At 38.1% G+C, this 135982-nt stretch overlaps 4 protein-coding genes across 4 annotated transcripts; 1 reads left to right on the forward strand and 3 right to left on the reverse strand.

Moving 5' to 3' along the window:
- Nucleotides 1-3417: 3417 nt before the first annotated feature.
- LOC124163815 (lipase member H-like) lies at nt 3418-15940 on the forward strand. The gene is made up of 6 exons (XM_046540909.1): nt 3418-3560; nt 5481-5738; nt 11131-11315; nt 13913-13926; nt 14474-14614; nt 15880-15940. The coding sequence occupies exons 1-6, from the start codon at nt 3458-3460 to the stop codon at nt 15938-15940; spliced, it is 762 nt and encodes a 253-aa protein (XP_046396865.1). The 5' UTR covers nt 3418-3457.
- A 15400-nt stretch (nt 15941-31340) lies between these two features.
- LOC124163636 (lipase member H-like) lies at nt 31341-60428 on the reverse strand. The gene is made up of 7 exons (XM_046540680.1): nt 60199-60428; nt 50836-51025; nt 50383-50531; nt 48059-48316; nt 42273-42458; nt 38553-38721; nt 31341-31573 (listed from the first exon to the last, which is right to left on the reverse strand). The coding sequence occupies exons 1-7, from the start codon at nt 60290-60292 to the stop codon at nt 31513-31515; spliced, it is 1107 nt and encodes a 368-aa protein (XP_046396636.1). The 5' UTR covers nt 60293-60428; the 3' UTR covers nt 31341-31512.
- A 31902-nt stretch (nt 60429-92330) lies between these two features.
- LOC124163800 (putative adhesion G protein-coupled receptor E4P) lies at nt 92331-98495 on the reverse strand. Its single transcript, XM_046540893.1, has 3 exons — nt 98365-98495; nt 94861-95387; nt 92331-93063 (listed from the first exon to the last, which is right to left on the reverse strand). Exons 1-3 carry the CDS (start codon nt 98417-98419, stop codon nt 92419-92421), a joined length of 1227 nt encoding a protein of 408 aa, XP_046396849.1. The 5' UTR covers nt 98420-98495; the 3' UTR covers nt 92331-92418.
- On the reverse strand, nt 98421-118424 carry LOC124163816. Its single transcript, XM_046540911.1, has 7 exons — nt 118285-118424; nt 106131-106516; nt 103908-104318; nt 100673-100843; nt 100028-100316; nt 98514-98658; nt 98421-98439 (listed from the first exon to the last, which is right to left on the reverse strand). The coding sequence occupies exons 1-7, from the start codon at nt 118421-118423 to the stop codon at nt 98421-98423; spliced, it is 1560 nt and encodes a 519-aa protein (XP_046396867.1). The 5' UTR covers nt 118424.
- Between the last annotated feature and the right edge of the window lie 17558 nt (nt 118425-135982).

The following is a 135982-nucleotide window of genomic DNA, read 5'->3' on the forward strand; positions in this document are numbered from 1 at the left end:
TTAGTTTTTTTTTAACCATATCTCCAGTTTTTATTTTTGTAAAATCGTTTTCTTGATTTTTTATGTACATACAATTACGTTCTACCATTTTGATTTTTTTCAAACATTTATGGCCGAAAACTAAACGTTTATATAAGTTTGAAATTTTCAAAATTAAATTAAAAATTTCAGGAAACAACAGACAAGCCGAAAAAAAGATATGTTGTTACTCCTACATTAAAGTTTAATGCTATTTTTTTTCAGATTTTTAAAATTGGTGTAACACGGTAAAAAAAAGAATAACCGCTTATGGTCATTTGCATCTATTTATTCACGGAGGAAGTTTGATTTGAATGTTGAGAGCAACGATTGTTGATCAGATTGTAATACTATTGATTTAGAATAAAAATTAACATAAACAATGTCTGTCACACCAATATAAATCGTGATTAATGTTTACAACCATGCTATTAAGCTTTAAGTTTGTCTTCAATGTTCGATAAATACAACGCCTACCGAAAATGATTTTTTTCATATCTCCTGACTAATTAATCATGAATATATCACCAGCATATGAGCCAATTTCCCAAATACTGCGCGAATATGACAGAAGTGGTGACGATTGGTAAATCGTTTCTTCGAATATGCATAAAGGCCGTTTTACACGGGACAAATCATTGCGCAGGTTTACATTGAGAACATTGGATGAAATTGAGTATAACGGCCTTGATTCACACTAGGACAGCATTTACTGCACAAAATATCATTAACCAAGACCACGCCATTAATTTCCTAAGAAATTCCTTCATAAAGTAAGCCGTGTCAGGCAAAGTTTTGTGCCCGGTTATTTCCTTGCAGTGAATTCCACGCCTTACACATTTTTATCCATGTTCTGTCTCCTTGTAGACATGATTGATGCTTAAAACAGATATACAGGGTGTCCCATTCTAAGTTCCCACCCCGAATATCTCGAAATCTAAGCAAAATGAGAAAAAATGTTTCAGACAAAAGTAATAGGGTTTAGAGGGGGACATACGATGGTGACTTTGAAAATGACCTTGAAGTCGATTTTCAAGGTCAAAGAGGGGGTAACTTCCATTTCTTAAATATAAACCCATATTTTTTATTGCAGGATCGTATTTTACGGAAAAAAATAGAAACTTCTTGTTGGAAACTTTTTATTGAAAAATGTATTTTTCCAGAGTTTTCTCACAAATTTCGCTCATCTTCGCGCAAATCTGGCCCCCACCGAACTGGTCCATTGGGTTCAATTTCATGAGCAGGGGGCTACGGGAGGGACCCTCGCGGATCGCGCCGCTCCCGGAACAGAGAAAAACACGGTAGTTTCACAGCAACCTAGTATCGGGTATTAGTTTTTGTGGTAAAATAATAGTCTAGATGTTCTCGTGGTCGCAATTTTCTTTGGTGAAATATTTGTTCAGGTGTTACCTTCGTCGTTTCGAACTACTATCGTCACAAAAAAGGTAGAAGCTGAACTTTAAGCATGAGTATAAAATCGTATCGAAGCTCGATAGGGTCTCGTCATATTTCTGTTTACTAATTGTATATTCAACTACAACAATGAATCATGGAACATTGTTTAAAAGTAAACATTTAGCTTCTACGGTCGAAAGAGTGAATAGGAACACGCGAAAAACAATGAAAACAGCGAAACGGTCGTTTCCTTCATCTCGCCACGGGCAAAATATTTGATTGGTGATTTTTGTTGTAATTTTTATAGGCAGAGCAACATCTTCGCATTACGAACAGCTTTTTAAAATTAAATGTTAACCATTCCTTTATTTGAAAAATGGCCGAAAGGTAGATTTCAATTTCCGAGGTTCAGTTAAAGCCTTTCTATAGGCTTTAACGTAATACTCTACCGATGAAGTTAAAAACGGTCCGTATTTGAAAACCAAGAAATAAAATGGGGATGCAATATAAAAATGAATCCATATGTTACAGTAGCTAAGCTTGATCGCAAAATCATTTTTTTGTATTGCATTCTAAATATAATTTTGAACAATATCTCCATTTTATAATCCCATTCGTAGAAAAGAGCAATTATTTAATCGAAAAAAAAAACTCGGTCGATGTATTGCTACGATGAAAGCTTCATTATACTATCGCTAACATCACAATCTCTAACGCAGTCCGTTATTTATTATAGGATATCATATGTCTTCGCATTCCTCGGAAATGGAATCCTTTGTAATTCAACTTCATGAGGCACAGGGCAGCTGCATGGTTCCCTTGGAGCACAATAATTGCGCATTTCTGAAGGTCAAATGCCGCTAATGCTCCTTCCGAATGTGGCGTCTCTGGTACCTTTTCCATCTCAGCGAATGCCTGGTGTCAACGGACGAGATTCCACTGCCAATGAGTTGGAATAATCCTTACAATGTACAGTGTACACGCTTGTAGACTTTTATATGCAGAGGAAAATTCATGAAAATTATAAAATTCATTGAAACTAGCCTCTCATTAAGCAATTTATCCGAATGATTTTCTCTCCCGGTGCTGCACGTGACTCGTCTGTATTGTTTAAAATTCGCCGATTGAGAAATTAAGCATCAGAGAAAGCCTATTGCTTACACCAACAATGATGAAGTGTCATCGCTTCGTCGAAAACTGGTCCCGGAATATTAAGACATTTTCTCGCACTATTAGGAAATTGGCTAAAAATCTGGTGATATATTCATGGTTAATTAGAGTCAGGAGATAGGAAAAAAATCATTTTCGGCAGACGTTGTATTTATCGAACCTTGATGACTAAAGCTAGGGCCAACTAAAAGCTTAAGTTAGCTAAACTAACTGAAAGCTTAACAGCATGGTCATAAACATTAATTACGATTAATCTTGGAGTGATAGGCATTGTTTATGTTAATGTTTATTCTTAATCAATAATATTAAAAACTGATCAGCAATCGTTGGTCTCAACAATCAAATTAAATACTCTCAACAACAACTTTTATAACAATGAAAAATACGAAAAAGCCATTTCATTAACATAAATTAATGTTTGCAACTTATTGTGGAGGATAAATGTTGTACTAGTAGTAGTAGTTTGAGTTACAAAGTTCATGAAGTTGACAAAATGGCTAATTTTACGGTGCACGGAGTCATTTATTGCACTCGTGTGTCTACATTTTTGAATTTTTCACTAACCAACAAATAAGTCAGATTTAAGAATAACATTTCCTATAAAATGACGTATTATTCATTTTTATGGCATGTACTGAAGCCCAGATGTAAATTACCAAGTACAGTGGCAAATCATTTTTGACGCCGACAGTAAGTTGATAACAGCTGTATTGGGGACTTTAAAAGCTTAAAAAAAACATCTTTTATTTGCTACATGAGGTGCTTATTGCGGAATCTGTCTTTAACAATGGGTTTTTCTATACCATTATGTTTCTTCACTCGGAACAGGCGAGGACCAGCAACCGGTGAGAGACTGAAGTTGGGCGACGCAGATATGCTGAGGAGATCATCGTTCGACCGCCAGAAGCCAACCGTTTTCGTGACCCATGGCTTTCGATCGTCGGACCAGACCCCTTGCGTAAATGACATCAAGAACAGTGAGTTATCACTCTCCTATCTGAAGCCATGTATTATTTTCACACCGAATTTCGACGAGAAAAATTCAAACAAGTCGCATAATCTTACTCTCTTAAGGTAGTTAGAGCAGCATCGGAATGGTGATTTCTTTCGAATTTTTGAGGGGACGCAGCCCATCTTTCTCAAGCGGAAGAAAGGAAAATCTTGTTGAAACGGCTGTGGTTTTGTTGTTGCTTGTGATAGGGTACAGATCTTTTAATATTTTTTAAACAATTTTTGGGTGCCCGGGAATAATGTGGGGGTGAGTTTGCCAGTTTTTTTTCTTTTTTGGTCCGTGGGGTGTTCTGTTCGGAGGGGGAGAGTACTTTCTTTTTAAGCAGGGGCTCTGGATACTCACGTTTGAGAAGAGCATGGTGAAAGTTCTGTGTGGCTCGGTACAGGGATGGTGAATTATTGGAGATGCGATGGGCACGGGCTGATGCCTCGTTCACATTACGATTGCCCGAGCGATCGTCCTGACGATAGTTGGCCGAACTAGCCGTGTGAATGCATGTCCTGACAATAGTTCACGTAGTTCCGAACGTTGCCACGTTCCGATGGTTAGGCGCTGGGAGACCGGAAGCGGAAGCGACAAGAGAAAGACGAAAAGCTCGTGAAGCTCTATTTTTTTCATGGATTTGTCCTAGGAAGAAAGAATATGGGTAATATCTTGTCCCTGCATACCTCAACAGCTTTGCTAACCGTCAATTTCCCGTTCACTTTAGATGTCAGCACTAGAGGGCAGCACAGTTTTTTACCATCGTCGCGAGAATGCACGATAGTTCCGACAATCGCTGGAACAATCGTAATGTGAATGAGGCATGAGAGGGAGTAGAGAATAGCATTTTTGGATTGAGGTCATTGACAACTGTGGTGTAGGTATTGTTCATGGTTGGTGGGCTTTTTGTGGATGGAGATGGTGAAGGTATTGTTCTCAAGGCTGATATTTATTTCGAGGAAGGTGAGGGAGGAAGCAGAAATTGATGAAGTGAAAGAAACGGATGAGGTGGAGTTGAGGGATGTAATGAAGGTGTCTTGGGAATAACCACCGTGGTCCCATAGTAAAAAATGTCATAAAAAAAGCGGAACCGCAGGAGAGGTTTAAGAACTTAAAAAATATACAAAGCTAATTTAATTTGAATTGAATTTAAAAATTATTAAAAAAGTTTTAAATATAAAAGGAGATGTGTTTGTCTGTACGTTAACCTTAGTTCTCTCAATGTTGTGTATTTTCATTTGGAAGCACGGATTACGACCAAAATTGTACTACATAGGTGCATCTCATGTTCCCAAACCACGTGGTGCTACTTTCGGTTGCGTACGAAGCGTCCTTTGCGTTTTTTCACGTTAACGTTTGTTACGTCACGTCATACGACATCCGTGATTAAACATTCCGACAGGTATGCACATCTCTTGACACGCTTAAAGAGAAAGCATAAATATCCTAAATGATCATGAAATCCATGGTCCAAGTTTCCCCTTTCTCTTGGTCATATCCTACCCAAGCCACGCCGGGAGTCCTGCAACTGTATAATAAATAGATAGACGATGTTGATGTCAGGGGCGCTGCTAGGAATTAAGGTTGGGGGGGGGGGGGGTTTAGGTGCAACTAATACCGGGGTATGTGAGGGTATGGAATACCTACCAAGATAAGCGGTAGGTGCGATATTAATAAATTGCGGAATTTAAAGATAAATTGCTCAAAATGGTGTTTTTTTACGGCTTTATGGGGGATATTTTATTAATACTTACGCTATTCTATTAGTAACATCAATCGAATTAAGTAAAATCGATTAAACTTAAAAAATTTCTCTGAGCTCTGGGGGGTTTTAACCCCCTAACTGGTTGATGTAATGTGTCGCTGCAACGACCCCATATTTTTCTGCTCTTTTTCTATGCAGTGTACATGGGTTTCCATAGAGTCAACTTGATCACAGTGGATTGGTCGCGGATCGCCTCAAGCATTAACTACTTCGTCGTGAAACGACAGACGATCCCCGTTGGTGGGGTCGTGGCCGAATTCGTGCATTTCCTGAAAGTGTGGGGCGGAGTTGATCTCCGAAACGTCCACCTGGTTGGCCACAGCCTGGGCGCGCACGTGATGGGCATCGCGGGGAAAGCTTTCAGGAATCAGCCCAGGAAAGTTGGCCGCATCACCGGTGAGTGTGAAAACCACGACCACGCATTAATTGATGAGCCGCAGGCGCGTTTCAGCTGTACCGGTGAAATAATTCTCCCCAACCAGCCAGTTGACAGTGTATAATATTGTGCAAAGGTGTTTATGTTGTGGGGGTAGTGTTGTGTTTGTGTGAGCAGAAACTTTAAATTAACATTTTCAATTGACACAGACACTAAGGCATACTTGTTTTTTTTCCTTCGTTATTATTCTTTTTTTAATAGTTGTTTTTATTTATTTATATATATTTAAAAAAATACACTTATTTATTATTTTTGTATCTTTTTTATGGGTTTCTTTTGTATTTTATATTAATTTTCTCTCTTTTTTATATCTTTTTTATTTTTTATTTTTTCTTTTGTATTTTACTTTGCAATTACATAAAATAATGAACATATGGCATTTACACTGATTGACACTGTAATTAGAAAATGGAGCAATATTCTTATATTAGAGCAGTGACGCACAGTGGTCCTAAATCGAAAAAAGGTGGTCGAAATCGTTACAGCATTTATTCTTAATCACTGTTGTATTATTAAGATGCGTTTTATAAGATTTTTGTCCGCTAAATCCGAATTTGAAGGTATTTTTTTGTATCTTTGATATAATTGTTTTTATATAGCTAATTATTGAAACAATTAAATGTTAAAAATAGACATTGTATTCATTTCTCATTCAAGGCAAATAAATCGAGGTATTTTTTCATATCTGTGAGTGTTATTTGTTAAATTGTAAAATTTGTTAAATTAATAAATTACGTAAAAATTTAAAGTTGACCGTTTTTAAAGCAACGGTAATTTGTGTTCGTATAAAATTTTTATCTGTTGAGCCTGTAGATAAATTTTTGTTGCATAATCTATGATGCTTTCATTTTTTAAATTAATTTGCTTAACAATTCAAAATTATAATACAATAATGTCAATGCCCTCAAGCGTTGATTCGCATCAGTAACCTTCAAGTTGTTTGGTGAGGAAACTACAAGGATGGCAAGCAATCATTTAGGCATTCTAACTTTTTCTGATAATATTTTTGTTCAGCTTCATTAACTTACTGAGTATTGTTGATTGAGACTTTGGGATATCAAATAAATAAGGATATTTATGGTTGTTTCATCTATTATTAAATAAATAGTTACAGGCTCTCTGAAAATCATCGTCTGAGACTTCATCAGTATCTGTATCATTCGGTAAATCATCCACACTGAGGATACTTCGTACCTCTGCTGACAAGGGCGTCATTTGTTTTCTAATGCCTAAAATATTTGAAAGAAAGGGATCGGACGTTAGCAGTAGCCTTCTGAAAAGGCCCTCATTAGTTGCCTTTCTCGACGATTTTCTTGTGTGCTGCTCCCGAAAACGTCGAATACCTTTGTACCTGGCTTCCATCGACTCTCCCGACAGGATACCAATAGAAAGGATGGCTTCCTTGGCAATGGTTGCTTTGTGAATCACTAGTTTGTGAACCACGGGTGGCATGTAATACCATGCGTAAAGTTTCACGTACAAACTGAATAAGCAGTATTCTAAGCAGTGAATAGAGCCTCATTGATTTGGAAACCACTGGCAAATTCCTTCAAAAACACAGAAAACCGATGAATAAGATTCTGATGGATTCCTTAATAGAAATATATAATATCAGTTAGGTTCCATCCTATCCTTAATATATCATAAAATATATTCCTACATATCAGAGTTTTTAGCGTTACTCATGAAACTTCACCCCTCAATGAAAGTGTTAGGCAAAAGAAAAGAAACTTCGGAATTGTCATAATAAAATACCTACCAGAGATTAATTTTTCAAATTAATATTAAAAATAAATTTTTAGTGTAGAGTAAGGTTCGTCCCTTTTATCCCTTCCATCGATCACGTAGTTCGACTAATTTTCGACTGAACTCAATATCACTCAAAGTGAAAAATCCATGAAGGATATCTGAAAATAACTCGCACACATGCAAACGATGTCCACACTCTTGAATCTGTGACCATAGCAAATGCGATTGTTAACCTCGAGCGTGGCTTTGTCTACGTCTGAGTCCTCTGAATGCCATCCCTGAAGCGTGCGCGTGCGATACATATCTGCCTGCTTTCTTTCTCTGCCTCTTAATTGCCTTCGTTTGTGTGCTCGTATTTTTCGAATATTTTTCCAGCTGATGCCAAGATGCTTCCTCTAAGAGCTGCTTCGTCTCGCGGGTTCTCATGAAAGATATTCTTCAACTCACGCTCCGATTTATGTACTTTCTTAGCGATTGTGTGTTCTGTGTGGGGGACGCTGAATGGTTTCCTCTGTGTATCATTATCACTGCTTTTCTGCCTCATCGTTTCCTTTCTCATCGTGGCAATGGTAGTGAAGGCATGGACCGTCCAGGCATTGTCACTCATTGGTTCTCGGAATCTCGAAGACCTGCAAGGGTCCGGCATCTTATTTACGACGTTTGACTCTTGCGGTTGGGATTTTTTTCACGCCCACGTTATTTTGGTGTTTTTATTTTTTTCGGCCTTAGGTCCCTTCCGTATCTGAATCCCTCCTTAGTTGACCATGCCATATTGATGCGGCAAATATTGAGGGTAGTCGGAGAGCAGTTCATTTCTAGCACACAATAAACTTAAAGAACAAAAATGAGATCGGGTAAACCTCGTTGAAGAGCAATAAAACTGCGGCCGGGCGCTAACTTTTTTGGCAGCAATAATCATTTTCGACCGTGCGGCGGCTTCGAGTGAATTAGCGTGCAATGAAATACATTTGAAGAGTCCGAATCAAGAAATTCTTGAAACATATGTTGCACAGGCCATAAGTTCGATTATATTCGCCACTGTTGCTGTTCTAAAGATTTTTTCTGATGAATATCGAGCCTCACCGAATATCATACGCTGGGGCTACTGGAAAGCCCTAACTGTACTAAATGAAAGAAAAAATCTATTATAAATAGATCCCGTATTGAAAAACAAGTAGCACTATAACATCAAAGAAATCTGGCATTGTAACCTTTCCTCGAAATACACCTCTCGCTCGCTAACCGCCGCCCGCCAGGTCGGCCTGGCGGCGGTCGCGGCAGCGCATAGCATCGTTCAACATAAAACCATCTTGAGGCCAAATTCGCGAATAATCGCAAGATTTGTCTTTTGCTTTTGGCTCTAAAGACTATATGCTTTCAATTCGCGAAAATTTCCGAGGGGCTCGGATGTGCCCCTCCGATATTGCTATTTATATTTAAAAATTCAAGTATAAATAGCATAAAGTTTAAAGATATTTATTTCCAACTATAAATCTATGGAATTAAAAATAATCACCAGTATTTTTACGCAAAGGTACCAATTTATGCTTTTTTTTAAGTTAATAAATTATCTGAAACCCATTTCTTTATGAAGGTGAACATCTCTAAAAATGAGTTATTTTACGCGTCGGGCGTTTTTATCCCGGAGGACTCACGTTTGCCCAGTTCTACAAACTACAATGAGCCACGAAATAGTCGTAGTACTAGCCTATATCATAGATCGTGTAGTGCAGAATACGAGTAGTACTTTCAAAAATTACTCCGAAAAAGTTGAAAAAATTAGTTTCGACCAGTTTTTCCGATTTTGAACCACTGTGATGCCGTAACTTGGAGTATACATTCGGGGAGGGTGGGGTGGCGTGGGGGTGGGGAGGCGACTTCCCCCAGTTCGGGAAAATTAAAAAGTTAACATGCCAGAAATACCCTTAAAATACTATTTACCATTTAGGCTCTTAAATTTAACTTTGATCCGCAGTTGTTATACATAAAATATAGACAATGGGTTTGAATATTTATTTATACTTCTCTAAGGCTTTGGTGGGATGTATCCTCTCATTCCCCCCTTCTCGCATAGTTACGCTTCTGCATTAAAGGGTTCTTAAGTCCGCCGCTAGAATTGTTGTCGCTCCATGCGCATTAATGTGACTTCTAAATTGCCACTCGCGGCGCTACCAGTCATGTATATCCTTTTTTCCAGGAAATACGTGGCAGTAATGGGTTACTTAGCCAATAAATCTTTTAAACCACAAATATAACGCTTGCGAGACGATTGCTAATTAAAAAAGGCTACTTTAACTACGGTTAATGGCTTAATGACGAAAGCCACACCGAAGTAGATACAGCTGCTTAGTGGCGTCGCCTAATAAAATGCGCGCGAAACAGCAACAGATATAACGCTTAACTGTATTCTTGGGCCTCTTTTAATAGAGTCGCCATGGTGAAAACCTTCGGTTTCCAAACTATAGCGGTTCGTATGCCAAAATATGGCGACACCAGGATACCAGCCGGATACCATAGAGATCGCCATCTTAAAAAAAAAAGATTTATAGCATTGTCTGCCATAAGGATATTCAAACAATGTATTTCTGATTTCTACGTTAGGTACCTTCAAGCCATCTCATTAATGCTGAAAGTTTCCTCCAAAAAAATAGGAAAAATATTCCAGTTGTCATGGGGAGAGCGGACTTACTTCTACATAATGAGCAGCTGATCGCCTATCGCATAGTGCATCACATCTGATACACCATGCGTAATAGAGGAAGAATTGTGCCATTCAGAAATTACCGGCACTGAGTGTAGTGTATCATATGTGATACAAAATGCAGTGAAGGGTTAACTTTTCTGTTAAGTTGGTGAAGTAAAAACTTTCATGAGGTAGTCATCTCAAGGGGTTTCCCTTTCCCTACCCTTTATCCTCCAATCAAAACGTCCCTAACATAAGGGCATTGATTTTGCAACATATTTCATTTATTACAACTTAAGTAAAATTAAAAGCATAATTGGAAAATTTTCCCTGGAAGTAGAGAAACTTTACCAACGGAGTTATAAATCAATGGAAACCTTGAAACAGTGGTAAAAAATAATTTTATAAGTTCAACAGATTCAGGCTTCAATTGGTGGAACTTAGACATATTTAAATAAATAAAAGATTATCTGAGTCTTGTATTAGATGATGGCTCAGTGAGCCGAAACGCGTTGTACGTAGTAAAATATTTTGTGGAAAATTGCTACGATATTTTATTCATTTAAAAACAATTTTATACTTTAAAAACTCTCTACGCATAACAGCAAATTATATTTCAACATGCATGCAAAGCCAAAACTTGACAAATACTAATGAAGGTATCCTATGTAAGAAGCCAGAAGATGCAAAACATGATGTTGGAAATCCGAGGATAATTTAGAAACGTGTATAAAGTTAATACTCGAAATGAGTTCGTTACGTAATCAGCTTTTCCGCGAAAGGGTTATGGCCGACCACCGCAAATAGTTCGATAAGTAGGCGACGGATCGCGAAAGGGATAAATAGCGGTCTCTTAACATTTCAATCTATTTCACAAGATAATATTTATGTTAATAGTCCATTACTGTCTCCTCTCACAGGTCTGGACCCAGCTGGTCCCCTCTTCAAGTTGAACGACCCTTCCACCAGGATAGACCGCAGAGACGGCGATTTCGTTGACATCATCCATACTTGCGCAGGGTGGCTGGGGTTCGCGGAGCCCATTGGCAGGGTGGATTTCTTCCCCAACGAGGCTCGAGACAGCCAGGCTGTTCCTGGGACAGAGGTGAGTCAAGCAACCAAGGAGTGTGCATAAAGGATAACATAGTCACGACCACCGAGAGTAGAAAAGGAGAAGGGGTTGTGTTGATCTAGATATGCGTTTGTATTTACGAGCAGGGGCGCAGCTAGGAATTAAGGCTAGGGGGGGTTTTAGGCGCATCAAATACTGTGGGGTGCCCGGGGTTGTGGTATACCCACCAGGGTAAGCGGTAGGTGTGGGGGACCTCCGCCAAATTAAGAGAAATGGTTCAAAGTGTTGAGTTTTACGTCCTTCTGAGGGATATTTTGTTAATCCTCACACTATTCTACAAGCAATATTAATCGAATTGAGTAAAGTCGTTAAAAATTTCTCTGAGCTCTTGGGAGGGGTTTATCCCCTCGCTGCGCCACTGCTTACGAAAGCCAGTCGATCGTCTCCAAGTTTCCATGATTTGAGCAATTATTCAAGACCTTAACTGGAAGCTCTTCTTTACCGAATCAGGTGAAATTTGCGTGCCAGAACGATTTTTTCATTTTCGCATAACTTCTCGCTTTTCCTTCCTTGCGCATGAAATGTTTCGGCGGCATGGATGACGAAGCGTGAAGGCAGAAGAGAAAAGAGTCGCGGCTCTAAATATTCAGGGTCAAGGTCAGCGAGCGTCCCCTGGTGATGAGGCCGATGCAATTGAGGCAGCCTCCTCCGTTCTCTTTATAGTAAATTAAATAATTAAGGTGTAATATGTAGACCATGCCTCATGTTGTCATAGTTTGCATTGAATTCCCGCCTATTGCTCCATTAACTACAATATTCAAGCATTTTTAATATTAAAACGTTAGACTGACTGCTCCATGATCGAAGTCAGGGCTGGGAAGCATTTCAAATAGAACTATATTAAAATTAGCATTTGAAATACATTTATAATTTGTATTCGGTGTTTCAAAAACACCATCTGAATGCATCTTATACTTCTGTGGCGGATATAAACCACATTTTCAACACATTTCAGTTTAATACAAAATAATAATAATAATATACAGAATATACTGTATATGTATAAATGTTACGTTTAGTAACAAATTGTACTTCAGCATGAATGCAAAGTCAAAACTTGACAAATACTTATGAAGTTAATCTGTCTAAGAAGCTAGAAGTTGCAACACATGACGATGGAAATACGAGGATAATTTATAAACGTGTATTAAGGGAATACTCGAAATGAGTTCGCTACGTCATCAGCTTTTCCGCTAAAGGGTTATGGCCGACCACCGCAAATATTTCGATAAGTAGGCAACGGATCTGAGCGGATATAAACCATATTTTCAACATGATTGAGTTTAATACAAAAAATAATAATATACAGAAATTAATGTGGCGTCGAAGGAATAGCGACGATCAGGTAGGTGATGGGGCAGTAGCTGTTGCCTATCTTGTCGCCGCGAGGAGAAGCGTTGACGTCACTCGTCCGAATTGATCGGTAGGAGAAAGAGGTGCTCGGTTATACCTCGTTCAGATTACGATTGTTCCAGCAATCGTCGGAACAATCGTGCATTCACACGGCGATGGTTAAAACCTGTGCTGCCATCTAGTGCAGACGTCTAAAATGAACGAGAAATTACCGGTTAGCATAGCTGTTGATGTATGCAAGGTCAAGATATTACTGGGTTCAACGTGTATTTACCGAATAGTAATATTTCTTCCGCCCATATCCTTCCTTTTTTGGACAAATCCATGAAAAAAATAACGAGGCATTGCGGCGAAAGAGAGATGCCTCGTTCACATTACGATTGTCCAAGCGATCGTCCTAACGATAGTTGGCCGAACTGGACGTGTGAATGCATGTCCTGACAATAGTTCACGTAGTTCCGAACGTTACCACTTTACGATGGTTAGGCGCTGGGAGACCGGAACGGAAGCGACAAGAGAAAGACGAAAAGCTGGTGAAGCTCTATTTTTTTCATGGATTTGTCCCAGGAAGTAAGAATATGGGTGGAAGAAAAATTATTCGGTAATTACACATTGAACACAGTAATATTTTGTCCTTGCATACCTCAACAGCTTTGCTAGCCGTCAATTTCTCGTTCACTTTAGACGTCAGCACCAGGGGGAAGCACAGGTTTTAACAATCGTCGTGTGAATGCACGATAGTTCTGACAATCGCTGGAACAATCGTAATGTGGATGAGGCAAGAGAGAGGTGCTCAGCTGACGACGAACAGGGGAATAGGGTGCTTAGCTGACGACCGAGAGGGAAGAAAGAGAGCGTTGGCTAAACTGGTCGCTGCTTCGCGTCGCTTCGTGGCGATAGTGGCTCCACTCATCGCTCATTCCCACAAGCTAGACAAAAACAAGCCCGTCTTGCGTAGCAACCAAGGGCGTACCCAGGATCAAAACTAGAGGGGGGCAAGCCGCGGACGTTAAAGTTGTCGCACAGATAAGGTTAAGGTAACCAAAATATCAAGAAAATTGCAACAGCACATTATTAGTTTTTAAAATTATTGTTCGAAAAAAAATTTCATTTTAATTAAATGCTTTACACTAATATCACTTTCCTTGAATTCAAAGAAAATTTGCTCAAAACTTTCATTTTGAATCTAATTTACTTGTGCTTCTATTGGGAGGCAGATGCCCCCCGCTGGGTACGCCCATGATAGTATTGAACAATTTCAAATACGTATTTTTGGTATATTCCTATCGGAAAATGAAAAATACATCTGTAAAATGCATCATGTTGTAGTAGCTCTGACAACACTTCTGTAACATTATGCTTAAGACAATACTTCGTCTTCTTTAGAATCGTTTTATTCATGTTTGCAACTATCCATAACTTATCCTTAACTATCCATATGTTTATTTAAGATCTGTTAGTTTCCATGCATATGTATTTTGTATTTTAAAAGGTATTTAAAATAACAATATGTCCTAACACCCCCAGCCAAACGCCTTATTAGGCGGTTTGTGGGGTAGTATGTCGATGCAGATGAACTTTTATTTTTAATCGGATTCAAAGTCGTCATAAAACCTTTTGGTTCCCTGTTTCATTGCTAGTATTCTAAATTATCTCAAATATGAGCGCCATGGGATGAAAAGAAAAAAGAAAGAAATGTGTGAAAGGTGACTAATGGCCGTTTCCCATTCTATCCACCAATTTACAACCACAGTGAAGATCGGAATTTGTTCGCACAGCCGCGCCTGGCAGTTCTACGCCGAGTCCATAAACTCGGCCGATTTCACGGCACTGCCTTGCAGAAGTTTCGGCGATTACAAGAAGCACCGAAACTGCAACATTCCGCTGAAGGCTCCCATGGGAATGCCGGCTCCAGCAAGGTGAGAACAGATGAAACACGCGGAGCGAACTCGATTGGTTTCTCAAATGAAATGCTCCAAATAAGTGAAATATACGTAAAATAATTTCTGGCCATGGCTTGTATTATCATTTCTTAGTAATGAAATACTAAGATTCTTGAACTTCATCCCTTAATTTCACTCTTTTTAAAGCTAGTTGCTTTAGTTCCCTTACGTAGTACTTTGTATTATGCTAATGATTTACTTTATAAATCAATACTTATTGGAACGATATTTATTTTATTTGATTGTAGCTAGCATGCAATTAAAAATCAATCACGATAGGTCAGTGAAAAAAGAGCAGCAACTACAAATGTCCCAACAGTGTGTTTTTATCCACAAATGTTACTTGCCATAACGTAAAAAAAATAATTTCATATAATTATTGATGGTGTCAAACGACTATCGATTCATCATCATCATCACTGGTCAACAATCCTAGGATTGGTTTGACGCAGCTCTCCAGTCTATTCTCCTATCAGCTCATCTTTTCACACCTACGTATTTCTTCTCTTTCAAACCCTTCTTTACCCGTTCTACATATTTCATTCGAGACATTCCTTTTCCGTTCTTGCCATCCACTTTTCCCCCAACGATTGTCTTCATCAGGCCATCATGTCTCAAGATGTGACCAATAAGGTTGTTCCGTCTTCTTATTAAGGTTTTCATGAGGCTTCTCTTCTCTCCTACTCTTCTTAGGACTTCCTCGTTACTAACTCGGTCGATCCATTTGATCTTCATCATTCTTCTATAGCACCACATTTCTAAGGCCTCTATCCTTGCTTTCTCCGCTGCGGTCATTGTCCAACGTCCATGCCTCACTTCCGTATAGGAGCATACTCCAAATGTAGGTTCTTATAAATTGTTTCTTAACTTCCGTATTTAAGTTTCCCGCTGTAAGCAGGTCTTTCTTTTGGTGCAATGCTCTCTTCGCCTGACGTATTCTGCTGATAATTTCTTTCTTGCTTCACAGTCACTTGTTATCTTGCTTCCCAAATAACCGAATTCATCCACCTCTATCAGTTTTTGTTTCCCTAATTTAATATTAGTCTTGACTTCTTCTCTTTTGCTGCACACTAATATCATGGTTTTCTTCGTGCTTATTTTCAGTTGATATTTACCTATTACCTAACCCATATTAACCATAATATTTTTCAAATCCTTCTCTGTTTCTGCTGTAACGGCTATGTCATCGGCAAATCTTGTTACCTCTAAATGGCTTAAACGTCACACGGTGTTCTTTGCAGGATCGTTGGGGACTACTTCTTGCTCACTGCCAGCGCACCACCTTTCGCCCTTGGTGGCTAGCTCTCCGCTGAAGGAAAGCGAATGGTGTTCGGCTGACAACAGGTGATAGAAGATGTACCTGCTGCTGTATTCGCCATGTTGGAATGTGCAATACTTCGATCCACGCTTTTATATTACTATGAACTCTTATGGGACGCTCCATTCGTAAACATAGAGTGTGTCGAGCACGGCGTAAACAAATATACCACATGATGAAATAAAAAGAAGAGCGCGTACTCGTTTTTACGCGGAATAAGTAATAATTTAAGGTTTACGTTAGTAACGTTCAAAAGAGTAGCGCATGAAACAAATGAATACGACAAAGTGCGCTCCACATTAATAGCAATCATTTAATATTCATCAATCCCTACGCTGATTCCATCGTTAATTTTACTCGATCCCGTGCTAATTTTTCTTTTAAATTAACGTCGCAATCAAAGGTATAAAGATACTTAGATTTCATGGTAAATGCTCCAAAAAGTTAAGTATTTTTTTATGCAAAAAGCTTTCATTGCACTAACTCAATTAATATAATTCTGACAACTGGTTGCGTTGGTTCCACGAGGGCATTCACTGAAACCATTGCAGTATATGTACAACCATTTTAGTTATGATAAAATCATTCTATTACTCACGTATTTACTTGTACACTGTAAATAATCAATCAGGTACTCCATCAACAATAAGTGATAAGTTCCAGCACCCTTTTAGCACTAAGGAGGTGATATTTATGGATTACTACTCTTCAATCGATCAGGAGTATCGGAAGTACTAAAATCAGCTTCTGACGAAATTCATCTATCTTGTGTGACTATGAATCGACCATGTGCAGTGGAAACCAAACTGAAAATTTGTGATGGAAACCAATAATTATGCTGATGAGAATTCAGCCTTTGTATTGACCATGAGTATTTCTTAATAAAACATTTAACCCGCATAAGTTTTCTTATTGTTAAAATTTTCATAATAAGGTAGTCCCAATAAGGGATGCAGCTAGGAATTAAGGTTGGGGTGGTTAAGGTCCAACTAATGCCGCGGTGTTTGGGGGTGTGGAATACCCACCAGGATAAGCGGTAGGTGTGAGATTAGTAAATTGTGGAATTTTAAGATTAATGGTTCAAGATGGTGAGTTTTACGGCTTACTGAGGGATATTTTATTAATCCATACACTATTTTATTAGTAATACCAATCCAATTAAGTAAAATGGATTAAAATTAACAATTTCTCTGAGCTTGGGGGGGAGGGGGGTTATTCCCCAAAACCCCCCCTCGCTGCGCCACTGGTCTCAATGCTTCTAACTAAAGCTCGAGTTCGACATAACATTCACAGAAGCACTATAAAAAAAACTCACGCTATCAAAGTGAAATTTCTGAGCATGTCAAGATTTGTCTTTTCCTCGGGTGTCATTCAGGGCCTCCACCCTGGGATATCTCTGGGAATCGAGCGTCAAATATATAGACAAAATAATTCAGTTGTCAAAAATGTGTCTGAATGAATCTAATGGTAAAGTAAAAATAGGAAAGGAATATACAGATACATTCAATGTAAACACTGGAGTGAGACAAGACGATGGTCTATCGCCACTACTATTCAATATAGCACTAGAAGAAGCACTTAAGAAAACAAGAAATAGTCAAGGAGGGGCAAGCATTCCTGATAAAATAAACCCTCTAACGTTTGCAGATGACGTAGCCGTTGTAGCTGAAAACAAAAATAATCTTCAAGCTCTGACAGAAATACTAATAAGGGAAGCAAGAAAAGTAGGCTTACAAATAAATGAAAGTAAAACCAACTACATGAAAATTAGTCGACAAGACGAAGAAGACTACTTAGAAGTCTTAAACTACAGGTTCCAGAGAACTAATACCTTTAAATATCTTGGAGTAACAATAGCAAACAATAATAGAGAAGACATTGAAATTCGTAACAGGCTCGCAGCTGCTGAAAGATCATACTGGAGCCTAATCAAATTATTTAAAAGCAAAATTCTATCAAAAACCACTAAAATAAGAATGTTTAAAACCATAGTACACCCTGTAGTTATATATGGATCAGAAACGTGGGCATTCACCAAAAAATCTCAGAAGAGCCTCAGTACTTTCAAAAATAAGATATTGAGAAGGATTTTTGGACCGATAAAAGAAGGAGATACATGGAGGATAAGGAAGAATAGAGAATTGAAAGAATTGTATAGGGAGCCAGATATTATGGGCGTAGTAAAAAGTAGGAGGTTGAGGTGGCTGGGCCACATTCAACGCAGAAATGAGAGAGAAATGATAAGACAAGTGTTAAGAGGCAAGCCAGAGGGTAGGAGACCGCTAGGAAGACCAAGGATGCTTAGGAATTGACGAGGTGACGAAGGACTTGAGAAGAATGGGAGCAGACATAGAGCTGGCAGAAGACAGAAGTGCATGGAGGCGCATGGTTGGTGAGGCCAAAGACCACTTAGGTTTACAATGGCCACAGGAGTAAGAGAGTAAGTAAGCAAGTCATTCAGGGCCGGTTTACGCGATAAGCAAAGTATGCGCCGCGTGGGACGCCATACAAAAAGGTGCGCCTAAGCGCTTAGTCCGATGTTCAGGTCTATTCTAGCAAGTAGTAAAGGTTGAGGGTTGATTTACCCCACAAAATTATTTTAGAAGTAAGGATAAATCGTAAAAAGGATGATACACATACCCCCACTACTACACATACTACTCGGGTTACGTGATTTACTTGTATTATTTACTCTGTCGGTGGCGGCGGGGTAACGTCCTCGCCTGCCAAACAAGAGGTCTCCGGCTCGCATCCTTCCTAGGTAGATTTCCCGTTCAGAGCATAGTCGTTCGTGTATGTTTAGTCGTTAAATTGGTTGAATACCCCAATGTAAAATGGCCAATATGAGCTGTATTCGGTGGTTTGAGAATTTAAAAAAATTATATATAATTGATTTTAAAGCTCTAAAAATATATAACAGCAAATTTACGCTGATATTTAAGCCTCGAAGCTTATTTATTGGGTGTTTTTATTTATTTTAAAATATCTCTAAAGAGAATCCTTAATACCTCTTAGATTATTTTTGACGATAAACACATGTGCACAAAACGCTCATTACATTAATTCAATTAAATCTTTGCCAAAATAGTAACAAATAGAATACTGCATTTACGCAACATGTCCAACTGTCCACTAATACTGTTCTCTCCTCCCTCTTCATCCCTAATCTCACAACCCATAAGCTCACAGCTGATTTAAAACTTATTTATAAGATTCTAAATTCCACCATGGACTGCCCTGCGTTGCTCTCTTTTATCAACTTTAAAGTTCCACCCCGCCCTACCCGTTCTCATCCCCTAATCCATACGCCCATTCCTAGACTTTCACTCACTAAACGCTCGTTTTTCTACCGCATTACTTCTGTGTTGAACTCACTCCCTCCACACTTGACCCCTTTGCACTTCCATTGAAATCCTTCCTAAGCCTTTCCCTATCCTATCTGTCACCGAAGTAGTCTGAACCTGCAGATTCACGTTGCCCTTTTGTTTTTGTAAATGTAATTATTGTTTTCTACTTTTTATATTGCGTCTTCGTCCTCTAATTTATGTATTGTTACCTGGCCACTATAAAATGGCAACTATATGCTGTATGTGGTTCTCTTTCTTTAAAATAAAATAAAAAAAATAACACAATTTACTTAAATGTCGTTCGCTTACACTAGGAAACCGGTCCTGGTATCACACAAGTAAGTAATAAGGAAATGATAAGAGGAGTAGAAGAGAGAAATCTTCTGAAAACCCTAGGACGACTGGGCAAATTATTTGGCTACCTCATGAGACACGATGAAAGCAATCGTCCATGAGCAGGTGGACAAGAAGAAGGACAAAAGACTTTCCCGAATAAATTACACAGGGCAGGCTATTGAGGATGGAAAATACAAGAAAGACGTCACTATGAACGACGTCACTGTCGTTTTTCGCTGAAGCGTAACGAGGAAAAAAATCCTGTAATTATACAACCCGCAATAACATCACCAGTGGCGGCTTGCCCATAAGGACTCTCGGACGCCGCTCCTCCCATAGATTTGAAAAAGGAAAAAAATAAATATCCAATAATTTATATTTATACATCTTAATTATCGAAGTGTTTTTTCAATCGAATACATCGAAAATGTTGGAAAAACACTCGAAAATAGCGCGAGAAGTTCGCATTTGTAGCCGTGGGGCGCTGGCCAGAACGTCCCAATCCATCACCATGCAGTTACATGAAGAGTGGTAGTGGTGGGGGCTGCTGGTGCTATGACGCGTCTAAGCTTGTGCCTTATGGAAGTCTTGGGATTCCGCCCGAGCATGCGCAGAACGACGTATCTAGTGAACAGACATCGCCGCGCCGCCCGGCGGCCGTATAATCTTGATGTTGCAGTGTTGCAGAATACCTTGTTTTGGTGACCAGTTGACTCATTACGAGTAAATTGTTTTAGTGTAAATAGGCCTAGTTGTTGTTGAATTAATCGAGTTAGTGATTGTTAGTGTTTTAGTGTTAGTGATTGTTTTGTGTATTGGTGAGTATTATGGCCTCTAGATTGCCTCAAAAACTCACTAAAATACACAAAATATCCAAAAATGTTGTCCACCCGGTGGAGTGTGCCCCTCCCGGCATTTGACTCACGAGCCGCCACCGAACATCACCCCAATCAAATGGCAAAATATCCACTTCAACGTTTGTCTTCGAGCCAAGAAAAGGAGTCTCCGTTAATGCGAATGGGGATGTAATGCCCTTTTTTATTGCAGCATTGTTGTATCAGCGGATAGCTGATACCTTTTGGAGTGAGAATTAGCAGGGGTACCGGGAAGGTATTGCAGGCGGAAGAAAATGGTGAACACAATACGGAGAGGGTGGGCGGACGGAAAAACCCTGAGGAGGTTGTGGTCGGTAAAGGAGGGAAGAAAGAATTTGACCATTTGTTTTCCGGAAGGGCATCTTAGGGAGAGGAGAGAGGGTGACAAACACTTGCTCATTCATAAGCATATTTATATCTTTTTGTACCATTTCAAATTGTTCTAAAACATCAAACATAGTACCGTTACTCTCGAAGTGGAGAAATTCTGGTTGAAAATGACAAGAATGAAAAGTCTGTGGCAAGTTTTTGGCGAGAAGTGACGTTTCATCCCTATATTTCCAGCACCTTTTAAGTTCTTCCATTCTTGTAATGAAACTTCTGCCTGTTTGACCGATGTAGCACATGCCATATGATTCACAATTAACTTTGTAAATGCCGTATTGATGGATGGGTCCTATTTTGCCTTTGTTACGAGACATAGCTTTACCGAGAGTGCAAGAGTTGTAGAAAGAAACATTGAATTTATTTTTGGGGAATTTGCGAGTAAGCTTCTTGTAAAGATCGTGAGCCATTTCACAGCTTTGCTTCCTTTCCCCCATCATAGAGAATTCTAAAAAGAGGGTGCTGGTTATAGTTTGTGGGAGGCCTTTCCAACAAAAATAACTTAAATGTTTGCGTAGCAAGGTTTTCGGGTTGACCTCCGCGTCGTTTCATCTTCATGACGACGAAACGGGCATAACTTTGAAGGCGACAACATTTATGCAGGCGAATCGGTAAATATTATTCTAAAAAACTAAAATATTCGTTATTCTCTAATAACGTCGTCATAAAGCGCTCATTTCTGCGCTACCCTTCTTGCCCTGCCTTACCCGCAGCAGTTTTTGATGAACCGCGCAGCCTTCCTTCGTATTTTATTCAGTTCGCGGATTAAGTCTTTCTACACCGGATCCCATACGCTCTCTGCATACTTAAGGTGCGGACGGACGAGTGCGAAATAGGATTTCGGAGAGGACTTTACCCCGCCGGCAACGGCGGCCAAACCAAAGGTCGCGGGTTCGAGTCCTGCCTGGGTAAGTTATCCTTATTCAGGATATGGATGTTTGTGAAGGGTTGAGAATTAAACGTTATCAACCCTTCACGAACAGATCGAAAGGGCAATGTTCAATTAAAATTGATTCACCAACTTAATGGTGAAAGAAAACTCACCGCTAAGTAATGGCTGCAGGCTGGTCGCAGTCCGAAGCGCTCTGTAGCAACTCCACCGTTCGCCGGCGAGGTCGGAAATCCTTTTGTCCGCACGGCTGCTGGAGGGTTGGGGACTCTCCGAATTCAGGACGTGATAATAGGCTGCGTGCAGCAGCGCTGCCAAGCGGCATTTTGGGGAATAGCTCTCTGGAAATTAATATTTTATTTGGATTATTATAATAACTTGTGCATATAAGCTTCTATTGTTTTAAAGACATGATAAAACAAAGTCACCGTTTGGCCATAAAAATCACTATTTCTAATGATAATGACACTGCATTCCTTTCGTATGTGTCCTCTGCCGTCTAAAATATTTCGTCGCTAATTATTTCAACGAAATATGAATTGTGTATCGCCAAATACGTAATATTATGAAGAATCTGAGTTTTTCCCGGTGAAGAACTTGATTGAATTCTTTTCGGGTTCCCAATCGGGTCAGAGTCTGCGTGTTGTAGGTCGAAGTTTCGTTGGAACATCAATATCTTCAGGGATGATGACATCATAGAGACCCATTTTGAAACCCGAAAAGATTTCATTCAACGTAATATTATGTTTGTTTTTTTCCCTTTTGCATGTGTCCCTTGCCTTCTTAAACGTTTACTCGCAATGTACTTCAAAGGAATATCAATTTTGTATCGCCAAATACGTAATATTACTTTATTTCTCGCATTGTCAATGTGCTTCAGTAACATTTACAGTCTCGTTATTCATTGCTTGTTCCATTACATGGCGCTTGGTAGCTATGGAGCGTGTGGATTCATGATATTACCACTTCCTCCAATCTCTAAAACCCTGTGGGTATAGAGCGTTCCACATTCAGTTGAAAGTAAGGGCCTTATGGAGAATAGTGTTGCCAATTTTCCGCTCCGCCGGCAGGCATCCTTCCAGCGTATGCAACCGTACATAACAGAGCGCCAAAATGGTGTAGTTCAAAAAGGAATTTGGGATCGCACGAAAGACGACGTAAATGAAGAAATTTTTTTGCGTAAACTGAAATACCTTAGCTGCAATATGAAAGGTAAACCCTTTTGTTATTTTAAATGTGTATTCAATATGCGCAGGCTGAATAATGAAAAATCTGTCATGTAAAAAATAGCAATCAGTTGAAAGATAATAAAATTTTTCGCCACTTCTGAGTGTGAAAAAATTACTATTCCTTCCATATTATACTATGCTTTTTGCACTGGCTAGTATTCCATGAAAGGGGATGTTGTATAAGAGAACGAAGGTTATATTAGACCGTTAATCGGCTTTTCAATGTTATCATGAAAATTAACTCTAAGCGTAATGCCTATATGTCCACTTCCTTAACACGCTGATTAATACTAGAACCCCTTCGCTAATTATTCCCCTGCCCTATACAATCTACACCAAAGGTTTAAATTTATTTTTCGCTCCAAGTTAAGTTCGCAGTTCATATGAGGTTAAAATTCAAATGCAAATTCAAATGTCCTAGTTTAGTGTTTTAATATAACATAGATTTATTCATATGAAAATTCAAATTTGTTTGTTCAACACGTGGATTTCTCATGTAACTGCCAACATTGATAAATATATTCCAGTCGTTCCAATCAAAACTTTCTGTATGGTCAACATTTGATGTCCAATGTTTTTTTCCCATATCCCGACTTCAATAAATAAATTTTTCACTAAAAATAACTATGTAGTTTTCTTTTCTCCTTCTCTTCGTATCGGACATAATGATAGGGTAGTTACAGCAGAAATTGGTTTAAAAACACTCTACAGGCCTCAAACTTATAGCATAGCACACAACACTCGTTCACTCCAAAAAATGCAACGACAGAGTGAACCACTTCGCTAATAGGGTGGTTTCCTTTCATTTTTTTATTGCCTAAATCGAAAGATTATTACTCCTGGAGTACGCATTTTACACTTTCAGATTTTTAAAGGATGTTATCTATTTTTCGCGATTAAATGAAAAGTGAAAAATTTCAAGCGCGCGAAAACGCGACGGCTAAATATGAATGCCGGGAAAAGCCCGTGTGACGTCATTCTGGTTCCCGCTGCCGCAAAGTGATGTGACCTTGGGGCGAGAAAATGTGCGCCGCAAGGCGCAGGCTGCTAGCACGTAGCAGAGTACCCAGCTAGTAGGTAGCGCTTGGCTTAAATAAGGATTATTAATACCTTATCAAGCGAAGGAAACTTTCCGACCATAGGCAATTTTAATAGGTGATTATTAAGAGATATTGCCCTGAGATATGTGCCTCATGCATGCATTGGTAATCTCAGACGATGTAAAACTCCTATCTACCCGTATAGAAACTAGGTCTCTGTGACGTCTCGTGGTCTCGTGGTGAGGTTAAAATTGACCATTGCCATTCGTCTAAACTGGGAATTCTAAAACCAAATAATTTGTGTATTATGAATATACTAATGGTGGGCAACGAATCGAAATCAATGCCTTTCGTTTTCTTTGATGGAGGAAACTACCCTATTCTTCCTCTGCACTCTTGCAGATGTTTTGTAGTACCCTATGAATGGAACTTGAGGAAAAACCCAGAGCGTTCTTTTGTAAAAGGCATGCTATGGAAGGGGTAGTCTCTCGCACAGATTATGAGATATTTCCTGTCTTGGTATCCGTGGATAGACCGAAAGATCCAAGGGGAGACCATAGGCGTCTTATTTCCAATAAGTCAAATTTTGCTTGCTTTCATGTACCCATGTATTGAAATAAAAACATTGCTGTTACAATGCATGAGTATTATCTGATCACGATATAGGATCAAGGAGTATATATTTCCTGGTATTAATTGGACAAAAATCTTCTTCGCCCGAGATTTTTCCCTCCGCGCGAAAGGAGTCGGCAAGGCTCGGCTCAGAGGCGCCATAACGTTTTTTCTTAAGATAAAAACCTAGTAACTCCCTTCAAAATTAAGATAGGTAAATGATTTTTTCACTATAAGTAACTATGAAGTTTTATTTAAATTTGATACGCAGCATATTACCTACCTACATACCTACGACGACGTAAGAAACATAAGTTAATAGGCGACAACATTTTACATTTAAAAAAATCCAAATTTTCTTGTCCTAAATGGTGTTGTATTGGTGTAACTACATTTTTTCTCAATTATTGTTAATGGGTGAAAACCTTCAAAGAGAAAATAATATAAAGAATTTTGTATAGAGGATTCAATGCAATGTAATTAATGGTCAGACGACAATTACTAGAAGAAGATAAAGTAAAAAAATACACGCTTGTAACGTAAATTTAGGAAATGTTTTTGGTAACATTTGATATATTTTTAATGTAAAAACCATTGACGCCAATGAATGTAGCGTCTCTTTCTACATTAGAACACATGTAGTGCAGAGCGTAATATTTATTTTTATGCTACTATTGACAACACCGCGCTGCCGGCTTAATGGAGATTAACATGGGAAAAGAATCTCCATAAGAATCCATATGTCAACTTCTTGAGGAACGTTTTATAGAACTGTTCCCTTTAAGAGTGAACCGTTCATTTTGAAAAAAATCAACATAAATACCGAGTGAATTGGATTACGTTATTCATTATGAATCCAATAGTTCATAGTGTTCATACAGATTTCTCAGTTCATTTTGATCGTAGATTTCATGGGGTATCGACGTATACAGGGAAAAGAAATCTAATAAGTACTTATAATAAGTGAATTTTTAGAAAATTTGAGTTGAATTGAAGAAAATTTACACAATAAAAATACACCTGAAAATCTCCTTGGAATACGATTGCTTGGTGGAGTAACTCGGTGGAGTTTGCTTTTGCAATTAGAAAACTATAAAAAATAATAATAAATTCCAAATAGCTTCAACAGGCACAATAAATTCAACAGAAAATAAATAGTACCTTATATAATTCAGCTATTCAACTATAAAATCTGCGTAATTATAGTGATTCATCAGCAAAATAACCTGCAGCAATAGAAAGAGAGGTCTTCGCTTAATTTTTTGCTCGTCAAATTGATTTAGAGTGCTGCTATCGTTTGGTCGGCAGTGTTCACGTCGAATTAATTGAGCTCGTTCCTGGTGATGTGTTCACTTTGATCGCATATGTTTATTTGATTTATTTTGAACTATTTTGAAAGAACGATTAATCTGCACGAACCAAATCGCACGACTCGAAAATAATCACGGCCCTGGAGATAGGAGTGAGTAGACAGCGCCAGTGGCGCAGCGGGGGGGTGGGAGGGGGGTTTTGGGGGTGAAACCCCTCCCCTCCAGAGCTCAGAGAAATTTTTAAGTTTAATCCATTTTACTTGATTGGATTGATATAACTGATATAATAATGTAAATATTAATAAAATGTCCCTCAGAAAGCCGTAAAACTCACCATTTTGAACCAATTATCTTAAAATTCCGCAATTTTGTTAATCTCGCACCCACCGCTTATCCCGGTGGGTGTTCCATACCCCAACACACCCCGATATTAGTTGCACCTAAATCCCCCCCCCAGCCTTTATTTCTAGCTGCGCCCTTGGGCAGCGCTGCAGACATTGCCTCTTTATGGTACCACTTAATGCGTCACATAATCTCTCCTTCCATTCAGAATGACTCCTCGAATCACCGAAATGAATAGCGGAGCCCACTGCGGGAAGACATAAAATACGTGAAGTGGTCCCGCTGGAGCGCCCGCCCTGGCGAGGTCTGCGGGAGATAATGCGAGGCAGGTTGCAATGGTAAGCATGTAGATAATGGACAGCGGCGATATCACGCCCTGCTGCGTCTTCCATCTCAAGGGCGGAGATTAAGATTGAGCAGTCAACATCACGATCCCACAATGCCCTACGCAGCAAAACGGGGAATCGTCGCGAAGGGAGGGATACATACCACCGAAAGCTACTGACGTCAATGCGCTTAGTGTCAAAACAAAGACCACAACAATGAATATGAGCAATGAACTAGCAGGCCACCCGACCTGTTGTTCGAAAAGGATAGTGCCCGTAGAAGTGGCAAACTTGGAACTTGGAATTAAAAGTCACATGGCAGGATTTTTAGGTATGCCCAATCGGAGAAGTTGTACGACGTGACGCAACAAATGGTAATGAGAAAACGACGCAAAGGACGCGTCTAACGCAATTTTGAGTAGCAACACGGGGTTCGGGAGTATAATCTGCACCTATGTACATACTAACTTTGGCCGCAATCCGGTATGATGATGGTTTACATATGTAACTTCAAACACTGGAAAAAAATTCTGTATACCGGCTTTTACCACACTGAAAATAAGTTTAGTTAGAACTATCGAATTCTGATGAAATTTATCAAACTTTTCCGTTCATATGGAACATTGAGAAATTTGGCAACTGACCACAGCAAGTCGATAAAAACTACCAAAACCAAAAGGGTAATAAAACCGACGTAGAGCGCAAATGTGAAAGATTTTCCACCCAGCAAAACATTGTTCTGATTGAAAATCATTAAATTAGGAGTTTAACGTAAGTTTCCGCAAAAGAAATATAAAAAACGGGGAAAAACACGCCTGCAGGAAGCATTGAACGTTGGCCCCCCGCGTGGTAGCAACGGACTCTAATAACTAGTTTAAATGGGTTACCATAGTAGTACGTAAAACAAACGCCGTATTATATTATTATTGACGCAGACATTATTAAACAAGACGCAGTTGAGAGGGATGCACTTATGTACCAACTTTGGTATGCTATCCGTGCAGCCGTATGGAAACGCATAGCGGGCATACAAAGAGGCATCCTCTTTTACATGTATAGATATTTATATTGAAGGATGGCAGACTCCGCACTTCATCGTGATATCTTTGCTGAAGCCGGCCGCGGCGCGGCGCCACCAGCCCATGTGAGGCTACTAACGAATTGCATGTAAACTTACGAGGTTCCTTCATATTTAACATCCACCGGAAGATAAATACGGCCAGCGAAAACGTAACTTATGGCTGTGTCAGATGGACAATAAAAACGAGAGTTAAATGCGTTTTACTTACATTTACTCGTTAAAATTTATGACTCTCACATCATATGGATAATTACACCAAAATTATGCCTCTATAAATGGCATTTGAGCAGTGAACTCGCTTTTGCTCGACCAAGATTATTAATTGAGTAAACAAATAACTAGAAGAGTACTCAAATGAATAAATGATGGCATTGCATTTTAATAAAAATACAAACCAGGCAAAAAACATAGCACCCAAAAATTTGCGGTTATGATATACCTACGAGGCTTATTCAAAAAGTAATGGCTTTTTGGTCACAGGAAAAAATATACTCATATGAAACACATTTTATAGGCACTTTTAGTCAGCTATGAAGCTAATTCACTTCTCCACATACATAATCGCCGATCACTGCTAAGCATTTTTAGTACTTCCGCACCAGTTTCTTCAACCCTTCTGCAGAGAAGCTCGCCGCCTCAGAGTTAGACCAATTGGACTTAGCCACAGGCTCGCACTGCTGTCAAAACCAATAAGAAAATTCAATGACTATTGAAAATGAAAAATTTCTGTATGTTCATTGTATTTATTATTGTACTACGTGTTTCAGCGAATCACCTTCGCCATCATCAGGTAAAAATGCATTTGCCAAATACACCACCCACCGTGCAGGCCTTACCTTGCACCTAATCGACTACATCCACTTCTTACACTTGAAACAGTGGCTCGATGGACAACATTTCGAAATCGAAGGGGAAATCAATGGCGTAGTCAATGGGTTCAATTCTCAGGCTCCGAGCTTCTATTCAGAGGGATACGAAAAATGCTTAGAAAAGAACGGCGATTATGTTTAGAAGTGAAGTAGGTTTATAGCTAACTTAAAGTGCCAATAAAATGTGTTTCATATGAGTATATTTTTTCCTGTGACCAAACAGTCCCTACTTTTTGAATACGTCTCGTATATCATCGAGAGAGTAATGCCGAAAAATTTCATGTGTGATACCGTCACACTGTTAGGATCTATCCCCAAACCGCCCGACACATCGTACTAAAATTGAGTCGAGTCGCTCCTACGCTGCTTCAGTGCTTTTTTTGTAGCGTATTAAAACATTTCATATTTACGTCAATCATATACTTTATCCTGAAATTTTATCCTCCATAATTCACGGTTTCACAATGTACCTTCATACCAACATGATTTCATAATCCTTCCACCAAATCCTCATAACATCCTCCATAAATAACGATTTTAAGTTAATAAGATGTGGAAATAGGGCTGCAATCGACGCATAGGGCTCAATGAGGTATGAACTGAAAGAAATTGGCGTATACTGCATAAATATTCAATGTACCGAGGAATAAATATAGTTTGACAAACAATCCCCACGGGAACTGAGGTGGTAATACCATACTCCATTCGTCTTAAATTGGAACTAAAGTTCACGTTAACGCCGTAAATAATCAACTACGGCCACAAGTTAGATTATGAAAATGTACTTTGATGTATTTCTTTAATGAGAAATTATGATGCTGTGGAGGTGCATTTATTACATCCTTTACAGCATGATAAATCTACAACGAAAAGACTTACATTTTCATATTCATTAAAAAAAATTCAAGGTCAATACGCAAGCTACTTTCTCTTTTTTTATTTTGATTGGTTTCCGCAACATAAGCTTCAGTTTACTTTCCGTTACGATTCATGGATTTACAGTCACGTTGGGTGGGTGCATTCCATTCGAAGTTGCTGATTTTGGAGCAGGAAAGATCGTTCCGATTCGATGAAGAGAAGTGACAAACCCACATAACCTTCTTACAGGGAAGTCCTTCAATTGCCGTCACATGATATCGCTCTAATTTTTCTAGATGATAGGAAATGTACACCCATGAGGTGTAGTTTTTGTTTCAGGTGCCAACGCACACTACTTCTCGAAATATTTGCGACGGATAGTAACAACTTAACTCCTCAATTTATGCAAAACTCATCGCAGCAACAGACACTATATGTAGTCCGTTGCTAGAATGAATGGCACTGAATTTTATTGCTGTGCTGTGGTTTGCGATTTAGGTGTTTTCCTGGTGCTTTCCACGTCTAATATCTCGGTAAGCATTGAGCGTTGGCGGCTGAAAAAAACTGCACCTCGTGGATATCCATTTCCTATCACCTAGAAAAATTAGAAAGAGATCTGGTTGTGACACTTGAGGGACTTGCCTTGTGAGTGACAAGGGTGGGCCAGAAGTGAACGATTGCTGTAAATCAAGTCACTGAATTATTACGTGAGTGATCTAATAAATAATTTAGCACTCAAAGTATTGCGTCTTCACTAAAATGGTTTCCATGAATATCAAAATAGCAGCTATTTTAACCCAAAACCCATAGTAAAATGATGATTGGAATGCGCTAACGTAGTATGTTGGCGTTCGTAAGATATGGCTAACTTTGTCGGAAAATAAACTGCTCTTGAATTTAGGTTATAGGTTTAGTTCAGTTTTCAGTCTACGGTCTGACAGAGATTCGCATCCAAGTCGATGGAAGAGGTCAGTAACACAAACGAGACTATCGTAACGACTTTTCATGTACCTAGCAGCTCTTCTCTGTACGCGTTCACACAGGGCCGGCCTTAGGGCGACCGCCCCGGGCCCCGCGCTTTGGGGGGCCCCGCGTTGGTGAAAAAAAATTAAAATATACGATAGTTTTGAATCAAGGTATCATATCGGCGTAATTATGAAGTCTGAATTTGGGAGGGGAACACATACTTAGTCAGAGAGTGGTAGGGATTCAAAATGCTCGAGTATGTAAATGGGGTATAGAGTTTAATATTTTAAGTGAAGGGCCCCGCACTGAAGGTTCGCCCCTAACCCCGCACCTGCTAGGGCCGGCCCTGCGTTCACAGGCTGTTTTTTTTGGCGTATTGTACGAGAATCCCAAAAATTGGCTGAGTATTTTAAATCGGGTCTAACGAGGAAGAATTAGCTAATTTCTCTCACTTTGTCGTCGCACTTTCCTAATATTCTTTTAACAAAACCCAATTTACGATTAGCTTGACCTGTTATCTTCCGAACATGTTTATTCCACGATAGATCATTATTAAGTCCTAGATATATTACGGATTCTGAAGTCTTTAATTAGGTACCCTAATATTTTCACGTACCGAGCAGCTCTTATCTGTACGCGTTCTACCTATTTCATGAGGATCCCAAGCATTGGCAGCTTATTCCAAATCGGGTCTAATGAGGGAGAAGTAGCTAATTTCACTCATTTTTCCGTCACACTTTCATTGTACTCTTTGAAAAAAAAAAAACAATTTACGATTAGCTTGATTGTGATTGTAATTTATGATTAGATTACGACTGACCTGTTATTTTCCGAATATGTTTATTCGACGGTAGATAACACCCAAACTTCGTGAAGACCGCTTTAGCTGCATCTTCTTTTATTTAAATAAAATGCAATTGCACTTTTCGACAATTATTTTATTGCGTAAAACGCGTTTCGACTCACAGCGCCATCATCCGGTACAAGACGTCACAAAACAAGAGAACATCACATTTATGCAAATGAGGAGGAGTTGGGGAAGATTTTTATGTATTTTCAGCAATTCAAGATCCGCTTCCATCCAGCGAAGACCTAGCCGCCAAGTGCAAAAGGGGGGGATGGGGCCGTGTTCAGAAAGTAGTTCCCAGTGATCCTGTGAAAGAATACAAAATCAGATGGAGCGATTGGAAGCATTGAGCATCCGAAGCAGCCGCGATGAGCACGCACCAAGCCAGCATTATCCCATGCAAACCGAGACCCAGGGGCAGTCTGCGGTGACTGGAGCCCCTCCTAACCTCGGGGGTCCTCTCCCGGAAATTTTTAGGAAATTTCATGCCCGGAAATGGATTTTGACGCTCTACTGGCTGTTAAAAACTAGATAAAAGTTAAAAAATACAATTTCGTAAGAAAAAAATATTATAGAAAGTGGTTATATCATTAACCTTTATTTATTTCATTTTCTATTGAATCTTCATCTCCCCCGAAAAAAGCTCAATTAAGGCTTTCTTCAACGGAGGAAATAACATCTAACGATTATCACGCACAAACAGGAATGGCAAGTAAAACGAAACGAAAGTGTTTCGTTTTGACCGGGAGCGAAACGAAAATACGACGCCTGGGTTTAGTTTCGTTCTCGCACGAAATCAAAATCACCAAGGAGTTTAGTTTGGATCCGGGACGAAACTTTACTCCCGGAACGAATCTATATTAATCGAAACTCCGTTGGTTTAGTTTCTAGCACCATTAAGTTTCGATCCCAGAAGTTCACTGGAGGGGCAAAAGAGAGATTAGTTTCGACCCATTACGACTTTACTCCCGGAACGAAACTATATTAATGGAAACTCCGCTGGTTTAGTTTCTAGCACCATTAAGTTTCGATCCCAGAAGTTCACTGGAGGGGCAAAAGAGAGATTAGTTTCGGCCCATTACGTTTGACATGCGTGTAGAGAGGTTAAAACATCGAGCTTAAAAATCGAATGGCCAGTTTGCGTTCACCGTTCTCCTGTTAGAGGTAAAAACATAAGTGCCCCATGCATCTAATGGCGGTAGGCCGAACCTCTACTTCATTCAAACATACTTCGCACTCGGTGTGTGGGTCGAAACTAAAGTGTTTTAAGGTGAAGCACGTGGTCCCTGCGGTGCGAAACATTATCTGTGTTTCGTTTCGTCCTACATTTTTAGTTTAGTTTGAACCCGAAGTAGTTTTTACTCCAATTTCGTTTCGACCAGGAGTTTAGCACTCCGGATTTAAATCCATTTTGTTTCTTATTTAAATAAATAAAAGATCGTAGCACTTTTCCACAATTTTTTTTACTGCGTATAACGCGTTTCGGCTCACTGAGCCATCATCTGGTACAAGACCAATATGGTTCTTGTACAAGACACTGCAAAACATTTGCAAATCACCTTTACACCCAAGGAGACTCCAACACTATTGTCATATGACCAACTTATCCGTCTTTCAGCATAATGCCATTAACTCCATTAAAAATAAATCACAGTTAGACACCATTTTCCTGGATTTTTCTAAAGCTTTTGACTCTATCAATCATAGCCTCCTCCTCCACAAATTAGGTGAACGATTTAATATTTCTGGTAATTTCAAAAGTCTCCTAACTAGCTTCCTCAACAATCGAACTCAAAGGGTTATTCTTTCTGGCTCATCTTCTCCTTGGTCTCCTCTGACATCTGGGGTTCCTCAGGGGAGTGTCCTTGGTCCTTATCTGTTTAACTTGTATATTGATGATCTTGCCTCTTTGCTACCTTCTTCCCAAGCTCAAACTCTCCTTTATGCTGACGATTGTAAATTGTTCAAGGAAATTCAAAAACCATCTGATTGCCAAGACCTACAAGATGCCTTACGTCAGACATCGAATTGGTGTAATGTCTGGAATCTTGCATTAAACCCAGATAAATGTAGTGTGATGTCCATTTCCCTAAAGAAGATAACTCATCAATTTGACTACAGTATTTTTAATCACTCGCTGAAACGTGTATCAACATCTAAGGACCTAGGCATTATCACTGATGATAAATTAAATTTTTCTCCACACATACAATCCATCAAGTCTAAAGCAATGTCCCTCTTAGGACTCCTGTTCCGTTTCACTGAAATTAAAGACCCCCAGGCACTTCGAACTTTTTTTTTCATCTATCATTCTTCCAATTCTTACCTATTCTTGTCCCATTTGGTCTATCTCTTCACAAACCAACCTCTCATCCCTGGACTGTGTCAGCAATTTCTTTGCCAATATAGTAAAAAATAGAATACCGCATTTACGCAACATGTCCACTAATGCTATTCTCTCCTCCCTCTTCATCCCTAATCTCACTACCCATAGGCTCACAGCTGATTTAAAACTTATTTATAAGATTCTCAATTCCACCATCGACTGCCCAGCATTGCTCTCTTTTATCAATTTTAAAGTTCCACCCCGCCCTACCCGTTCTCAGCCCCTAATCCACATGCCCATTCCTAGACTTTCACTCACTAAACGTTCGTTTTTCTACCGCATTACTTCTGTGTTGAACTCACTCCCTCCACACATCGACCCCTTTGCACTTCCATTGAAATCCTTCATAAGCCTTTCCCTATCCTATCTGTCACCGAAGTAGTCTGTCACTGCAGTTTCTTGTTGTCCTTTTGTTTTTGTAAATGTAATTATTGTTTTCTACATGTTATATTGCGTCTTCGTCCTCTAATTTATGTATTGTTACCTGGGCACTATAAAATGGCTTATGCTGTATGTGGTTATATTTCTTTAAAATAAAAATAAAATAAAATAAAATATTCGTGTTTACACCATTGAGAAAGGAGGTTGGGGAGGATTTGACATCTTTGACGAAGGGGGTGGGAACAGGCGTACAGTGTGGAGACAGTGGGAAAAGAAACAACTACGGGATGTGGGGAACCCACGTTGTTGGATCTAGTCATAACTGTAAAATAACGACACGTGAGAAGAACCACAGAAAACGGAGGGAATTGAGAAGAGAAAAAAGGGGTCAAAAGAGAGGCCGCGTGTCGTTAGAAATGGAGAGACAGGAGAAAGTAGCGAGGCAGAAAAAAGAGGTGGGGGTATGGAGTCCCTTTAGGCTAGCTGAGAAAGGGTTAAAAATTAGCAGGAGTGCCAGGAGGGGATTGCCAATAAAAGAAAATGGTCAACACAATACGGAGAGAGGGTGGGCGGATGGGAAAAAACCCTGCGGATTTTGGGGCCGGTTCTTGACCCAATGCGCGCCGGGTACGAACCTTCGAAAGTGGCGACCTGAAAGAATCACCGAAAGCGAACGTAATGCCTCGCTGACGCGCCGGTCTTTAACATAGAAATTCTGTTAATGAATTACTACAATAGATATCGGGTCTAAACTTAAAGTGATTCCACTATTCATCGTTGGGGGTTGAGAAGATTATTCTCATCGGCACGTCTCCATGACTACGCAAAAAAATGAAACAGAACATAAAACTCTTCACCACCAATTTAAAAAATCGATTGTAATTGGATAAGGGGTCTTTGCGGTTATATATGAGAACTTTATCATTTCCAAACCCAATGAATATCCAAAACGGATGTAGATATTCATAATACCAAATTGAACTTATTCCATTGAATTCCAAAATGCACGGAATATTTTCATTTCTTTACATTTTCCTCTCATTATTCGTTTTTACCTGAAGTCCATTGATTATAAAATTTCAACATTGATTCGAACCCCTGCATTCCACCCCTTGATGGTCTGATGTTTGGGTTATTATTGCAAAGTTCGCGGCACTGTGTAAATATATCATATAAAAACGAATAAAATAAAGGTGTTAGAAAATAAAAGAGAACTTGATACTTTTTTGGAAAGGGTTATTCGAAAATGTTATTTTAGAAGTTCGCTAAATACATAATAGAACCGTAAAACATCATTGCATTTTATAAGCCCCGGTGGTGACTAACCGCCTGCCAAGCAGAAGGTTGCAGATTGGGGACCGCCTGGGGAGGTGTCCATTACCCAAGGCATGGTTTTGTGCGGGGATAGCAAGTGAAACGAATCCAAAGTCAATGCCAGTAAAATTTCAATAGTTTCGTTCCCGGGAGCGAATTGTAGAACGAAACGAAATTAAATTGCTTGGGTAGGACGAACCACGCCCACTTTCACCAAAACATTGACAATCCCATAAGGATCAGTGCTTACTATTTGATGAAATTTGTGGTCATAACTCGTTAAAACATTTCAATAAACTATGGAACGCTCAATGTAAATCTTTTTTTCTTATACCTTGTATGATGTCAGGCACGATATGGTGGAAGTTCTTAATATTAGTAAGACTGTTAGTTAGACTGTTAGTAGACTAGTTAAGACTGCAATATTTGCGGTGATCTTTATTATGACACTACGCGTTTCCTCATTGCAAACGAACTTGCTAATGTTGTTTGTAACGACGAAACGCTTAATGTCATAATAAAACTCAGTGGAAATATTGCAATGTATAATTTTACTAATACTTTTTTCTTACTTCATTGGAAGGCTTCGCGAAGTTATGTCTCAAACATTTTTTTCCAGGGAAAAATTATTATCAATCACCACGGTTACGTTCTGCAACCAGCTCAGCTGAAAATCAAATTTTACGAGAATAAAGTAGTCATTTACCTGCATTTACACTGGTATTGAATTTTATTGTAGCCAACGGAAATTAACAATTACAGAAATGATGTATATTTTCTAGGATATCCCCATTAACAAAGTGGCCAACAGACACAGAGTTTACACATTAATAGAAGTATCGCGAATGATGAGAAAAGCCCTAAGATAATCACCGGCGAAATACTTATGATTACGGTTGCATTTTTCACTTAATGCGGTTCATTTTTAGAGCAAATCTTAGCCACCTAAAAATACCAGTCGGAGATTAAGTCCAAAAATTATCAAACTAAGATAGTGGATCTTTGACCACGCCAAAAACTTGAAAACAGCGCCCCCAGATATTCACAACCTCCTTTGTTGAATTAACTAAATTTAAGGATTAATCTCGTGGTCTCGGCTGCTATTTTCATTTCAAAATACTTCACCCCTGTGATTGCTCTAATAAAACCCTAAATACAAAAATTTCATAATAATTTATTTAAACTTCAATTATTTAAAACATACATTAAAAATAACATATTTTCATTCAATACAAATGTATACCTTTTTAATAATAAATTATGCTCCACTAAGACCCAAGGACTTGTCAGCGAATGCCAGTAATACCAACGTCTTATCTCAAATAAAGATGTGTACTCCTTTTCAATGTTTCTCATATAAACACATACCCATACCTATACATACATTAAAATATTTGCGAAGCTCTCAATAAAAAACATAATGTATTACATCATATAGATGATTACACGATTTCTTTTACATACCATGTTAATTCTAACTACCATTTTTTTACATAAACCTTAACTTCAATCTTTGTACATAATTTACTTATACTTTATGGTATTTGATTGAATTCTTTTAGTATAACCACTTTAAACGTAATATCATCGTAGTTTGTGTATTTCAGAGGTTCAAAAAAATTTTTACAGAACGGAATTTTTCAATGTTTTTGAAAGAACGTATATTTTAAGTATTAAAGAAGTAGTTGTCTTGCATTATGGTATGTGTATCTATGTAATTACAAGATGAACTAATGAAGATATTTGCCTCTGTCCTCCCAAGACCAAATACCGACCAACTTGCATGTCTTGCAGAATCCAGGAACATATTAATTTATGCTCGGTGTTATGCCGCATATATAGTTCATTTTCACGCTAAAAGTCATGTATTTGACGATGTATTTCGGCCGGCTTTTCGTAGCCTGTGTTGAAAACCCTAATTGCAGAACTAACCTAACAACCGGCGGGTTCACTGAAAAATGAATTAGAGTCATAAAATATCATAAATAAATTTGGAAAAGTGTATGGTTATGAATTTTACTGGAAAACGGCACCTCTTCAAGAAGATGTTAAACCGCTAATGCAAATCAGCAATGGATGGCCAATTTCGTGAAATATTTTGGACACATCTGTATTCAGGATCTCTCATGGGTTAAAAACATACACGGAGAATGTGGGAAAGCCATCTGTAAACTCGTATGTGTAAAAATAATTCTCAAGAAATGCGATAGAGAGGTGGAAGACATAAGCTACCTGATTCAGTGCCTCACTTGGAGTATGCTGCTAGCGTGCAGGATCCTAGTAGAGTAGGACTGGTAGCAGAAATTGAATACGGCGCAGGGCGGTCGGATTCCTGAGGAATTGCAACGACAAAAATAGCGGCGTATTCAAAGTGCAAGGTGAGCTATAATGGGAATTTTAGTAGGGATAGTAAAGAACAATGTGTGCTAAATTTACTAAGTAAATTCGGATAAATGCTTTTCTGTGACTACGCGTCGTGAAAAATATCCTTTGTTTTCCGTCGCACTATGGTTGACAGGATCATGAGAAGAAAATAAAATGAATGGACTGAAAAACAGAGAGCTTTAAAATGCTATCGTTTCCTTGTACTATTAAGGATAGCAACGGTCGATTTTCCGATCGTTCGTCATACTACTATGTGTATTAAACTGGTTCATATTGTCATATCTTGGTGATAATATATCTTCGTGAACATACTTTCGTACTATTAATCATAGGCGGATATAGGGGGGGGGGGGGTGCAGGTGCAGGTGTAAAATATTCATTCCCCTACACAGGGGCACGTGTAGGGGAATTTTACACCTGCAAAAAGTCATTTTTGGCTAATCTAGTTGCACAGCGGAACCGTTGTAATTGACAATAATTTTTCCTTGGGAAAAGATATTCGAGGCACATTTTCACGAAGCCTTCCCATAATGATAGAAAAAAGCTTTACTTTGTTCGTTTGCGATAGTTTATTTTCACGTAACAACTATCATGACCGAATATTTCACCAATTAGTTAGCATTGACACTTATGAGATTATCAATGTTTTGGTCAAAGTAGGCGTGGCTTAGTTACCCAAGCACTCCCATTCCTGCCACATTGCGCTCAACGCTCGAAACCTGTGGTGCCCCCTCCAGTATATTTACAACCTCCTTACATTCAACTCATTGCATTCGAGAAACCAGTCGAGGTCACTCTGCGTGATCAATCTCATCTCACCTTGCAGGAGCCGGCTGTCCCATGGGCGCCTTCCGAAAGATATCGCAACTCAGTTTGTTATTGTTGTAGTCATCGTAACTCTTGCAAGGCAACGAGGAGAAGTTGATGGAGTTGATAGATTCGGCGTAGAACTGCCAGGCGCGGCTGTGGGAGCAAATGCCCATTGTAACTGCGGAAGTAAGTTAATTAATAGAATGAGAACCGGTTAATAGTCAGTACACGCACCTTACTTTTTGCTTTCTTATCTTGTCTTAAGACTCTTTCTATAGATATTAGAAATACGAGGCTAAGAAAGGAACAAGAAAACAATAGGTTTTGTTCCTATTTACACCAGACTGCATTGAATTGCGTAAGTATCTAGTAAAATTCACTAATTACTAAAGAGTATTAGTACTCATAGTACCCATATATTCAGAAAATTTAAGCCAATATTCCAGACGGAAATTTAGTCAATTAATTAAAGGTATGGAGTGGCAGCAAATTAAGTCAAGTGGTGTACTCGAGCTACCCATTATTTACTCATAAAAGTCACCCAAAAAATTTAAACGAAAGAATACATATTTCTTGATTGAAGCTTTCGCGGCTCATGGTGATTAAAAGAGAGAAAGACATACGGGTGTATGCCGGGTGTCGCAATGGAGATTGTCCCGACGTTTCGCGACCGACTACTGGTCGCTTCTTCAGGGGAATGATGGCGGGATTTGGTTATAGCTGCCTTTTTATTTCAGGTGAGAGGGGTGGGCGGAGGTGGTGAGGAGTGAGGACGGGGAAGATGACGAAATGTTGCGGATGAATGGGTTCCATGTACTGCTGATTCTCAATCCGGTATCTCTGTTGTAATTATTCTTGTTCTTCCTCATTTCTACGGCTTCGCTGATGAGTCGGGCTTTCAATTGTTTTATACTCGCGATGACTCTTGATTTTTCGAAGCCGATCGCGTGTCCGGTGGCTTCGTGCTCCGCTACGGCTGACTTTGAAGAGTAACCCAGTCGAATGGCCCGCTTGTGCTCTTCTATTCGAGTTAATGAATTGAAAGAAAGCATAATTATAAATGGAACTTGAGAGCACTTGCGCACTTCAGTACAATGAACACCAAAAATGATTTTTTAAAATGTATTTAAATTAGTCAACTTCACTAGTTTCAACACTGCTTCGAACCTTTGCACACTGAACTAATGACGCCACACCTTGACTAAATATTCACAATCTAAGAGGTAAATCCTTAAAAAATATATTTATTTATTTACAAAAGACATGCAATACCTATTCAAAATCCGTTAAACTAAATACATATACGTAATTTAAGCAAAGTCAGTGGAGTGGTTTTCGTTTTGCGACGTTGGTTCTCGCGATCCTAGCGGCCAGCTTGCCAGCTTCGGGCAGTTTTTCGCAAATATCTTTCTTATATCACTATGAACTTATACTTTCCCGGGCATATTTATATTTATCACAAAATTTTGCTCCTGATGAATGTCGTCTCAATAACGTCTAGTTTCAAACAGCTTCGCTATCTCGAAAAAAACCGTGTTTCTTCTTTAGAGCCTATGTTAAATTATTCTAATTTTATCATCAAATACCTCAAAAAATACACGTGGAAATCCCTTTTTCTTTGAATCACTGAAAGTGCGTCTTTCAAAGAATGACCACATTTTTATCAGAATCACGTTACTTATCCCGAGGCGCTATAAAAACCTTAGGGCCGTTTTACAGGATGTACCTACGTCATTACGCATTCTGACGTATGTACGAAGGTGTAATCAAAATTGCGTCGTGTGAGCCCGTGAATTGCTAGAACACATGCAAGAATGCGTGGACGTGAGACGGCAAAATTGCCCCTGCACTAATTCCAAGCTCGCAATTTAATCATGTCTTCAGTACTAACCTGAGAAATAAACTATGCCCCGTAAAAATGGCATCTATATCCTATAAATCCCACTTCCGACCACTCACTCACTCACTAACTCATACAAATTTTTGGGGAGAAAGAGACGAGATACGACAAAAAGTCTTCTGACAACAAACTACCTAAAATTATCTGAAACCCTAGCAAAAATTGTGAAAACACTAAATTTCCTATTATCTATCTGCTATGCCCATGAAATGAAATTGCAAAGGTCTGATTATTGAATATTGTATTGTCACCGTAAGCAAGCAGGTATTCATATTTTTTAAACCCGTCCGACGATGGGATTGTCGCAGTTCACTCCTTGGAGTCCTTGCGAGACCTTCGGGCCCAAGGGTTCGTAAGGCTTCGGCCAGGCTAGAGGGGAGAAATATTTATTGCTTCTCTCCCGTGCAGGCAAAAATCACGAACTTCCGCATCCCAAGGGTCACAGCGCACCCAAAGCTGAAAAATGAATCAATTAACTTTTTTTGGACGGACAGGGCTACCCTCCATGGGCGTACCCAGAATCAATACTAGGGGGGAGGCAAAACTAGCTGTGAAAGTTTTTTTTGCACAGAAAAGGTTAAGGGAACAAAAATTTTCAAGGAAATTATGATAGCAATTTATTAGTTTTTATAATTATTTGCTCGAAAAAATAATTATTTTTATTTTAGTTCCATGTCTTATACTAACATCATTTTTCTTCAAAAGGAAAATTTGTTAATACCTTTTGTTTTGAAATAAATTTATTTTCCATTCTGAGGGGGGGGGGCAGTTGATCCCCCTGCCCCACGCTGGGTACGCCCATGTTACCCTCCATGCAGACTCCACTCCACGAGTTGTTGACTCACTTGGTTCCGGGGGACACCCGGGCTGTCCGTTTCCTCCTCCGTTGGGGGAGGAACGGAAAAACGAAAATACGTAACTTTACTTTATGTTTCCAATGACGTGGGTTTTATTATTAGTAATGGAATAAAGAACCTGGAACAAAGGATCGAGCTCAACCCCCTAGGCCTATACTAAATATAAGTCAACAACAAAAGCCCTCTAAAGCACGAAACAGTTTCGTTCGGAAATTTTCCAATAATTTGTACAACCTTGCTGATTGGTCGTGTGGGTCCAAAGTTAAACATTCTTTTTTTCTATTCTTGTCTGGTAATGGAGTTGTAGACTGTGCATGTACGGTGGATGGTGTCTCGGATTTAAATATTTAAATGATAAAGTCAAAAAACATAAATTGAGTGAAAAAATATTAATGCTTGCATTTCCGTGTCCGGTAAAGTTGACAAAAGAGTCCAATTAGATAGTGCGTACTGATTAAGTATTCAAAAAGTAAATGAAGAAGTGTCAAAAACCGTTAAGTATTAAGTAAATGGATAGATGCCAATAGTATAATTAAGCTTTAGTATATCTAATAGTATTTTTTAATCGAGCTTTATTAGGAAAACTGGGTATTTTTGTTTGAAAAAAACGGAACACATGACATCACAAATTTAATACCCAGTGCCTTAAAAACTCACTGAAATACTCAAAATATTCAAAAATGTTGACCCCCCGGTGGAGTGTCCCCCCCCCCCATAATTTGACTCACGAGCCGCTACTGACACTGAGGGGCAGGCACAATAGTTCTAGCACGCGAATTTCACCTGATTCGATAAAGAAGAGCATATAGTTTAAGTGTTGAATAATTGCACGGATTATGCAAACTTGGATACTATCAACTAGCAATCGTAAATACAAACGCAAATGTAGAACAAACCAACCCCTTTTGGCCTTCTACTCGGTGGTCGTCAGTATGTTATCCTCCATTCACACCCTTTGCTTTGTTCACTCACTTCTGTCCAAGGAACAGCCTGGCTGTCTCGAGCCTCCGTTGGGGAAGAAATCCACCCTGCCAATGGGTTCCGTGAACCCCAGCCACCCTGCGCACGTGTGGATGACGTCAACGAAATCCGCGTCTGCGCTGTCCAACCTGGTGGACGGATCGCTCAACTTGAAGAGGGGACCAGCTGGGTCCAGACCTGCAAGGGAAGAAAAGATTTGCAGTTTTGCTGTCGTATGTGTTCACCTTCTTCTAATCATAGGTTAATATTTAGAATCGAATCGTTTCTTTTTACCAAGAAATAGTGAAAATAATTTCACTAATAATAATGTAGTATCTCAAAATTCGCTGCAGTTTATCAACATACATAGTTGAAATTCAGAAAAAAGAGTTTAAAAAATAAAAAAAATACGAAATCAATCAGATTGGCTTATAAAAATAATATTAATTACAATTGGAAAAAGAATTTTCAAAATAATATCATAGAATTATTCATAAAATTGTTCTATTTTTTATAAATTGTACAAAATTACTTAGTTTTTAAGTTTACTTTTTCATACAAACACAACAAGATACTGTCAACAATACCCACGCGCCATTTTTAATGTGTTTTTGTGAACTGGCTTATTGGGGAGAGTTTCGACGCGGAAATTCTGTGAGGTCAAATGAAAAAATTGTAGTGATCAAGAAATAGAAGATTTATATTTACCAAAACATGTTTAAATGTTTTCTTAAATTACGCGAGAGAATAGCCAGTTATATCAAACTATATTTCGGGAATTTAAGTATACCGGGACTCGCCACGGTGATAACGGGAGTCACCCGCAATGCACAAATTGTGCGAAAAATCCACAGGGAAAAAATCATTCGCCTTGACCGGGATGCGAACCCGGATCCCTCGATTTCCGGCCGAGTGCTTTAGCCAGTTAAGCTACCGAGGCGTCATTCTTCGCTGTGGAAGGCGAATCCCGGTCAAGTCGAATGAATTTTCTCTGTGGATTTTTCGCACAATATATCTCGGGATTTTTACCTTTCACTTTCGATAACGGCTAGGCATATCTCTTTGTCGTGAAAACATCCGCCATTTTGGAATCGTGCATTGCCGTGGGGCAATATTCGTCACTGTCGTTTATTTTAAGTTAGAGGAAAAAAATCAGCATTTCCTTGCATGAAAAGTTTGGAAATATTATTTCCATATAGCATACATAACTTATATATTCATTCATTTTCGCACAATTTATATATTCAGGTAATATTCTACAGCTCGGAAATTGAAATCTACCTTTCGGCCATTTAAAATATCAAATAATAGGTAAAATTTAATTTTAAAAAGCTATTTGTAATGCGAAGATGTTGTTCTCTCTATAAAAATTCAATGAAGTGCACCAATCAAATATTTTGCCGATGACGAGATGAAGAAGACGACCATTTCGCTGTTTTCACAGTTTTTTCCCGTGATTTTCTTCAGTCTTTCGACCGTAGAAGCTAAACGTTAACCTTTTCACAATGTTTAATGATTAATTGTTGTGGTTGAACAAGCAATGATTAAAGCGATACATTTCACGACCGCATGGAGCTTTGGCAGAATTTCATATGGAAGCTAAAAATTCAGCGTTATACCTGTTTTTGCGCCGATGTTTCATCTTTCTTATATAATAATGGATATAATCTGAGGTTTCAAGCGAAATGAAGTGGAAACGGAGCATAATGAAGAAGCAGAAGCAATTTCCATAAATCTTATGTATATTTTCGACCAGTTTCGCTTTAGACCTGATGATGCTGTAAGCGAAATTGCTCCTCCTTCTTCATTTTATATTAATGACTTGGTGGAGACGCTATCATCACTGGCCATCGGTCATCAGTCAGCACTGGTCGTCAGTAACCACAGTTATCACTAGTACTCGTCCCTCGACGGTGGTAAGTCACAATGCAGCCGTCTGAGGGAGTCAGCGCGGGCCATACGGTCCGTGCAACCGAAGCGCCTAGCTATCCACCCGTGCAATCACCAGCGGTTCCTCTCCTTCCCGAGACATAGATAATATCTTTAATTTTGGATTTTCTAGACGCACAAAATCATTAATTGATGTTTGTACATTTAATTGATTTGTAATTGAGATATTAAATGGATGCAAACTTTGGGTAAAGACTAGATATTTGTGTGTGATTATTCGCTTCTTGACATCAAGGACAACAGAACCCACTTTGAAATAACGACCCGCGACATAGATACGGTGCGGGGATGTCACAGAATCAGCAGCTTGACTTGCGGAAAAATCAACCTTAAACTGGTATTTATAAGAAGAATCCTCGTGAAATGCGATCAGAAGGTGAGAGAGAGAAGCTGCCGTACCCTTGTAAGGCCTTACTTGAGGTACCGTGTAGAGAGCGTGTGTGACCCTTATGAAGTAGGCCTATCAGCTGAAATCAATACAGTGTACAGAGTACAGTGAAGGGTGTCCAGATTTGTGATAAGATGCTATGGTAAAAAGTGCAGCGTTTCCAAAATGTTTAGCGATTTAAGATGGGAATCTTTACCTGAGCTTAAAGGAAAAATTGGGCTTTATCTAGTTAGTAAATTTGGAGAAGCGTTACTCAGAACTCTCAGACATGAAAAAATACGCTTCTGCTATCGTCGTACTAAGGTAGACGCGATCACGAGAAAAATATAAAGGAAATGGGCAGCAGAACAGAGAGATATAAAAATGCCATTCTTTCCTCGCACGAGATAAAAGAACTGCACACGGAGATAATTAACCTCTCATTAGGAGAGATTATTCTCTAGTACAATGTTTATCGATGCAAGGATTAGCATTGAAAAGTTATGAATTCAATAGATCACATCATCACGTATATAAATTTCGGTTTATACCCTTAATTATACCTTATTTCCCATTAGCGACGCGTGTGGTGACTTCTGTAGACCCATTTAAATGCACGTTGGAGCTTTAGGGACAGTCTTGAGGATCCTCTTTTGTAACATTGTCCAGTTTGTCTTTCAAGCGGTGTGTCACGAGGTATATCGGGAGGCTTCTCCGTCCCAGTCGAAACGGAAGCGTTCGGGGAAGTGTCCAGGAAGTGTTGCGGGAGTGTTCAGGAAGCGTTTAACGGTATGCGGACGCTTCCCGGCAGCTTCCCGAACACTTCCTCAACACTACCTGACTGTCGACCCTTCGCTTGCCGAACGCTTCCTCGCCACTTCGTGTTGAAACACTTCCCGGACGCTTCCTCAACACTTCCCGTCTCCCGAAACTTCGGCTTCGTGGACGCTTCCTCGCCACTCCCGGGTTGAAACGCTTCCCGGACACTTCCTGAACACTCCCCGTTTCTCGACACTTAGGCTTTGCGGACGCTTCCTCGCCACTCCCGGGTTGAAACGTTTCCCGAACACTTCCTCAACACTTCCCGTCTCTCGAAACTTCGGCTTCGCTATTTTGGTCATAAGACTTCCTCAAAGGATTGTTAATTTGTAAATAATAAAGTATGATGGAAAGGGTAAATAACAGTTGAAGTTGCATTTGAGAGAATTCACAAACAACCCACGTGAAACGGAGCGTCGATGAAGTATTGCGGGAATGGAAGTAGCGGCCGAGTGTTGTGGGAGCATTTTAAATGTTATCACGGTAGTACACTAGAAACAGCTACGGCTTTACACAGAGCAATTTATGGTAGTGAAGACGATGGACGTGCCGCCGTAGATTTCCTGAGTCCCACCGCCGCCAGCGAGGGTTGCAGCAGGTCTAAGAATTACCGTATTATTACCAAAGAGCGGTAGACAGGTAGTTACCGAATCCGACTCTTACCCGGATCTAGGGTCTAAGGTTCGGTTCTTGGACGCGGATTTTTTTTTCATAAATTGTTTTTACCTTTCATTTTACAAAAAACTTCTCTTCATTATTATTTCCATGATTTAAAATTAAAATTTTATTTTCTACGTGGAAATCTTTTTTTGCAATGTGGCAGCGTCAGGTGTCGGATGGACACTTCCTGAACACTTCCGAAACGCTTCCGGAAGCGTTCCAAGTGGGCCATAATCTGCTTCCCGGACACTTCCGCGACACCTCCTCAACACTACCTCAACACTCGCCCGCCACTTCCCGAACACTTCGTCCGACGCTTCCGCAACACTTCCTCAACGCTTCCGTTTCGCCTGGGGTGATTGGTGCGTTCAAGGCCCGTTTCATGTGACATCCCAATGTTTTCCCAAAATTTGTCTGAGTAATACTTAAGTTTCAAATACAGATGGTGATATTCTCCCAGATCTTGTCGCGCTTGATTTATGGGATTAGGACTGAATTTGCGATTACTTAACAACCAATCAGCCACTTCTTACAAGCTGATTACATGTCGTCACCATCACCACTACTATCGCTTAACATTGTAAAAATGTTATAGCTAACCAAATAACCATTATACCTGATGCCACATGGTGAAAGACTGGCTCGTGTCGAGGCTATGGGAAAGCTGCGTGCGTAAATCTCTTTACTATACGATACTACCTCTACCTCCATCTCATTCTCCATCTATATCTCCACTTCCATCTCTACCTCCTCACTATGCGAGTACCCTTAGTTTTGAAACCAAAGATTTTTTCCACGAATATTACAAATGAGGATTCTCAACTCGGCCTATGCGTTGTCACCAACCACGCATTTGCAAAGGTCATACTGCAAAATATTAGGAAAAAGTGGATCGCATTGTACTCATCACCGCGTCGCGGACATTTTTGAAAATCGATCAAAATGCGACCGAAGTGGTAACAGGAATCAGCCTTCTTCTTCTTATCCTTCTCTTCTTCTTTATCTAGTCCCCTTTTGCTATTAGGCGTCGGGGTCCACCAGCCACTTTCTAAACTCCCTCCTGTTCTGAGGGAGCCGCTTCGCATCATTCATACTCAGCCAGTCTCCCCACAAAACCTTCCCACTCCAATATTAACGTAGTTTAACCTTGGAATATTGATATTCCATTGTTTATTGTACCGTGGTGGCCTGACGGCGGTTTTACGGGTTTCCCGCCGTCCTTAGGGCAAATGCCGGGCCAATACCACTCCCGTACCAGTGTTCAACCCCAAAATGCTGAAGAGGCGCAAGCCAAAACAGCTCCACGAGATGTATATATTATTGCTACTTTGTTATCTTGTTACATTTATATTTTATGCATTTTTTTTATCTCGTGGAAAAAACCTTGTTGAACTGAACTGCCTTCGCCGTCCTCTTCCTCGCCTTACCTCCGGTCTTGCTTCCATCACCTCTCTTGGTTTCCTATCCTCCTCAATTCTTACCACATGTCCATACCACACAAGTGCTTCCCCATTTTTTTCCATTGCTTCAAAAATTGAGTCTTGCTGGAATTGGGCTCCGATTGTTCATAATTGAATCAGCCTTCCATGGGACTAAATCGGGCCTCATCTATGTAGTTCCTTTGGTTTTAGGTAAATAGGGAAGGTTGATATAAAAAAATGGATAATAACTTTTGATGACTTTGAAAAGTTATAGTAAAGGGTCGGTATATTGTACTAAGCACACTTGACAACATATCTGTTGTACATTACATGTTGTATTTCATCTTACGGTCAATTCAGTCATTATGTTATTACGCACAAAATATTTTTTTCTCTAGGCATTGAGTATTTTGGTTCTATGTGTTTTCATTTCCGCAGTTTATGAAATTTGAAGTTAGCCTAAACACAGGCTTATTGCCTTACAGGCTTTCTTACTTCCTTTAGTGGATATAATAACCTGTAAAAAATATGGATGCATGGATGAATATAATATATTATTATAGTATTATTTTTTTACTCACCGGTGATGCGGCCAATTTTCTTGGGCTGGTTCCTGAAAGTTTTTCCCGCGATCCCCATAACGTGTGCACCCAGGCTGTGGCCGATCAGGTGGATGCTTCCCAGATCAACGCCGCCCCACACTTGCAGGAAATGCACGAATTCGGCCACGAACCCACCAACGGAGATCGTCTGGTTCTTCACGGCGTAGTAGTTAATGCTTAAGGTTATCCGCGACCAGTCCACTGCAATCAAGTTGACCTCGTGGAAACCCATGTACACTGCAGAGAGAGAGAGCAGAAAAATATGGAGTCGTAGCAGCAACAAAGTTCTTGTACATTTGTATTTAAATTATTTTCATTTTTATGTCACACGATCTCATTTTCATCAGTAAAATTATTGCACAACCGAAGACGATGGGCTAGTTCATCAATTTTCTTTCATTGTTGACGACAATGTTGTTCCTTAAATAAAGAGACCAGTAATTTTGGTCCATTCTTGAGTTACTTGCGAAGAAAAATGGATACGCTTAAAGCCATATTCACCACAACTTGGCATAATTCGATATATTCGATGATATCTCATAGTTATAGATGTGAAATATTCAGTGCAGACCATGTATCAAAAGTGAATTCGGTGGAGGAAAACCTAAATTGCTCATATACCAGATGAAAGGCATTACTTTCCTACTTACTAGTGGCTATTTTTAAAAAGGGCCTTTCTAAAAAGCCAATGACTGTTTGAGGTCGATATTCAACGCTATATATTCTTGTAAACAAGTAGCCGCTCCTCTCAAATGGCCAGCTCCTTTGTTACGCCAAATCAAGCCAAGTTAAGCTGTTTGAGGACAAGACTTAGCCCTTTAGAAATAAGTTAATGAAATCACGAACTCCTGCCGAGCAATTTTCAGCTGCTCCTAGACTCCTAGAGTTTTTTGGTGTTGCTCACACTTTAGAAAGCGGTTTCTTACCTAAATGACCGATTCTCCCTGAAATAGTAAGTGAACTAACCCTCTCATGTTTTAAAGCCACATATGGAAACCCTTATTTACTTATTTTTCACTCATATGTTTACCTAGCGTGTGTTTGAGCTTCCTAATTCTTTTTACTAGAGAGCTGATATTTTGATAAATTTCACGCATTTTTTTGAATGTCCATGCTCACCTGGCAATTCAAGATTGTATTTCAAAAGTAAAGTGACGATAGTCTCTTTAAGTGTTTCCGTTTTTTTCTGCATTAATAGTATATGCAACATAATGAACTACGAAACTGAAGCTCTTCGTCTACACTCCTCAAGCCTTTCTATAGATACAATGATTGTATTAATCAACACCTACATTTTACAACAACTATACCTGTTACGGACTACTTCATTTAAGAAGGTAGGTTTCCCAAGCTACTCCTTCAACAATAATTTTTTTACTGTCTAATAAGGTAGATTATGAATGATTAAGGGACACATACTACGAAAAGTATCCTTCTTTAGGTCTGGCACCTACTTTTGGAGCTGTTAGAGATGAAAATCAGCTGTTTTAACTCTCACGTAAATAAACTGATGAAGTTACTTAATCCTGCGAAACGGGTCATCGCTTCCCAAGCTACTCCGTGATTTATCTTAAGCCCCACGAGGTTTGTTGGTGTTTACATTGTAGTGAACGATTCATTTTCTCAACGAGCTATGAACAATAAATAAAAGCTCTAATGACGCAAACAACTCATGAAAAGTGCGCGACAGATTAAAAAAAATATCGAGCTTACTAGAGAATGGATTAATGGTGATATTTTCCGTCGTGAGTTATCTTTCCCTCCTATATAAATATACTTCTCTCAATAAATTGCGATGCTAATAAAAAGAGAGGGCAAAATTGCCCCTCTAATTAATAAAAACTTTAGGACCGCAAATAAAAGAAGGAAATGTGGAACAGAGAAGAAGAGAGATTCAAGCATAGAAGTCAGTACTGTTAGCCTCTGCACAGTTAACATATACATATATTACGTTCAACCAAACTCGACGGTAAACAAGTAGTGAGAACTCACTGCCTCTGATGTCCTGCACACAACGGGCCTGGATGGACGATTGAAAGCCGTGGGTCACGAAAACATTAAAGGATCTGTACCCTATCACAAGCAACAACAAAACCACAGCCGTTTCTACAAGAGTTTCCTTTCTTCCTATTCTCACTTGAGAAAGATGGGCTGCGTCCCATCGAAAATTCGAAAGAAATAACTATTCCGATGCAGCTCTAACTACCTTAAGAGAGGAAGACGACGCGACTTGTTTGAAATTTTCTCGTCAAAATTCGGTCTGAAAATAACACATGGCTTCAGATAGGAGAGTCAGAACTTACTGTCCTTGATGTCATTTACGCAAGGGGACTTGGCCGTCGATTGAAAGCCGTGGGTCACGAAAACGGTTGGCTTCAAGCGGTCGAACGAAGATCTCCTCAGCATTTCTGCGTCTCCAAACTTCAGAGTCTCGCCGGTTGCTGGCCCTCGCCTGCTCCAAGTGAAGAACATAATGTTTTAGAAAAACTACATCTACTAGGAAGCGTCACGTGGAGTGGCATTGCATGGGCGCCAATCTGGCCTTTTTCAAATGAGGTTAAAATTGACCATTAACATTCGTTTTAACTGGGATTTCTAATAACAAATAATTAAGTAGCATATTATGAATACACTAATGTTAGGTAATGAATCGCAAACAATGCCTTTCGTTTTCTTTGACGAAGGAAACTATCCCACTGGTCACCCCCTGCCAAACACCTCGGGTGTGGCTTGCAAGGTATTATGTAGATACTTGCCTAGTGTACAGAACGTAGACCAAGTCGTCCCTGGTGGCCTGCACGTAGTCCGCCTCGCCGTATATTAACCCGGGCGTGGGCTCCCCGTTTTCGTCTGGAAAATACATCACCTCTGGCCATGTTTCATTGCCTGAAGGCACGCTAACCACATGAATTGTCTGAGGATGTTGGTCATCTGTTGAATTGGACCCTACAAAAGAACAAAAATTTAACAATAAGAAGATCAAGGTTTTTCGGTTTTTGTAACGAGTCACTCGCAAGGAATCTAGGGCCGTTTTCCAATTCGCAATTATTTCCCCTTCGTGCAGTTTTCATTCGTCAACTTACGGATGTGATGACAGCGAGGGTGGATCCAATCGGCTAGGGCGCAACGGAACGAAGGGTAAATGAACAAGGGAACACGGATGCTCTTTCGTTATCGTGCCCTCTTGGGAAGTGGACGTGAAAATGGCGGCAGTGGAAAACTCAAAAATCTTGAACTGGAGCTGTAAGTAATTTTGTGTTCATTATGTGTAGAAGGAGCGTCCAATCAGTGCCAGAAAAGTCAAAATACGAAGTAGTCTAAATTACAAACGTAAACAAACCGAGAGGCATGGTGAAATGGATTCTTAAATCAACCACCAGACGTCCTAACACTACCCTGCGGTTTCACATTTCGCTACTGTCAAAAGTTCGCATTATTTCCGTTCACACTTTATGGCGCCAGTAGAGCATTAGTAAGAGAGCAGGGTGCAAAGGAGAAAGGGAACGAGGGAATGAGTGTATTCTACGTGGATTTGGAAAACGGCTTATATCAACATGCTACCTCGCAAGCTGCCTAAAAAGCCGTGTGGCAGGGGTAATACAATAATACCACATGGCTAAACCACACTCGGAGCTATTAAAATTGAAAAAAAATAATTGAAGAAATAAATGAAAGGTAGGCTACTCAATAAACGATACTATTTCGATTGGAAAAAAGGACAAATACATCACTTATCCAATGAAATATGCCGACCACAATATCCTATCTGTTGAATTATTTTTTAATGAATCTTCACCGCTTTCCTTCAGGAGAACACGGTCTACGCCACAATTAAATCGAAACTTGAAGCACGCACGTGGTGTAAGGGCTCCATATAATATATCTATATATTTTATTCCACATTTTGGTACATGAAATTATAACAGCTTACTTAAGCATGAGTTTTTGCATATTAATAATGAAAGACGTGGATAGTAGAAGAAACAAAGTGTCTTTCTTTATTATTGCGCCACAATATTTTTCGCTCCCAGTTAAATATAAGCAAGAGAAAAAATGCTTCAAACTTCTCCGCTACATCTATTACGCACAGTTCCCAAGTTACTTAAAATTGTCCATGGAAGGTCACGACGAAAAGGACATTACAAAATCATTTAATAAGTAAACAAAAAACAACAGTCATCCTCAACCACAAAATAATCTATAACCATTAATCTCGTCAAAAGAGCAATTTTGTATATTAACAGCATGCGTCAATAATTATGAAGTCCCTGAGTCTTAGTATGATTTCAAACCACGTTGTTCCTCATTGGCCCTATTAAATTTTCAGCGCGTTTTCATGAATATGAGGCACAAGATGAAAGGCACTGGTCACAAGCTTGATCGGGCATTCATGGTTTGAAAGGAGTTGATGACAGGAGAAGAATTTAAGAATTTGAGGAAAGGAAAAGTGTAGGGCAACAGTTGCAGTATAACACTATGTGCTCTTGCAATGTTTAGTGTAGACAATAACCATACTTTTGATTGAAATAATGCTGAAATTTTAGATTTTGGAAATAACTAAAAAAAGATAAATTAAAGAAATGATTCTTATGCATAATAATAAAAATAACTGCATTACAAGATCAGACAAACAACCTTAGTAAAATTTATTTTTATATAATTAATAAATATTGATGGTAACCATGGTATTTCTCTAGCCTAGCTACAATCGATGAACAAAACGCAAATAAAGTATGTCAAAATCCTAGTCTTTTCTTTTTCATCTATGCACAAAAGCCTTTTTTTTTATATTTTTACCACATTTTTATAAACAATGGTTCATCTCTTCCTGTATTAATCCATTGTAAATCATTCATGGCCATGATGAAGATGCAATATAATATCGAAACGCTGGTAAATATTTTTCATTTCATTAGACTGACCTACACTCTCTAGTGACCTAATGGTGAGTGTGATTTGTACCCCGTTTACACTACGATCGTATCGACGTTGATCCGTACAAGCGTAACCTCAAAACGTCGTGTAAACGCGCAGAGTTACCATCGTAGGCCTTAGTACCTAACACTGCCGAACTTACCATGGTTAGCGCTAGTGCGCCGAGAAAAAAGAGTTAGGAAATGATGAACGATGCACAATTCTTTCGCGCCGTTGCAATCTTGATACGATAATTGATATTTCATAAATAACTCTAATGTGTCTAATATGTATGGTAACGATTGAAGGCATTATTGAGCAGGTAATGGAAGGACGAAAGGGAAAGTTTTTTCTTATGTTCTATTTAGCAAATGACATCGGATATTCTATACCAGTTTTACGTATTTCTTTATTTACAGGTTAACCCATAACCATGTATCCTTACATTATACTTCACAGATGGTGAAAATAACAAACATACACAAAATATTAACCAATTAAAAATCGTTTTATACAGGATTTCACGATAAAATTCGCCACAAATAACTATAACATTTAGATGAAGACATGAAGAAATCAATACTTGTGCCAAATTAAGCCGAAATCTAAGCCTTTTCTAGTAAAATAATAAGAGCAATATGTACTGTCTTTAATGCGTGAATATTCTTAAAATTTTTGACATATTCTCTCGAAGAATCTAGATTCTTAAAGGCTTCACGGGCTGTTATGACTAGTTTTAGTTATACCTCATCATTCTGGATAGCTGGGGGTTGAAGACATAATTTGCTCTATGGTGATTAAAAACAAGCAGGTAAGGATTTATATAGTTATGATGGGATCCATTAAAATTTACTAATGAAGAAGATAGGAACAATCTAAATAGAAATTGATAATTTTGTAGAGGAATAGGGCATTGTTGGAGGATCGTATGTCGTGCAAGAGTTTTCAAATTGACTAGGGATTGAAGATATGAAGTGTTGTAATCAGACAGTGAGATTCCTAAATCGTAATTATTTAATTTGAGAATTTTATTTTGGACATATTCAAGCCGGATTTAGTCGATATTATAATAAGGTGACCAGTTAATATATTCCAATTTGGAACGTAGCAAAGCGAAATATTTACTGTCTTTACCGCATGAATATTGTTAAACTTTGGAAAGATTCCCATAATGAATCCTACATTCTTTAAAGTTTTACCGACAGTTCGGTCTAGCTTTAGTTTTAGCACATGAGAACTTTAATATTATTTTGCTTCTTAATTTCCAGGATTTCAATTTCCTCATGCAGTCACTTCGTCAGTTGTTAAATGACCCAATTCCACAACGAGGGCAGCACTGAGTTACGATGGTAACTTTTAGACGTGTAAACGCGCCGTAGTTCCGAGCAACGTCGCGTCGATACGATCGAAGTGTAAACGGGGTATTGGATTGCAACACATTACGGTGTGGATACATGAACGTTGAGAAAGGGGGACGAGAAGAGACAGAAAAGCCTTCGAAATGTGGACGTGGAGATGAGTGGCGTATGTAAAGTGGTCGGGTTGGAGGAGGTTAAGAAGGATTCAGAGGGGTGTAACGGGGGCCATGCCCCCAACATTTTATCAAATATTTATAATATTAACTATTCAAATAGTTTCCGTACCCTTAAATGTCTAAAATTATTCCATTTCATCTGTTATTAAGAATATATATGAAACTTAAGGGGTCACAGGGAAATGACCCCCCCCCAAATTTTATCAAATATTTTAAAATATATGTATTAGTTAAATAGGTCCTGTACCATTAGCTGCCTAAAATTGTTCCATTTAATCTGTTGTTAAGAATAAATATGAAATTTAAGGAGCTATATAACTCATTCGGGGCCGTCCCTTGCCCTTCCACGATTGTCTTCATCAGACCATCGTGCCTCAAAATGTGGCTAACTAAGTTGTCCCTTCTTCTGCTTAATGTTTTTAGGAGGCTTCTCTTTTCTCCTACTCTCCTCAGCACTTCCTGGTTACTCACGCGGTCAATCCATTTTATCTTCATCATTCTTCGGTACCTTTCCCTTGGGCTACAACCTTGTCGCGGTGGAAAGGCTTGCGCGTTCCTATGACCCTAAGAGCTGCGCTGGCGGGATTAATTCGCAATTATTCCCTGTAGGGCCACCCATGCCAGAGAGGTCGAAGGGTAGGAGCCAGACGAAAGGTAGTCCACGTGATGGTGTCACGTAAAAAACACTGTTGGAATGGAAGTGGGAAACCCTACCAACTATCTCTTCCCTGAAAACATGGAGTTTGATCAAACTAGCCTCGGATGGTCTAATCGCGAGACCCAGCCCTTAAGGGTGGGTGTCGTAGGTGGCAACGAGATCGGCAAGGTCCTCGGGGTCCGTATCATGCGAAATCCTTGCAGAGACATATCATCATCATCTTTTTCAGCATCAGCAGTAGCATCCCAGGAGCAGGACAAGAAGACCAAGAGGATGGGGAAGAAGAAGGCATCGATGAATATAGGGACATGGAATGTGAGGACTATGATGAGGGCGGGGAAGTTAGAAAATATCAAACGGGAAATGGATAAAGGGAGGATAGATATCTTAGGATTATGCGAGGTGAGGTGGAGGGATGGCGGGGACTATTGGAGTGATGGGTATAGGGTTATATATAGTGGAAGGGAAGAAAGCCAGCGGGGGGTAGCTTTAGTACTAAACGGGAAGATGGGTAAGCGTGTGGTAGGTATAGACCAGGTAAGCGATAGGATTCTGGTGGTAGAAATTGAGGCGCGGCCCACCAACCTTGTGGTGGTCCAAGTTTACATGCCCACTAGCAATCATAGGGAGGAAGAAGTAGATGAGGTGTATGAACAGCTCGAGGAAATAATTAGAGACACACCGGGTAAGAAAAATCTGGTAGTAATGGGGGACTGGAACGCCTCAGTCGGGGAAGGCAGGGATGGAAACGAAATAGGAGATTTTGGTCTGGGAAAACGGAACGACAGGGGAGAGAAAGCAGCAGAATTTTGTAGGAGAAACAAATTATTCATCACAAACACGTGGTTCAATCATCATAAAGGGCGAAGGTACACATGGAAAAGTCCAGGGGATGTGGGGAGATATCAAATAGACTACATTATGGTAAGACAGAGGTTTAGGAACAGTATGAAAAACTCGCGCAGCTTCACTGCAGCGGATGCGGATTCGGACCACAATCTAGTGCTCATGAAATGCAACGTAAGATTCAAAAGACTTATGAAAGTTAGGAAGGCGAAGAAATGGAACGTAGAAGCCCTGAAGGGGAGTATTAGGAGAGAATATCAGGAACTAGTGGATATTAGTATGCGGGACATTGACAGCACCAAGACTGTTGAGGAAAGATGGGATAATATTAAAACGGGAATAGTCAAAGCGGCGGAGAAGTCAATTGGCTACGTGGACAGTAGAAGGATAAAGAAGCCGTGGATAACGGAGAAGATGATAAGGGAAATGGAGGAGAGGAGGAAGTGGAAGAACGTGGACACAGAACAGGGAAAAAGAATGTACAGGGAAATGAATAATCGATTACGACGTGAAACTAAGAAGGCAAGGGAGGCTTGGTGGAAAGGACAATGCGAGGAAATGGAAAAGTTCCAGAAGGATGGAGAAGTAGGCGCGTTGTACGCCATAGTTAAATCGCTATCGGGCGGCAAAAGAGGACAAGCCATGCCTAAAATTAAGGCTAAAGATGGGAGGATGCTAACCGAGCGAGAAGAGGTACAGAGTAGATGGAAGGAATACGTGGAGGACCTGTATGACGGAATGAACAGACCAGAGAGATTGACTCTAGAGGAGGAAAGTGCAGTGGAGGAGGAGAATCTTGGGCCGGAGATATTAGATTCGGAAATAGAGAGAGAGCACTTCGTGATTTGAAGGCTAGGAAAGCAGTAGGCGTGGACAATATCCCGTGTGAGCTTCTGAAGAATCTAGGGAAGGATAGTAAGAAAAGGTTTTTCGAACTAGTGCGCAGGATCTATGAGGAGGGATATTGGCCGGAAGATTTCGTAAAGACGATTTTAATTCCGCTTCCGAAAAAGAAGAAAGCTGTGGAATGCGGAGATTATAGAACTATCAGCTTAATATCGCATGCAGCGAAAGTGGTGCTGAGGATATTGAACAGACGAATGGAGGCGAGGGCAAACGAGTATTTGGGCGAAGATCAATTTGGTTTCAGAAAAGGGAAGTCAACTCGTGATGCAATAGCAATAATGAGGTCCCTCGTCGAGAGGAACCTAGAATATGACCAGGACGTATATGCGTGTTTCGTGGATTTTGAGAAAGCGTTTGATAGGGTGAACTGGGTAAAGTTGATGGATATTCTGAAGAGAATAGGTGTAGACTGGAGGGATAGACGACTGATTAGTAATCTTTATATGGCCCAGACGGCGCAAGTTAGGGTAGCGGACGGAGAATCTGGGTGGGCAAGCATTGGCCGAGGTGTGAGGCAAGGCTGTCCTCTATCGCCGCTGCTCTTTAACGTTTACGCTGAGGAGATGGTAAGGGAAGCGTGGGATGAGTTAGAATCTGGGATAAAAGTGGGAGGAATGATGTTCAAATCAGTGAGACTCGCGGATGACCAGGCGTTGATCAGCCAGTCAGCGAGGGGGCTTCAGGCTCTAGTGGATGCGTTATACGAACGTTGCGAGGAGTATGGGATGAGGATTAATCACAAGAAAACTAAGGTTATGCGGTTTTGTAAAGCATCACGAGCGAGGAATGTGAGGCTCAAGATAAAGGTGGGTGGTGAAAAACTTGAGCAGGTTGAACAATTCAACTATTTAGGCAGTACCTTAGAGGAAAACGGATACAGTAGTAAGGAGATCAGGAAGAGAATAGCATTAGCGAAGGAGGCGTTCATGAACAGGAAGGAGCTTCTGAGAGGATCGTTGTGTAAGAGTTTAAAGAAAACGTTAGTGAAGAGTTTGATTTGGAGCGTAGCTCTCTACGGTGCGGAAACGTGGACACTGAGGAAAGAAGATGAGAGAAGATTGGAGGCATTCGAGATGTGGGTATGGAGAAGAATGGAGAGGGTGAAATGGACGGAGAGGAAAAGGAACGACGAAGTGCTGGATATGGTTGGCGAGGAGAGGCAGCTTTTAGATGAGATACGCAGGAGACAGAAGGTTTGGATGGAGTTAGTGCTTAGCGGTGAAGGGATGTTGAAAATGGTGTTGGAGGGTAGAATGTTGGGGAAACGAGGGAGGGGAAGGAAAAGAATAGGATTTTTAGATAGATTGAAAGAGAGTAGGCCTTACAGTGAATTAAAGAAGGCAGTGCTGGAAGGAAAGGGAGGCTCCCAGATCACCTCTTTAGTACTCCATGGAAACCTACCTTAATCGGTAGAATACTATAATAATAATTCTTCGGTAGCACCACATTTCGAATGCTTCCACCCTTGACTTCTTTGCTGCTGTCAGTTAATGTCGTAGTGCATCAATAAGACAACATTGAATCAGTAACTTGCACCCGTAGCGGCGATGATGAAAAACGCGTCGCCCATTGACATACCGTGCTTTTGTAAACTGCCAGATCACTGCAGACATGCTGCAAGCAGTGGCGTAGCCGGGGGGGGTCCGGAAACCCCGCCTCCCGAAATATAAAAATTCAATAATTTTTCTTCGTAAAAGAAAACGAAGTATTTAAAGATCATGACTTTACAAAATATTTCTTTAACAAATGAAGTTTTTTTGATTATGAAAAGCGTTAAAAGTAGTTTAAAACCCAAAAATTAGTACCCCGTTTTTAAAAAATTTTCCCCCCTGGTTTTGGACCCCCCCTCCCCCCGAACAAAATTCCTGGCTACGGCCCTAGCTGCAAGCGTCTATAAATATATGAGATACCCTGGTTTTCCGCAAAAGGAAACTCATCAATGCTCGTTGTTTGGAACCAAGGAGGTTGTAAATACACTGGAGGCGCTGTATTTGAGTTTTTAGCGCGGTCAGAGTACCACCATCTTGGTTTGACCATTTTCGGACTTAAGTCTCAAACAGTGCACGTATGTAATCAAGTATTCTATTCCTTATATTGCCTCCTATTTATAAAATGAAAATCCAACAATTACTTCTTGATTGTCGTCGAAGTTTTCCGATCGTTCGTCATACTACTGTCCATATAGTCATATCGTGGTGATAATATATTGACGTGAGCATACTATTATTGCGACCGGTTCGCTATCGTAGGATTTCCATTGGCTGTAATCTTATTAATTACCAGTAGAAGAGCGGGGGAATGGATATTTTACCCTTGTAAAATGTTATATACGGCAAAGCTAGTTACACCGCGGAACCGTGGTGATTGACAATAATTTTTTCTTGGGAAAAGATATTCGAGGCATAATTTCACGAAGCTTTCCCATAATGATAGAAACAAGGTATACTGTGCTCGTTTGCGAACATCATCATCACCGGTCAACAATCCTAGGATTGCTTTGACGCCACTCTCCACTCTATTCTCCTATCAGCTAATCTTTTCACACCTATGTATTTCTTCTCTTTCACATCTCTCTTTACTTGTTCCACATATTTTGTTCGAGGTCTTCCTTTTCCGTTCTTGCCTTCCACTTGCCCTTCGATGATTGTCTTCATCAGGCCATCATGTCTCAAGATGTGGCCTATAAGGTTGTTCCGTCTTCTTATTAAGGTTTTCATGAGGCTTCTCTTCTCTCCTACTCTTCTTAGGACTTCCTCGTTACTAACTCGGCCGATCCATTTGATTTTCATCATTCTTCTGTTGCACCACATTTCCAAGGCCTCTATTTGCCTCATCGTTTGCGATAGTTTATTTTAATGCAACAACGATCATGACCGAATATTTCACCGAATAGAGTTAGCATTGACTCTTATGGGATTATCTATGTTTTGGTCAAAGTAGGCGTGGCTTTCCTACCCAAGCACCCCCATTCCTGCCGCACTGCGTTCAACGCTCAGGTCCAGTTATACCCCCTACAGTATATTTACAACCTCCTTGTTTGGAACGCACCTCCGTTACAGACGCCATTTTAACAGTCCCGTATAGCGCGGTCACCTATCGGCAGTCAATGCAACTACACGAGACGAAGCAGGAGTCTATTGTTGCGCAAATGTTACGCAATAAATGCCCTGTTTTTCAACCAAAGTTTCCCGTGAAAAAAATGCATCCCATTACTTGCTGAATTCACCTCGTAATATTCTAGTCAGTGAAAATCAAACCTACCTGCCTCTCCATCACCCACTCCTACTGCCACTCCAATTTCCATGGTAACAAAGGCTGCCACCAGAGTGATCCAAAGCATGGTTTTTCCTGTCATTTTCCCGAGTGCTTATTCCTCTAAGGTCTGCCAAATCTCGTAGTACTCTCGTTGTGGGATCTCGGAACGCTATTACGTAATAAAAGTGAGTGATCACGGGACAAGCTGTTAGGTCTTCAGGCTGACCATCTGAGTATGATACATACGAACAAAGATCTCGTCTCACATTACTCCTTACGATCTTTTTATACCATTTACGCTAATGCGAAGTCACTCGTTGACGCATTTTCCCGCTAGGTATTGAAAAGCTATTTCTCCAATCAGACGATATTTACTGTTATCATTTCCTGTTTATGACTCACGAACGTCATGTTTTTCTTCTCCTAGGAAAGTAATCTTCTTTTAATGATATACGAGAAATACTCTAACCTTTCAAGGAAAATATCAGTTTTACAAAGTCATTCAAAAATGTTTATGCTATTGGATGAAATCCCTTAAAGATGCAATATTATGAATTCACGCGATTGGTCATGAAAGACTAGATAGAAATACGATGGATATAAAAAATAGGTCTCTCTGGCTACTTAGTCATCAATTACATACTCAATATCAAACAAGGAAAGACTTCCCGTCCTACATTCGACCTATTAGTGCACTGATAAGTGTATGACCTTCATTATCGGATTTGTCATTACCACATTTAATTCGCTTCGCTCAAAGGCGAACCTCTCGCAAATAGGAATATCCTTCTTGAAGGTCGAGATGGAAAGTTGATTTCTTGTATTTTGCGAAGGATAAACCCTATATTGGTGATGCCCCATCTCTTGGACCAGCGTTTCCATCTTTCCGTGAATTTAGACGAAGGATAACATCCTCATCATCTTTAGTCAACAATCCCAAGGACCTAGTTTAGTTCTGAAGAGTGTTTAAAGCCAAATATCTCGACACCTAACGATCCATTAGTGATAAGCGACAAAAGTTGGAGTGCGATTCAATGCGTGGGGACCACGTACGCATTAGGACTGCTACTGCTACTTAGTGAAACCTCTTCTGGGAATATAAACTCTATCGGCCGTATTCATAGATTTCTGCTAAAACATGCTAGTGGGGCACCTAACTTAGTCGGTTACTAAGAATATGGTATTCATGCATTGTATTAGGTGAACTATTAAGAGCTACTAACATAGTATGCTACAAGCCAGCTCGGCAGCCTATACTCGGTAGCGATTTGTGTTCAACCCGCTAGGCTACGCTTGGCAGCACAGCACTCCTGCGAGGCGCGGAAAATTCGTTAAGCCATCAAAGAAACAACAAACAAACTGACAAACAAAAGAAATTGATTCAGCAAAATGAATCCAAATTTTTAATCGATGATGGATAAATCGATGTAAATCCATCGCAGTTATAATTATTGATTACCGTACATAAAAAATGATACTATACCATTGAGAAAGGAGAGATTAATGCGTAGGTACTACCGAAGCATTTGTTTTCTTGAAATGCAGTTATTCTTGTGCAAACGGCCGTGTATTCATTAATGTGCATATTTTTTGCGTTTCGGATATTTAATTTCATTTGAGCACGCGTGATAAGTATGAAAAACATAGTAAGCAACGTCAGCATTTTACACATTTATACCCGAAAAGCAGTAAAAATACCTCAATGTCGGAGTAAAAACGAAAGATTATAAAACTTTTACAATGCAGAAAGTAATCGTAAAGAAAATAACCTTGAGGTAAATGTGTGAATGATACACAACTATTACGTTACTAATATCTATGAGCGAGAAAATTGTAACATAGGTTTGCAGCTCCTAAAATGTTGTAGTTAAGGAAACACAACAATCTGCCTCGCCACACTTAAATATGATCAAATATTGACAGCGTATACGCTTATATATAAGTGCGGAAACATAGGGCATATAGTTAACTACAAGTGGTTAGCGTAAGAAAAAACAAAGCATCATTAACCTAACTCGTTCACACAAAACTAAACAAATTGCAAGTTCCTGAATTCCCACTTAAATTGTATCGAGGCTCATGGTACTCGATGCTAGGCCCTCGGGGTCCATCAAGGATGGCAACGCGAGGGAGAAAGGAAAAAAAAACCTGTTGAGATACTCCCCAATGCCGCGAATAGCGGTATTTGTAATGTACCGAAGTCTGCCGCATGGACGAATGTGAAATATACATGAATTGCAATGAGAAAAGAAAAAAAAGGCAAAGGTCTGTGGTTCAATCCCCAGTCCAGGGAAAATTTTCTCGAGGAAATACTAGTATATTTCACCGCCGATCCCGCGGCAGACTTTGAAATATTAATTAATGCTTTTATGAAATATTAGGTTTTCCCGGCGCATAGATTGATGATTAATTTCTCGGGATTCCCACCGGGTGTGGTATTGGGTTAATTCTCCCAACGTTTCGATGGCTGAGTCTGCCATCGTCTTCAGGGGTTTACTCTAAATGGTACTTTTTACGGTACTGATTGTACTAATTGTACTGTAAAAAAGTACCATTAAGAGAAAACCCCTGAAGACGATGGCAGACTCAATCATTGAAATGTTGGGAGAATCAACCCAATACCACACCCGGTGAGAATCCCGAGAAATTTTTCATCAAATAATGCTTTTGTTTATAGTTCGATGGCGGCCGCATCGGTTTGCGAGCACAATGGTAGTGCGTTGGTACTAAGGTCCCTTAGTACTTACCGAAGACGTATTGAGTTAGCATTTGTATGCTGGGAGCTGAGAGACATATCATTAGGCTGGGAGCCGCTGGAGACTCGGAGGCTGCGCGCTAGGCTTAGATTTCTTGAGCAATTGAAAATGAGTATCTTTAAGAGCGACACGGAGAACATAATAATAGAGCCGCGCTACATTTCCAGGCCCGACTGAAGCGATAAATTAAGAGAGATGTTTTGCCGAACGGATAGATATGCGAATTCGTTTTTCCCTCGAACCATAAAGGATTTCGATAATTCCCTTAGAGCACTTCTTTTTCATTTGTAAACGGCTGGTGTCCTAACAACCCCTGCCACACGCCTTTTAGGCGGCTTGCGGGGTTTATATAGATGTAATATACTTAGGTAATTAAGGTATTACGACTAGTATTTAGATGTAGGTAGGTGCTTGGGTAGGAAATCGGTCTCAGACAGGGCCGGTGCATGGTGGCATGAAATCGAAAAAAGCTGGTTAGCCCCCAGCCACCTATATGTATAGCATACCCTTAACCCGTAAATATTTCGGCGCCCCAGTATCGCATTGACTTGTTCGTGCTTGTACATTATCCTCCCGACCCTCAGTGTCACGCAACCGCTCGCCGGGATCGGACGTGCGTGCGTTTGTCACGGGTTAGTAAAAAGCTACTACCTCGGGTATGAGAGACCCATGATACTCATGTGGTTATGTAATTTTTTCTTAAATTATTTTATTTCATTTTTTTAGTGAAGAATGGCTCTAAATGATCAATCTATCGCGAATTGTTTGGAGAACGATCTGTCAGCCGACGAAAACCCACCGAACGACAAATGTAGCTCCTTATATGGAATCTGATATTGGGCTAGATCATGTTTAGGGAGACAGTTGTGCGGCCGAATTCCGAATGCGAGGAGAGAAATTCGGGGAGCAATTACAGAATTCATCGTCCCACAACATTGTTTCCTCAAATTTAAGTCAAGTCAAAGAGTTTTCATCGGAAGATAAAATAACCTTTATCTCGCATTCGAAGGAGACCTAAGAGGAAGAGTTATTTCAGTAACATTCGCTTTCGTAGACAATCAGTCTCACAGTATTCACGATGAAGGACTTTACAACATAATATATAATTGATAATTCATATGTTTGTGCGTATAGAGCATTTAAAAGTTCACATTATCATCTCTTGAATTATAAAATCCAAATTCAAAATCACATACTCGTGCAGACGACTATTAAGCAAGATGGTATCATGTTTAGCATGTCGGAAAGCATTACACAAAAGTTCAATTAAAATTCCTAATCTCAGAAAAGAAATATCGTTAAGAGCTGAAACCATATTAACCAGTCAATTTGTATACTGCTTCACTTTGTATCCACTCAGTTATTGTTAGATAATATGTACTTTATTATCTACATAAATTTAAGTTAAAACGAAGACTTTCGTTTTAAGTTTCGTTAAAAAGTTTATTGCAAATTAAGTCACTATCAAAGTAATCTACCGATTAAGGTTGGCCCCCATGGAATACAAAAAAGATTTCTCGTAGTCTCCCATTCCTTGTGTAATATTTTAATGTGTAACGACACACTCGGGTAGTATCAACTTAAGTATCTTAATAAATAATAAAGTTAAGCTAAAACGAAGACAAGTATTTCTAAGAAATTCAACTTTATAGTGGAAGTAACATACCATAATTCAAATAAGATATTGTGACAACTGTTTTTCTATGTAATTCATCAATTCTTCTTGTAAAAAGCAAATAATCGGAAACAAGCATATCTTCAAGTGTTTGAAGGAAGTTTCCACTTAGTAACTTGTAGGTATAGCTAAAGACTGGTTCCTATCCCCATTTGCTAGAGATATTCGCTTCTGATGCGTGATCTGCTTTTTAAACAATGTGACAATATGGACCATAGGCGGATATAGGAGGGGAGCATAGGGCAACTTGCCCCCCCCCCCCCGCCCCAGATACTTAAAAAATAGACAAGATTTTTAATACGGTCATCATTACGTTCGTTTTCTTTTGTGTATTGCGGAGTCTCAAACATTTTTAAATTAATATTAATAACTTTCATATTAAAATTAAGTGAGTTTTCTCTACATAAATTGTTGTAATTTGTTTTTAATCTCAAGTATAAGAAGACCTGTTAGACCCTTGTGCTTCCCCAGAAGAAATTTCCGGATCCTTCCGTGATGTGAACCTCTCTTATAAGGCCTCAACATTTAATCTTTTCCGTGGTTCCTCCAAAGATTACCAATGATGAAAAAATACAAATTCTATACATATTTACATGTAATTCGATGCTTTATAAGTCGCAATTCAAACAAAAATTGGCATCGATAGAAATATACGAAGGGGAGTAGAAAGAGTAATTCATTAATTATATCACAAAATATGATTTGGCACTGATGATATAGGGAGGAATGTGATAATAGTAAAATATAGGCTTTTCTTGATCACTCCTTTCCAGAATCATAATGAACTCTATTATTTTACTTTTTTAAACATTAAACCATGGACTATTGCGCAATTATCTAACATACTACAGTGAAACAAAATCTGCTCTAAATTCAAATCAAACTAGAACGCGGAATAATTTTTCGTAAAATATACTAAAAACACCCTATAGGTTTTTCTAAAACACCCTAGAGGTGGCTCGCAGGGTATTATGTAGATGTAGATACTATGGGAAGCCGGAGTGGTATGCATGCTGCAAATACAATTATTTTGTTGGCAATTCGCGTCCTTCGGGAAATAAAAAAATCATCAAATCGGCTGTATGTTTCGCTTGAATAATATCTAAGGTTAAATTCATCGTTGACTATTGTCGATATTATGAAATGCATCGATATGTCGAAGATGGAGGCTCAGAGGATGGTTGCCTCTGGGCAAGTGGTCATCTCAGCAGACGTATAGCTGCTACAGGAAAAATGTCCCTAGCGGCTCCTCTCCTCTCGTGAGAAAGATGGGTTACTTCCCTTCGAAAATTAGAGCAAACTCTACCCATCAACCTCCATATTCTCATTTTTTGATTAGTTTTTTTTTTACCATCTAACCAAGATTTTTTGTGTGCCCACCCTAGGTCAAGAAGAAGTTAGTTATGGAGGGGCACCGTGCAACGAGTAAAGCTTCATGAGTAATCGCTAGCATTTGCGCTTGCGGTCTTTCCTTTATTTTAAGTGGAAACAACAGCTGGAGTACTGTCCGACTTACTTTACGTCTCATGGGTGACCATGCTTCAGCTAATGGCGAAATATGTCGCTCGTTATTCCATCGTATGGATTTCTGAGTCCCGTCTCACCGTATACCTTCTATTTTGAGTTTACTCTATCGTATGTCGCGATGAGGGCTGGTCTTTTATCCCTCGCTTCATATTTCGATTGGAAATGCTCTCGAAGCGAAGAATTACCCTGGATTCCGGACTGAGCCATCATGAATAATCGCTAGCTTTTACTTGTGCGGTTAACACGTGGCATCACTCCTGCCCAACCGGGCAGTATTTGCTTTCTTGTTAGGGACTAAAAAGGTTGTGAACTGCCATCTTGTACTATCCGTAGAATTCGTGTCTTAGGGCCTTCAGCATGACGCAGTTCAGAGTTGAGGGTGGAAAAAATTTGCGATCGGTGCGAAGCTACTCAGAAAATAGTTCAGTTGCTGGGTAACCATGTGACGGAATTGGACGTAGTGTTGGAATTCATTTTTGAGTGGTGTGCCTTTTCCGTCTTGTGAAGTAATTATCTCAAATTTCTAATAACATGAAGGTAGTGATGTGTGCATCTAAAACACGCAGATCGTTTGTTAGGCTCTGTGAAGTGTATTTGTTTGTGTGAAGTACGAAAACATCTGAATTTGAAAGTCACTGGTTCAGTGCATGATATATTGTTAAGTGTGTTGGATGGTGTGTGTGTGGAAGCATTTTGTGATGATTGCGTTACATTGTGCAGTTTTTTTGTGCTACCATGAGAGTAGGATACTAGGATGATACTAGGATGGATCTTAGGATTTGGCTTCATTCTCCTGGAAAGAGTCGAATGGCTCCAGATCCAAGGAAACAACCAAGTAACTATAATTTTCACCTTTTAAAACTTCTCGTAATTATTATATTTTCATACAGTTGATTGGGAGAAAACAATTAAACTTGCTTTATTAATCACACTGGGTGTATTTAGAATTCTTCACCTCCACTGAGTAGCAATAATACACCCCGGACACAAAAAACACCTACTATCGCCGCAAAAAAAGGTAGATCTCTGAACTTTAAGCATTTGTATGAAATTCTGCCGAAGCACTGTGGCGTCGCGTCAAGTATCATGTTTAGTATGTCGGTAAGTTTTACACAAAAGTTCAATTAAAATTCCTAATCTCAGAAAAGAAATATCATTAAGAGCTGAAACCATATTAACCAGTCAATTTGTATATTGTTTCAATTTGTATTCACTCACTTATTGTTAGGTAATATGTACTTTAATATTAACATAACTTTAAGTTAAAACGAAGTCTTTCGTTTAAAGTTTCGTTAAAAAGTTTATTGCAAATAAAATCACTATCAAAGTAATCTGCCGATTAGAGTAGATCTCCATGGAGTAAAAAAAAAACATTCTGGCAGTCTCCCATTCTTTGTATAATATTTTAATGTGTAACGACACACTTGGGTAGTATCAACTTAAGTATCTTTATAAATAATAAATTTAAGCTAAAACGAAGACAAATATTTCTAAGAAATTCAACTTTATAGTGGAATTTATACGTTTTGCTCATTTTTTTATTCGACTACAACAATAAATCATTAATAATTGTGTAAACGTATACTTTTTAACTTCTGCGTTCGAAAGGGCGAAGAAAGACACGCGAAAAACTATGAGAGCGGCGAAACGGTCGTCTTCTTCATCTCGTTACCGCAAAATATTTGATTGGTACATTTTATCGTATTTTTAATGGAGAGAAAGACATCATCGCGTTACAAATAGCTTTTTTAAATTAAATTTTACCCATTTTTTTATTTTTTCAAATGGCCGAAAGGTAGATTTCAATTTCCTAGGTGTAAAAAAGTACACGAATATCGAAGTTCCGTATGCTCTATGGAAAAGAAAACATTTCGAAACTTTCAACGCTAGGAAATATTTATATTGTTCCTCTAACTTAACCATTAGTTACACGCTAAGCGAGGATTTTGCCGCATTTTTCGAAAATTCGAAATAGCGCGTTTACTGCGTACATATCCCTGGTAGCACACTTGAATATTCTATTTCTGTACTTTTTCCTCGACCAAGAACATTATCGTCAGCAATTCCTAAGGTAAATTATTGAAAGTATTTATCAATCAATATTCGTATTAATATACTTTATATTTGTTTATATTTTAAAGATAAAAATATTTGAAGTGCTTTTAATTATTAAAATTTATCCAAATGCGCTAAATATCATAAAATTTTAATGCATATTTCGGAAAACCAAAAATATTAAAGGGCGGCAAAAAAGCCGCAAGCGCGCACTGGCGCTATCCTCGCGGGCGCGTATAGCTTAAGGGTTAAAATAAACAGGAAAAACGGAAATCGCCCTGCGGCAGTGCACACTACTAAAGTAGGAGCCGACATTGCTGTCCAGAATAGACGCCGAATTGGCAATGCCACTGAACCAGACCATCGTATCGGAGAACGAAAAACCCTTTGAGTTGGGAGGGAGGGCCTATTCTTCTGTGCAGTTGAAAATGAGTAAGTACGTAGTTATTCGAGGAATGGAATTCGATAACAAAGTGATTGTTATGATGGGGTGTGCAAGAGTCAAGGCTTCCTATCAAGCGTGAATTCCTCACGGAGTATACCTGTAGAGTTACGAAGTCTCCTAAAGCCTTTATTTCATTGCGGAAACCATTTATGTGAATCGCCCCATCATAAAAATCATTGTGATGGTCAAATTCCCTTCCTCGATGAGCAACATACTCCTTTTAGACCGTTCCGAAGAAAAGACCCTACCCCCAAATTAGTGGGCTTGTTGCTCTCCGATGTGGAGGCGTGGTTCAGCGGCCTTACAATTATAGAGGGTATTGTTGGTTCGCAAGAACTTAAAATTCCGTTACTCTGCTTTGGATAGTCTTAAGCTGTTAAAAGACAAAATTCCTCTTGAAATAATAGGATATTTAGTTAGATGGTTGTGCCTACCTAGTGAAAAAAATCTTAATGATCTTAAGTCTTCTAAATTCAATTTCGGAAGTGATACGCGGTTTGTTCTATGATTTAAAGAATAAGACATTGATTGATATGATCCATAATTAGTCCATTCTGGAGAAAATTTTCTCTTTCTGAGTGATATTTGTGACCGCGACGGAGCGAACGAATAAATACGAAAATAACGTACTATTCTGATTGATGTGACTCTAGGTTTTATTTCCCACCTATCTTTCAGTTTATGCCGGAGACGAATTTCATTACTTATTATCTGTTCATAATTTTCTTATTGGTGGGTTATTATTATTAAAGTAATCAACCGATTAAGGTAGGTTTGCCTTGAGCACTTAGAAAGCATTCTGTAAGTCTTCCCTTCCTCCTTGCACTTATCTCTTCCATATCCAATAAAGCCTAATCCCTTTCACTCTATCTAAAAAAAATCCTGCTCTCTCCCTTTCTCTCCCTCGTTTACCTAACAATCTACCCTCCAACATTGATTTCAACATCCCCTCTTCGCTAAGTACTCCCCCATCTATACCCTCTGCCTACTCAGTATCTCATCTAGAAGCTGTCTCTCCAAACCCACCATTTCCAGCACTTCGTCGTTACTCCTTCTCTACGCACACTTTATTTCTCCTTTCTTTAAGTATACTGCCTTCCCGTCTTAGAGTAAGAATTAGGAGAGGTCGGATAGCTAGAAATCTCTTTAGTTAACACATGTACTATTGAAAAAAGTATCCCAACAAAGTTTGTGCCTCCACCATCGCTTCGCAGGAGAATGGGTTCCCTTTCTAACAGTATATAATCCTTGGAAAGAGACGAGGGAAATTCAAATACGGTCTTTTTTCAGCCACCAAGGTCGTGACGGTGAATTTGCCTGCCTCGAACCGAGGCTCGAACGTATTTCGTACTCCTCTCTAGAATGATGGCGCATTCGATATCCCTAGGAATAGTGCCTTACTATTACCCGCTATCTCACTCTAACCCTCATTCCCTTTCCTTCTACGCTCCTACTCCGGCACTCACAAAATAAAATTCACTGAAAGCCCATCTCCACTTCCTCATTTTCTCGTCTCCGAAAATTTACGGGATAAATATTCGCTAGACGTAATCTGCAAGGCAGCAATGGCGAGGAGCGATTTTGAGCATCAGGAATTACCCTAAATACACTGGTCAACAAAAAACTTTTTTCTAACCTAGAGATGTTGTTGGACGATCCTTGAGGTGCTTTTCGTCCTGTTTCCAAATCTCGGCTCAGATATTTTCTATCACGTCTACTTTCTTTAGGACAACCGAACTAAATAAGGGTTAAAGAATATTTAAGCAAATAAATCGTGATTTTAAAAAAGTAAAAAATAAGTACTTTCGTAGGATTTTCTTATATATTTAGCATCTGGTAAGTTCCTATTCAGTGTCAATCAGTAATCTGATAACATGTTGCTGAAATTTCCTTGGTTCTATTTTTCCAAATGTAAAATATCTTGTTCGAAACCCTCTCTTTGTTCATCTCTAAAAGCGCTTAGGTTTGGTGGAAAAAGGCAGGGTTTGAGTCGAGAAAATAGATTTTAAAATTCATATTGCAGCCCATATTTTGGTACGATTTGATTATATTAACACAGCCACCAGATCATGATAATTTTCTGCCATGATATTTCCTAAAAAATGTCCCGATACATTGTTAAATGCGTTCCATGCGCTTTTCTCCATTGATCTCACTTGCTATTGAAATTCTGTATCCTTCAATTCCTAATCTGTGGCCCAATACATACTCCTTATTTGATCTCACTTAATTGAACGACTTTTTTTTCAAGTAAGTAAAACCAGCACAATTTTTGTCCATGGCTTCAACAAATTTAAAAAAATTCCTTATTTAATAGGAGGAAGAAAAAGAATATTTTTTTGGATCAACCAAAGGCTGATAAAGGACATTTTTGGATCCAGGGACGAGTTCTTTATGTTCCGGACAAATTGTTTTCAAGCAACAATTTTTTCTGTCCCTGATATCCCATTCGCAGATGAAGCAAAAACATTTCGTATAGCCAAGCTGTAATCCTAGTAACATTGCAATTACTTTAAGTGGCCACAAATTTTCCATGTATATTTTTGGTAGTGATTTTTTTCTAAAAGTGACTGCATATTCTCTTAAGAATCTTTCATTTCAGTTTCATGAGTTAACAGTATTGATGGGAGATCATTGCCATTATGTAAGAGATTAGCCTTTAAAAGAACCTAGGAGGAATAAATGAGCAAACGCTAATCATCTGTGTTTAATTCGAAATTAACAGAGAGAACATCATTGCAAAAAGCAAATCTGTTGGTGAAGAAACCAAACCAAATTCGTCATGGCGAGTGCGGGACATCAAAAGTTTCGAATTTGGATCTAACAATTTTCAACCCTTAAATCGTGATCCTAATATTTTACCATGCTTTCAGGATAAAGGTTAAATCGTGAAGTAGATCATTTAAATCCTCTTGCGTCATAAAATGAGGTAAGTACAGCAGATTTACTCGGTCCAAAATTTGGGTCCTTCGAGTTTCCGAATCCTTCATTATCATCTTCTTGATTACTTTCTGAATATTTTCTAGGATTAACATACTCCATTGGTTTCGGCACTTGTAAATTTTCGGAGTGAGGGAACGGTAGTATCGCTGATTCAGAGTTGTCTGGTTTTTACAGTGTGTTTTGACTTTGTTGTAATTCCTTTCATTTTTTCAACAAAAATAACAGTCTGAACAATGATCTGCCAAATTATGTGGACGGCAAATTCCTTATGACGTTTTCCCTTCGACCAACACACAATACACGGGGATCCCATTCTTTATCTTGGCCACCCAACAGGCAGTCAAAATAAAGTTTATAGCCCTGTCTGAAAAAGGGAGTAATTTTCCACATTTGAGCCTTAAAAGTAATTTCACCGTATACGTAATAAAAGTCATTAGAATGGTTCACGCACTATCTATGCCTAAATTCTGATTAAAGCTAAGCCACTTCTCAGAGGTTACGTTGTAATAAGCTGTAATTTCTTGCGAGCAACAAAAGTCTATCTTCTACTATCTTCAGAGAAATGAAACATCTTCTCGCTCCTACAGCTGGTCACATGCTGATGTGAAGTTGCAGCTGAGGCAGCATTGCTTTGAACAAAACGATAAGATAGTACAATTTTAAACATAGTTTGACATAATAGAAACGCATGACATCGTTCGACAACATGTTTTGGCAGGAAAGTTTTATTTACACTTTCTCATACACACTCACTTTCTCACGATACATAAATGAATTAAATTACTACTTTCGTAAAAGCAAAAACATGCATTAAGCTGTCCTAAAGAAACTAAATGTGATAGAAAGAATCTAAGCACAGATTCGGAATCGGCGCGAAAAATACGCCTTAGACAATTATCACTTTAAAAGGTTTTTTTAGTGCGTCAATTGCGATTGAAAATTTCCTCAACGATAAGCACATGATTGCTACAAATTTAATAGACACACAATTTTTCGAGTTAAATTCCATAAATCGCAAAAACAAATTTAATAGACACAATTTTTCGAGTTAAATTCCATAAATCGCAAAACAAAATTAACATATTATTTTTTCCTAGCCAGTGGCAAAAAACTTTCTTTTCTGCAATTTGATACCTCAATTTCTTTTTAATATATTGAGAAACCAATTTTGTAAAATTAAAACTTCATGCTATTTTGGTGTCAAATTACTTTTGACAATAGATAAGGGTCAAATAAAATATCTAAATTAATGTGGACGAAAAATATACCGCAATGAATTCACACTTCACTTGGGACAATGTCTCTCCTTTTATTAAATTCGAAATCTCAGCAGCAGTTTGATGTATTACATGTCAGCATCAACATCTCCGGTTGTAAACCTAGGAGCTAGCCGGTCACTTCTCAGGTGGAGGTCTTCTCCGACGCGTTCTGGCAATGTGCACGGCAGTCCTTCCGGAAAAGCTAAAACTTCTTCAAAACCAAATGCATTCAAATGCGTGGCCCATCGAATATTCTCGTTGACTGCCTTGTTTACGCTAAGGGAAAGCTTGCTATGGCCCATAGTGATTTTTGTCGTTTCGATGAGATATGCGAAGGAAAATTCAGAGGAGCGTTTCCAATGCGCGCACATGATTCCGTCGAATGCGCCTCAAATTCTACGGAGTTCATCGCCAGTCATGCTCTGGGTTGCGGGAGACTCGGTAGTCGGTCGCGTATTTGGACGACGGAGATAAGAAATGGTTTGCCTTGTTTGAATTTCCCTCACTTACCAAAGAATAACAACCCACTGGAAAGGAAACCCACTATCCCGCGGAGCGATAGTGGCGGCACAAACTTTGTCGGGATACTTTTTTCCCCCATAGTACCTATCGAATGTTCAAACGCGACGAGAGAATTTCAAAGAAATTGAGCCCGGGGAAAAATTAGGAACACACAAAAATGAAATGTAATATATTAAAATATTTTTAAATCGATTCACCGATGAAAGGCCACTAAGATTACCTAGAATGACAGCTCTTGGCACCCAAATGCACAAAATAATCCACCCTTTCGGTAATCGCATGGAAGTTACGTGATTCAATACCGAATTACCATTGACGCTCGACGTATATTGAGACCAAAATGTTTACGTCACCGTCATTATACCAATCCATATTCCGTCGACCATACGTGCAGCAATTTTTCTATAAAATACATAGAATAAGCGGTCATCTCCACATGTATCCACACCGACAAAATTTTTATAAAACGTCCACTAACTCAAAGATACTTTCCGTAGATACATTATCGTTAAAGGTTCTCTACCGGTGAAAATAGACCCAAATGGAATATTTTGCTTATCATTCCGGCGTATTATCCTTCTCGCATTGGCATTCTATGGAATGGAATTCTTAAAGAAGGTATTGTTGGTTCACGACTACTTAAAATTTCGTAACTTAGCTTAAGCATAGCCATAAGTTGATATAAGCCAAAATTCTTAATGAATTTATCGGGTAGCAGGGAAGATGGTTGTTTCTACGTAATGAAAATAATCTTAATGATCCTAAGTCCTTTAAATTGAATTTCAGGATTGATGCACGGTTTTTTCTGTGATTTAAAGAATAAATCATTGATTGTTTGAAAACATAGTCTAATGATTAATTTTGTGAAAAAGACTTAAGCAGTACAGCACGTTACTAATACACGCGTCGAAAATACGGATTCATTTGACGAAAAGCAAGTTGACTTGCATGCATAAATATTAGGTTATGTTTGATTACAAAACTATGTGATAAATTCATATAAACTCTTGTATTTTGATTCTTATTACGTACTTGCGTTATAGAAGTTCGTATGAAGAACAGTTGCAAGCCATAAAATCGAAATTACAATTTCTACAATTGATTTATATCACAATCTAGAAATCCTTAAATACGTAAGCTTGAGCATTCTCACTTTATAATTAAGTGTATAAAATTTTCTTCCAATTTAAGAGAATATTAGTGGGATATGAAGTACAGTAGATCATTATTAAGCCGGATGTCAAAACATTGGACCGATGATACTGTGGATTCTTATCGAGGGGAACATAAGATGATGTGACTAAAAAGTGCATACATACATGTAAAGGAATGCTTCATTGAAATACTGCGTAAAAGTTCATATAAAATAGTTTAATTCACCAACTATAATTATTTAACGACAGAGCCATAGTGAATTCAGCTTCTTTTCACCAAATGTTTTTTTACCTTTAAGGAATATCCAAACTTTTTGATAATGTGGACTGGGTTCATGAAAATTTCTGATTAATTGCGACGCTATTCCGTACTTTGAACGAATGCAACCAGCTGGTAAAAAGGGGGTTGAGGATTTTTAGTTTATGCCATTTATTCTACTTTAAGGTCGTCGGTTATGGTAGGTGTGGGGAAGTAGTTTGGAGATGGGGGCTCAAACGGTTCATCTAAATCTACATAATACCCTGCGAGCCACCTCTAGGGTGTTTGGCAGGGGGTGATCAATCACCAGCATGCAGCATGCATTGGACTCCCACATGCCTCACTCCCACGGTTCCTCATGAATGAGCTGAGAATTGAAGGTCGCGGAAGGAAGAAAATCGATCTGAGAGTCGCTCGTTACTTCCTTGGGTTGCATCGGCGGAGGACAAGTGTTAAAGTGAATATAATCAAAATTTCGATCTTTTCCTTCTAATATGTGCTAGAGACGCGCAATTCCAATCATCTGATGTCACAATTGAAACCCCAATTTCAGTATTAATGCGGGAAATGGCGAAATTTAGCTAGGGAAATAGTAAAAAATAAACTTTAATAAAGGATAAGTTTACTCCCCAAGAGGGAAACCTCTGCAGGGATTTTCGTAGAGAGTTACCCCATTCCCCGTCCTCATTACTAGATACCGAGAATTTCAGCGGTACCCTCTTATTTTAGAATAATCACCAAACACTGTGAAATGTTGCCAAAAATATCACTTGTGATGGGAGTCGATTGCCGGACTATTGAAATAGATATACAAATTGTGGACTATTGACATAAGTATTAAATGTTACGGGACAGGAGGCGAGTCATCTTGTTTTCGGAGGATTTAGTCTCCAGATTTGTGAGAGTGAGACGACGTAGAACCTGGTTGGGGATTGGTAGCCCCGTATAGACTCCAATGTCACTTGAATGATCATGACAATTAATTTTTTCACTCACGTATTCAGGATTATTCCAGTGAATTTCTTCTCCACCGGCGTGCTCGTACCATATGCTCTTCTCGCACCAAATTTCTTCTCACTTCATGCTCATATATGTGACACAAGCTCCGACGAACACTCGGATTAATTCCCAAAAAAACGCTTAGTTCAGCTTTACTGCAAAGTTACACAAAAGAGAACGACATTTGAAAGGTTTTTGGAAGCTGTTATACCAGATAATTATAGTATGAATCTTATGGTTTGAATCAATTATTAGTATTAAAGTATCATCTTTATCAACATCACCGATGCTGAGATTATCAAATACAAACAACGGCAACAGAGAAGGTCAATTACTGACCACATTTGTTGGATTTTAATTTAAATCTTTCTGAGAAACACGGAGGTAACCCGAAAAATCTAAGTAATAATGAACTCTCTTTTGGGACTGAACAGTGAAAAACAATGCAGATAGTACATTCAATGCCACGTGATAAATTCAGGGAATATTAATCGGGGTTGCCCATTACTAAGGTGGCGGCACGTAGTTCGCCATTGAAAATTTGGAATGGGCTGTAGAACTATATTTTAGGGGGTTAAAAAATTAATTTTAACGTTCACTCAATGCCTCAGATTTAAGGTTGGTTTGGAAAGTCGTAAAAATGATAGATCGTAGGGAATTGAGTGGAGAGCTGCGTCAAACCCACCTTCGGATTGCTGATCTATGATGACGGCAAGTAATTCCTACGACTTGCACAATGCACATTAACTTTCACGTAATCATGATCCCTCTCGTGTATTTCTGCTCCTCAAGCACGTCCGTACCAAAATTTCCCCTCACTCAGTACTCACATTCTCTGTAAGCAGTAAAACAGATACACTGCAGTAACTTCTGGATCATTGCCAAAAAACAGCAACAAACAAGTATACTTAAAAAATGCACATAGGATACAGAAAATAAAAGATATTTAAAAAAATACCAAGCGAATCCATCGGTGAATACCAAAGTTTGAAATAATGTCAGTATTACCAGTATCAATCTTTGAGGAGCTGTTGAGTGGATAGCCAACTAATTCAATTGAATCATAAAATGCTAAAAATCGACCATATTATTTCTATTAAGATAGCAACTTGCCGACAACCGACGCACTAAAAAATGGAATACATATTATGACATCATTGACAGCCAAACAAAATAACAATAATAATAATTTACTCACTCACTAAATCACGGTCAATCACGTAAATTTCTTCCCAGCAAGCCACTGTTCGCATTCGTCCTCACTATCAACTCTAACCTCACATGTTTTCACTCCTTTCAAATTTGTCAAGCATATCCTGTATGCACGCCGATGTGGATGAAGTTAGGGACGGTGGCACGGTGGTCCGTTGGTGTGGACACTTCTACACTAACAAAGTGGAAGCAGTTTTTGAAATGACGCAGGAGGAAGAGTCATGGTCTTGTGACGGTTAACAAGGCACGGCCCAACTTAGGAAGGGGGAGGATTAATGGGGGAGGAGGATGGAATTCAGCGACTTCTGGTTGAATAGAGCACTGAAACCGTTGGAGAGTCAAAAGCGCCCAAGCAGTGAATCTATCGAGCTTATTACCCAACGCAAGGAAAGGGTACGAGTTCTTTGGAAAATTAAATTATTTTAAACGAATTTATGTAAAATATTGAATTTAAAAATTAATTTAAATGATATCCTATTTATTTCTTTTAAACTGAAAGTCTATTTTAATAAATTTACGAAAATACATCACCTTATTTTCATGACGTCATAGGTTTTATCCAATCACGTGCCTGTTCAATCCACAAATCTTTGGGAGCCTCGTTTCGTCTCAGTTTGGTGATAGTCGTCTTCGAGTTAAGAGGTGAGTAACCAAGCTATGTTTAAGTTACCGTTTCTCTGCTTCATATTTACGCTTTTGCTTTTTTATTTTATTGTTTAAGATATCAGTGAATTTTCTGTGATTAATACCGATAATTATACGTGAGCTGATTGTTTTATTAAGCTTTATTCCACTTAATAACAAGTATCACCTTTAGCAAATAACCTCAAGATGTGAAGGAAGCGTTTTCGTGATTTCTTCGCCAGTGATTTTTATGCTCTCATTGTTCCTGCCAATGATGCGTGCCTAGTGGGGATATTTTTTCAATCCGTGCCTCATTGTAAACGCTTATTCATTTTCACGGTCCGATTGCTATCGTGATATGGGATACGTCTAAATTGTTCATCATTGAGAACGGTGTCTAGTAATCTAGTTTCAGCAATGTTGTCTTCATGTCTCACGTATCAGATAGTGGAAAATTGTCCATTGCAGCGATGCAGTGGTCATATTGTGGTAATTTAGCCTAAAAGGCGTACTCTGTTTAATTTTATCTGATTTGAGTATTTGTGAATCGTCGACGAAGCGCTTGAAGGTCATCCGTATGTGCTTGTTGAGTGATTTCTGGAGGGTTTCGAGAACAGCTAAAACATAATGATTTGTCTCCCGTCATTGCTCAGAAGCGATTGTAATCGAGTTTTTACGTCGTCTTAGATCTTGCCGCAAGAAAATTGTTACAGAATTTTGGGAACTTAGTCACCAAGATAGTTGAATATACGTAAGGCTGTGCCATTTCACCGTAGATTGCCTAACATGACAGTGATCATTGGCATGGTATTATTCGTAATCCTTCAGGATATATTGGTTAATAATTCGTTTTGAGATTTGAAAAAGACGCTTCTCCTTTGTTGAAATCGGGAAGTAGTAGTAATTGCTCAACTTCATCGTAAATATTCGGCAATTTTCTCGGAATTTAACCAACCACGACCCTTAGGTTTTTTTTCTTAAATTTTCTCTTCCCGACCGTTAACTTACATGACCTTAGCAATCATAAAGGAAGGATTATCGAATAAATTAGTGTATAGTTATCATTATTCACCAACTTCATTTCTTACCTAAAATTTTCTGTCATCGTAATAACCGGAAGGTGCTGCGATAATATTTCAGCATTCAAATTTTATGCATTTCGTACTCTCGGTTCGTGCATGATAACAGCATTATATTAATGTCTCTTTCTCTGATTATTTTCAGTATATCCAGTCCAAGTGAAAGTTGAAAGAAAGAAAGTGTCAGTTATTCGAGTGATATTTCTGGAATTCTTGTACATTGGAGAGTGAACCTGAGGAATGAATGGTAAGCTAATTTCTATTTTCAATTTTACACTACATTTTATCATGTTATATGCCAAATTGTTGCCATTTCTAATGCTTAGTCTTTCCTTGAATTATCATATAATTATACTTGATATTTTCACGGGGTTATAAACTTAAGTCTAGGGACAAAAATTTTTTTATTTGCCTTGCTCCGCCTTGAATAGAGTTCTTAAAAATTTATAACTCCTGGTAAAATACCGGAAAAGATGCGTGAAAATTTGTGCGCTCAGGTTTTTGATGCAATTCAAAAGATGTAGGCGACGGATTTTCCTTTGTATAGTTAACTTGTTTCAAAAGTGGCTTCTAAATTTAACTACACTTGTGTATTCGTTATGAATATCAACGTCTTCTGAATGCTTATGAAGAATGATCTTCTAAGTATGTTGGCAGTAGGTGAATCAGGAGATTGGTTCCTTCGGAACATAAAGACATATATGTCCCGATGCTACTTATTATTGGTTCTACGTCTTTCGACAACATTTAAACTTAATAAAATAATCTTAATAGTTTTGTCTTGAAGATACTGACGGAAAATCTATTGAAATGAGCCCTATTCTTTGCAACGCCAACGGCTTTTTGATATTTCCTTCCGTTAGCATCTACAGTATGGTTAAACCTATGACAATGGCTCCTGACTTAATCATTCAATTCTTCCGAATGCATTTAGATATTTAGTCAGTTGAGGATTCTGTATATTTAAGTGGTCCTTCCTATAGGTATTTGCGTGTAACAGCTAAGTAGCATATCCGCTGTTTTTTAAGCTTGTACTCACTTCATAGCAACTATTGTCACTTTATTTTATTCCAAAGATATTCAAATAGGATTCTTGTGTTATATACTTCCAGATTTGAAGTTTTTAATTAGCATTGCCTCCACAGCTACAAAATAAAACTTAATATTTTGGTTGAAAATACGATTAGATAATTGTAACTAGCTTGCTCACATCTTTGCTTCCTGAATTTTGCGGAAGAGAGAAGCTGACCATCAGAGTTATTGACGAGGTTATTTAGTCTATTGAAAATCTTTGGCATTTAAAAAGACTGGTTTGTTGGGGATCGGGTTGGTGTGGTGGCTATATTGTTGGCTTCCCACCCAGTGGGCTTGGGTTCAAATCTCGGCGGTGGGAGAGAATTTTCAGAGACTGACCGATCCCTGCTTGAATGTTATGCGGTGGACATTTTAAGGGCAACACTCCGTCCGTCGGATGGGACGTTAAGCCGCGGTTACCTTGGCGCCTTTCGTTAAGAGCAGGCTTATGCCGACGCCGGGGTTCTCTCCTCGCTTCCTTACCTACCTTTTCCCTCATGGCGCAAATGAACTAAGCTCTCGGTCGCCTCCTTCAAATATCATACCATACGGGTTTGTTTAGGTCCTTCTTGTTTCAAAAGTTTCCCTCGTTGCTGCTGTCCAATGCTCTTCGACCGGTACCCTTTGAGCAGCGGCGCCTTATGTCCCTGTCGTATTCTATCCGCTGAAATCTCAGGGGGGAAGGGAATGGGAGTAGGTGGGGAAGGATACACGCTTATTCTAAGGCCAAGAAGGGCGTACTTTCCAGCGAAACCAGGACAACCTTTACCGTTCATACGGAAATGGAAGAATATTCTATATTCCACAGATATTTATGTAGATATTGCAGAATTTATTTTCTGGAATTGTAGTACCTCGTATGTAATAGCTTCAGCCTTGACTAGGTGGAAATGCGATCTATGATAGAATATAAACTGCAAATGGTAATTTCAACACTTTAACTTAAAACTTTACTGCCTAGAGGGTGATTTACAGCACCGTACTGACATACTTAGAAATCACTTCTGACTTTAATCACTGGTTATTGAAATACGCTTTGAGATTGGCTACACGAAATTTAATAAGAGAGTTTAAAATATAACTTAGCCTTAACTATCTCGTAGTAATTAGGGATTGGATTTTATATTTAAGTATTAGAAATCACCATTAGTAGTTTATATTTTATCATGAATATGTTGTTCCTCGTTGCTGCAGCTATAATTTACATCATAACCCTATTTTTAACCCTTTCTTTCTACATATTTCATTTCATTGTTAAAGGTGCATCCCATTGCCATCGCCAATACATATTCGTATGAAGTTCTCGGTCATCATTTGTCTTTTTCCTAGAATTTTTCCTTTTGTAATATTCTGTATGAATTTGTGTTGCATGATTTAGTAACCGGCTAGTGCTGCTATCTCACTTTGATTTTTACGTTAGTTCTTTTTCCTATTGGGCTTCTTGCGGTAATTTCTCGATTAATTTTCTATCAGTCGATCCATTTCTTGTAACCCTCCTCCTAAGGGGAACCCCACAAAGTACCATTAACCCTGAACTTTATGAAGAGACTTTTCTTTAATGGAAAGGTTATCTTGGAAAACGATGTCCTTCTTTTGGGCTCAGTGTAGCATATGATATTATTCTCTAGCATGTTATTGGCCCTAAAGCACTGAATAACGTAAACGTCATGACGTCATAATGAGACAGATTTCGTTATTTCATCTCCTTCGGATGATTTTTAGAATATTTCTCTTTTCCCCCACTCTTCTTAACACTTCCTAATTTCTTACTCGAGCAAGCTACTTTCTCTTTATCATTCTTCGGAGGCACCACGTTTAGAATTCTACCACTATTGACATATTTGTTGACAACCCTGAGGTAATAATTTCCAAATCCCAAACATCATTCCTTTCTGCCTGCGATTTGATTGCCATACCTAACCTACCACTTTAAATTTTTGCATTTGCCGTTACCTACTTTCTCGTTTTAGAATGTGGAAAACTTAAATGTCATGTTCCATGAGGAACTTTTGTCTTTTGATTGGAGCAAAGTGTTTAACCCAATTTATATTGATGTCAAACTACATCTCTTAATTTCTAATATTAAAGGTAATATTATTATGGTTGCTCTTCTTTGGGCTTGTACTCTAAATCGTCGTAAATCACCATAGTTCAGCCCCGTTATTATGAATATAATATTAGATAGAAATAGACTCCACCGGACATCCTTTCGGATATTGGAGCCTAAGATATTTTAGCTATTCTGGGAAGGCCGAAACTTAGTTAAAAGACGGGTTTTGGGGCCAAACCGCCTCTATTGCTCACAAATTGTCTTCAACATAGGTAAGTGACGAAACTCAAACTTGGCGCGAACTAAGGAACCTTCGGTCTCATTCGGCCTCGTATCTATGGCCTTCTGTTACATATGTCCAATGAAATAAATGTCCAATGAAAAACTTTATGAGTACTTGGAAAATGAAAGAATTTACCCCCCGCCCCCCACCTACACACCCTCAGAAGAACGCATCCCCGAAGACCCTACTAATCCGCACGGCAGCCCACGGGCACAGAAGACGTCTTTCCCCCCCCTTCCACACCATTCACGGATGGCCCTCGGAAACACCCGAAGATAAGAAGACCGCCACGTGTATTCAAATGCATTCATTTCTATGTTCAAGTTTGTTAACCCGGAAAAAACCCTTCAATTCCCAACCTTTTTACCTCCTCTGGTTTTTCCACTCTCCCCTCCCCCCCCCCCCCCCACGCCTTGCACCTCTACCCATTCCAACCAGCTCCTTGAGGACCTTCCACCCCATTTCTCCTCTCTCAGTTGTTACTTGAAAATGATGTAGTATCATTGAAACTCGAGTCGAAGTAAAAATTTTATTTTTGTGGAAAATTGCAAGTCAGTGTTTCATTATGAATCAATTCCACTCCATCTCGCTTGATTCCTCGAATTTTATTGAAAGAATTTACATTTCGTGTTCACTAATATATTTGAGTAAATATGACCCGATTTTAATAAAATTCTACATAATACCCTATGAGCCACCTCTCGGGTGTTTGGCAGGGGGTGATCAATTAACAGCATGAAGAAAGCAATTGGATTACCCACATGCACACCACACGGTCCAAAAAACGTTACACATGCTAATATATCATACTACCACATGCTGTTAGAAATAATAATAAAATTCAGAAACATGTATTATTATTGCTCTTATAGACTGTAGAGAAAAATAATGCTGAATCTGTCTGTTCTATGGTCTATCTCTATGATTTTATTATTATGAACTGATCTTCCGTAGTATGTTTGCGTTCGTAAGATATCTGCTCTTGAATTTATCTAAAGGGTTATTCTATTTTTCAATCTACGGTCTGACAGATATTCCCATCCTAGTTTCTCTAAGAGGTCCATTACACCAACAAGACTATCGTAACGACTTTTCACGTACCTGGCAGCTCATCTTTGCACGCGTTCTAACTCTGTTTTTAAGCCGATTTTGTGAGGATCCCATACACTGGCAGCGTATTGTAGATGGGGTCTATCGAGGGAGAAGTAGCTAATTTCTCTCACTTTGTCGCCGCACTTTTCTAATATTCTTTTAACAAAACCCATTTTACGATTAGCTTGACCTGTTATTTCCCAAGTATGTTATTTCCAGTGAGGTTTCGTCTAAAACGTTTTTAGCCATGGGCGACTGGGCGATGGTCCTACAGGACGATTGTGAGTGCATTTTTTTCCGATCTATCAGGTCTTTATGTGAAACACGTATTTTCCGTTGAAAGTGTATAAAATCATGATGAAAGTGGTTCCACTACCGCTCAACTCCAAGGAAAAGTGATAGCCCACTAAGGCCCAGTTTCACCAACACGGATAATATTCTCTATTATCTCAGTTTTCAAAAACTCGGTTAAAATCATTATCTCAGAAATGTGAGGGCCGTGTTTCACCAACGACGTTTTATCCTAGTTTTCAAAAACCGAGATAATCAGAATAAATGATTTGGCTTGTACGTTTTTCATAACTCTGACGTGGGAAAAACAAATGACGGTAAGCAACCGTATGACATGGAATCAGCTTTAATAAGCCGGTAAGTGTACAATCAAGTACAGAGTGATAAAATGAACAGCAACAGTATTAATATAGACAATGAGAGTTCGAAAAGCTCAAATATTACGTTTTCGTGTAAGGATTTATTAATTTGCCTTACGAAATACCACGCACGGGTAGTAAAAAATAAATAAAAAACAAATAGGGGAACCGCGTTTAGCAAGAGCAAGGAATGCGAGAATATTGCGGTAAAAAAACTTGTAAGCACCTTTGTTTAATGCATCGTTATTTAAAAATGAAAATTTTTAATTTACCGAGACTCCCACATTTAAACAAACACAGTTCTTGGTTATTTTGTGCTACAATAATTAATTACGTCTCACATTGGTAAAATTGCGATTTCGAAGATAACGATGCTGTTACATAGGTATTAATTCAGGAAGAGGACAGAGATAAAAGGTTTTTGTACATATATGTAAGAAAATTCAAAGAAAGGCTTATGACATTTATGAATACGAACATATTTTGGCAAGAGTTGTCGGAAATATTGGCTCAAGGGGAGCATAGGCATGGGAAAGCTCAAGTTTAAGAGAAAGAAACGTGACATTTCTTTGACAAGGGGAGATCACGTACCCCATTATGATGATAAAAAATTTTCCTCATGTCTACGCTTGCTACAATTAAAATTATTCATATACTTGTCGCCGTATGATCAAAACGAAGACGAAAAAAAAAGCTATGCAAAAGGTGCCACGGCGAAGGATCGAACCCTGGTCCCCTGGGTGAGAGTCGATGACGGTACCACTACACCAACTACCCGAGATAAGAGATATCGCGCTATTTTAGCATTATAAACCATTATTAAATAAGGCTTGTTAAAAGTACCGCATGAAAATTAATTAATTACAGCCAAACAAAGGCCCATTCATTAGAATCACCACCAGTTTATAGATGTGTTCGCCATTCCGAATGCTATAAAATATACGGCATTGGAAACCTCCACTTCCCCTTGTTAGTAAAATTCGTCTTCTTCAATGAGAGCGAGAACTGCCTTTGCAGTTTCATATGCCATTTTGGAATGAGTAAATAAATGTACTTCACCATATATATTAAAATAATCTGCACGCTCATTTATCCATAATGAACGTGGTCTCCGAATAGAATGTCGATATTCTTCATCGCTGTCATTCGTATTTTCCGAGAGCTGATGAAGCTGCATGCGCGCCATGCCATCTGCCCTCAGATTAACTCGGATAATAAGCTTTGAACTGCGGAATATCGTCAGTAAAAGTATAAACCGAGATAACAGCCCAAAACCGAGTTAATGCATCTGGTGAAACACGATTGTTGTAATATCTCGGTTTTTGAGAATATTATCCGAGTTAATTCAATTATCCTCGTTGGTGAAACTGGCCCTAAGGTGAAAAACAAGTATGTTATTTCCAGTAAGGTTTCGTCTAAAACGTTTTTAGCCATGGGCGACTGGGCGATGGTCCTACGGGGCGATTGTGAGTGCATTTTTTTCCGATCTATCAGGTCTTTATGTGAAACACGTATTTTCCGTTGAAAGTGTATAAAATCATGATGAAAGTGGTTCCACTACCGCTCAACTCCAAGGAAAAGTGATAGCCCACTAAGGTGAAAAACAAGTAGGTTAAGTTACCTCCTTTGAAAGAGGCTCCTCGATGACATTGTGCTATATTATAAATGCTCAGGTTAATACAATTCCTTCATTTTTTGTGTTATCTAGAGTGAAATTCCTCCCAAAAATACAGCTTAACTTATGAGATCATTAGGTGGCGCAAACCCATCTAAAAGAACGACTATCAATTAATTTTTTACTGGTTTTAAAGTATTTCATTGATCATGCAAGATGTTCTAACATAATACTACATTGCTAATTTTACACAATCATGAATCGCATATTTCCCTTGATGCTATTGAGTTAGTAAAAATGAATGGGGTGGTAATGTTTATTTTGCCACCTCACTGGAGTCATATACCGCAACCATTAGATTGTGTATGACCCTTTGAAATAATATTAAAATGACTGCGAATGTCCCAGAAACCACTCAGGAGAGAGAATAACGATTTGCAACTTGGCAGAACTAGTGGGTACAGCATATAAAAAAATTTAATCTAATAATATTATTTCTACGTTTATTTCAACTGGGAGATGCCCTGTTAACGCAAGTATTTTTAATGACAAGCACCTTGCACAAGCTGGCTAATGTCGAAGATCAGTTTGTAGCACCTTTATAATTTTATTTCGAACCCGAGGAGAATCTTGGAAGCCCAGGACATCCCGGGGTGAAACTTCGTTTTCGAGGGCAAAGTGGCCACCCTTGAGGGCATACGTCCAAAGTCTATCAGACTAATATCTGAAAATACTAGAAAGAAGAAAAGACAGGAGATCCCTACGGATGCACTAGTTTAAAAGAGACTGGAAAATTAATATCATCAAAGGAAATAGCAAAAAAACAGCCTGCTTATAAGAAAATGTTGAAAAATGATAGATTAAAATGTCAGGAAAATTAGAGATTTTCATATGAAAGGACCACAAAAGGGGATTGGAAATGGAAGAAATAGCTACAATTTTAGAATAAAGTCACACAATTTAGCATAAAGCACAGTTGAAAGTACTTAAACCATTAAAATAATTAAATTTTGATGAAAAACTTTGCAAGCAGAGATTTGAAATTTATAATAACATGACTAAATATTTTTCATCCGCACATGTATCTTGAATAATAATTTTCTTGATTTTATGTTTTCTGGCACATATATTTCACCTATTAACGTAAATAAATTCATTTTTACCCTCAATAAATTTAAAATTTGTATTTCATCGACTCATGCAAGCCTGTCCCACTATGCCCCGTGCACCGTCCCACTCTGCCCCATCCTGGGGCAGTAGGGGACGCTTCTCATCAAAGAAGAAACTCAAGTATTTCAACTATTTTAAGTTAATTGTATTACTTGCGGATTTTTTCATAAGTTTTAGAATGTAATCTCCAAGCAATGGTACCAAAATTTTTCATTTCCCAAAAATTCAGTGGGAAATAAAAATGAAATGCTAAAACTGTCCCACTGTGCACCGGTCTCCCCTACCTCCTAATCATGGAGCAATTGGAATCCCTTTTGTAGGGCCATTGTGATCAACTTCCGTTTGACCAATACTGTTATCCGTTTAATGGGGCTGATGGAAGATATCTCCGTTGAAGTGGAATTGGGCCCTGTGTATATGCCCACAGTTCCTCAAGCATGGGCTAATGGTCAATGTCACTTAGAATATTATGGATAGAACTTTTGAAGAAGTGATGAGTAAGGTAGGCGAAGAGATGAAGATTCCAAATGGGATTTTTTTTCTAGTCGAGTGGAAGTTCAGATTGAGCAAGTACTGAGAGTGGAGGGATAATAAAAACCGTGTTAGAGGAAAGGATGTTTGGAAAGCAAGGGAGAGGAAGGAAGAGAATGGAAGTAATGGATAAAACGAACAGGAGCAGGCCAGGATGATCTAAAAATACTTACTGCAAATCTACTGGAAGAATACTTGAAAAACGTAGAAATTATGAAGGCCCAGCTGACCATGTGATGAATGGGTAATTTAATTAGTGGAAGTTCTACATGTTTGGGTTCATTTGAGGTGCTGGATATAGACTTCTCGTGAAAATACTTCACGATGAAATATGATGTAATACTTTCCTAGCGAATAATTTGCATGAAGCTGTCTCATGATCTCCACAAAAAAATCAATCATTGTATATCACAAAAGTTTCAATGGACTACTCATTTACTGTCATCAGGCAGACCGAATATATTTGAAATGTGAAAAAGAATGGTTGGCGAAACATTTGTCATTAAGCCAACCATATTGCTGAAGATTGCTATAAAACTGAAACCATAAATGCAACGATAATGAGAACAGACATAACAATTATAACAACAGACATAAAGTGAGTGAATTCGGAATTGAAATAGGTGCATGCATATTACGGGCATTCAACCAATTAAGGTGTGAGGTCGTATAAAAGATAATGAGCTCCGATAAAATTAGTAGAATAAATTCCGTCTTTTTGAGAAATAAAATGCTATTTCAACCCTTACGTAAATATCTGAAAAAAGGATCTACTAAATGGAAATTTAAAAAAATTGCTGCCAGGCATAAAAAAACGTTTTTGAAAAAAACTTTGGTTGCCAGGAATAAAAAAATTTTTGCAAGTAAATATGAATTTAAATACATATTTACTTGCAGGTTTTTTTCCATTTTCATTTAAAGTATTCATATCCTTTGCCAGTGAGGTTTCGTCTAGTTTCCGAAGGCTAATCGAAGGATTCCGCTTCATAAGACCATAAAACAAATAATCATCAGCGGTTTCTTTCTGATCGCAGGATGGTGGGTATTTCTTTCCATTTCTCTGAGCAAACTCATACGCTAATTTTTTCGTGTGCAGGGGAGGTCTGTGGTGGAGTATTGCTGCAGTTGTTATTCACAGTTTACTATGGTGGTAATTAATTTTATAATTCAATTTATAAATAATTTAAATTAAATAGATAATACGTTACAAAACTCTTGCCTCAAATTTCTCTTTAAAAATCAATATTAAATTGCCTGATATTCTTCCTTTCACGAATATTACTGAATGTTCGCTGAGCATGCCTATAGAAAGATGAAGTATCGCAGCAACTAATATTTAAGCGACCCTCTTCTCACTACCTAAAGCTCGCTTATGGCCAAGGCTGAACTTCTCCATATTAAGAGCACATCTATATAACGGTGGGATTCAAGAAATGTAGACAAATTGTCGCATACGATCGGGGATCACAATAATTATTCACTTCAGCTTTACTTTTCTTACGTGCATTGCTGTTGCTATTCTGTACTTTTTTCGTCACATTATTGCATTGAAATATACTGCTTCAAATCCTTAGGCATAAATATGGAGCCAAAACGCTATAAAGTCACCATGACATGAAATTAGAGTGCATTTAGGTTACGGAGATTGATAATTCAAAGCACCAGTCGCCGTCCAGCAGTGCCCCAATCCGAGTTGTCACACTGTGGCCCAATTTGAGGTGTCCCAATGTGCTCCGCATGTTTTGAAGCCTTATTTTTGTCAGCAAAAATTTAAAACACGTTACTTTCGGGAAATATGTTTTTAAAAATATTAAACAGTCTCTAAACAATGTATTCGAATAGTCATTTTTTATGAAGCTAATAATAATTAGGAAAATTGCATAAATATTCACAACATGAAAGTTACGAAAATTATAGCAAAAAACATATTTAATAACATTTATGCGAAGCTACATAACATTATGAAATAAGATTTTTGTGCATTATTTATCGTGATGTGACTTCTTTAACTTTACTACAATTACTCTTTGACGGATTAAATTGTTTAAATAAATCAATTGTCCCACTGTACCCCTTGTCCCACTGTTCCCCAGTGTCCCCTAATATGAATTCTTTGGCTACCACCATGAGTGCTGCAATTGACCTTATGGAAATTCTTCTTAAATGCAGTTGAGGTCATTTATTTGCTAGCTTTAATTTATTAGCTTTATTTACTATTTAACATTTTCTATTTAACAAAATATTTCAGCTTTATTTCTTTGGTATTTATTACTTCTTATAGTCAGGGGCCATCTGGGGTGAATACGGCCCCCGCCAGGTGCTCATGATGGGACCCTCCCACAGGAAAGGTTAGGAAATTCCATGCCTGGAAATGGATTTTGACGCTATTCTGGCTCTTAAAAACGTGATGAAAGTTGCAATGTCGTCAAAAATAACTGTAAAAAATGATATTTACAAAGCTTATAAAATTTTTTCAATAAAGAATTAGTTCCTCTGGCTCTTTATTTAATTTATTTAATTATTTATGGCCTTAATACACTGAGTTTAGAGTAAATAAGTCAAATTGATAAAAAAATTACTGTAATTACACCAAATAAAACATTAATAAAAAAAATAAGGCTTTGCTATTAGCACAATGACAATGTCTGATCTTAGGAAAATTCAATTGGAAGGCAACGGTTTTTGTCTCATGGCACCATAACTCGTAATTGAAAAGAGTAAGTATGATTAGAACCTATGTACATGCCTTCGACAAAATCAATGAATATGACTAAAGAGATTCACATTCCAGCCACTGCAATGATGTCCACAAGGAAGACATTTGTACATCCACTGGAAGTCTAGAAGACATCGAATGAAAATCCATGGATATTAGCCGGGATATCCAATGGACATCATTGCAGTGGCTGGAATGTGAATCTCAAAAATGGTTGACAATTGAGTCAGGAACAGCCCCATGACACTTCCTATCCCACTCCATTGGGAACCCATGGTCTTTTATTGAAGTCGTTTCCTCAACCTGCCGCACGTTTGCCGGGGCGGCGCCACGTATTCTGGAGGGCAAGAATTAGCGGGTAAGTTAATTTCCGTATTGTTGAGCGCATACTACAGGTGAGTGGAAATAGTCATTTTTGTAATTGATTAAGATTTAGTTTTCATTTATTTTCGAATGTTAGTCTTCTGCATTATTTCCTTATTGTTCTACATTAATATTTCGCGGATATATATCGCGGATTTACTGAAAAAAGGAAAATGCCGTGGACGTGTGTGGTACCGCGTTGCACCACTGGTTATGGCCACAAGACTTCGGGGATTTCGCTTTTTAGAGTCCCCAAGGACCCTGAGAAGCGATGAAATAGCTGTACGATTCCTCTTTTTGGTGTGCTAAAGCTCCAAAATTTATACATATTTTAAATTACAGGTTCTGCTGTTCTAGTGGTCAATGTCATTCACAGTGGAGGAATGAAGTAACACTGAGAAAATGCAAGATGTGCGACGGCTTTCATCAATTATTCATCATTCTCTCCTACTAAATTGAATCTCTTAGAATGATTGGTAATTAGAAATAGAAATTAGTAATAGAAAGAATTAATAGAAATGTTAAATTGTGAGTACTTAAAATTTATTTTTCATGACATTACCTTGCATTGATTGTATAAATAATCTCAGTTTCAATAGCATTGTGTAATCATTCTGGAAATGTAGATTTGATGTGTGCGTACATTATATAAGTTGGAAAAATGTGAATCGTTTTCATTCTTAATACCTCTTTCGATGATTTCTTTTAATGCAGCTGTTATCGATGGTGCGTGCAACTCTCATGAAAAGTACATTTACCGCGTATTAGCAGTATTAGCCTGTGGTTTCTGTCGTACAGTGGCGCCAACTCCATGGGGCCTGAGGGGGCCCGAGCCCCCCCAAAAATTCGTAACAGACGTGAGGAAAAAATGTGTCAGGCTAGTCAATTTTCCCCGGAGTATCCAGATATCGAGATTCGAGTGATCAGGGTTCTAATGTTGATCATATGGCTCTTCTAAAATGCTTAAAAAAACTTAAATTTCACAACTTATAAAATTTACCGGGGCAAGGTCCTCGGTTTGGGCCCCCCCAATATTTTTTGTAAGTAGGCACCCTTGCTGTCGTACTACTCATCTTATTTTTGGGCGAGGGATAATATTTCAGATTTTCCAGCACCTGAAAGTGATCAGACATCCGCGAATCCCTTGGATTATATCCATTGCACTGTTTTCGTGGAAGTTTATTCGGAAATTATTTGCAAAATCTCTTTCGTTCTTATCTTTCATATGGTATTTTACTTCCTTAAATCTCAAATTATTCCTTTGGTGAGTAGGCAAGCATCGTTATAAAATAGCCTTTAACGGTAATAATGGTACTTCCGGAAATTATTCACCCCGTTCAACGATTAAATATGCCTATTCTATACCCGCAAAACGTCCCTAGGATAGAATCATTTTTTAGGTTTGCTGTGCCCTGCCATTATTATTATCACTTGATCGAGACTCAGGAGATTAAAAACATTAACACACGTGACTTCATAAGAAGTATTTCACTTCGGCCTTGGTAAGAAGCCGTTTGCGTTTCTGATATTATATTTGTTAATAGTGTTTGAAAGCAAGGAATAACATCTATATTCTTATAAGGCCGTGGAAACATGCCGATGGGCTCAGAGGCAATGGTGCGTACGTAGCTTCTATGACAACTTATATTAACGTTTACCACAAGATAGCTATAAATAATTATTTCCTTAAATATACCTTTCCTCACTACATAAGGTTTTAACTGCTGACAATCTTTCGTTATGGCTGTAACTGATTTTACAAAGGTATGGAAGCAGACGAAGCTGAAATCCAACGCCTTCCATTTGATTAATACTCACGTATGAGAACGATTTCTAGGTATTTTTCGCTGTAAGATGTTAAGTGCATATGAACTTGTTAACTAGTAACCATTGTCGATGTGTTTATATTCATTTTTGCCATAAATTAGTTCATAATTACTGAAGTATCGTATACAGATACGTAGGAAACTTGCCCTTCAGGATAGGTGGCGCCCCTACCGGCCTCAACGGGAAACGGCTTCATTAAATGACCATGCCTGAACGGAGAGTGTCCAGACCTTCTCATATTCTAAGACCGTGGTCAGGAACGTAAGCGATAGCTTTGGCGAATCTAGGACTAAGGTCATGATTCTTAAATTTAAGAGTATTGTTGATGAATTTCGCATAAATTGGGTTAGCACTGCTTGAAATCCTGCAATTCTTGGGAAGAATCCATTTTTACAGTATATTTACCCGAAGATAGGTAGGATATGAACTTGTCGCTATTATCTTTGATCACTGTGTATTTCTTCGATGACGACAAAGAACTCTTTAGATTGGAGAATATTGTAGACAATCGCTGGGACAGCATCGTCCGAGCGCTTTTCTTTAAGGCGATGAGTAGCAAAAACTGCGACGTCCCTTGCAATACCACCGTGGAGGCGACAAATAGTCTGAAATATCGGTACGCCGTCGGTTTCCACGTGAGCAGCTGGAGGGGCAGAGCAATCACCCAGTAGAATCCAAGGGAAAACAACAAGATGAACGCTGAGCAGAATCGGCGGAGGAGTTTTGGTTTCGTGGATATAACTGGAATGGGGCTTTTGTAGCAGAAGATGGTCCAAATGATGAACGTAAAAGCTACGATTGTCGTCAACATGGCAGCAGCCGTGGGTGTCAGCACGCCGAAATAAAAGGCATTTCCATCGGGGAAGCAGAAGGCTGTGCCGGGACGGTGGATATAGAGGCGTGTGTCAATGCCCATACTGACAGCAACAGGGATCACTGGAAGGCCCCAGCCAATGACGGACGAACGGTGGAGGAGGTGGGTCATTCTTGTCTGAAACAGAACATTTAGAAAGATGAAAAAATATATAAATCTACATCTACATGTCAACCTCAAAGCCAGGTCACTCCCTATAAACGTGGAGAATAAAGAAAAAAAATAGGCAGTCTGAATCAGGTAAATGAATCATGCTTTGGCTGGGATTGGCCTAGGAACAATATGATACTTAATCTTGTATATTTTATTCTGGCATATTAAATTATGATAGGCTATCCTTGCTTTAAATTAATAAAAGAAACCTTACAATGATTCTACTCCACCATCTAATATCCATCCATCATCTTAAATTATTACTAAGAATTATCAGGCAGATAACTCCCAAAATGTACTCACAATCAAAGGTACATATATCCCAAATGTAGAAATCATCAGTGAATTTGACAAATATTCTTCAAGTGCTCTTATAGATGCCATTGCCTCTTGTCATCAAGGTTATCTACATCTACATAATACCCCACAAGCCACTTAAAAGGCATATGGATGGGGTGTTAGGACACCAGCGGTTAACACAAAAACAAAGTGCTCATCCTTCACGGTTTGGGAGAGTAACGAATTCAAATATCTATCCGTTCCGCTAAAATCTCTCGTAATTTATCGCTTCTATCGGACCTGGAAATATAGTGTAGCTCAAATATCATGCTCTCCGTGTCGCTCTTAAAGATATCCGTTCTCAATTATTCAAGGAATCTAAGCCTAGTGCGCAGCCTCCGAGTCTCCAGCGGCTCCCAGCCTAATGCACTTAAAATGGCGGCTGTTGCCATGTTATTCTCTTCATCGGGGCCAAACCAATGTTAGGCATTGCTAATGTATAGTATAATCCTCCCGAATGAATATGACAGGGGCGGCTCAAGAGGCCCGCTCCCCCATTTAATGGTGTAAATACTGCACCCATAGTCACCTCTAGGGCGTTTGACAATGATTGAATATTAGTTGCCTAAATTTATATATGTTTAAGTGCCAACGCATTAAGCATTCCCATATGTTGGAGGAACCTTTTACAGCAATGACCCGAAAAATGCTCTCCAGCTATTATTAGCATCAGTGCCCCACACATTGCTAGTATACATTATAGTTTTCCTATTTCTTTCCTAGAATACTTCATATATATTTGGTGCATTATATTTAAACTGCATGATATTTATTTTGATTTATTGGGGCAGCTCATCAGTTCTATCCTGAATCTTCCTCATAGTAACGCAGCCTTATGGTTTTACTGGTCTCTGATGTGATCATTTTTATTAAAATGTTGCAGAATTAATTGAGAATTATATATTTCCCTTGATTAGCATGTTATCAGCAACCGGTTTTATTTTATGAAGAGTGTTACAATTGAAAAAGCAGTCGGTTGGCCACAGAAATGGTGATAAAAATATTGAAATAGGCTCTTAGAACCGGTTTACTTACTTCCTCCACCTTTGCTTTGTTTTACTAAAATTCTTTAGAGAGATCTCCAAAAGTTGGCATCGTATTGTTATAAGATACACAAAATATCCTATTGAAAAATGTGCCCAAGTGCATTTGACTCGGACCCCATTTCAATTGCCGTCAATGCATGCAAAAGTCGCCGTTTCGTCTGTAATAAATGCCTACAATCTTGAACATAGAAATAGATAAAATGGATCTTGAGGCTCCTGCAGTTAAAAATATATATGCATAAAGTAATGTATATGTTAGATTTGCATGATTGCTTTTCAGGAGTCAATATAGGCCGTATCAAACTTCCACGTGGTTTGTGCCACGTTCTGTTAACGGTTGTACCTTATCCAATCATCTAATGTATAAGTGACATACCCGTAGCACGTTGTTCGGATGGACTTGCGAGGCCAAGAAGACTGAGACCACCGCGACCCAGCAGAATGAGGCGACCATGAAGTAGTGCTGAAAACCTCCGAAGACGATGCAGGACATTGATTGGCCGCATTCGTGGATGGCCTTCCTTCGAATCTCTTCGACGACACATATCATCAGCGAGAGGGCCACTGAGGCGCTGAGGTTCAGGTTGATCTTCACATACAGGGATTCACACCAATGCGGGCACAGTGCAGCATAGAGGAACATGGCCAGGAGGCAAAGCAGGGAGATTGAAGAGCAGACGATGTGGACCGTTGAGATCTGGGCATCGTCTATTCCCCACTCGCCATTCTTAGGCGGTAGGGACACAAGCAAAGCAAAGTCGGTCAGGTGGTCGCAGATGCATCCGAACATGTCTGGTGGTACCAGGTGGGTGTCGCACACAGGCCTGCATCCCTCATCCGTCCAATGACGTGCGCTCTCCTTCCAGAACACGCATTTGCTATTTTCTGCCCCTTTGAACGGACCTGAAAGCGAAAAGGGAATCCCCGGTATAGATGTGCAATGAGAAGTCAAGAGTGGAAGCATTCGAAATGTGGAGCTACCGAAGAATGATGAAGATAAAATGAATTAATGAAACAATTCCACTCCATCTCGCTTGATTCCTCGAATTTTATAAAATGAATTGACCACGTAAGTAACGAGGTAGTCCTAAGAGGAGTGGTAGAAAAGAGAAGCCTCCTAAAAACCTTAAGCAGCAGACGGGACAACTTAGTAGACCACATGACCTGATGGAGACAATCGTTGAAGGACAGGTTGAAGGAAAGAAGGGCAAGGGACGGCCCTGTAAGTGTTTCATAGGACAGGTTATATGGGATGTATAAGAGAAGAGTACATTGCTACGAAAAGGTTAGTGGGTAGGAGAGAGAAATGGAGAGCTGCATCAAAGCAATCTTAGGATTGTTACCTTATGATGATGATGATGAGATGTGGAATAATTTCATAGATTAAATATCATCTCATTAGGTAGGGATTCGAAGCCATATCTTCCGAATGTGTTCCAAGTGCTCTATCACGTAATCTGCTATTAAGCCATGCACATAGCCAGGGGGTGGCTTTCGGTGCATCACACCACCAACCCCGGAATTTTTTCCCTTTTGGCGGCTGCCCTCCATACATCCCTATAAGATACAACTAGCCTATTGGTAACATCCTTCTCCCCTCAATAAAACGTTATTGGATAAGATGAATGCCTCAACTACACACTATCTACCGATTCGATCGATAGATTTTTCTTCCTTATAGGAAAATCTACTAGAATTGGTAGAATATTAATAGCGTATTGCTTGGTTTCGCTAATAGTAGGGCTAGCCCGCCTTTGTGACGGTGCGGGACTCCTCGTCCCCGCCCTTCCTCCCCCGTTCTTTCCCTGGAGGTATCGTCGGGCTCTCATCGCGGCGATGCCTCCAATCCTTTTTCCTTTCTGTCCTCCCCCCTTCTGGGCGCAGAGTTAAAAAGCTCGCGCTTATAGACCCTGCCCTAGGAGTGTAACCCGCGAGCCCGCCCCAAGGGTTTCGTTCCACTTGCCTCAACTCCACAATTTTCTCCAAGACAGATAATTTTGTTTCTACAGCAAGAGCCCTAAATGTTTTCCTAAAATGAAAAATTTTTCTTTTTCGGATTAGAAGTCATGGTATCTCAGGCTATTAATGGTACGGCATAGAGCGTTACCGCAAACAGGAAGAAAATCAGATGGAAGGAAGTGCCGGCGATATGAGCCACTGAGAAAATGGATGAGAATGACTAGTATCCTAGATACCAGCGATGGCAGCTTATGCGGTAGAGCGCCTTGCGGCACGTCAATTCGGGGTTCCAGGTTTAGAATCCCCTTCTACATAAAATAAAGTTTCTTTTGTGGAATGTTCGCATGCAATGTGGACTTGCAGATGACTCTGTTAACCTTTTTCCGCCCACCGTAGCCATATGGCTATAATGTCCTACAATTCTGAGCATATGAGGCTCTTGTGTAAAACGCGCACTGCTTTTTGTTGTCGAGTCATGACAAATATGTTGGCAAAGCTTGCAACAACTTATCCACTTATTATTTGATTTTTGAAGCCGGTCGAAATAAGCCCACTGGCGGAAAGAGACGGGTGCGACACGTAAATGAAATATGGACGCGGACACTCAGGAAGGAGGGCGGGAGAAGACTGGAGACGTTCGAGATGTGAGTGTGAGGATGAACGGAGAATGTGAAGTGGACTGAGAGGAGGAATAACCGTTTAGGAAGAATAATTAGACGGTTTTCCAATTCGCAATTATTCACCCTTCGTACACTTTTCAATCGTCAACTTACGGATGCGACGACAGCAAGGGAGGATCCAATTGGCGAGGGCGCAAGGCAACGAAGGGCAAGTGAACAAGGGAACGCGGATGCTCCCTCGTTAACGAGCCCTCGTGGGAAGTGGACGTGAAAATGGCGGCAATGGAAAACTCAAAAATCTTGAACTGAAGCTGTAAGTAATTTTGTGTTAATTTTGTGTAGTAGGAGCGTCCAATCAGTGCCAGAAAAGTCAAAATACTAAGCAGTCTAAATTACAAACGTGAACAAACCGAGAGGCATGGTGAAATTGATTTTTAAATCAACCAACAGATGTCCTAACACTACCCTGCGGTTTCACATTTCGTTATTGTCAATAGTTCGCATTATTTCCGTTCACACTTTATGGCGCCAGTAGAGCATTAGTAAGAGAGCAGGGTGCAAGGGAGAAAGTGAACGAGGGAATGAGTGCACACTACGTGGATTGGAAGTGCTGAACGTGGTGGGTTAAGAGAGACAGCATTTAGATGAGATACGAAGGAGACAGGAAGCATGAATGGAGCGAGTACTTAGCGGGTAGGGGATGTTGAAAACGGTGTTGGAGTGTAGAGGTAAACGAGGGAGGGGACGTAGGAGACTTTAAAGGACATTTAGATGGAATAAAAGGGAGTGAGCCATATTGGCTATTGGGTAAGACTGCAAGCATGCATTTTAAGAACGTAATGGAAACATACCTTAATCGGTCAAATACATTAAAAAAGACAAACAGCCTGGGGAGGGGCAAATCCACAAATATCATAACTCTTATTCAAATGAACCTCCCTATCTCCCTCTTCTCCCAGCTGCATCAGTCAGGCGCAGCTAGGAATTAAGGCTAGGCGAGTGAGATTGGGCGCAAAACACTGGGGGGTCTAAGGATGTGGAATTCCCGCCAGGGTAAGCGGGAGGTGCGGGTACCCTCCCCTGGAAAATTTTTTCATATAAATGGTTCAAAATGGTGAGTTTTGCGTCCTTCTGAGGGATATTTTATTAATATTTACACTATTCCGTAAGTAATATTAATCCAATTAAGTGAAATGGATTAAACTTAAAAAATGATCTGAGCTCGGGGGGGGGTTAATCCCCGAAACGCCCCCCCCCTCGCTGTGCAACTGGCAGCAGTGTGTAATTACATTCATACTCACCTTTTGAGAAAAGTAGAAGTAATTTTATTGGTGATTTGTTATTTGTTCCATCCATTTTATGTGCGCGGAAGACGACTGTTGAGGAAACTTGGGCGACATTTTCATAAGACTCGAATGGTTTCACAGGATATAAACTGTTTTTATTGTACAAAATGGCTGTAATGCCAGTGTAAAAGTCTGTGTTCTCCAGGAGCATGACGACCATTGACGCGTTGTCATTCTCGTTATCTTTATTCCAGAATATAGGTGTCATATTTACCATCATTGACCCATTGCCGTTCATCTCTTGGTAGCCTAAAAAAATGACGCATGTTAATCAAAAATATAAAGTTTTATTTCATTTAATATCATGTGAATATCAATTTATAAAAAAGTGAAATATAAATATCCACTTACGGATTCTTAAGCTTAAGGAGATAGATTTGCACAAGGGGAAGAACGTTGCAAAAATGTTTTAAATGAAAAATTTAAATTGAAATTTAATTTGTTAATGTGCTAATAAGATTATATATGGAAAAATTCCAGTAATTTTTCAAAATCGTTTAAGTAAAATGTTTGTGTTACAACAGCAATTGCATTTAAAGAAGGAAATGAACCTCTTCTATAGGGTAGCTGAAGTGTTGGGCATCGGACTTTCTAGGATTTAGTTCACCACTGTCTTCAGCGAGAATAAAAGCATTCTCCTTGAAGATGGTTGCAGTCTTACCGAACGTTACTTTAGACAGCGCTGGACATGACTCAAAGTCAAACAAATGAACTAAATAATAAACCAAATTACTTTCTGATCATTCATGTCCTCAAGTTTGGGTGGTTTACGTGGTAAACCATTCTCGATTACACAGACCAACAAAAAAATATTATTTGAAAATGTTTTTTATTATTTTAAAAGCTGATCTTTATAGATTTTTATGTGCCGAATCCACACCTGGCCTCAGCTTTTTTGTATCACCCATACTTTCCAAGCAATATGCAAGCTTTTTTCCTTGAAGTTTCCTTCATATGTAGATTTTTCTGCGAATAATCGCTTGTTGCACTTCTCGGTGAAGTAGCAACAACAATCCCCCATTATCTTCGTTCATTAGACCTACTTTTTTGATTTTATTTTATCTAAAAAAGCTGTTAAATTCTAAAAAAATTACTTAATTTCATAAATTTAACAGTAAAATTTGAATGAATGGTGAGTGATACAACTTTTAAGGCATCACATTTGGATTCAGCAGCATTAAAAAACATAAGAATAAGGTCAACAGATTCAGACTTCAATTGGTGGAAGTTAGACATATTTAAGTAAATGAAAGGTCGTAGCACTTTTCCACAAGAATTTTTAATGCGTACAACGCGTTTCGGCTCACTGAGCCATCATCAGAATGTACCAGATGGCTCATCGTCTTGTACCAGATGATGGCTCAGTGAGCCGAAACGCGTTGTACGCATTAAAAATTCTTGTGGAAAAGTGCTACGACCTTTCATTTACTTAAATAAGAATAAGGTTTTATCACTAAAAAAGTTTTTTTCGTCGTTGGCCTGTGTTATTCATGCATTCACACGGTAACATGTGCTTGTGAATGTGTCATGTCGTTAGACTCTGTTACGTATACGATTAAGCTTATGGAAAACTGGATTAACATCTTAGCTAGTCTTCACTCTTTACGCTGATTCATACCCTTGAATCCTCTGACTCCTGCTTCAGGAAGCGCTGAGAATCCAGACACATGCTCGAGAGAAACAGGCTCAACATCTTTCGTCGCAGCAGCCACCATCAGCTTCTCAGTCGCCAGACGAAAGTCATTTGAAGTCCCTGATGCGTTGTCTGACGCCATGATTTCGATGGGATTTGTGTCCAAAACAGTGTTAGCAAGTGTTAGAGCAGAAATAATATCTTGGCGAGAAAACTTTGAAGCATCACTTATATTTTCTGCTACCCTAGTTAATGTTTCCGTGATGATACTGATCTGGAAATCAACAGAGTTGGGCGCGATCAGAAGATAATATCGAAATCAGGCCTAATGGAGGAATGAAATCGCCATCGAAAAATAAATTAAATTATGCAATGAAGGAATTCCCTAAACGAGTGTCTTGTTTTTCGAAAGGCTTGGATTTCCATTTGTGGATTTGATACATATAATATGGAATGAAAATTTAGATATAAACGGCTTCCATTAAGTATTCCAATTATTATAAACTTTAGGAGCAGAGATAAGAAAAAAATGGACAAAATCCTTATTGTCTGTCTTACTAGTACCATGACCTGAATAAAATAATGACATCACTCAGTATTATGGCACGACGCTTACTCCAGGGATCTCACCTCAATTGCTGATAAATTAGAATATTTTTCCACTTCCTTCGCGAACTTCTCGAAGGAATCACCTTGCTCCACGTGAAGACTCAAATTTGATAATCGCTCCCAGCGTTGCGGAGGTTTACGACATTGTACACGTGAGTCATTTGGTGATGGCAAAGGCTCCCAATAAACGCCCTGGAAAAGAAGGATTAATTACTACCTGGGTAGGATAGGCACCTATAGAAGCATAAGTAAATTCTATGTATTTTTAAGAAAAGGTATTTTCAAATCTGACTATAGGATAAATGAATAGTTGGCAGAAGTTGCGTGACCTTTATAGGATGTCATTTTTAATGGCATCCAATAGACATCCAAAGGATGTTCACAAGAGACTTGTGGATGTCTGGCTGTCAAATGGACGTCCATAGGACACCTTGAAATGGCTGGAAAAAGTCTATATTTTTAAAAAAGGTAGGTTTTAATCTGAGCATACCTAGTATAAATGAAGAGTAGTCAGAAGTTATCTCAACTTTTTGGGATTAGATGTAATTTTTTAGCAACTGACAGTATGTAACACAGCATGGAAATGTAAATAAATTAGTGCCAAAAAGATATGAAAAAACTGCAAGACGGTGAAAAATAATACAACCGGATCTCCATTGCAATATAGAGAAAAATAATATCATTTTTAAGTGTAAGTGAGTGTTATTTGCTCAATATCATCTGAGTGACCTTATGCTAACGACTTAATCGTGGAAGAAATGCCCAAAATTACCGAGTGACATTCGGCTGCTTAAACCTCTTCAGACCTGAAATTTTATTATATTATTAGTATTTTCCGCAGAAAAATTGCGTTTGCCTCATTCCTCTTCAGACATTGTGCTGAAAAATATTAACCCAATTAAAAAAATTGTAATTGTTGAGATATTTACCACTTATATTGACCATGATACCTAAAAATAATGCAACAATAGGGTGGTTTCCTACTATTTTTTATTGCCTGAATCAAAAGATCATTACTCCTGGAGTACGTATTTCACACTTTTATATTTTTAAACGACGGTATCTATTTTTAGCGATTAAATGAAAAGTGAAAATTTTCAAGCGTGCAAAAACGCGACCTCTAAGTATGAATGCTGGGAAAACTCCGTGTGACGTCGTCCTGGCTCCCGCTGCCTCAAGTGAGGCGACCTTGGGGCGATGCTTTGAGCGCTGATATGACGCAGAATGCTAGCAGGTAGTAGAGTACCATGCTAGCTGGTAGCGCTTGGCTTAAATAAGGATTATTAATACCTTATCAAACGAAGAAAACTTTCCGACCTTAGCCAGTTTTAATAGGTGATTATTAAGACGTGTTTCTCTGAGCTCTGTGCCTCATGCATGCATTGGTAACCTCAGGCTATGTAAAACTCCTATCCTCTCGTGTAGAAACTTGGTCCCTGTGACGTCACGTGGAGAGGCTTCGCATGCGGGCCAATCTTGCCTTTTTCAAATAAGGATAAAATTGACCATTGCCATTCGTCTAAACCGGTTTTTCTAAACCCAAATAATTTGTGTATTATGAATACACTAATGTTAGGAAACGAATCGCAATCAATGCCATTCGATTTCTTTGATGAAGGAAACGACCCTATTACGAAAAAAGGGTTGCATACAAAAATAAAAGATGCATAAATAAGTGGTATTGATTATATATATAGGGTCCTGTTGTTGTAATTACATAAAAAAATAGTTGGAAAGTAGTATCAATGAATGGTAATCCCCTTTCCTAATGCCACTAATTGTAGAATAACACCAAAACTAGTCTTTTGTCATCGACCTCGCCTGAGAGAGTGCAGAATGTATAGAATACGACACAGTCGGCGCTCAGCACTTGGGGACAATCTCAAATGAAGAAATGATAACATGCTAGATGTATCATATATGATATACTGGCGCTGAAGATATTCAGGCGCAACGAGTGGATCCTCGGGGCGGCAGCGGAAGAGTAGCAAGCAATTACCCCTACTGACTCGGTTGCTCAAGTGACCTGTCGACCACAAATGAACTTTTGATTGGCATGAAGTCACACAAAGTCCTTCCTCGATGATAATTTATTTTGACTTTTGAAAACCTACGTGCGTTAGAACTCGGGAGATTTGGTGAAATTGATGTCTTGAACTGGTCCTGACTAATAAATGCCAGGAACCAAGGACAACTACAGGGGTGCGGGATGGGATGAAGAAAAATGGGGTGACGGGTCTCAACCGTTACAAAGTATGAATACTATAGGTCAACTCTGTTCATTCACTAATATGGTCAATAGCTATACGGTTGGAATGTCTTAAAACCTTCTACCCGTGACAACACACATAAGTACAAAGGCGTACCTATGATCAAAAATAGAGGGGGACAAGCCGTACTCGTTCAAGTTTTAGCACAGTAAAGGTTATAGATCCAAAATTTTAAGAAAATTATAACAGCGCTTCAATAGTTTTTAACATTGTTTGCTCGGAAAAAATATTTTTATTTTAATCACATATTTTATGCCATTATGACTTCGTGCTACCGTCTCTTCTTCCGTGGCGCACGCTTCGTGCAGTGTCCTACTTGATGAAACACCTATTTATGCCATTTGGGAGTATGTTTTTAAGGATGTGCGTTTTGAAAATATCCGTCTCAGTGTTTGACCTAGAACCGTCTTAGTGTTTTATTTACAACGGCGTCAGTATTTTATTTACCGCCAATCCCTAATATCGACAGAAAATTCGAGTAATCGATGTACTAGAAAGCAGTAACCAGTCGACAACAAGGATATTATTATTCTGAGTGGACTCCTGTGGCGGATCTAGGGTAGGGATAAAGTGATATGAAGATATGAAGCCTTGAGGATAACCGCTAAGCAGTAGCAGACCTCCGGGAGGTTACAAATAATTTGAGAAATACTTAGGTGTTGCCTGATTTTCCTAAGAATAAAGTTTTAAAAACAAATATTAATGTACATATTTAGTAATTTTACCTCATGGTAAGTTTCTTTTATGCATTACAATTTCATCCCTTATTTTAAAAGGTTTTAATTTAATTATTAAAATTTTCAAAGAAGAAATGCTTTTTTCAGTCTTTTAGCTTTCGAGGGTTGGTGCCTCCGTAGCCCCTATCTTTCTCAGCCAGTGGTAACGTCTTGTCACGGGAAACGGTTTGTGAATTTTAGTTTTCCTTTTTGGGACTCGTATTTTAATTTTTTTTAAGTATAAGAAAGCGTATTGTATTTCATGCTTACCTCGAAGAAATCACCCTGGCAACTACGAAGTGGTCCAATGGTGTCGTCGCTATTCGGACAAGACTCTTCGGGAAGCGTGCGGCCTCCCTGGGGAGTCTTTGGCCACGTCAACCCGTGTCCTCTCTCCGGATGGCAATACCTGGTGCTCCTCAAGTTCACGGCACCTGGCTTGCGCTTCTCCAAGTAGTCTCTCATGTTGCGAATGCGCTCATTCCAGTCCAAATCCTCGCCCTGAAACTCGTCATTGAGACCGCGGAAAGACACACGGGCGCGGATTGTGTTTTCCTCCAAGCTTTCCAATATGTAGTACGTCGTGTTCTCTTGTTGATTTTGAATCGTATACTTATCGAGTAGCTCTGTCACTTCATGGTATTGGGAGAAGCTGAAAGTAAAGAGAACACTCACGGCATCCTACAATTGCAATAATTTCATGGATGGCCGTGAGAGTATATGTGAGTAGGGATGCGAGAACGTTTTTCACAAAAAGCCCATTTCAAAATATTTCATTTTGGATTTGGGAAAAAATATCTCTTAGTGAGAAAGAGGGGGAGTTTTGTTTCGCATGATCTACCTTTTTGGAAGCCGTGCTTACAGCCATGGAGGATGTTACGACAGTCGAAGAAAGTCATGATATTGCTAACAACGATATGCTCGAGTATCTTGCCTATAATTGATGTTGACGAAATTGGACGATAGTTGCCTGGGTCAATTCTGCTTCTCTTTATCTCAGAGTAAGGCACGATATGTGAAGCTAACCCCTTGAGGACACGCGCGGGTATTGGGTACATGGGTTATCTAAATAAAATTCAGGACTGTCTGTATTGTATAAACAAATTGTCTTTCGATGGAATAATATAGCAATTTTTATAATTAATCCTGATGTTTTTAATTATAAAATGTTAGCTTTGTTAATATTTTCGGTGACAAGTTTACCATCTTTATCAAATAACGAATATACGGTTGAGGGTTTTTCCTGAAGCTCTCTCGCATACGACCAAAATGATTTCGAATTTTCTTCGAGTAATTCATCAAGTACCTATCTTATTGAACTTTTGCAGTGCTGTCCGCATTGATATCTTGGGTATTGAACGTGTACAGCATAACTTTCTTTTGTTTCAAGTTCCTTCCAGTTATTATGAAACGTAATGGACAAGTTGTATAGCTTACTCTTTTTCCTGTGGTCTCTTATGCAATCATTGTTGTACCAACTTGGTTCTTTATTATCACATTTCAGTTTTTGCGGAATTATGCTCTTATGAGTCTTATAATATGATTCTTTGACGCAGGATTTCTAAGGAGTGTTTACATTTTACATATGTGTTTTTATCCTCTGTTATAGCTACAAATTATGTGTAGGAGTCATCGAGCATATCGCCAAATTTAATGATGTTGCCTTAATAAAATAAATAAATATTGTGTTTTGGTTTTGTAGCTGTCGCTGCATCAATTTTTAACGCTTTAAAAATTACTCTGTGCTCACTTATACTGTCAATAATATCAATTTCTTTCATGAACTTATGATGGATTACTGATAAAAAGTCTAATATCTTATTTCCTCTCGTAGGCTTGTCAGCTGATTGGGTTAGAGTGATTTGCATGTACTATGGGTAGTATTTCGCTGATTTCACTATTCTTTCAGTTCGGCTTTACAGTGTAAGTACACCAATTTGTAGATAGAAAATGAAAATCTTCCCCTAATAACTATTACTCTTTTACTGTCTCCCAGAGTAAATGCGGATGTTTATTTTTCTAGTTGGTAAATAATAATAACTTCGGAGTTCGGAGGCCTATAAAAAGAGCAAACATGAATACCTCTTTTGTTTCGCTGTTAACTGTACACCACACACTTTCTATTTCGCTGTCAATTATTTCCTGGTGTCAATTAATCAATAATTTCGCTGTGCTAATTTGATTTAACTGTAACCATATTGTAGACTCCGAAATCGTGATACACAAGGACAAGGAAGGTAACTTCCCTTCGGAGTTTACAAAGTTAAATTGTTTTTTTTTATTTAAAGGGACCTAAGAGAATAGTAATAAACAAATAAAATAATTTGTAATCTCATAAACACATATGCATAAAGTGTCATTGAAAAGGAAAACTTGAAAAGGAAGATAAAAATCTTAGCAAAATACATTTCCGTAACAGAAATATAGAAAAAATTGTTGCTGAATTTGAATTTAGAAGGGTATGAAAGGTATGGAATTACAAAAATAACATACCGTGAACCGGAACAGCATCGTTGCATGTAACTCAATGAGTTCGTGACGACAAGATAGTAGTCCTTCTATATCGTCTATTTCAATGGGGCACCCTATTTTTGCCTCTCCTGTTAAGTTGGTTGGTAGCCCCTCCCATTTTTGTAATAATATCATACAGTCCCTCCAGTGGGGATAATAAGAATGTCTGTAATTCATGGAAAAATCCTTGTGGAGTCGCGAAGTGACTTTGCATTGGATGGGCCAATACGCGTTGAGGTCAAGTAAACAACGTTCTTCTTTCAAACAATACTCTCCGTTAGGTTGGATGTGATAATTCAGCATAGCGCCAGTGTCTTCTTTTACTGGAACTAGCTCGATTCTAGTAAGGGTCCCATAAGCAGTATCTACTGAAAAGAGAATAGAAAAATAAAGATCAGATTGCGCAAATTGAAACAAACCTAATTTACTCGCATTCAAATTTTCCACGTTACAACGAGTCATTGATGAGGTATTTTTACCGATAATTACTGTAGTAGTTGACATTCGCATATTAACGTGCACTCCCCTGTCGGCTTTGCTCCTCAATAACTACCTTCTGCTGGAGTTCTTAGGAGTCTATTTTTAGGAGAGCATCGGCACACGTAAGCATATATAACGTCAAATGGAAACCATTTGTAGGTGGAAAATGTACTAATTTTTGGGAATAATAATAGCAATAATAATAATAATAATTAGAACGGAAAGTGGATGCCTTAAGACAAGACCTTGCACGTTTAATCCAGTTTTCAACTGGCAATCCAAGTACATCATTAAAAAAAAAAGTTGAGAAGGCATTCATAAAATACCGTTCCCACACTCAATACGACAAGCCCAATGAAAATATATAAGAAATTATTGACACCCTCAAGCAAAAACTTGAAGCCACAAAAATGAGACTCAACATATATAATAAATGCACAAGAAGAAAACAACAGAATTCCCAATTTGAAAATAATCAACGAAATTTTTACAGAACATTGGGCAATAACAAACAGAAGAAATCTATTTATTGTGAAAATAAAAACCTAAGTAATTCTAACTCTCAGGAAGTGGAGAAATTTTGGTCAAATATTTGGTCGAATGATACATCCCATAATGGAAATGCGCCTTGGATGAGAAATGAAAGAACAGCAGCGGAAAACATAGAAACTATGCTTCCCCCCATTATTACAATGGAAATTCTGGAAAAAATTCTTAGCCGAACCCATAACTGGAAAAGTCCAGGAAGTGATAATATACACAACTTTTGGTACAAAAAATTCACCAGCTGCCATAAGCATCTACTGAAATATATAAACGAATTTTTGAAGTTTCCAGAAAATATTCCAGTTTTTTTAATGGAAGATAAAACATATTAATTGCCAAAAGAAGTCGCATGTAACGATCCATCAAAATATAGACCGATAACTTGTCTACAAACATTTTATAAAATTTTCACCTCTTGCATAACAGAAGTCATCAACAACCATATAGATGAGAACCACATTTTTACGGAAGAGCAAAAGGGGTGTCGCAGAGGAAGCAAAGGTTGCAAGGAACAGTTGATAATTGATTCAATTATTCTTAAACAAATACAAGAAAAGAATAGGAACCTACACAGTTGCTACATAGATTACAAAAAAGCTTTTGACTCTGTTCCCCATTCCTGGCTAATTGAAGTACTAAACATCTATAAAATTCACCCAGAAGTTATTAAATGTCTCCATACTGTGATGAAAAAATGGAGCACCATCTTGCACATAAAAACTGACGAGGGTCTTTTGCAGACGAATAATATCAAAATCAAACGGGGAATATTTCAAGGTGACTCTTTGAGTGCGTTATGGTTCTGCCTTGCGCTAAACCCTCTATCAAACCTCCTGAATAATACTCAATATGGAGTCAAAATAAAAGGAAAAGAACCAAGATGCCACACTCTATCGCATCTCTTCTATATGGACGATCTCAAGCTATATGCAGGATCTAATAATAATCTAAATCAATTAGTCCGTTTAACTGAAATATTTTCTAAGGATATAAACATGGAATTTGGAATAGATAAATGTAGAACTATCACAATATTCCGAGGTAAAGTACAAAGGAATGATATTCCACTACTGGATGGGCAAATAATAGAGGCAATGGATGAGGGAGATACCTATAAATATCTAGGATTCCAACAAGCAAGACGACTAGACCACTCTACGATAAAGCAAAAACTTTCGACTGAATTCCAAAATAGAATCAAGAAACTTGTTCGCACGGAATTGAACAGCAGAAACCTCACTAATTCAATTAATACCTTTGCCATCCCTCTCCTGACATACTCCTTTGGTATAATCAAATGGTCACAAACAGATCTAGACGACCTACAAAGAAAAAGTCGATCCCAAATGACGGAGAAAAATATGCTCCATAAAAGCTCAAATATAGAGAGGAGCACGTTGCCCAGAAAATTTGGTGGAAGGGGTATCGTAGACATCAAGAATCAGCACAACTCACAACTTTCTCAGTTACGGAAATATTTTTTCAGCAAGAAATCTACCTCGGATCTCCTGAGAACTATCTGTGACGCAGACAATAAATACACACCGTTAAACCTATCTGACGAAAGTATGCAAGTTAGTGAAACCACTGTTACTATAGACAGTAAAATGTCAATATGGAAAGCTAAATCCCTTCACGGAAGACACCCTCATGCCCTGGAGGCCCCTGAAATCGATAAAGATGCATCGCACGCATGGCTCAGGCATGGGCAACTCTTCCCAGAAACAGAAGGATTTATGATCGCAATACAAGACCAGGTGGTGAAAACAAAAAATTATGAAAAATATATAATTAAAAACCCAAGTTTGTTGGATGACAGATGCAGAAAATGTGATAATGCCTCTTAGACGATACAGCACATCACAAGTGGATGCACTAACTTATCTCAAAAAGACTACCTACACCGTCACAATCAAATATGCAACATCATACACCAGAAATTAGCTCTGAAGTATAAACTCATAGAAAATGGAGTTCCTTATTATAAGTACACACCTAAAACCATCCTTGAAAACGACCACTGTAAGATTTATTATGACCGTTCAATTATTACCGATAAAACAGTCCATAGCAATAGACCTGATCTAGTAGTACAAGATAAAACTCACAATGAAACGTACTTGATAGACATTACCGTACCTAATTCGCATAATATCACTACAGCCTACACCAGCAAAATGGAAAAGTATGAAGAACTTAAAAATGAAATCAAGAGATTGTGGAAATCAGATAAAGTACACATAATACCCATCATTATCTCCGCCACAGGAGTAGTGCCTCATTCACTCCATCAAGGTCTTCAAACTATTGGACTGCCGAAAAACTTGTTTATTACCATACAAAAAGCAGCAATTTTAAATACTTGCCGGATTGTCAGAAAATTTTTCAAAACAGAGTAAAGAGACGAGAGTACTTGGTGATACCCGTACCTCGCCTAAAACCAGCAAAAATGCTGTGAAAACATAAAAAAATATAAAATAATAATAATAATAGTAATGATCTAGTAGATCTAGTAGGTAATGAATACACCAAAAGACACAATAATGTATGCAAAATTATATATTTAGAAATAGCGTATGTTACCGGATTAAAAGTGGATCATGAACCATATTACCTTTTCACCCCTGCTACAGTGCTAGAAAATGAAAATTACAAATTATACTGGGACAACACAATTTACACAGACAAACCTGTCCAGCATAACAGACCGGACATAATCTGGATTAAAAAAAAAGAAAAGCAGACCTTTATAATTGAAATAGCAGTTCCGGCTGACCACAACCTTAAGAAGAAATACGAGGAAAAGAAACAAAAATATTAAGACCTCGCAAGGCAAATAAAAACTATCTGGAAACGGGACGTGGTCACCATCATCCCCATAGTAATATCATCGACAGGAATAATACATTCATCACTCAATTTTGGAATTGAACAATAAAAAATTAAAAGAAACACAATATATAACATTCAAAAATCTGTAGTACTGGATACATGTAGAACAGTTAGATTGTTTTTAAATGAATTGTAACTTGAGGCAGCGTCTTGGCAAGGCCCGACGCTGGCAGACCTCCAAGTAAGTCTTGTGGAATAAAGAATAATAATAATAACCCCGTAATGGGTTATTATTATTATTATTGCTATTATTATTTCCCGTGAGGGGTTTTCCGTCCCCCATCGGGCGCGTCCCCAGGTGGCGGATAGGGGAATGCTCGGCAGATATGCAGGGTAGGTGGGGAATAAAATACCACCCGCGGACCAAAACGGAACCCAAAATCCAGGCGCGTCTGTTCCCAAATTGGGCGGCGTCCTGGTCAGTGTCTGTTCCCATGTTAGGGGCGGCTGTTAAAACACCTGGCAGTAGGTATAAAATGCAACACCCATTCTATGGAGATGAGTAGACGGCATAAAGCCTCGGATGAAAGGTCGCTGCCTGGGGTTCGCCAGGGCACTTCTGGAGCCACTGCTGGAAGTGACAGCACACGAGCCAGTGGTGATAGTGGGCTGAACAGGCAGGCCCCTATCGGGTCACCCGAACAACCGATAGCCGAAAACAGAAGTGGCAACCAAGACCTCGTAGCCACAACTGCCTACTGTGCTTCCCAAGGTAACAGTCTTGGGACCACGCAAGCAGGACGACCCAGAGTACGCCGAAAATGGACTGTAGAAATTAACACGTTTATCATGCGTACATATTATCAGGTAACGTCATTGGAAACAGATCTAACTGGTTATCGCAGTAGCCTCAGGAATAACTTTGTTAATCAATTCCCGCATTGGGCAAACGTCTCGGAACAAAGACTTTCTGATCAGGTTAGAGCTATAATCAGACGAAACCTTATCCCAGAAACAGTATTAAACCAAATAAAAGAGGATATCCAGAGGGAGGCCGATAGTGGTAATGAGAATGATAATGGAATGGGAATGTCAGCCGAAGCCATGACCTTGGACATCAATGCTATAGACCAATCTGTAAGTAATGCTCCTGCAAATGACACGGACATCACTGTTAATGAACCATACGTCTGTAATGCTTTTGAGGGGGAAAACGAAAACAGGAACCTGAAAGCTGAAAATGAAGTTGAAAAGGCGATTATAGAATTCTTTGGTCTTCATCCAACAGCAAGGCCCCGGTTACCAAAGCTAAAGACTAGCAAACAAACAGGAGAAATACTAAAATCCGTAGATTCCCTTATATCTAAGAAAGTTAGGCATAATGCATGCCTAGAAGAAATACATTCGATGATTTACTGTGCAGCTATTGCAGTGCTGCGTCTGCATTGCCAAAAAATTGACTCACCGGGAAGGAATAAAAAACATTGCGAGGAACGAATACCCCCGTGGCAGAAACGCTTACAATATAAGATTGCATGCTTAAGAGAAGAAATAGGAAGGTTAACAAAATATCATCAAGGAGTAAGAACAAGAAAACTCCTTAATAGATTGAATGGTGTATTCCAAAAATTGGACACAAAGGATAAAGAAAAAGATCATCAGGAAAAAATCGCCAAGTACTTAGATAAACAAAAACAGCAGCTCATGGTTACCAGCTCTAGACTAAAGAGATACTTACAGAGCTACAAAAGAAGATCAGATAATAGCTCATTTCATAACAATGAGAAATTTTTTTTTCAGAAATTAATTAAAGCAAATGAAAAAATTTTGGAGCACCCAAACATTGCTGACCTAGAATCCCATTGGGCGAGTATATGGTCTGACGATGCTGATCTAAGGATAGAAGGGGCAAGTTGGATTAAAGAAGAGAGGAATAGGATGAAAGAAGTTGAAGAAATGGGTGCAATACAAATTACAGAAAATGATGTATCGGAGAGTGTAAGAAACACACACAGTTGGAAAGCACCAGGGGCAGATACAATCCAGAATTATTGGTATAAAAAATTCACATCCATCCACAAAAGTCTAGCGTTTGGTCTAAACGAGATCCTTAAAAACCCAGAATCCTCACCAAACTTCCTCACACAAGGAATAACATACCTAAAACCAAAATCCGATAATACAATGGACCCAAATAAATATAGACCAATTACATGTCTACCCACAATCTATAAAATACTATCATCAATTTTGGCAAAAAAGATTTACAAGCATATCGAGATACATGATATCTTGTCGGAGGAACAAAAGGGATGTAGAAAGAATTCACAAGGCTGTAAGGAGCAATTGATAATCGACAGTGTAATTATGAACACTGCAAAAAAGGCCAAGAGAAATCTATTGATAGCATACATAGACTACCAAAAGGCATACGATTCGGTTCCACATTATTGGCTAAAAGAAATCTTAAAAATTTACAAAATAGATATTTCAATTGTGGAGTTTCTAAACACAGTAATGAATAAGTGGCAAACTCAGTTGGTATTGAATACCTCTCGAGGTCAAATTCAAAGTAGTATTATCCAAATAAAAAAAGGAATATTTCAAGGGGATTCACTGAGCCCATTATGGTTCTGCTTAGCTGTCAACCCATTATCAAATATATTAAATTCAACAAAATATTGATTCAAATTAAAAATTGATAGAAATCAGACACATATGATTAATCATCTTTTCTACATGGATGATCTAAAGATATATGCCCACAATCAGAAGGAGTTAAATTATATGTTGAAATTAACGGAGAGCTTCAGTAATGACATATGTATGAGGTTTGGAATAGATAAATGCAGAAAATTAGAAATTAATAAAGGGAGATACGTTAAAGGGCAAGATATTCTTTTAGATAGCGGAAAAATCGAAAACATGGAAGAACATGAAAAATATAAATATCTAGGCATACTGCAGAACACTCAAATCCCACAGAAAGAAATTAAGGAAAAAGTCACCAGAGAATATAAAAATAGGCTTCAACTCATAGGCGGATCCAGGGGGGGGGGGCACGGGGGCACGTGCCCCCCCCAGACCCTCAAAAATATGCATGATTTTTAATACGGTCCCATTATCATTGCGTTCGTTTTGTATTACGAGGTATCCTTGTGCCCCACCCAGAACAAAATCCTGGATACGGCCTTGCTTGTGCCCCTCCCAGAAAAAAATCCTGGATCCGCCCCTGCTTCAACTTATACTTAAAACGCAGTTAAATAGCAGGAATACAACAAAAGCCATAAATACATTTGCTGTTCCAACTTTAACGTATACATTTGGTGTAATTCATTGGACTAATACGGATTTAGAAGACCTAGATAGATTGACAAGGAAAGCGTTAACAGATTACAAATCACATCATCCAAATGCTGCTGTCGAAAGGTTATACATTAAAAGAAAAAATGGTGGTAGAGGTTTAATACGCATTAAGAACCTACATTACAGAATTATAGATAAATTTAGAAATTACTTTTTCCAAAAAGGCGAAACGACTAACCTCTATAAGTCAGTCGTAAAAAATGATGATAAAGCAACACCACTCCAGCTTAATGTCGAAGACAAATCAATAGATGAAGAAAAATTAGAGGAGATAGAAGACACATGGAGAAGCAAGCAGTTACATGGCATACATCACAAATTTCTTCATCAGGAATGCGTAGACACATCGCTATCAAATGCCTGGTTACAAAGAGGTGAGCTATATAAGGAAACGGAGGGGACAATGGTAGCCATTCAGGACAGAGTAATTGGTACGAAGAATTATAGGAAATATATAATCAAAGACGGAAGCGTATTAAATGACTTATGTCGCAAATGTAATGCAAAGGGTGAGACGATAGAACACATAATTAGCGAATGTACAAATCTAGTAGGTAATGAATACACCAAAAGACACAATAATGTATGCAAAATTATTTATTTAGAAATAGCGTATGTTACCGGATTAAAAGTGGATCATGAACCATATTACCTTTTCACCCCTGCTACAGTGCTGGAAAATGAAAATTACAAATTATACTGGGACAACACAATTAACACAGACAAACCTGTCCAGCATAACAGACCGGACATAATCTGGATTAAAAAAAAAGAAAAGCAGACCTTTATAATTGAAATAGCAGTTCCGGCTGACCACAACCTTAAGAAGAAATACAAGGAAAAGAAACAAAAATATCAAGACCTCGCAAGAACAAATATGCAGAACTTGCAGCAGAGATCAAAGCCTTGTGGAAGATGCAGTCAGTAGATATATGCCCAATAGTGATAACAACAACAGGAATCACACCGTGCGAAGTTCTACACCAGCTAAAAAAGCTAAACTTGGAGAAAACTCTACCAAAAATACAAAAGTCAGTCATCCTGGACACCTGTCATATTGTCCGACGGTTCCTTTCAATAGAATAATTACGGAAGTAATAACAAAACACAGCTGAACTTGACTTGGTCCGTTCACTGTGAAAAATCCTTGTAAGATAGCAAGAGGGAAAAATGAAAATAATAATAATAATAATAATAATGAAAATAATAATAATAATTACAATATTGATAATAATAAAAATAATAATTATTATTATAAATGAAAAAAGAAACAATAACTTCAGGAACAAGTTAAATGAACAAAATTTAAGGAAATGACAATATAAATTTTCAATAACACTGAACAAGTGAGACTTTAACGCTGTAAATAAGTATTATAATTCCATTTTCAAAAAATCCATAAATGAAAATGACAATTTAATTGTTATTAAGAATAACAACAGCAATAGTTATTGTTGCATTAGCAATTTCAACAATGATATATTAATGGTTGAGAATGTATTATTACATATTATAGGTTGAGAAGGCATTCACAAAATACCGTTCCTACACTCAATACGACAAACCAAATGAAAGTATAAAAGAAATTATTTACACCCTCAAGCAAAAACATGCAGCCACAAAAATTAGACTCAACAGATATAATAATTGCTCAAGAAGAAAACAACACAATTCCCAATTTGAAAAGAATCAACGAAATTTTTATAGAACATTGGGAAATAACAAACAGCAGAAATCCATTTCTTGTGAAAATAAAAACCTGAGTAGTTTTAACTCTCAGAAAATGGAGAAATTTTGGTCAAATATATGGTCGAATGATACATCCCATAATGGAAATACGATCTGGATGAAAAATGAAAAAGCAGCAGCGGAAAACATAGAAACTATGCTTCCCCCCATTATTACAATGGAAATTCTGGAAAGATTCTCAGCCGAACCCATAATTGGAAAAGCCCAGGAAGTGATAATGTACACAACTTTGGGTACAAAAAAATCACCAGCTGCCATAAGCTTCTACTAAAATGTATAAACGAAATTTTGAAGTTTCCGGAAAATATTCCAGCTTTTTTAGTGGAAGGTAAAAAATATTTACTGCCAAAAGAAGTTGCATGTAACGATCCATCAAAATATAGACCGATAACTTGTCTACAAACATTTTATAAAATTTTCACCTCTTGCATAACAGAAGTAATCAACAACCATATAGATGAAAACCACATTTTTACGGAAGAACAAAAGGGGTGTCGCAGAGGAAACAAAGGTTGCAAGGAATAGTTGATAATTGATTCAATTATTCTTAAACAAATACAAGAAAAGAATAGGAACCTACACAGTTGCTACATAGATTACAAAAAAGCTTTTGACTCTGTTCCCCATTCCTGGCTTATTGAAGTACTAAACATCTATAAAATTCACCCAGAAGTTATTAAATGTCTCCATACCGTACTTCTCCATACCGTCTATGTACCGACATAAAAACTGACGAGGGTCTTTTGCAGACGAATAATATCAAAATCAAACGGGGAATATTTCAAGGTGACTCTTTGAGTTGGTTATGGTTCTGCCTTGCCCTAAACCCTTTATCAAACCTCGTGAATAATAATCTTTATGCAGTCAAATAAAAGGAAAAGAACCAAGATGTCATACTCTATCACATCTTTTCTATATGGACGATCTCAAGCTGTATGCAGGATCTAATAATAATAATCTAAATCAATTAGTCCGGTTAACTGAAATATTTTCTAAGGATATATACATGGAACTGGGAATAGATAAATGTAAAACTATCACAACAGTCCTAGGTAGAGTACAAAAGAATGATATTCCACTGCAGGATGGGCAAATAATAGAGGCCATGGTTGAGGGAGATACTTATAAATACATAAATACCTGGGATTCCAACGAGCAAGACGACTAGACCACTCTACGATAAAGCAAAAACTTTCGACTGAATTCCAAAAAAGAGTCAAGAAACTTGTTTGCACGGAATTAAACAGCAAAAACCTCTCTAATTCGTTTAATACCTTTGCCATCCCTCTCCTGACATACTCCTTTGGTGTAATCAAATGGTCACAAACAGATCTAGACGACCTACAAAGAAAAATTCTGTCCCAAATGACAGAGAAAAACATGCTCCATAAAAACTCTAATATAGAGAGAAGCACGTTGCCCAGAAAATTTGGTGGAAGGGGTATCGTAGACATCAAGAATCAGCATAACTCAAAACTTTCTCAGCTACGGAAATACTTTTTCAGCAAGAAATGTACCTCGGATCTCATGAGAACTATCTTCGACGCAGACAATAAATACACAACGTCAAACCTATCTGACGAAAGTACGCAAATTAGTGAAGCCACTGGTGCTATAGATAGTAAAATGTCAATGTGGAAAGCTAAATCCCTTCACGGAAGGCACACTCATTCCCTGGAGGCCCCTGAAATCGATAAAGATGCATCGCACGCATGGCTCAGGCATGGGCACTCTTCCCATAGACAGAAGTATTTATGATCGCAATACGAGACCAGGTGGTGAAAACAAAACATTATGAAAAATATATTATTAAGCACCCAAATTTATTGGATGAGAGATGCAGAAAATGTGATAATGCCTCTGATACGATACAGCACATCACAAGTGGATGCACTAACTTATCCATAAAAGACTATCTGCACCGTCAAAATCAAATATGCAACATCATCCACCAGAAATTAGCTCCGAAGTATAAACTCATAGATGATGGAGTATAAGCACACACCTAAAACCATCCTTGAAAACGATCACTGCAAAATTTATTATGACCGTTCAATTATTACCGATAAAACAGTCCATAGCAATAGACCTGATCTAGGAGTGCAAGATAAAACTCACAATGAAATGTGCTTGATAGACATGGCCGTACCTGATTCGCATGATATAACGACAGCCTACACCAACAAAATGGGAAAGTATGAAGAACTTAAAGATGAAATCAAGAGATTGTGGAAATCAGATAAAGTACACATAATATCAATCATTATCTCTACCACAGGAGTAGTGCCTCATTCAATGCATCAAGGTCTTCAAACTATTGGACTGCCGAAAAACTTGTTTATTACAATACAAAAAGCAGTAATTTTAAATACTTGCCGGATTGTCAGAAAATATTTCAACACAGAGTAAAAAGACGAGAGTGCTTGGTGATACCTGCACCTCGCATAAAACTAGCAAAAATGCTGTGAAAATATATTTTTAAAAATAATAATAATAAAAGTAGGACTAGTCATAATAATAGGCAGACCATCTTGATTCGTCTCCAAGCGTTCCCTGCATGTTATTTATTTAGTTCAATGAGCACATATATGGAGGGAAAATGTTAAGTATTATTTATATTTTTTTGCAAGTGTGTTTATTGTATTGGGGAAAGATTTTCGGATGAGAAAATAAAACAAAGGTGCTATTTCGCAATCGTCCGACCACACCTTGGTTTTGCAGTGAGCTTATGGGATATCGTGCCGGAAGATTTGATCCGTGAACTAAGAAGTACAAAGGAAATTTGCGCGGTTCATCAAAAACCGCTACGGGTCTACAGACACCGTTATCCAGATGTTAAGAGAATCAGGCTGGGAGTTGCTGGAGACTCGGAGGCTGCGTGCTAGGATTAGATTGCTTGAACAATTAAGAATGGATATATTTAAGAGCGACACGTGAACATAATACTCGAGCCCTACCATATTTCCAGGACCGACAGAAGCGATAAATTATGAGAGATATTTTGCCGAACGGATAGATGTGGGAATTCATTCTGCTAGTCGTAATTTTATTTGACCATTTTCTTTTTATGTGTCAACGGCTGATGGCATAACATCCCCTGCCACATGTCTTTTTAGGCGGCTTTCGGGGTCGTGCGTAGATGCAGATTTAATCCATTACCCACCTGAGCATTTGTCATCCGCCTCAATGTAGTCGTTACCTCGTGTGCACTGGCACGTCCATCTAGTTACTCCGTCTGATTCAGTCCTATTCATGCACATAGCATTAGCCGTCATGCATCCATCTTCTGGCGAGCATGGCATTGCATGTGCTGGGGATTATAGAGAATAAAAAAATATATTAGGTGACAATCATTGTCAGGTTGTCTCTTTTAAAGTACTTAGTGGTAAGGAAAATCGATTGCTGGTTTCTCTCATCCTCTGCCACGCGCCCTAATAGACCGGCAAGTAGGTCATTGCCCAGGTGCAGTAAGGCATGAATGACTCAATGGGCTCGCAAATATATGTCCTTAAACCCAATATAACAGGAATAGGGAACTTGCATATATTTCAGATATAATCAATAGCCCCAAAATTATATAAAAATATATGTTTGCATACCTCAGTGAAAGTTTTTATATTATTTTATGACGTGGTTTACGATATTTAATGCATCAAAGTTCACGAGAATTTTCAAATGCAAGTGAGAAGCGAAAACGCCCGATGATTGGCTGGTAGAAAAGTGACGTCATAGTTCAGTACGAGGAGAGACGGCGGCACGGCCATAGTAGAGGTTGCATACTTATACATGCGACGGCGTGGTTATGATTCATTTATTGAAGTGCAGACGTATCGCAGTTGTTCATTGTGACTTCAGGGATATTATTTGATCTATTTTTTCTTCATTGAAAGCGATAGATTGCGTAAAGATGAAGGAATATGGTTATTCTTAGGCTGATCCTAGCAAGCTTCCTGTTACTGATTCCATCATGATAACAGGGTATTTTAGTGAAACTGTAGACTTCGTCGGCGCGGAAAGTCGATTCCGAGAAATGGAAAGGTAGCTGATGTGCATCTGAAATGTTTTATAGTTCATAACAAAGTGAGACTTGCGTATAATATTAGCGAAAGCGTATACTCATGTGAAATGTGTATTCTTTTGGCAGTCCGGTAGTCTTATGGTGAACTTATTTCCACCTCGAAGCTGTCGATGATACTTTCAACTTAAAAATACCTTGCCTGGAGGGCGACAGGAAGCTCTGAAGAAGCCAGACTATTAATGTTTCAATTTAGTAGCGATAATATAGACGAACTTCCAACACAATCTACCATCTTGTGACTCAAAACCCCGAAGCCACTTCCTATTCTGCAGAAAGAATCGGTCAATCGCTCTTCGATCAATATAATAAACACAACGTCTTTATAGGTGTTAATAAGTTACTTTTGTAAAATGTAAATCCTTCCTAATTTAGCATTAAAATGTGAATGTTTTCCAAACAGAGTCTAATACATTTTGGGAGCTTTTCTCACGATATATCTGAAACTCTAAAGGCGAGCTCATCGTCATTGCGATCGGTTGTCACTTAAAAATTCCGAATCGGAAATCCTAGAGGGATGATCTTCGACGATGACCATGATCACCTGCACTCTTATCACTGGAACCCGTGGTGAAAATATCATCCCAATCCAATTTTTATTTGGTTTTAACTGGGGAAAGAGCAACATAGAACTGCGCATTCTTTGGGCAACTTTGGGTTTGACTTTCCCTCAAACACCCCATTTCCCCTGTAGTGCATCAGTCCTATCTTTTTACGATGGCCTGACAACCTTTAAATGGATCCTTGGTTTATCCTGACAACCAACTAAATGGAAATTGCTGATCCACACGTCTTCCTCTATCCCCACAGTTTCCAAATCAAGGGCCGCGAAACATTCCTCTTGGGACTCAACTTTTTCTGAAAAGCAAGCCGGCGTAAAATAAAATCAAAGAATGCTGCGATTCATTTTTTGTGACCACCTCTGGATTCCATTCTTTCTCCATCTACAACTTCCTTTATCTTTCGGGGTAAACTATGGGACAAGAGTTTAAATAATATCATTAATTTATAACAAAATATAAGTTCTAAATATACCCAAAATCCATTTCATTAATCCGCACTAATGAGTGTAAATTAATGTGGAAGATGAATGCTGTAGACGTAGTAGTTTTCCCTAGGTTGAGTTGCAAAGTTCATGAAGTTGACAAAACGGCTAATTTTTTGGTGCGCGGAGTCTTCGGTGCGCGGAGTCATTTATTGCACTGGCCGTGTCTACATTTTTCATTTTTTTTGTAATAAAATAAAGCAGAATTTAGGATAAAATTTCCTTTAAAATGACGTATAGTTCATTATTATAGCATGCAGTGAAGCCAGGATATAAATTTGCAAAGTACAGCGGCACATCATTTTGACGCCGACAGTAGAAGAAAACGCTGTCTTCTTGGCTGGCACTCGAATGCATGACGATCAACGTACGTACAAAATATTAAAATATAGAGCAACGTTGCTCTATATTTTCATATTTCCTCCCTTGATTTTAAACATCATGGAATTTTCTATGTCCTTCCGTGACTGAAATTGAACAAGTGCCGTAAATAATTTGAGTCCATCGTAACCATCGAGAAACACCTATCTCGATTTTTGTTGTGAAGTTGAGTTTTTATTCTACGACGGCCGAATGATCGAAAAATCTCAGTTTCAAGTTATTCAGTCAATGAAATATGGAAATATTATTGCGTCTATAAAGTGGGAAACTGACTCATTGATTGTGTGATTGATACAAATTAGCAGACCAAACTGTGATAGGTGTAGGTACATGGAATATTGGACGTGAAAGTAAAAAAAAATTCATCGGGAGGAAAAATCTGAAAAGTTGAAAAAGTCGATTAGTTTTCGAGATATATCGACTTGAATTAACATGGGAGCCTTATGGGACTACAACTTTTTCGCTTTTATTTTGTACTTTTAAACGCCCGAGGAACATGATATTCAATGGACATGGACTAGATTTTTTGGTCGATTTTTTGATGTGGTTGTCATAGCGACGAATTGATATTTAGTATTTTTTATTACTGTTTGAATGCTCTCAATGCTTTTCTTATGGGAAAACTTTGGGAATTTTTTTGACCTACTTGCAATAATTGCACGACAAATTCCTTTGCCAAAAAGTTAGAGAATTCTTTGGTTAATTTTTTGGCTATCTTAAAATTTTCGTACGTCGAAACAATTCCGAGGAATAAACGATTTCGATTTTACATTGTCGAGATGGGCGAATTTTCAATCTTGGATTTCGGCGTTGAGACATGTGCCATATGAAAATTTGGAATCTCCAAGAAAAACCGTTAGAGGGTTCTCCGAACCCTCACGTTTGAGCTTACTTTCGTCGTATCCCTCTTGGTTAATTAATAATTAAATTCCGAAAAATGTCCTGCAAGCGAAAAATCATTGTCGCCATTTTTTTGTGGAGCATGCAATCTTGAATATCTTAGCAACCGTTTAAGCTAGAGGAATGAAATTTTCAGAGTAATAATATTATTAAAATGGTGAACTTTTGCAATGATGACCATTCCGCTCGATCGATTCATGTGCGAGTTATATCGATACGAATCTCCTTGGATACGCTTTAATCGCTAATAACTTTTTTATTAATCAAGTTTTGAACATGAATGTCATATAAAATACGACTGAAAATGTCATTCATCCGACAAAAGTTAAATCAGGCGAATCGATTGATTAGACTCGAAGTTATGATCGATACAAGGTTGTATTCGATTGAGCCATTTTTTGGGCTTATTTACATAGTTACGGAAATAAAAATTTTAACAATATGTAAGGAAAAAAATGAGTTATGCGCACACATAAATTATTCAGATGAATTATGTTTCCTAATGAAGATACATCGATTTGAATTTATATCTTTTTGTATTAGGCCCCCGTAAGAAATACACGCATCCCGTCTGTATACGTCACCAATATAAGAACATAGGCTAAATTTTGAAAGCGGGGATATTAGAGAAGGCAGGGATAAGGGAGTGACCATAGAAATTATATCAATAGGGTTGCGGATTTTACAGTACAGATGTCAGCAGTGTCTAAAGTACGATTCGATTAGTATAGCAAATACGCAAATTGGCATAACTTGATAAGTGTGTACGTTGGACCAATGAAACTTGGTAAACAGGTACATCTTGGTATTCCTCACGATACTCTATGGTAGTATGTTTTGTATTCAGTCTCACGTTCGATATATATCGAATCTACTTTTTCTTAAAATATATCGATTTGCTATAACATGTAGGATTTAACATTCAAGGACATAGTTTACTAGGGATTAAATAGTAGATACCCATAGACTGGATTTAAAACCAATAGCATTGCGGATTTTACAGTACAGATGTCAGTATGATCGAAAAATCGATTCGATTATTATAGCAAATACGTAAATGGGCATAACTTCCATAGATTTACCGTTGGATCAATGAAAATTGGTGATTGGGTACATATTGGTATTCCTCACGATGCCCAATGAAAATTTGTTTTGTACGTAGTCTCACATTCGATATATATCGAATCTACTTTTTCTTAAAATGTATCGAAATCCTATAACATGTAGGATTTTACATCCAAGGACATAGTTTACTAGAGATTTAATAGTAGATACCCATTGGCTGGATTTTAAACCAATAGCCTTGCGGATTTTACAGTACAGATGTCAGTATGATCGAAAAAACGATTCGATTATTATAGCAAATACGTAAATGGGCATAACTTCAATAGATTTACCGTTGGATCAATGAAATTTGGTGATTGGGTACATATTGGTATTCCTCACGATTCCCAATGAAAATTTGTTTTGTACGTAGTCTCACATTCGATATATATCGAATCTACTTTTTCTTAAAATGTATCGAATTGCTATAACATGTAGGATTTTACATCCAAGGACATAGTTGACTAAGGATTAAATAGTAGATACCCATAGACTGGGTTTTAAACCTATAGGATTGCGGACTTTACCGTACAGATGTAAGTATGATCGAAAAATCGATTCGATTATTATAGCAAATACGTAAATATGCATAACTTCAATAGATTTACCGTTGGATCAATGAAATTTGGTGAATGAATACATATTGGTATTGGGTACATATTAATATTCCTCACGATGCCCAATGAAAATTTGTTTTGTACGTAGTCTCACATTCGATATATATCGAATTTACTTTTTCTTAAAGTATATCGAATTGCTAATACATGTAGGATTTTACATCCACAGGCATAGTTGACCAGGTATTAATTAGTAGATACCCATAGACTGAAAATTAAACCAATGGGATTGCGGACTTTACCGTACAGATGTCAGTATGATCGAAAAATCGATTCGATTATTATAGCATATACACAAATTGGTATAACTTGAAAAGTATACCCGTTGGACCAATGAAATTTGGCGAATGTGCACATCTTGGTAATCCTCACACTGCCCAACAGAAATATGCTTTGTATGTTGTCTAACGTGCGATATATATCGAATATGCTTTTTCCTCAAATATATCGAACTGCTATAACAAATAGGATATTACATCCAAGGGCATAGTTGACCAGGTTTTATATAGTAGATACCCATAGACAGAAAGTTAAAACAATAGCATTTCGAGTTTTACAATACAGATGTCAGTAGGATCGAAAAATCGATTCGATTATTATAGCAAATACGTAAATTGGCATAACTTCAATACTATATCCGCTGGACCAATGAAATTTCGTGAATGGGTAAATCCTGGTATTTCTCACAATGCCCAATGGAAATATGTTTTGTATGTAGTCTAACGTTCGATATATATCGAATCTACTTTTTCTTAAAAGATATCGAATTGCTATAACCTATAGGATTTTACATGTAGGGACATAGTTGACCAGGAATTTTAAAGAAGTTACCCATACACTGGAAGTTAAACCAATAGTATTGCGGATTTTAAAGTACAGATGTCAGTATAATCGAAAGATCGATACGATAATTATAGAAAATACGGAAATTGGCATAACTTGATTGCTTTATAAGATGGACCAAAGAAATTTTGGGAATGGGTATATCATGATATTTCTCACAATGCCCAATAGAAATATGTTTTGTATATGGTCTCACATGCGATATATATCGAATCTTCATTATCCAAATTATATCGATTTGCGTTAAAATATAGGAATTTACATCCACAGGCATTGTTTACCAGGAATTATAGAGTAGATGACTATTAACTGGAATTATAATATACAGCGTTGCGGATTTTACAGTGCATATGGCATTTTAATCGAAAGATCGAATCGATTATTGTAGCAAATATGCAAATTGGCATAATTTAAATAGTATATGCGTTGGACCAATGAAATCTGGTGAATGGGTACACATTGGTATTCCTCACAATGCCTAATGGGAAGATTTTTTGTATGTAGTCTCTCATTCGAATAATATCGAATATACTTTTTCTTAAAATATATGGAATTGTTATAACACATCGGAATTTACATCAATGGGCAAAGTTGACCAGGAATAATATGGTGAATGGCCATTGACCGGAATTAAAATCAAACGCATTGCGAATTTTACATTACAGATGCAGTATAATCGAATGATCGAATCGATTATTATAGAAAATACGGAAAATGGCATAACTTGATTCGTATATTCTTTGGACCAATGAAATTTGGTGAATGTGTACATCCTGATATTCTTCACAAAGCCCAATCAAATATGTTTTCCATTTACTGTCTCATTAGATGTATATCGATTCAGCGTTTTCTTAAAATATATATTGAATTTCTATAACATGCAGGATTTTACATCCGCGGGCGTATTTGACCATGAAATATAGGGTAGATGACCTAATGGGAAGATAAATCAATAGGATTGCGAATTTATATTTTCACATGTGAGTAAACTTGACAATTCGTTATGATTATGGTAGCAAATATGCTAATTTGCGTATCTTTTTTACTACTGATGTTAGACAAAAGAAATTTTATGAATATGTTTATTAAAGCATTGTTCATGCTGCACCAATGAAATATATTCGTTTGTTATGCTCCCATTCGACACCTATCGAATATACCTTTTGTAAAATATATCGAACTGCTATTACTTACCAAATATAACATCAACGGAGACAGTTGAACATTCTTCGGTTCTTTCTCCAATTTAAGTTTCATAACCGTATTTATATATTTATTGTAATCAATGCGTTTTGTTGTTATAAACCTTCCTTAGATCTAGAAAAATGACAGCATTGAGAGACATACATCGTCAGAGAAATCCGAACATTACTTCATTATTCGAGACATATTTATTCGAATAATCATTTCATTAGTCACTGTTCATTTATTTTCTAATAATGATGTATTTAATTTCATTAAGTCTGCTGTATTCAAACGCTAAAAATCAAAAATAAAGGTGATATAATCCTAGGTTAAGGGCTAAAATAAGAAAAATCTGCTACATTTCATAAGTTCATCTATCGTACACTATATATTTTTCTACATTGCGCAATTCATTCATATCAAAATGGTTTCCCGAAGCATTGATCACCGTGGTTACTAAGAAGGTCTTAAGTATTGTTGACAGTGAATGAGCGTATTGTCCGCATATTTCACTCATTCAAACGATATTTGGGGTGTTTCTTTCGCTTTTTGAACCACTTATGGGCATATGACTCGGAAACATGTAACACAACTATGTTCCCACCCCCCTAATTACCCGCTTGATGAATTCAAGCGCCCAATCGACTCGTTAACGTCCCTATAATAGCTGCAAACTAATTCACTGATTGTGTGATTGATACAAATTAGTAGCCCAAACTGTGATAGGTGTGGGTATATGGAATATTGGACGTAAAAGTAAAAAAAAATTCATCGGGAGGAAAAATCTGAAATCTTAAAAAAGTCGATAACTTTTCGAGATATATCGACTTGAATTAACATGGGAGCCTTATGGGACTAAAACTTTTTCACTTTTTTTATGTATTTCTAAATATGTGAGGAACATGACATTCCCTTGACATAAACTAGATTTTTAGGTTGATTTTTTGGTGTGGTAGTCATTGCGATAAATTGATATTTAGTATTTTTTATGATTTTTTGAAAGTGCCCCATGCTTTTCTTATGGCACTACGTTAGGATTTTTTTTGACCAACTTGCAATCATCACAGGACAAATTCCTTGAAACGCAAGATACTAGATTTTTTGGTTGATTTTTTGGCTATCTCGAAATTTTCATATGTCGAAACAATTCCGAGGAATAAACGATTTCGACTTTCCATTGTAGAGGTGGTCGAATTTTCAATCTTGGATTTCGGCGTTGAGACATGTGCCATATGAAAATTTGGAATCTTTAAGAAAAACCGTTAGAGGGTTCTCCGAACCCTCACGTTTGAGCTTACTTTCGCCGTAACCCTCTTGGGTTATTCATAATTAAATTCCGAAAAATGTCCTGCAAGCGAAAAATCATTGTCGCCATTTTTTTGTGGAGCATGCAATCTTGAATATCTTAGCAACCGTTTAAGCTAGAGGAATGAAATTTTCAGAGTAATAATATTATTAAAATGGTCAACTTTTGCAATGATGACCATTCCGCTCGATCGATTCATGTGCGAGTTATATCGATACGAATCTCCTTGGATACGCTTTAATCGCTAATAACTTTTTTATTAATCAAGTTTTGAACATGAATGTCATACAAAATACGACTGAAAATGTCATTCATCCGACAAAAGTTAAATCAGGCGAATCGATTGATTAAACTCGAAGTTATGATCGATACAAGGTTGTATTCGATTGAGCCATTTTTTGGGCTTATTTACATAGTTACGGAAATAAAAATTTTAAAAATATGTAAGGAAAAAAATGAATTAAGCGCACACATAAATTATTTAGATGAATTATGTTTCCTACTGAAGATACATCGATTTGAATTTATATCTTTTTGTATTAGGCCCCCGTAAGAAATACACGCATCCCGTCCAATTACGTCACCAATATAAGAACATAGGCTAAATTTTGAAAGCGGGGATATTAGAGAAGGCAGGGATAAGGGAGTGACCATAGAAGGGATATCAATAGGATTGCGGATTTTACAGTACAGATGTCAGCAGTGTCTAAAGTACGATTCGATTAGTATAGCAAATACGCAAATTGGCATAACTTGATAAGTGTGTACGTTGGACCAATGAAACTTGGTAAACAGGTACATCTTGGTATTCCTCACGATACTCTATGGTAGTATGTTTTGTATTCAGTCTCACGTTCGATATATATCGAATCTACTTTTTCTTAAAATATATCGAATTGCTATAACATGTAGGATTTAACATTCAAGGACATAGTTTACTAGGGATTAAATAGTAGATACCCATAGACTGGATTTAAAACCAATAGCATTGCGGATTTTACAGTACAGATGTCAGTATGATCGAAAAATCGATTCGATTATTATAGCAAATACGTAAATGGGCATAACTTCCATAGATTTACCGTCGGATCAATGAAATTTGGTAATTGGGTACATATTGGTATTCCTCACGATGCCCAATGAAAATTTGTTTTGTACGTAGTCTCTCATTCGATATATATCGAATCTACTTTTTCTTCAAATGTATCGAATTGCTATAACATGTAGGATTTTACATCCAAGGACATAGTTTACTAGGGATTAAATAGTAGATACCCATTGACTGGATTTTAAAACAATAGCCTTGCGGATTTTACAGTACAGATGTCAGTGTGATCGAAAAATCGATTCGATTATTATAGCAAATACGTAAATAGGCATAACTTCCATAGATTTACCGTTGGATCAATGAAATTTGGTGATTGGGTACATATTGGTATTCCTCACGATGCCCAATGAAAATTTGTTTTGTACGTAGTCTCACATTCGATATATATCGAATCTACTTTTTCTTCAAATGTATCGAATTGCTATAATATGTAGGATTTTACATCCAAGGACATAATTTACTAAGGATTAAATAGTAGATACCCATTGACTGGATTTTAAACCAATAGCTTTGCGGATTTTACAGTACAGATGTCAGAATGATCGAAAAATCGATTCGATTATTATAGCAAATACGTAAATGAGCATAACTTCAATAGATTTACCGTTGGATCAACGAAATTTGGTGATTGGGTACATATTGGTATTCCTCACGATGCCCATTGAAAATTTATTTTGTAAGTAGTCTCACATTCGATATATATCGAATCTACTTTTTCTTAAAATATATCGAATTGCTATAACATGTAGGATTTTACATCCAAAGACATAGTTTACTAGGGATTAAATAGAAGATACCCATTGACCTGATTTTAAACCTATAGGATTGCGGACTTTACCGTACAGATGTAAGTATGATCGAAAAATCGATTCGATTATTATAGCAAATACGTAAATGGGCATAACTTCAATAGATTTACCGTTGGATCAATGAAATTTGGTGAATGGGTACATATTGGTATTCCTCACAATGCCCAATGAAAATTTGTTCTGTACATAGTCTCACATTCGATATATATCGAATCTACTTTTCCTTAGGGTATATCGAATTGCTAATACATGTAGGATTTTACATCCACAGGCATAGTTGACCAGGTATTAAATAGTAGATACCCATAGACTGAAAATTAAACCAATGGGAATGCGGACTTTACCGTACAGATGTCAGTATGATCGAAAAATCGATTCGATTATTATAGCATATACACAAATTGGTATAACTTGAAAAGTATACCCGTTGGACCAATGAAATTTGGCGAATGTGCACATCTTGGTAATCCTCACACTGTCCAACAGACATATGCTTTCGATGTTGTCTAACGTGCGATATATATCGAATATGCTTTTTCTTCAAATATATCGAACCGCTATAACATATAGGATTTTACATCCAAGGGCATAGTTGGCCAGGTATTGTATGGTAGATACACAGACTGAAAATTAAACCAATAGCATTGCGGATTTTACAGTACAGATGGCAGTGTAATCGCAAGATCGATTCGATTATTCTATCAAATACGCAAATTTGCAAAACTTGATTAGTTTATACGTTGCACCAATGAAATTTGGCAAATGGGTACATCTTGGTATTCCTCACAATGCCTAAATGAAACATATTTTGTGTATAGTCTCACGTTCGGTATTAATCGAATCTACTTTTTCTTAAAATATATCGTATTGCTATAACATATAGGATTTTACATCCAAGGACATAGTTGACCAATATAATTATGTGGAAGATAGCCATAGACTGTAAGTTAAATCAATTGCATTGCGGATTCAACAATTCAAATGCCAGTATAATCGAAGAATGGATTCGATTATTATAACAAATACATAACATTGGCACAAGTTGAATAGTGTATCCGTTGCACCAATTAAATTTGGTGCTTGGTACATCTTGGTATTCCTCTCAATTCCCAAAGGTAATATGTTTTGCATGTAGTCTCACGATTGATGCATATCGAATATGCTTTTTCTTAAAATATATCGAATCGTTATAACATAGGATTTTGCATGCACGTACATAGTCGACCAGGAATTTTAAAGTTGATGATCAAAGATTGGAAGGTAAATCAATCGGATTGCGTATTTTCAATGCACGTGTCAGTATACTTGATAATTCGATACGATTATGATAGCAAATATGCCAAATCTTTTTTGCAAATTGGAATATCTTGAGAATAACTATTATTTAAGACCAAAGAAATTAGAGGAATCGTTACAATTCAGTATTTTACAAACTGCATTATGGACATTCGTTTTGCAAGTGGAATATCTTTATATATTTATCTAAAGAATCTGCGTTGTATTTTCAAGAGTGGCTTATCACAATGCTTATGGACTTTAACAGTTGAAAAATAACCACATAATGAACACTCTCTTGAAATTTTTAAAACCTTATTCCGATTATGTGTCAATGGTTAACTTAATGGATCAAAGAATCAATTATCCGTCAAATAATATCATATTGAAAATAACAAATATTTCTTACAGTGAAAAATTTAGTTCCTTACCCTTTCAAAAAACGGCGGGGAAATTTTTGAATATTAAACCACTTATGGGCACATGACTCGAAAATATGTGACACAACAATGTTCCCACCCCCCCTAATTACCCGCTTGATGAATTCAAGCGCCCAATCGACTCGTTAACGTCCCTATAATAGCTGCGATTTGATTCACTGATTGGGTGATTGATACAAATTAGTAGCCCAAACTGTGATAGGTGTGGGTATATGGAATATTGGACGTAAAAATAAAAAAAAATTCATCGGGAGGAAAAATCTGAAATCTTTAAAAAGTCGATAACTTTTCGAGATATATCGACTTGAATTAACATGGGAGCCTTATGGGACTAAAATTTTTTAGGTTTTTTTCGGTATTTATAAATGCGTCAGGAACATGAGATTCCCTGGACGAAAACTAGATTTTTTTGTTGATTTTTCATTGTGGTTGTAATTTCGATAAAATGATATTTAGTATTTTTTATGATGTTTTGAAAGTGCCCCATGCTTTTCTTATGGCACTACGTTAGGATTTTTTTTGACCAACTTGCAATCATCACAGGACAAATTCCTTGAAACGCAAGATACTAGATTTTTTGGTTGATTTTTTGGCTATCTCGAAATTTTCATATGTCGAAACAATTCCGAGGAATAAACGATTTCGACTTTCCATTGTAGAGGTGGTCGAATTTTCAATCTTGGATTTCGGCGTTGAGACATGTGCCATATGAAAATTTGGAATCTTCTGGAAAAACCGTGAAAGGGTTCTTCGAACCCTCACGTTTGAGCTCACTTTCTCCGTATCCCTCTTGGTTAATTAATAATTAAATTCCGAAAAATGTCCTGCAAGCGAAAAATCATTGTCGCCATTTTTTTGTGGAGCATGCAATCTTGAATATCTTAGCAACCGTTTAAGCTAGAGGAATGAAATTTTCAGAGTAATAATATTATTAAAATGGTGAACTTTTGCAATGATGACCATTCCGCTCGATCGATTCATGTGCGAGTTATATCGATACGAATCTCCTTGGATACGCTTTAATCGCTAATAACTTTTTTATTAATCAAGTTTTGAACATGAATGTCATACAAAATACGACTGAAAATGTCATTCATCCGACAAAAGTTAAATCAGGCGAATCGATTGATTAGACTCGAAGTTATGATCGATACAAGGTTGTATTCGATTGAGCCATTTTTTGGGCTTATTTACATAGTTACGGAAGTAAAAATTTTAACAATATGTAAGGAAAAAAATGAATTATGCGCACACATAAATTATTTAGATGAATTATGTTTCCTAATGAAGATACATCGATTTGAATTTATATCTTTTTGTATTAGGCCCCCGTAAGAAAAAAACGCATCCCGTCTATCTACGTCACCAATATAAGAACATAGGCTAAATTTGGAAAGCGGGGATATTAGAGAAGGCAGGGATAAGGGAGTGACCATAGAAGGGATATCAATAGGATTGCGGATTTTACAGTACAGATGTCAGCAGTGTCTAAAGTACGATTCGATTAGTATAACAAATACGCAAATTGGCATAACTTCCATAGATTTACCGTTGGATCAATGAAATTTGGTGATTGGGTACATATTGGTATTCCTCACGATGCCCAATGAAAATTTGTTTTGTACGTAGTCTCACATTCGATATATATCGAATCTACTTTTTCTTCAAATGTATCGAATTGCTATAACATGTAGGATTTTACATCCAAGGACATAGTTTACTAGGGATTAAATAGTAGATACCCATTGACTGGATTTTAAACCAATAGCCTTGCGGATTTTACAGTACAGATGTCAGTATGATCGAAAAAATTTATTCGATTATTATAGCAAATACGTAAATGGGCATAACTTCAATGGAGTTACCGTTGGATCAATGAAATTTGGTGATTGGGTACATATTGGTATTCCTCACGATGCCCAATGTAAATTTGTTTTGTACGTAGTCTCACATTCGATATATATCGAATCTACTTTTTCTTAAAATGTATCGAATTGCTATAACATGTAGGATTTTACATCCAAGGACATAGTTTACTAGGGATTAAATAGTAGATACCCATTGACTGGATTTTAAACCAAAAGCCTTGCGGATTTTACAGTACAGATGTCAGTATGATCGAAAAATCGATTCGATTATTATAGGAAATACGTAAATGGACATAACTTCAATAGATTTACCGTTGGATCAATGAAATTTGGTGATTGGGTACATATTGGTATTCCTCACGATGCCCAATGAAAATTTGTTCTGTACGTAGTCTCACATTCGATATATATCGAATCTACTTTTTCTTAAAATATATCGAATTGGTATAACATGTAGGATTTTACATCCAAGGACATAGTTAACTAAGGATTAAATAGTAGATACCCATAGACTGGATTTTAAACCTATAGGATTGCGGACTTTACCGTGCAGATGTAAGTATGATCGAAAAATCGATTCGATTATTATAGCAAATACGTAAATGGGCATACCTTCAATAGATTTACCGTTGGATCAATGAAATTTGGTGATTGGGTACATATTGGTATTCCTCACAATGCCCAATGAAAATTTGTTCTGTACGTAGTCTCACATTCGATATATATCGAATCTACTTTTTCTTAAAATATATCGAATTGCTATAACATGTAGGATTTTACATCCAAGGACATAGTTAACTAAGGATTAAATAGTAGATACCCATAGACTGGATATTAAACTTATAGGATTGCGGACTTTACCGTACAGATGTCAGTATGATCGAAAAATCGATTCGATTATTATAGCATATACACAAATTGGTATAACTTGAAAAGTATACCCGTTGGACCAATGAAATTTGGCGAATGTGCACATCTTGGTAATCCTCACACTGCCCAACAGAAATATGCTTTGTATGTTGTCTAACGTGCGATATATATCGAATATGCTTTTTCTTCAAATATATCGAACCGCTATAACATATAGGATTTTACATCCAAGGGCATAGTTGGCCAGGTATTGTATAGTAGACACACAGACTGAAAATTAAACCAATAGCATTGCGGATTTTACAGTACAGATGGCAGTGTAATCGCAAGATCGATTCGATTATTCTATCAAATACGCAAATTTGCAAAACTTGATTAGTTTATACGTTGGTCCAATGAAATTTGGCAAATGGGTACATCTTGGTATTCCTCACAATGCCCAAATGAAACATATTTTGTGTATAGTCTCACGTTCGGTATTAATCGAATCCACTTTTTCTTAAAATATATCGTATTGCTATAACATATAGGATTTACATCCAAGGACATAGTTGACCAATATAATTATGTGGAAGATAGCCATAGACTGCAAGTTAAATCAATAGCATTGCGGATTCAACGATACAAATGCCAGTATAATCGAAGAATGGATTCGATTATTATAACAAATACATAACATTGGCACAAGTTGAATAGTGTATCCGTTGGACCAATTAAATTTGGTGCTTGGTACATCTTGGTATTCCTCACAATTCCCATAGGTAATATGTTTTGCATGTAGTCTCACGATTGATGCATATCGAATATGCTTTTTCTTAAAATATATCGAATCGTTATAACATAGGATTTTGCATGCACGTACATAGTCGACCAGGAATTTTAGTGTTGATGATCAAAGATTGGAAGGTAAATCAATCGGATTGCGTATTTTCAATGCAAGTGTCAGTATACTTGATAATTCGATACGATTATGATATCAAATATGCCAAATCTTTTTTGCAAAATGGAATATCTTGAGAATAACTATTTTTTAAGACCAAAGAAATTAGAGGAATCGTTACAATTCAGTATTTTACAAACTGCATTATGGATATTCGTTTTGCAAGTGGAATATCTTTATATATTTATCTAAAGAATCTTCGTTGTATTTTCAAGAGTGGCTTATCACAATGCTTATGAACTTTAACAGTTGAAAAATAACCACATAATCAACACTTTCTTGAAATTTTTAAAACCTTATTCCGATAATGTGTCAATGGTTAACTTAATGGATCAAAGAATCAATTATCCGTCAAATAAAATCACATTGAAAATAACAAATATTTCTAACAGTGAAAAATTTAGTTCCTTACCCTTTCAAAAAACGGCGGGGAAATTTTTGAATATTACACCACTTATGGGCACATGACTCGAAAATATGTGACACAACTATGTTTCCACTCCCCCTAATTACCCGCTTGATGAATTCAAGCGCCCAATCGACTCGTTACATATTTAAAGCTGGAAAGTAATTGATTGATTGGGTGATTCATCAAAATTAGCAGCCAAAACTGTGATAGGTGTGGGTATATGGAATATTGGACGTAAAAGTAAAAAAAAATTCATCGGGAGGAAAAATCTGAAATCTTTAAAAAGTCGATTGGTTTTCGAGATATATCGACTTGAATTAACATGGGAGCCTTATGGGACTAAAACTTTTTCACTATTATAATGTATTTTTAAGTATGTGAGGAACATGACATTCCCTTGACATAAACTAGATTTTTTGGTTGATTTTTTTGGGTGGTTGTCAATACGATGAATTAATATTTAGTATTTTTTATGATTTTTTGAAAGTGCCCCATGCTTTTCTTATGGCACTACGTAAAGAATTTTTTTGACCAACTTGCAATCATTGCAGGACAAATTCCTTGAAACGCCTGACACGAGATTTTTTGGTTGATTTTTTGGCTATCTTGGAATTTTCGTGCGTCGAAACAATTCCGAGGAATAAACGATTTCGATTTTACATTGTCGAGATGGGCGAATTTTCAATCTTGGATTTCGGCGTTGAGACATGTGCCATATGAAAATTTGGAATCTCCAAGAAAAACCGTTAGAGGGTTCTCCGAACCCTCACGTTTGAGCTTACTTTCGCCGTATCCCTCTTGGTTAATTAATAATTAAATTCCGAAAAATGTCCTGCAAGCGAAAAATCATTGTCGCCATTTTTTTGTGGAACATACAATCTTGAATATCTTAGCAACCATTTCAGCTAGATGAATGAAATTTTCAGGGTAATACTTTCATCAAAATGGTCAACTTTTGCATCGTAGATGATTCCGCTCGATCGATTCATGTGCGAGTTATATCGATACGAATCTCCTTGGATACGCTTTAATCGCTAATAACTTTTTCTTTAATCAAGTTATGAATATGAAAGTCATATATAATACTACTGTTAATGTCTTTACTTCGACAAAAGTTAAATCAAGCGAATCGAGCGATTACAGTCGAAGTTATGATCGATAAAAGTTTGCATTCGATTGAGCCATTTTTCAGACCTATTTACATAGTTACGGGGATAAAAATTATAAAAATATGTAAGGGAAGAAATGAATTATGCGTACACATAAATTATTTAGATGAGTATTGTTTCCTAACGAAGATATATCAATATGAATTTATATCTTTTTGTATTAGGTCCCCGTAAGAAATACACGCATCGCCCTATATACGTCATCAATATAAGAACATAGGCGAAATTTTGAAAGCGGGGATAGTAGAGAAGAGAGGGATAAGGGAATGGCCATAGAATGGAGGGGTTATCAATAGGAAGCGAATTTTTCAATACAGGTGGCAGTAAAGTCGAATGTACGATTCGATTAGTATAGCAAATACGCAAATTGGCATAAAATGATAAGTGTATACGTTGGGCCAATGAAATTTAGTGAATTGGTACATCATGGTATTCCTCACAATGCGCAATGGAAACATGTTTTGTATATAGTCTCACGCTCGATATATATCGAATCTACTTTTTATTAAAATATATC

Source organism: Ischnura elegans, chromosome 8 (genome assembly GCF_921293095.1).
Source record: "Ischnura elegans chromosome 8, ioIscEleg1.1, whole genome shotgun sequence".
NCBI classification, from domain to species: Eukaryota; Metazoa; Arthropoda; class Insecta; order Odonata; family Coenagrionidae; genus Ischnura; species Ischnura elegans.

Coding starts and splice junctions, on each gene's coding strand:
- LOC124163815 (XM_046540909.1), top strand. CDS start 3,458: ATGCTGAGGAGATCATCGTTCGACCGCCAGAAGCCAACCGTTTTCGTG. Junction 3,561..5,480: donor CGTAAATGACATCAAGAACA/GTGAGTTATCAC, acceptor TTTTCTATGCAG/TGTACATGGGTTTCCATAGA. Junction 14,615..15,879: donor GGAATGCCGGCTCCAGCAAG/GTGAGAACAGAT, acceptor TGTTCTTTGCAG/GATCGTTGGGGACTACTTCT.
- LOC124163636 (XM_046540680.1), bottom strand. CDS start 60,292: ATGACAGGAAAAACCATGCTTTGGATCACTCTGGTGGCAGCCTTTGTT. Junction 51,026..60,198: donor AGTGGGTGATGGAGAGGCAG/GTAGGTTTGATT, acceptor GTTCTTTTGTAG/GGTCCAATTCAACAGATGAC. Junction 48,317..50,382: donor CGTAAATGACATCAAGGACA/GTAAGTTCTGAC, acceptor CTCTCTCTGCAG/TGTACATGGGTTTCCACGAG.
- LOC124163816 (XM_046540911.1), bottom strand. CDS start 118,423: ATGCCATGCTCGCCAGAAGATGGATGCATGACGGCTAATGCTATGTGC. Junction 106,517..118,284: donor GGCGGATGACAAATGCTCAG/GTGGGTAATGGA, acceptor TTCTCTTTTCAG/TAGATACTGCTTATGGGACC. Junction 98,659..100,027: donor AGGAGTCAGAGGATTCAAGG/GTATGAATCAGC, acceptor TCATTTTTTTAG/GCTACCAAGAGATGAACGGC.
- LOC124163800 (XM_046540893.1), bottom strand. CDS start 98,419: ATGGATGGAACAAATAACAAATCACCAATAAAATTACTTCTACTTTTC. Junction 95,388..98,364: donor ACTTCTACTTTTCTCAAAAG/GTGAGTATGAAT, acceptor TTTCGCTTTCAG/GTCCGTTCAAAGGGGCAGAA. Junction 93,064..94,860: donor ATCCGAACAACGTGCTACGG/GTATGTCACTTA, acceptor GTTCTGTTTCAG/ACAAGAATGACCCACCTCCT.